This window comes from Solea senegalensis, linkage group LG12 (genome assembly GCF_019176455.1).
Source record: "Solea senegalensis isolate Sse05_10M linkage group LG12, IFAPA_SoseM_1, whole genome shotgun sequence".
Taxonomy (NCBI): domain Eukaryota; kingdom Metazoa; phylum Chordata; class Actinopteri; order Pleuronectiformes; family Soleidae; genus Solea; species Solea senegalensis.
The window spans coordinates 18,166,002-18,310,180 of record NC_058032.1 but is presented as its reverse complement, the minus strand read 5'-3'; the positions used below and the strand labels follow the sequence as shown (position 1 = coordinate 18,310,180).

General features: G+C 40.8%; 7 protein-coding genes across 31 annotated transcripts in view; 3 read left to right on the top strand and 4 right to left on the bottom strand.

Moving 5' to 3' along the window:
• The window catches only part of rnf44 (ring finger protein 44), a 15,501-nt gene extending 223 nt beyond the window's left edge, over positions 1–15,278 (top strand). Inside the window, exons 1-11 of one of the 4 annotated variants that reach the window (XM_044039521.1) lie at positions 1–159; positions 4,994–5,186; positions 5,871–6,093; positions 6,240–6,434; positions 6,816–6,989; positions 7,195–7,356; positions 10,316–10,431; positions 10,998–11,085; positions 11,451–11,572; positions 11,651–11,750; positions 11,848–15,278. The exon at positions 1–159 is cut by the window's left edge and continues 223 nt beyond it. In XM_044039521.1, coding sequence (XP_043895456.1) covers positions 5,080–5,186; positions 5,871–6,093; positions 6,240–6,434; positions 6,816–6,989; positions 7,195–7,356; positions 10,316–10,431; positions 10,998–11,085; positions 11,451–11,572; positions 11,651–11,750; positions 11,848–11,910 — 1,350 coding nt within the window. In that variant the 5' untranslated portion in view covers positions 1–159; positions 4,994–5,079 and the 3' untranslated portion in view covers positions 11,911–15,278. Of the gene's footprint in view, positions 160–2,368; positions 2,797–4,993; positions 5,187–5,870; positions 6,094–6,239; positions 6,435–6,815; positions 6,990–7,194; positions 7,357–10,315; positions 10,432–10,997; positions 11,086–11,450; positions 11,573–11,650; positions 11,751–11,847 lie in introns of those variants that run through there. The other 3 variants (XM_044039523.1, XM_044039522.1, XM_044039520.1) reach the window with 3 other exon arrangements.
• A 3,881-nt stretch (positions 15,279–19,159) lies between these two features.
• Positions 19,160–28,828, bottom strand: faf2 (Fas associated factor family member 2). 2 transcript variants are annotated; one of them, XM_044039524.1, is made up of 11 exons: positions 28,722–28,828; positions 27,754–27,822; positions 26,980–27,114; positions 26,660–26,736; positions 26,442–26,580; positions 26,226–26,311; positions 25,503–25,594; positions 24,983–25,160; positions 24,230–24,401; positions 22,932–23,075; positions 19,160–20,785 (listed from the first exon to the last, which is right to left on the bottom strand). In XM_044039524.1, exons 1-11 carry the CDS (start codon positions 28,782–28,784, stop codon positions 20,603–20,605), a joined length of 1,338 nt encoding a protein of 445 aa, XP_043895459.1. In that variant the 5' UTR covers positions 28,785–28,828; the 3' UTR covers positions 19,160–20,602. The 2 variants fall into 2 exon arrangements, with proteins under 2 accessions (XP_043895459.1, XP_043895460.1); XM_044039525.1 differs by having other exon boundaries at positions 27,037–27,114.
• A 2,053-nt stretch (positions 28,829–30,881) lies between these two features.
• Positions 30,882–33,491, bottom strand: pin4 (protein (peptidylprolyl cis/trans isomerase) NIMA-interacting, 4 (parvulin)). Its single transcript, XM_044039526.1, has 4 exons — positions 33,316–33,491; positions 33,112–33,179; positions 31,838–31,957; positions 30,882–31,124 (listed from the first exon to the last, which is right to left on the bottom strand). Exons 1-4 carry the CDS (start codon positions 33,350–33,352, stop codon positions 30,966–30,968), a joined length of 384 nt encoding a protein of 127 aa, XP_043895461.1. The 5' UTR covers positions 33,353–33,491; the 3' UTR covers positions 30,882–30,965.
• Positions 33,492–36,023: 2,532 nt separating this feature from the next.
• Positions 36,024–39,842, top strand: nek12 (NIMA-related kinase 12). The gene is made up of 2 exons (XM_044039547.1): positions 36,024–37,255; positions 38,231–39,842. The coding sequence occupies exons 1-2, from the start codon at positions 36,169–36,171 to the stop codon at positions 38,410–38,412; spliced, it is 1,269 nt and encodes a 422-aa protein (XP_043895482.1). The 5' UTR covers positions 36,024–36,168; the 3' UTR covers positions 38,413–39,842.
• Positions 39,843–53,425: 13,583 nt separating this feature from the next.
• ablim3 (actin binding LIM protein family, member 3) lies at positions 53,426–102,546 on the bottom strand. 19 transcript variants are annotated; one of them, XM_044040176.1, is made up of 23 exons: positions 102,095–102,546; positions 93,061–93,183; positions 79,905–80,088; positions 75,676–75,791; positions 72,986–73,112; positions 72,795–72,888; positions 69,028–69,115; positions 68,862–68,920; positions 68,682–68,753; positions 65,974–66,126; positions 64,760–64,810; positions 64,500–64,626; positions 61,989–62,084; positions 61,227–61,277; positions 57,273–57,407; positions 57,077–57,147; positions 56,689–56,857; positions 55,705–55,734; positions 55,443–55,498; positions 55,277–55,343; positions 55,159–55,166; positions 54,941–55,021; positions 53,426–54,255 (listed from the first exon to the last, which is right to left on the bottom strand). In XM_044040176.1, the coding sequence occupies exons 1-23, from the start codon at positions 102,105–102,107 to the stop codon at positions 54,142–54,144; spliced, it is 2,085 nt and encodes a 694-aa protein (XP_043896111.1). In that variant the 5' UTR covers positions 102,108–102,546; the 3' UTR covers positions 53,426–54,141. The 19 variants fall into 19 exon arrangements, with proteins under 19 accessions (XP_043896111.1, XP_043896114.1, XP_043896116.1 ...); XM_044040179.1 differs by having other exon boundaries at positions 64,781–64,810; XM_044040181.1 differs by having other exon boundaries at positions 57,273–57,389; positions 64,781–64,810.
• Positions 102,547–107,508: 4,962 nt separating this feature from the next.
• Positions 107,509–131,332, top strand: sh3tc2 (SH3 domain and tetratricopeptide repeats 2). 3 transcript variants are annotated; one of them, XM_044040471.1, is made up of 23 exons: positions 107,509–107,734; positions 112,883–113,003; positions 114,303–114,401; positions 116,458–116,589; positions 117,321–117,448; positions 117,661–117,766; positions 118,533–118,676; positions 120,033–120,234; positions 120,395–120,468; positions 121,437–121,632; positions 121,893–122,029; positions 122,179–122,229; positions 122,330–122,613; positions 123,007–123,201; positions 123,656–124,516; positions 125,247–125,467; positions 125,561–125,727; positions 126,664–126,841; positions 126,928–127,078; positions 127,660–127,782; positions 127,862–128,012; positions 129,246–129,442; positions 130,044–131,332. In XM_044040471.1, the coding sequence occupies exons 2-23, from the start codon at positions 112,979–112,981 to the stop codon at positions 130,905–130,907; spliced, it is 4,686 nt and encodes a 1,561-aa protein (XP_043896406.1). In that variant the 5' UTR covers positions 107,509–107,734; positions 112,883–112,978; the 3' UTR covers positions 130,908–131,332. The 3 variants fall into 3 exon arrangements, with proteins under 3 accessions (XP_043896406.1, XP_043896407.1, XP_043896405.1); XM_044040472.1 differs by lacking the exon at positions 112,883–113,003; XM_044040470.1 differs by lacking the exons at positions 107,509–107,734; positions 112,883–113,003 and adding an exon at positions 112,357–112,882.
• A 12,261-nt stretch (positions 131,333–143,593) lies between these two features.
• adrb2a (adrenoceptor beta 2, surface a) overlaps positions 143,594–144,179 on the bottom strand; it is a 4,855-nt gene continuing 4,269 nt past the window's right edge. Inside the window, exon 2 of the mRNA XM_044039485.1 lies at positions 143,594–144,179. This exon is cut by the window's right edge and continues 3,770 nt beyond it. The gene's annotated coding sequence lies outside the window, so the exon portion shown is untranslated.

Here is a 144,179-nt window from a genome sequence, read left to right as displayed (position 1 = left end):
GTCTGATGTTCAGCACCTTTTTCTGCAACAGTGGTGAAACCCACGGAATGTTCCACACGGGAACAGCTGACCGTAGGTTGCCGCACTTAGCCTGACGAAATGTGAACAATACGTGAGGGAAATATCAGCAGGATCAGATGTTTGCATCTTAACAATCAGGTGAGTGCGTCCGTGCTGCTGTTACTGACCGCGACGATGTCGCTGCGTGTTTACAGGATGTGCTTAAGCGGGTTATTGGGTCTGTCATCCTGCTGCTCAACCTCCAGCCCCTCCTTGTTTTGCTGCTACCGAGTGCGATGTTGTAATGTTTACATTTAGTGTGTGTTGCAAAAGCCCCGCTCCTCTCCTCCTCGAGACCACCTCTGTTATGTGATGACTTCACTAGTTTTAATAAATATAGTCCATTGCTGCTGCTGGTGCCGACTGACACTGAGATAAGTGTTTATTAGCTCTCACTAAAAAAAAAACAGGCCTTATATATAATCCTTAAGGCCCAATAATTCATAATTATCAGCTGCAGCATCACATCAGACAGCACAGCCACATTAACGGTCCTGCATTCTTACACGAACAACAACTCCCATGGATGTTTCTCACTTGATCATGCAAGTGCACTGTTACATAAGCAGCTGGAGTAGAGGCTACAGTAGGACACTGTGGCCTCCTGTGACAGTGGCAGAGCTACAGTAAAGATCCACTAATAATTAAACATTGGGAAGGGGAGGGAAATGCCCCAAATCTGAACAATTCTTTAAGAAATACTTTTGGTTGACTAATGTTGTCTTTGCAGGTTGATGGTGATAGGCTTTCTCCTGACAGCAGTAACATTATTGAGTTAGGTAAAAGTAACTACAAAGACATTGCTATCAGAGAGAGTAGGGGGATATAATTTAAGAGGGAAACTAAATTTTAAAAAAGCAGCGTGCTAGGACAACTTTAAAAAGTATGTGTGTTTCAATCTTGGGTCTTAAATTATGGTCAAACAGATTAATTAAAGCAGAGTAAAAACATAAATTAAAAACATACATATTTAAATAAATATAAGGATGAAGAACAGCAGTTTAATCCAGGATAGTAATGGAAATGGTTGTGTTTAAAGACAGACATATTCTTGTGTTGTAAAACATTGTATAAAATACTGTAAAAATGTAAATATTTGGTGATGGAATAATGTAGTCACTAAATTGAGTTGTGTGTAATAGGATTGGGGTAGGTACATAGTTTATACTTCTGCCTACTCCTTTTCAAACATGTGACAAGATGTAAATGTGTTAAATGTGTGTTTTTATTTAAAAAAACAACAACAATAAACGACTTGTATTTGATTCCTGTATCAAAATAATACTTTCGTAAAGAAACCAAAGCATTAAAAACCACACTTTCAAATTGAAAGTTGTAGCTGAATGTCCCTCACCTCACCTTTCCTTTCTGAGTGTTTAGTTTGTCCTTTGTGGGCTACTGTACAAAAGCATGGTGGTCCAAAATGGTGTCCTCTATAGAGCTGACCCTTCTCCTGATATGAATATAAAAGGCTTATTCTAGAAAAACAACAACAACAACAATGTAGACACTTAAGTAATATTATTGTATCTTAAATTTATTTCTGCCATATGAACACAATTCCACCTTAAGTTCACAACTGGTCCTTTAATATTACTTAAAGGACTTTTGGTGTTTGTGAGAAACCTTTATTTTTGTTCTAATTCATGTTTGCATTTTTGGTCTTTTACTACTTGCATATATTTAACACTGTACTGCTGTATTTTGTTTTATGGTGCTATAAACAAAGTTATTGCTATTCTCATTTACAAGCATTTATTTTATGTATGCATAATTTAGATGGAGCTATAGCGTCCTTGCCTTATACACCGATGGATAGTTCCATCTATAACAGTGCACCACATTTTATAAAAATTATTTAGTCTGTCAAGACTTCACGTGAAAACAACAGGCATTAATCAGTGTAGTAGAGGGCAAGGATGACACACTTAAAAGTACCTTAAAAGTCTACTTTAATATGGTTTAAGGTGAAAATCAAACCCTTGTACTTCTCTCTCTCTCTCTTTTCTTCTGGTAACTGTTGTTGTTGTTTGTTTGTTTGTTTTAAAAGCTGACTTTGCTACAGGTGACAAGATACAGTAAGCACAGGAAACAAAGTTTTGATTCATTATAAATAGTGTGACAGGATTGTGGATGTTTGGTTAAATCATGTATCAGGAGTTACTGGTGTCTTTGTAACCACTCAGGAGGCCTATTGTTTATAAACTACTCATAACAACAGGAATTGCTTGTTTTGATACATTGACTGTCTGGCTGGCTGCCGTCTGTGTTTGCTGCGCGCTGATTGGTCGCTCGCACAGTGGGGCGTGGTTTCGCCATAACAATGCATTTCAAGGCACACACACGCGCCAAGCACTGTTTTCTGTTGCTGTGCTGCTAATGTTGTTCCGCACGTATAACGGTGTCTCGCACTGAGGTGAACGCTGCCGTGAACCCGCTGGATGTTTTAGTTTTTTTTTTTTTCTGGAGTAAAAACAGAATCTATGTGCAGCAGCTGGGGGCGTTGTGTTAGCTGGTTAGCGATAGCAAGCTAATAGAAGCGTCCGTCGGGGACATTGTCAGAAGAGAATCTGTCGGAGGAAACAGCAGCGGATTCATAGTCGCTCTGCGTCCGTTTCTTATGGTGCTCGTCTCTCTGCGGTTACACGGGAGGATAAGTTGATGGGAAACGACGTCTCTGAAGCTGCAACACCTGCCATTTCCCCTTCACACCGACCGAGCAAACTAGCAAACAAAGTAAGCTGTGGCCAACTCTCGTTGCTAAATGTGTTCGTTCAGTTGTGTGTGTGTGCTACGTGTTAGTTACGTGTTAGTTACGTGTTAGTTACATGTTAGTTACATGGTTACAATGACGCAGTGGAGACTGGGGCAAGTGCACTGAGCACACACTAGCATGCGGGCTAAACGGCGTGTTAACGGATCCGCAGTTGAGCCCTGCTGTGTTTGGACAAAGCGTTAGCCTAGCACGGCTAAAGTTAGCTGCTCCCCTTCAACAGGGGGCATTGAAATGTCTCTGGCAGCGAAGAAGCGACGACTTCCACGGCGATAACGTCTCTTGGCCCCACAGCTGCATTTGTATGTCGCCTGTAACGAACGGTGAAACTGTGCAGTGGCCTCCTAAACGGAATGGTGGCGAGCGGTGTGCTTGACCTACCATATCTTTTGTTGTTGCTTTGTCTTTGAGCACATGGCTTTCCATGTTTTTGTTCAAGCAGACTACAGCGACCCCTGCATATTATGTTCCTGAATAAGATATCTTAATTATACATTTATTTGAAAACTGAATAAATTATTTTAACCTTTTTGGGGTTTTTGTTATGTTGAGTGTGTTTTCTCTTGATTAGACATGTCGTGTATTCATTTATCGGCGTTAACCTGTCAAATTAGAGAACCGCAACAGAAATCAAGCTGTTTGTTTTCCGTTGATGATAACTTCTAATAATAATAACAACGAACATAATATAACATAAACAACTTTTCTGTTCACATGACAAAGCACTTCACCATATATCAACAAATATCAGCAGATTAAATACAATTATAAACTTAGAATGAAGAGGTTTTAAATAATTTGTTTAATGAAAGTAATATGGCGTGTCAAAGCAAAAAAGTTGAATTAAAATCAGGGAGACCTGTCACTGAAAAAAAGATGAGGTGTACAGTATATGCTGGACATAGAGATATAGATGTCTTAAACTTGTGGTGCCTCGATCGATTACATGCACACCAAGCTGCTCAATGTCAAGTTCTAATTATTTTTGTTTCTTTTACTTGCATATTAATTTTTCATCATGTATATATTTTTACCATTTCACAATATTGGAATATTGTGATATCTTTTTGAGCTCATATCATCTACCCTGATTTTTTCCCCAAAAGGTGGGGCTTTTTTCACATAACTGGCCCCCTCCACACTACACATTTACCAACCCCCAGGTTACCTGACTTTGAGATCGCTGCTATGGAGAGCTTAAAAATTATTATTATTATTGTTATTTGGGAGGAGGTTGAAATGTATTCTAAAATGGCCAGCAAGCCATAAAGTCATTATATCTTGATGTGTCTAATCCTCAGACAACATCTATTCTTAAAATTGGTAACTGTCTTATACATGTTTTAAATGTGCACAAACCTCCTCGTCTGTATTTTTAATCAGCAAAGCAACAACTCACAAGACATTCAGAGCGCCAATCACAGGAGGCAAATGTCATCTCACAAGAGGGAAAATGAAGCGTGGAATGAAATGGGACATGGGAGTATTTTTGGACATGCAGATTTCAGTGTCAGAGAGCATCTGGGCTCGTCTCACACACTTCCTGTATGTCCATGTGAGTAGACAAAGCAAACACACCATCCAAATGGTAAGATGCTGGCTGATGCTCATTATTAAGTGCAGTGTTTGCAAACCAGGTCTTTTGAAAGAAAATCTAAGAACCCTGAAGGACATCGGCGAAATTTAGTGGTGAAATGTGTGATTCATTGAAACAAAAACATAGTCACATGCTCAACATCTGCTTCAGTAAAACACAAGTTTGGAAATATTTTCACTGTGCCTTTTGTATTCTGAATTTGTGGGGTGGGGGGGTGTATGACACGGCACATTGAAAACTGCATCGTTTGATTTATAACCTAATTTACGAAGTGTTGACTCAATACCTGAGAGAAATTACCAACAAAATCTTTTTTTCAACCCTTCTTTTATGACCATATACTGAAATAATTATTTTTAACATCAGGTTTCATCCCTCTGGAGTGTGTGATTGGAACTGAACACATAACTGGGACAGTGATTTTGCTAAACTATGGTTTTAATTACGCTTTAATTTTCCATAATGGCGACAACGATGGTGTTCTCAGTTTATTGAAGATGGATCTAAGTAGCAGACAAAGAAGGATGGTTGTTAATTTGTCAATTTTGTGTGTTCCATTGCAGGGTTGAGACAATCAGAGGCAACATAAAAGTGCCTCCACTGTACGGTTTCCTTTCCCAGAGCGTGACTCGTCTGCACGACGTCACCAATGCGACCATGGGAAATAGCAGTAAATAGGCTGCCACCAACAGCCCCCTTAAACCCCAGGAGGTTCCTTGGAGAGCCCTGCAACGCCCCAGTGCATCTCAGGAGAAGGTAAAATGTCTGCTGTTTTTCCTGTTTTAAGATGTTTTTTCTTTCCTACAGACATATTTATTTTGTTAGGAATACTGTCAGACCATGAAAGAAATCAGTCAGCGTTGTGTGTGACTCAGGTCATTGGTATGGCAGAAAAGGAAAGCAGTATTTTAAGCACCCAGGCAATGGACCTATTACATGTGTTTTTTAGCAGAAACAAATATGTGCAATAACATTAACAATAGCTCTGTTCACTCTGTTCAAGTCAAGACAAAGTGACAGTTAGCCAGCATGCTCCCTGAAAATGGGAAAGCTTAATGGAACTCGACCGTCCTTTTCTTTCTCTGTCTTATGTGTTTGTTTGTGATCAGCTTAACTCCTGAACTAAAGGACATATTTTCATGGGATGTAGGTTATGAGTTATGAGGAAGACATATATATATATATATATATATATACACACATATATATATATATATACACACATATATATATATATATATATATATATTATGTTGGTGATCCAGACACAGATACAGATTTTTCTTACTTTTTTTTCCCTGCTTTTCTACTGTGACCTGTAAAGATGTCCGCCATGAAAAGCACTTTTTTAGAGCAACTGTACACTGTCCATTTATCTGATAGATGATGATATTGAACGTTCTCTGCCAGTGATTCATTGTTTTCTATATCATCGTGTAGCCCACCAGTGAGACGCCAGTGGGGGAGAAGAGACAGACCTGTGCTGCACACTTCCCTGGTCCAGGATGAGAACTTCCATCATCTGCTTTTCTCCCAGCATCACCAACAGGTTCCTTTAGATGAATCCAGACAATACAGCCACACCAGCACAGCACCACGCATGCTTCACCCTGCTGCTCACCTGCCCCAGCAGAGTCCCATCATGGTGGATCTACACGAGCAGGTAAGAGAGCCAGAACAGACTGGTGGGTAAATAATCATACGCCGACTGATTTTGTCTGACCAAAATGTGCAGAATTAAGACGTGCAAAGAAGCTTCTGTTTTACACCGTGGAGTCACCCCATCTCCCCTCCCACTCTCCTCAAAAGATGCACCAGGGATCAGTTCCAATATCATACACTGTTACGACGGTGACGACCCACGGGTTTCCCATCCACACCGGGCAGCCCCTTCCAGGGTGCAACACTCAGCAGCTCCCAGCATGCTCGGTAATGTTCAGCGGACAGCTCTCTCTGCTCTGCTGCCTTCCTCCTCCTGTGAGTTTGAAAAGGAAGAGCTCAAATGTCAGTGGCATCTATGTAGCACACCATACCAGCCATGCAATATGTCACGTTTATGACTTTAGACATTTTGTAATGTAGTCTCAGTGTTGGCACAGTTATTATCAGCAACAGTAATTCTGTTATTGTGACATTTAGTTTGTCATTTGTGGATACAGCGAGAGTTCAGGATCATAATATGGTTATGGTTAAAGTTATGGTTTTGTTGTATTTAAGTCCACACATACAACATGCTATCATTGTTAACTACCTTACTGTTAATAGAGATAAGCTAATTTACTGTGGTTAGGATGAGATTGATTGTTGACATGAACAGATTTTGAAATAAATAATTGACCTGTATCCATTTTTGTCCTTTCTTCTGTATTTTTTCCCCTCCTTCAGCTCATACAGGCATGTACCATGCAGCATATGCCAGTGTCTTATCAAGCCTTTCCACCGCTGATCTCCAGCGAACATTTTGTATTGCACCCGACCCCATCTGTACCCCCCCACCAGCCTCCGCACCTTACTCCTTTGAGCCAGTTTGTCCCTTTACAGCCTCAGCACCCACGCATGGTGAGTGTATACATACATATATATGTATATATATATATATATATATATATATATGACACGTTTATGTAACATGTATGTGTATCTTGTGATATATTTTCCCTCTCATATATATATATATATATATATATATATATATGACACGTTTATGTAACATGTATGTGTATCTTGTGAGTCTCAAAGGCAATTATTTTCCCTCTCATGTCAGCCTCTACAGAGGGTAGAGAATGAAGTTGACCTAAGAGGGGACCAGCACCCATTAGGGACCTTCTCCTACCCTCCTTCTCTTCACCCACCAGCGCTGCCTCCTTCTCTGCCCTTGCAGTACCTTCCTCAAGAGCCTCTGCATCAGGAGCTTCCCTTCGGAGTGGTAAGACAAAAACAGCCTCTCCTAATTCCTCAGATAAATAGACAATTGAATTAGGTTTGATGATGCATTTTACCATGAAATTAGGGTGAATAAAGCCAATTGTTACCTGTTAAACACAAATACAGGTTTCTTTGCTCCATTTAACAAAGAAATAGAACTGTATGATTTCAGTTTTCAGAACTAACATTCGAGAACATCATTATTACCAGGATTGGTAAACACTGATCACTGATTACTGACATTTAACGGACCAAACTAGGGCTGCATGGTTCCGGGAAAAATTTGAATCCCAATTTTTTTAGCTTAGAGCGCCGTCACAAGAATAAAAGTGAACAATGCCAAACTGTAGATCATGTAAAAAGACTTAACAATCCTGAAAACATGGGTTAATCTCCAACATTTAGCAAGAAAATGTCTAAAATATCATCCGCACACACTTTCTCCTATGTATGTTCTGTGCCGCACTCACTCAGCGCCACTGCTTGTAAACTCTCAACTGCAGACGGGCTTCACCTCCACTGAATCACGTGATGTGAAGGTGCTTCATATGTTGAGCGAGAAGGCAGCGACAAGGCTGTGTTTGTGGTGAGAAACTCCGAGAGGAAAATAGGTTTATTTGTGATGCAGCTCGGAAAATGGATGGATGGAATTGTTGTCATTTAGAAATGAGATCACGAGTAGCTGTGAATCGAGGGTGTGATTTTTTTTTTTAAACTATTTATCGTGCAGCCCTAGACCAAACAATTCTGGACAGATTAATAGATTATGAAAAGAATTGTCAGTTGCAGCCCTGCATGGCACAACTATGTATACAACCCCTGGCAAAAATGATGGAATCACCAGTCTTGGAGGATGTTCATTCAGTTGTTTAATTTGGTAGAAAAAAAGCAGATCACAGACATGACTAACTAAAGTCATTTCAAATGGCAACTTTCTGGCTTTAAGAAACACTAAAAGAAATCAAGAAAAAAAGATTGTGGTAGTTAGTAACAGTTACTTTTTTAGACCAAACAGAGGGAACAAATTATGGAATCACTCAATTCTGAGGAAAAAATTATGCAGTCAAAAAGAACACCTGCATCAGATTATATCTGTTCGTTAGTCTGCAGTTAAAAAGGAGTGATCACACCAAGTGGATTGACATGAATCATGGCTCCAACACGAGAGATGTCAGTTGAAACAAAGGAGAGGATTTTCAAACTCCTTAAAGAGGGTAAATCATCACGCAATGCTGCAAAAGATGTTGGTTGTTCAGTCAGCTGTGTCTAAAATCTGGACCAAGTACAAACAACATGGGAAGGTTGTTAAAGGCAAGCATACTGGTAGACCGAGGAAGACATCAAAGCGTCAAGACAGAAAACTTAAAGCAATATGTCTTGAAAAGAGAAAATGCACAGCAAAACAAATGGGAGGAAACTGGAGTCAACGTCTGTGACCGAACTGTAAGAAATCACCTAAAGGAAACAAGATTTACATACAGACAAGCTAAACGAAGGCCGTCATTAACACCTAAACGCAATCGTGAACTGTGGAAGACTGGATGAAAGTCATATTCAGTGATGAATCGGGACTTATGAAGACGACTGCCTGAAGAAAACATGCACATGCATGTCAGGTAAAGGCACTGGGGACATGGCTATCATTACATCTTCAATAAATGCACAAGTTTACGTTGACATTTTGGACACTTTTCCTTACTTAGCATTTTTCAAGATGATAATGCAAAAACTGTGAAGACATTCCTTGAAGAAAGACACAGAAGGTCAATGTCATGGCCTGCAAATAGTACAGTTCTCAATCCAATTGAAAATCTGTGGTGGAAGTTGAAGAAAATGGTCCATGACAAGGCTCCAACCTGCAAAGCTGATCTGGCAACAGCAATCAGAGAAAGTTGGAGCCAGATTGATGAAGAGTACTGTTTGTCACTCATTAAGTCCACGCCTCAGAGACTGCAAACTCTTCTAAAAGCCAGAGGTGGTGCAACAAAGTACTAGTGGTGTGTTGAAGTCTTCTTTTGTTTGTTTGTTTTTCATGATTCCATCATTCTTTCCTCAGAATTGTGTGATTCCATAATTTGTTCCCCCTGTTTGGTCTAAAAAAGTAACTGTGACTGACTACCTCAATTGTTTTTTCTTGATTTCTTTTTCGTTTTTCTTAAAACCAGAAAGTTGCCATTTGAAATGACTTTAGTTTTGTGTCATGTCTGTGATCTGAATGAACATCCTCCAAGACTGGTGATTCCATCATTTTTGTCAGGGGTTGTAGTACATACACCTATAGAGAATGGCAGAGTACAGTATCGTTTAAACTAGCACTAGGCAGAGACAATTATTGGTGCAAAATAAGTGCATTTCTTTACTTTTTTATATATATATATATATAGGGCCAAATCATAACATACATTATCTCAATGCACTTTTCCTTTCTATTACCACAGGGTGGCAGCTTTGGTTGGTAGAGTGCATGTGAGTTTGCAGAGGTGATAAGAATCCTTTGAGCTCTGTTTTTGTTATGTTGAAAAATAAATCCATCCTGTTCTGCAGCCGCTGCTAAACCTGCTAGTTTATCTCTCTGTTAGGAAACCTTTTCCACAGAAAACTATCAGCCATGCTTGGATTGTTGTGGAGACGATGCGCTGTGGACCCCACGTCACTAGTGATCAGGCAGTTAATAATAATATCTTGAAGTTAATATCTTTTTTTATTGTGACACAGCATTTATTTTCATCACGTAGAAAAACTCCAAATCCCAAGCTGCCATGTTTCATCGTCTGCAATTGACACTTAAACTTAACAACCAAAACAATTGTCACAAACAGTCACATTAGTATTAAACTGCATTTTTTATGTTTGTACTAAAACAGTTGAACTTTCCATCTTCACAAAGGGCAATAAAAGATCGCGTTCACTTAAATCACAGACTTGTATTTTACACAATTCCTTTGTGTGTTTCTCTGCAGCCATATCCCCAAATGTTGCCCCGACGAGTGAGCGGACAGAGATACCGGTTGCAGCAACCTCTCCCCCCTCCTCCACCCCCTCCTTCTTATTACCCAGGCTTCCTCCCCTACTTCCTGTGAGTACCTGTAGTAAAGCCATGTTTCCATCAAGTGGAATGGTTCACTTTGGTACAGTATGGTATGGTATGTGTGTGGTGTATATATGTGTGTATATATATACATATATGTATGTATATGTATGTATATATATGTATATATATACATATATATATATATATACATATATATGTATATATATGTATATATATACATATATATGTATGTATATATGTATGTATATATATATATACATATATATATACACATATATACATACATATATATATATATATATATATATATATATATATATATATATACATATATATATACATATATATATATATATATATATATATATATATATATATATATATATATATATATGTGTATACATATATGCACATATATATATGTACCCAGGGCTTTACCATTCCAAACCAAACTGTGCTGTACCAAAGCAAACCGTACCATGATGGAAATGCAGCACAAGAAACTGATGTTCATTATGAGTCTTTGCAGAACACTTGCTCCTTATAATCTCAACCTGACCTGTTGTTTACATCTCCCATTCTCTGCTCAGGTCGATGCTTCCTGTGCCTCCAACAGCGGTGGGCCCAGCCATCAGTCTAGACCTGGATGTGGATGATGTTGAGATGGAGAACTATGAGGTCAGTGTTGCGGTCAGAGGAAAACACACTAGAGGCCACATTGAGCCTCTGTTTGGTCCTTGTGAACAGAAGTAATGTAAGAATATTTGTATGCGGAATCCTCCGTCTAAAAACGACAGACTGGCCGGTTCCAAGCCTGAATAAACCCGGCGTAAAAATCTCTGCTAAATGAAATATGGAGATCATCCACTGTGGTGACCCCTGGACACGGAGACCAAAAGAAAAAAATACAGCATTGTGTGAATTCAACTGAGAATGGTCTGTCCTTTCTTTCTGTATTTCCTGGCTATTGTCTCAACAGTTTAATGAGTCTTAGTTTTCGTATTGAAATTTGAATAACATTCTGTGTGTGTGTGTGTGTGTAGGCATTACTCAATCTGGCTGAGAGGTTGGGTGAAGCGAAACCACGTGGACTCACAAAAGCAGATATAGAGCAACTCCCGTCCTACAGATTCAACTCAGAGAATCATTTATCTGAACAAACGCTGTAAGTCTCTTCCTCACCTCTATTTAAATATTTATATTTATTCTACGTCCCGGTAACTGTTTCCTCTCGTCCTGCCAGGTGTGTTGTGTGCTTTAGTGACTTTGAGTGTAGGCAGCTACTTCGGGTATTACCCTGTAACCACGAATTCCACGCCAAGTGTGTGGATAAATGGTTAAAGGTAAGTTGCACCATTCCCACTGTTGTATGTGAGCACTGTATTACACAGCAGCCTTTTTTCTTTTTTGAACACTTTGTGGTTTGTGTTTCACTCGCAGACCAATCGCACTTGTCCCATCTGTCGAGCCGATGCCTCGGACGTTCACCGGGAGGTGGAGTGAGAACTTTCTCTGAGCTGAGTGCTGAACTGGAAACCTGCACACTCCAGAGTCTGCCCCAAAGCTGGGGACACCTGCCACCGTACCTGCGTCCTCCAGTAAATTATAGCTTACCGACCCACTACTCCCACCCACCCCCACCCCCTTCCTAAAATTATAAGCAATCCAGGATTGTTTCTGGAGCCTGTTGTACCTCTGCTGTGCTTCATGGTCTGAGTCTCATGAAACCCACTGCCTATCGCAGCCTAGAGCCAGAGTTCTGGGATCGCCAGCCAGTTTTTTCTCTGCCCCCACTTTGCAGATTCCAAAGATTCCCCCCTGCAATGCATCATTTGCTGCTTTTGTTTACAGGGTTTCATTTTTCCGTGATGGATTAGGTCGTGGTGTTCGTGAATAGCGGGCGTCCTGCGTTTGGAAGAGGCGAATCAGGAGCGTGGAGAATCGTAAGCTGGACACCTTGTGCTATTAGCAGATAATTAATAGGAACACGCCAACGTGGGCGTCTGTGTGTGGAAGGCGACGCCTGACCGGCACAGATGCATGATTGTGTAAGGTGTTGGGCAAATTCACTTGTTAATGTATGTTCTGCAATAATATATTGATCATTTCAACTGTTTTATCCCTGATTTGTTTTTTTTTATTTTATTTTTGCCAATGCTTTTGTGAACGTGTGACCTTGCTGTGGTTAAATGCATATTGTGTTAAGCCTGAGGTTATGGGACGTGCAACTGTGGGTTATCTTCTAACCCAGATAATCCACGCTGGGACACAGATCTGTACAAAAGCAGTTGTGGATTAATGGACAGCGTCTTTTTTTTTTTTTGAGGTCATCTGGCATAACTGCACAAGTGCTACAGCCACATCAGCATTGTTCCTCTGGCAAGTGTGTGTCCACGTGTGTGCGTGTGCATATTGTGTGTGTTTGTCCTGTCCACAGACCCAATGCATTGTGTAACCACTGGATACAGGGCAGCATGCTAGGATTTGCATGAACTGTTGATTCAGACTAGCAATATTTTAACCAAGCATTGCCACCAAAATTATCAAATTTTAAGAAAAGAAAAGACAAAGACGCAAACTAAAAGAACTGCTTGCTTATTCAGAAAGCGCCATGAGGGAAGACTTGCATGTTGTTTCCACACTGACTGCGTTAAAGGATGGGAGTTGGCGCCTGAAGGCTACGCTGTTGCCATAGAGCTCTGGAGGCCTGTGCAGAAAGCAATATGTGCAGTGAGTGGCGAGTTTCAAACGAACATTTTCTTGCCCTTTTAGAAAAGACAGGGCTTTTTATTTCTTCGTCTGTGAGCCAAATCAATATACAGATATAGCCTACTGTTCAAGATTTCAGATCTGCCTTCTAATGACCTTGACAAGCACAAACCTAGAACTAATCCTGAAAACACTTTGTCATTTCCACCTGTTTTAAAAAGTTTCTTTCTTCTTCTTTTTTTTTTTTTTGTTTATTTATTGGTTTTATCTTTGAGAGGGAAAAAAAACAACAACAACAACAAAAAACATTGAAGGAAACAGTTGGAGCACTAACAATGTCTGTGTATGGTATATGTTATATTCTGGTAACTCGGTGGGGTCGTTGGTCTGCGGCCACGTTAGCAGTGTTGTAAAAGAGCGACTGTATGTTTACCTTCAGTGTGAATGCGTTTCGATCGTTTGAAGACAGAAGAATGTTGAAAACCCTTTGTAGAAGTCACTGGTGGCTCTCCAGCTGTCTGTCCCATCTGTGATCAGGACGGCCCTGTCGTCGTGTAGAAACACTGGTCGACTTCTAGTCCCCAGCTTTTGTGTTCACACACACACACACACACACACAAAAACCTGTTATATTTGGGGTGGGTGGGAGGGAGAAGAGCAACAAACGAACTCTTACTTTGGATTCACTCTTGTCTCTTAGCGGCCCCAGTAAGCACTAAAAGGCATTTGTAACCTTTGCTTTATCGTGTGAAGGGATCTTGCCTCTTTTTTCTTTTTTCTTTTTGTCCTTTTTGTTTCGTTTCTTAAGTGAATGTGAGTCTTTGACATCTGTGCCACCTTCAAGAGAAAAAAAGAAGCCATTTAACGAGTTTTAACCCACAGCTTTGAGAATTAACCTATGTGTACATATCTATTCGCTGGCATATATTGTATGTTAAAAAAAAAATCACTCAGGGCCTCTCAGTATATATAAAAAAATAAAGGAGAACAGTCCATTTTAAATGGAAAGGATGCCATGAAAAGGGTATATCTGACTTTAGTTTGGTCGTTTTTTTCCTCAGACCATAAATAATTTAATGTAATCAATGGTAATATTCTGTTTTGTCTGAAATAGTAGATATTATAATATCATTTAACGACAGGCATGCAAGAAAAAAAGATCAGTAAATATGTTATTAATATTCACTGAAAAGAGGCAATGTACACTGCAACTCATTACAAGTGTATTATTCAAACCTGTTTGACTTTTTTTTGTTTTTGTTCTTGTACTAAAACCATATGTTGAGACATAGCGGTTGTGATCCCGTTTTCTGAACGTGCCGCGGCGCACACTATCCTACCTAATTCACTCCCAAATCTACTTCAGAGGTGTTTGCATGACTTTTTAAAGAGAAAAAAAAAAAGTTAACCAAGTGTGTTATAGTGGAGGATATCGCAAAATCTGGTGGGGGACCTATTTAACGGTGCACAATATGCATGCTTGTCGACCAGATCCCAACTGATTTTTAGCTCTAGTTGGCTTTGGATTCTGGGGGTTTGGATCTTAACGCTCAGCTGATAACTGCCATGCATTGTACTGCACACATTTGTAATAGAACTGAATGACTACAAGATTTTATTGCGCTAACTTCATTTTATAGGAAAAGAAGAAGAAGAAAAAAACACTGGTCTTGAATCCAGAAATTCTTACATACATTGTGTTACTGTTATTTGCCCTAATGACTGAAAAATAACATGCTCTGAAACTACTGTAGTTTATCAAAAGCCATAGTGAAAAGGTGCTAGATGTTCTGCTTTTAGGTATGAAAACTCACCTGCGTGAATGCAATAGTTTGTCATGGATCCCATGTATTCTTAAAGCATGTTCTACTAATACCCCTGAACAATGTCAGTGAAAATCAATATAGTTTAAGGGACTTTAAAAAAAAAAAAAAGGAAAAAAGAAAAAGAGAGAGAATAGTGTTGTCATAATTATTTCAGTGTAGTACTGTTTGTGCCTATCAGGCTCTTCCTCTCAGTGTATCAGTATCTTTAAAATGTATCCTTCACATATAGATACTTTGACTTCATGTTGATGTAAGCACTATGATTATTATTCTTACCTTTTTTGGAGTAAATATATAATTGACAATATTCAGCTATACCCTGTTCAATAAATAAATAAATAAATGATAAAAAAAAAGAAGAGAAAACCTCCCATTAAGATCTAGGTAATGAAGTAACTTTAAATGATAAACTGAGAATAGAGTCTTGTAGTCTTTCTGTTAAGCATCAATAAATAATCTCACAGCTTGTGTGGTGCAAAAAAAAAAAGAAGAAAAAAATGTGTTCCAATAAGCAGCTAAAATTTATTTAGGATTTGTGATTGATTGCTCCATAGATGCCATTTATTGTTTACCAATGATTTTTTCTTTCTTTTTTTTGCTGTGGTGGGATAGTGGTTTACTGTTCTTACTCTCCCTGGCCTCTAGGGGTCCCTCGCCTGAACACCAGACTACCCACCCGCTAACAGAGCCAGGGGCATGTGTTCTGTTCTGTCTTAGGCAGATATTATTATTATTATTATTTGATTTTTTTGCTTTGGTACTTGCACATTTACAGTTACCTCATTTTTTTTTCCATGTTTGTATGGGGAGGAGGAGAAAACAACTAATATATATATTATATATAGGAAATGGTTCTTATTAATGTTATAATTTTTTCATTCCATTGGAATCATATTGTTTGTAGCATTTAACATAACTAGTTAGTGTATTATATATACATCTGTATACTGTTTGAAATTTTTAAGATTTGTACTTTTTTTAAATGAAACTTGCTAGTTATGCTTTACCAGGTAGTGCAATCATATTTTTTTTTAATTGTTGTGGCTGATCTGAGAGGGTTGTTCACTAATAAATGTATGATGTATACCAATATACCACACGTGTGCCCGTTTGACTTAAAGCCACGCTACGTAACCTCTGGTGAAGTTGTTTGGTCTTCATGAGCACAGATGATGTCACTGAAAATATGTTGCCTCTGTCTTGACATACTGTAAAACAAACAACTTCCTGTGTGCAGCTCAGACATGTAGCCGGGCGATACAAGATCTAAACAAGCCTGTACTGTGGAGCTTATACAGCGTTTGATCCCTCACTGTTTTTGTAAGTTCAAATTAAAGGTCTATACTTTTATTTTAACAGGGAGAGACAGAATATCAAAAAGAAAATCCAGAAAATCACATTATTTTGCAATTCATTGAGTGAAATAAGTATTTGACCCCCTATAAAACATGACTAAGTTCATGGTGGAGAATCCTTTGTTGGCAAGTACAGAGGTCAGAGGTTTCTTGTCGTTGATCACCAGGTTTGCACACATCTCAGGAGGAATTTTGGACCACTCCTCTTTGCAGATCCTCTCCAAATCCTTAAGGTTTTGAGGCTGTCACTTAGCAACTCGAAGCCTCAGCTCCCTCCACAGATTTTCTATAGAATTTAGGTCAGGATAGAATAGAATAGAAATACTTTATTCATCCCCAAGGGGAAATTGTTTTCACACAGCAGCAATAAAATACAAAAAAGTAGTAAAACAGTGAGAAAATAGTGCAATAATAAAAGAATGGCATAAAGGATCTCATGAAGAGACGATGTGCAGTGAACAGAGAGTTGTTGTAAGTCTTGATGGCTGATGGCACGAATGACTTCCTGAATCTGTCCTTGTGACAGCAGTGCTGTCTGAATCTCTTGGAGAATGTGCTGGAGAGGATGATCTCTCCTCCACCGTTTCCACGGTGTCCTGTTTGCAGCCGATGATGGAGCCGGCCTAACAGTGGCTGGATGGTGTTGAAAGCACTGGAGGAATCAGAGAGAGCGGTTCTCACGGTGCCTCCAGCAACATCCAGGTGAGACTGAGCTTGATGCAGCAGATAGATGATGTGTGTGATGGTGGAGGAGGCAGCAGCAGCAGGGGGCTGTGTGGACGTCTGGAAGCTGAACCTGTTGAAGAAGAGGTTCAGCTGGTTAGCCCTCTCGACGGAGCCCGGAGTCGGTTTCTCCTTCACGAGTTTGGACTCCAGCTTCCTCCTGTAGGTGTCTTTGCTCTGCCTCAGCTGTACCTTCCTCAGATCCTCCTGGTCCCCGTGTCTGAAGGCCTCTTTCTTTTTGTTGAGGAGAGTCTTCAGATCCCTGATAATCCAAGGTTTGTTGTTGGGAAAGCAACGGACAGTCCGGCCAGGGAAGAACCGTGTGTTCACTGAACCTGATGCAGTCTGTGATGCAGTCTGTCATGGAGTTGTGGCATTCAGAGTGCATCCCAATCAGTAGACTCAAAGCAGTCCTGCAGGGCCATGTCAGCCTCCTGTGTCCTCCTTCTCACTGAGCGGGTGGCAACAGGAAGCCTCTTCACTACAGGGACATACCTGGGAGTCAGCTGGACCAGGTTGTCATCAGACAAGCCAAGGGGGAGGACTGTGGTCAATTGTTTTATTGTCTCTGGTGGGTCAGTCGACATGTTGATGGAAGGTTATTAAAACAGAGTCCAGGTTGGGGTGGTTAAATCCCCACTGATTCTGATGATAAACGCAGTGAGATGCTGTGTCTGTAATCTGGACACAGCAGAGTGGACACTGCTGACCGATGTGTAGACAGCCACAACAATGACAGAGGTGTATTCCCTGGGGAGGTAGTATGGACGCATTCCCACATGTCGGGGATACTGGCTCGGCCTCTCCATGACCTTAATGTGCTTCATCTTAAGCCACCCCAGACCCATCCACGACCCATTTTATGTTTCCTGGTTGGGAGAAGGAGTTTGTCACCCAGGATTTCACAGTGCAAGACCCCATCTATCTGTCCCTCGATGCGGTGAGGTTGACCCGTCCCCTTAGCAGCATAATGCTTCCACCTCCATGCTTGACAGTGGGGATGATGTTCCTGAGGTCACAGTCTGAATTCCTCTTCCTCCAAACACAGAGAGTCAAAGCTCGAAAAGAAATTATAATTATCTTAGAACATGGAATTGACAGTTTATACGTGAAGAAAAAAAAATGCACGATACATTTCCTTTCCTGTGACTATTTCAAAATAAAAGTCTGGTTGTTTCACTATTTAAATGCTATTAATTTGAAGGTGCAAATGTTTGTTCTGTATTTGCAGTCACTGTATCCTGAGTGTTATTATATTGTTATATATTATCATTATATAAACATACAGACATATGTCTGTGTGCTTCATATTTATTTTTATACAAGATATTGTGGACTCATTTTTTCAGTTCTAATTTTAATATCAACAGTATCATTCCTTTCCCTAAATTGTATTATTTTGCCATCACTATTTTTATATTGTTCTGTACATTTCTTAAGAGTTGATTATTTAGGTTTTTTCAAAACTTAAATCCATTTTCTACAGTTAAAAACCACAAATAACATGTTGGTTTTTGAAAAGAAAACAAGTTATTAATATGTGGATGAATGTTTTTTGAGGGATATAGTGATGATAAATTGCAGTTCAGTATGAACGTAAGACATTTGACAGGGTAAATCATGAGAAATTATTTAATATAATAATTATTATTTAACCAAATTATTGGTTGCTGGATGTGCAAAAAAAGACGGGATTAAATTATGGTTTAGGAACACATAAAACATGCAGGTTCAATGAGACAGTGTTTTTTTGGTTTTTCATGTGAATAATGGGGTTAAGACAAAGAGGAATTTAGTCTCACATTTTATTAATGGATGACCTATCAAAAACATTTCTTTTTTTGTAAAACTGCTTGAATTGTTGTAAACTCTGATGTCAGTCGTCATGTATGCAGACAATGACATGGTTACTTTCAGTCTTTACGGCGCTGGGCTGCAGCAGTTACTAAAAGTTGTGCTCATCACAGTATGCTTAAGACTATAACGTCAAATACAACGCCAAAAAAAAACAAACTTAATGTCGTAACAGTGAGAAGCAGAGATGACAGGAATTGTGTGCGCGTGTGTGTGAGTGTGTCACTCCTCTCATAACAGGCAAGGAAATAGACTACCTCGGACATTTCATCAGTGATGAACGAATGATGGCAGAAATATTTATTGACAACGTTGAAAACTTTATGCTCAGGCTAATATGCTGTTACGGGAATTTTGATGTGCTCTGTCAATGTTAAATGTTGTTGTTTTTTTTACACACCTATGGCCACAGCACATCTTTGGGTGCAGTTTCAAGAAAAAGCAGTATGAAGAAACTCATGCTGGCTCACAATGATGCGGCTTGCTTCAGGTTCCCAGACGGCAGAGTGCCAGTCAACTCATGTGTCCACTAGTGTCCCCTTCATGTGAGGTACCTCTGAAAGGTTTCAACAGTTGTATGTGTCGCCTGGACGAGCCCGAAAACTGCGTCATGGTGGCTTTAACCAGAGGAAGAGCTGTTTTCGTGAACTCATCCAGGCTCAGAAAACACTGGTGAGATAAAGACTCCCGACGTCACGTAATCCCGTCATGCAACAGTCGGAATCAAAACAACGCCATTTTGGCAGGAACCCGAGCTAAGGCAACTCGTCTCTTCACCAGCTGTGTTAATTAACATTGAAAATGGTGGATAGCTGTTGTGTTTAACAAAAACTGCCAGGTACAAGCAAAGGGGGAGCATTTCACTGGACCACCAACGATCCTGAGAGAACACAGAGAAAATGGAGTGATGTGAAGACTCTCCAAGTGAAGTGATCACTTCATACTTAACAAGAACTACTCATTTTCCATGTTTCTATTGCAACATATAAGCATTCTGTGGAGTGGGACGGGGACGGGGGGGGTATAAGAAAGGTGGAGAGGTTGGAACACAGCAGGGCTGGAATAATGTCCTCTCTGACCGTCTCCATACTATCGCAAGAGTCAGCAATATTCAGTCCATCAAGTTATGCAACATATTTTTGTGGATTTTAGGGTGTACAGCTTGAAACCAACACTGGTTATCCATTTTAATAGAAGCTTATCCTGCCACCATGGCGGTGTGAACACGTGACGTCCTGGGCTCTATATGAATTATGGTTAACTTATCATGTGATATAGATATATATATATATATATATATTTTTTTTAATAGTTCATACCCATCTCCAATTTCATTTATTCCATATTTTATCATCTGTGGACCCTCTGTTTGAGTCTTCAATAAAACTTTAATTGAATTAATAATGACAAACAAGTATTAACTGGTAACTTGTACAAACAATGGAAAACACACATTTTCCTCCACAGGAATACAAAGATCAAGGAGTTCAAGGAAAGACTTCAAGAAATACTTATTTGATAAAATCCAAGACTTTCCAGGCTACTGGGAACCCTGTTAACAACCAAACAAGGACAGGATGCAGGGTGGTTTAGATTTTTCCAGGTCATTTTATATCAATGATCCTCTTTTGAATAATGGCCATTTGACAAAAGTAAAATGAAAAAAAGAAGGGAGTGGGTGGACATCAAAGGAATATGCGTTTCCATGTAGAGGAGGTATGTCATCGATTAATCATCCGTAAGGTCCTGAACAAAAAGGACCTCGGAGCGGCTGAGTCCTGCCTCTTTCAGACTGGGGGGGTTGGGCTGCTCTTCGGTTGGAAGGCAGGGCAAGACTCGGCGAGGGAAGTTTGTGACTATCTGAAACTTCTCTGGGGTTTCTTTCAGAGAGAAGAGGAAGTCATATATTACCTGTAAAAGGAAAGAAAAAACAGGCAGATGAGTAGTCAACTAATTACTAGTAAAAGCAATTCTATTCTATGTGGAGGACCAACGACACCACAGGTGTCAAACTCTCGGCTTAAACTTAAACGTCCGTCTTTGACATTTACAGCTCCATATCAATACAAACACCTTTATTTGTAAATTATGTGAAATGCACTATATGGACAAAAGTACTGGGACGCCTGACCATAACAACAGGGACTCTAATGACGTACTTCTGTACCCACTCCATATGTATAGAGTACTTCAATATGGAACAGGTCTCCCTGTGAATTTGTGTCCATTCATTCTGCTGAGTATTTATGAGGTCAGACACTGATGTTGGACGAGAAGACCTGGCTCCTAATCTGTTCCAGTTCATCCCAAAGGTGATCAGTTGAGGTCATGGCTCTCTGTGGGCCAGTGAAGTTCTTCCACACCAAAAGTCATTTAACCATGTCTTTAAAGTCCTTGCTTTGACCTTTGCTAAGGTGTGGACAAATACTTTTGTCCATATAGTTTGTAGTCAGAGATCATAATTGCATAATTGCCACACCATGATGGTATAGCTCACATCACTCCCACCCCTACAGAATGGTTATAATAATATTTTTGCACTTGACTGGTTCATATCTGAGCAGATTTTTATGATCATGTGGCCTCCAGGACATTTGAGTTTGAGACCCCTGGACAATGTGTTACAACCAGGATTAGTCTGACCAATAGATTTGCAGTTTCATAATTGTATTCCTTGTAATTTGTCAGTGAACAACAATAAAAGATCTCATCTGGGAGTCGTGCACCTCCTGATATAAAGTCTGAGGGTTCTCTGCCTTCTATGATGTCTTCAGTCACATGAGTGTAGTTGACTAAGGGGAGCACACATCACTCTGCACATGCAAAAGTAATGAATGTAAACAAACAAAATGGTGAAGCAAAAGAGTAGTGATGAAGTGATGCTGCAAGATGGAACTATAAGCCTGATCGAAGTTCATTTTTAGGGTTTTCTGAACACAACACTGCAAGTATCATGCAGTCCAATTAGGATGTCATTGTATAGACTTCTTTCTGGGTGTCGTCTAGTCAAGCCCAATGGCCCCGTCCCTCTTCTTGGTCAAGTCGAGGGCCACGGTTTTATCTGTCAAGTCTAGGGCTGGGTATCAAAATTAAATACTTTTGTGGTACCAAATGAGTATTGGACTTCCTCTATATCACCTAATAGTAATACTATAATAATAATAGTAATAATAATAATATAATCTAATATAATATAATAATATAATGCATTGCTATACCATGTCAACATTAATCATGCAGCTTTAAAGTCAAACATTTAGCTTATTGGCTGCTGGCATACAGGCTCATTCCCCAAAGAAGAGGAGAAAGACGGGCTTAGCATCGGTGTTGTGTTCTGGAGGCTGATGCTTGGTGGTTAACCCGACTGTTACCATCAGTGCCGAAAGGATTTGGCATGCGTACTTCTCATTACCGTAAAACAGCTAGACGTTCGTGATGTATAGAAAATTCTAATATGGACTGGCGTTCTGTCCAGGGTGTGACCCCGCCTTTCACCCCATGTCAGCTGAGATTGGCATAGCACCCCACATGACCCTCATATGGAGGATAAAGCAATAGAAGACAGATGGATACCAGAAAGCAGAGAAATAGAGTTTTGCGCCCATATACTTGTCATTACGGCAGCCCTCAGGACTTCCGTGGAACCGTCCAATCACAGACAAGATTCACCAGAGCGTTACATGTTTGTGACGTTAGCTTCTCAGTACCATCATTTCTAAACGGCCGAATAACTGCCAGATATCCAAAGTGAAAGTTATATTGGAAAAGGGGGCAGAAACACTCACTCATTGAACATTTTGACAATTCTATAGCCATAAAATCAAAATAAATCCAGCAGTATTTGTTCTGTAGTTGCGTAATCTGACGCAGTGACCATCATAAACAGACAATAAGATCATCTTGGTATTAGATATACAAACTACAAGTCGCGCATGCGAGTTCCAGCACACAACTAACACTTTTATATGATGTGGTGTTTGGTGTTCTTGTACATGAATTCAAATTTTAATTCAACTACGACAATTGCAGTTGGTGTGTGGACAGCTGTGCTACTCACCGTCAGAGACTGCCCAAAGAGGAATCGTCTCTCTACTCGTGCATTACTGGGCAGCTTAAACACTATTTTGACACTCTCCGGGTCGTCTGCAGGCGGCTCAGGAGGAAGACATTCTGACTTCCTCTCCTTCTCCTCTTCCAGTGTCTGGAGTCACAAAACAAAGTAGATGAAAATAAATGGGTAAAATTTTTTAAATTTTTTTTTGTATTATGTATAAACTGTAGGGCCGTAATCAACCAAAGAAATTTTTGGTCGACTGAAGGCCTGAAATTTTGACTCAAAATCGACTAGTCTAGGGGGGGTGGGGCCGACAGCTCTGAAAGCATTTTGTATCACGTGCATTTGCACAATATCATAGCGCATGATTTCCAAAAATATACTATTCTATACTACATTGATATCAGCACGATATCAACTGTTGAGGAATATTTAGATGATTGTCTATGTGCAAGTCCTCGCACAGAGCGACACTGAACATAGGAGCTCAGCTTCACGGCTGAGACACAAATAGATCACTGCCGTTGTTGCGGGCGAGTGCGCCTGCAGTTATAAAACGAATCAATGATTATTAGACTAAAACATTGAAATATGCCAATTCTGATATGTTCATGTACTCGTAACATGGATGGAGCAACATAACGAAGACAAGTTAGCATACCGTTTTTATATGATGTGCCATGTTTGTAGTCAGGGTGTGATATGCAAACTGATGCTGGCAAACTTTGCATTTGACTTTTTTTTTTTTTTTAAATCACCATTTTTTTTTTGTAAAATGCTGCCACACTGCTGATGTCTTTGACTTGGATGTTAAAGGACTGACTGTTGCCGAAAATGAAACGCTCAAAATTAAATAAAACCACCGGACGTTCTTTAATCTTTCTGTCTTCTGTGGGTTGGGCTAATCCAAAATACTGAAAACAAGGGGGGTGCTCCTGAAAACACCCCCATTAGCACTTGGTACATTCCTCCAGATGAAATCAAATTAACCATAGACTGTATGAAATTAACACAGCAAAAAGTCGACTTATCAGAATTTGAGTCGAACCAGAACGTATCAACTCATTACATTACATTGCATGTCATTTAGCAGACGCTTTTATCCAAAGCGACTTACAATGGAATTGAGTACAATCAGCCAGGAGTGGAGTCGAACTTGCGACCATGATGTCTTTCGCACACAGTGTACCGGTCTTAACCACTGAGCCACTCCACCCCCGACTCATAAATCAACCAGTCGACAGGGACTTTACAGCCCTAATAAACTGGCATTGAAAATATTAATGGAAAACGAAACTTACTCTTCGTCTTCGTTCCTCAGCAAGAGCACTCTGTCGGACCTTCTCCTCCTCTTGCCTGCGCTGCTCCTGCTCCTCCCTTTTCTTTCGGTCTTTCTCCTGGTCTGCACGGAGGGAGGCCAGATAGGCCTCGTCTTGTTGCTGCCTTAGTACTTGAGTCTGGTTCCTCTCCTCCCTGATTAAAAAAAACCCAGCTATTACCTGCACATTACTAACTTATTCTAGTACACGAGTGGGATGTTTTGAGTCTTAACTTGACAATGTATATGGAGAGTTGGCCATCTTTAAGGACCGTACAATTACGGCTTTCAGGGTAACCACAAAAATAAAATAACCCAATAGGGACGAGAGCACAAGCCACCACCACAACTGCATGACATCACCTCATATGCAGACTGCTTCAGATAGAGACAACGGCCACTGCAACCGTGGCAAAACAGGTGCCGGTTCCCTTTAGTGACAAGTTGACTTGTTGCAACAACATATCGTCACTTCCTCACCGTCTTTCAGTGACACTCTCACTAACTCACTGTGTTAACCTAAACATACAGTAACATAAATTAGCTGAGCAGTGATGGCTACTTGCTCTCCCTCCCAGTCTCCTTTCAGCCACTCTACAAAAAGACTGACATTTTAAAACCAATTAAGGCCTCGTTTTTAGAAAAATTAATTAAACAGAGCCATGTTTGAACTTGGTTTCAGAGCACACCTCTAAATGTCTGAGAGGAATTTCATGTATTCACAGGTTTCTCGTACCGTTCAAGGAGTTCTGACGTCAGATATGTTTGGTTGGCTTCCATGATAAAGGTGAGCTGGTTGATGAGGTCCTCTGGCTGAATCACGCCCTCCAGTCTTCCCACCACTGTCATCTTACGGTCCTTCAGCATTATCATGGCCAGGAATGGATAGGTGTTTTCCCGCAATGCTTGGGACACTGAGGCACACACACTCGAACATTTTAAAGTCAAATATCACCCAGACACACTCAAAACAAACCACATCCTAGTTAAACATCATGGTAGCAAGCATGCAAACTGCCAAAGTATTGAGTTTTCTACTGACACATCAAAAGCTAGTAATACAAACCACATCTCTTCACCTTTCATTATGTTATTAGGGCAACAAAAGTTCTAAATGTGACACTTCTATGAATGTGTCCCCCGACATGTCTGACTGCACAGTTTCTCAGAACAACACACTTTACAGAAACAGCTGATAAATGACAACAGAATGTTATACATGTATAAAGCAATAACAAGTAATAATATTCCCATACCTCTGTAGCCCTCAGGCTTGTTGGTTGAGCATGCCCAAAAGAGCATTCGTGTGTTGAGGAACGTTATGACTTCTTCTGTACATAACGTGGAGCTATGAAGTAACACATGAGCAGCATTACACAATTTGGCATTTTGCATATAGCTACAAATACACAAATATAACACATACAAAAACAACATGTTTGTACATAAATCCTAACTAATACAGTCGCTGTCAGAGGAATAGTGGGATACCATACAAGTGCCCTCTGCTGGATCTTAAGTGGTACTACTTCAAATCTATGATAGAGCAACATTAATTTTGAAGTTACTTACAGTTCGAATGTGAACTTTACACCCCATGTTTGAAATAATATATTACCAATAAAAAGTGACAGCCCTACCAGAGACTGTATATGAAGTGTGGATGTAGCCTTCCAGTTTGGAAGTTGGAAGTAGCAGTTAGCCACCAGGGGGTGACTCGGCTGGTTGCAAAAAGAATTCAGTTTGAATGGAATTTATGCGAAAATTAGCCTACTTGGGCAAGCAATGTTGCCTCACTGCAAGAAGATCACTAGTTTGAATCCTATTTAACTTAAATCCTAAATTAACTTACTGGCCCCTGGTGTAGACTTGAGTGTTTTGTCCAGTTTTAAAACAAACAAGTAACAGGACGAAACAGACAATTGGAAATATTCTGATGACTGGCATGACGGGTAGAAAAAAAAAAAAAAGTATTTTACCAGCAAAACTCATTCGTGTCTTGATGATCATCTCCATGTAGGTACACTAATAGGTAGCGAAGCTCCCGTTTGGCATCATTCAGTGCCTATGTGTGTCACACAAAACAAAAGCAACTTCACATGCTGCAGGTATATCTTGTTGTAAGACTGGACTTGATTCATGCGATAAAAATATGTTCCACAGGGTATTTTAAACTGCACTGTCTCTGAACTTACCTGGCTATATGTTCCCTGGTAAAATACAGGGTGTGCCCGACCATACCTCTCCTCAAAACTATGAATAAAGGACACAACATCTCCAACAGGGTCTGTGACACGAGCACGAGGGTCTGGCCTGATGAACCGCAGGGCAAACCTAGAAGAAAGACATTGTGATGATCAAAAAACTTCCTTTATCCCGCAGCTAAGTGTTTAAACCAATGTGCATAACTTACCTGAATATGTCCAGCAGTGTGTAATATGTAAATCTGAATGGTAGCATTATCAAGTAGTAACTCCATCCTAGTAACCCCTGAAAAGAAGAGACAATATAGATCAACACATCATAATATGAGGGCTTTACTATGCATGTTTTGTGCAAAAAGGAAACAAAAAATAGTTGCAAATTCTGACTCCGCTCAAAATAGATAAAAAAAAAATAGATGACTCAGGGGAAAAGAGAGCCAATTCGACCAAACAGTATGTATGAGTAAATATTTTGTAAGGTAAAATGTTGTGAGGTTATCCTAAAGCACTGATGTGAATGCAGACCTACCCTAGGCTGTGGCCTTGACACGATGTAACTATATACTCTATGGTCTGCTGTATTGACCTGTAATGGTCTGGATGGTGGCGGGTTAAATACACTGGGAACTCCTTCCTGCTCATTCAGTCGGTCTTGTACTGCGGCCTGAGAAGAAGAAAACAGTGGACATAGCTTGACATTAGACTTGAGCCATTTTCAATATAGTTAGTTGTGTTTTTAAACATGTTTATGGATAAAAAAACACAAATGCTTGTTAAACAGAAAAACATTACACAAATCTGATGCAAAACATTCAATAAGATATAATGTGTTGTGTCCCTCAGTGTATTAACATTGTATTAATAATATATTGACCCTTCATTGTAATGATATTCAAGAAAATGATCCAACACTATATGCTGTTTTTGCATTACTCCTAGTCCAATGTTCCCATATGACAAACAAGCTGGTGACTGTCTGGGTGATACGCATAAAGGAGAGTCTTCAGAGGATTCAGGCTAGGGGTGGTGACTGTCTTGATACATGATGCAGGACATTTACTAGACATCGGGTGTCTCCTGCTGTTCTCTCACATGTTCACTTGCAATTGTTTTGCACAAAGCAGCATACTGAATCATACTACATGCTTACTGTACCCCTTGGTGAAAATGGGGCTATAGTTATTATTTAGAGATCACACCAAGGAGCTGACAGAACACACACACCGAATAATTTCCAGGGTGACTTCTGCAGACATTTGTGCAAACACACACACACACAGGATTTGAAATGCATTTAATTTACCTCTATGTTCCAATTATGCTGCTCTAATGTTCGTCGACATTGGTCCATGGACTCCAACCCAGTTAGGTCCTGTAAATCATGAAAAGTCAGAACAATTTTTTTATCTGCTCAGTGGTCAGAGCTTCCTCCAGCAGCTCATGCTGAGTTGCACAAATATCCTCATTAAAAAAATAATCACATATGCTTAAATTAAATAATTCATGCGTATTAACCAACCATGTTGTTGTTTCAAATTCAAACCTCAATATAAAAACTAGACCTGCAATCAAGTATGATGGAAGTAGTTTCACTTTAGTTTTTGAATCTGAACGAAAATAATTGGACTCCCATCACTGCTGTCGGCCTTGAAGCCTCAATAAACAAACAAACACTACTAGTTCAGTCAGGAAACGTTAGGTTAGCTAACTCCAAAATACAAAGTGGTTTGACGGCCAGTTTAACAAGTGTAGACACTCAGGAGCCGCAAACATTTGTAAGCACAGGGTGAGGAATGAATCGTACTGAACATGGCTACTAACAGTAGTATCGTTTCTGAAAAAGTGACAGCTCGACCATGACTGCTGTGCTAATGTTAACTCATCAAGTGTTACAGGGAGCTTCATTAACGTTAGCCAAGTTGACGTTAAGTCCACAACAATTAGAAAACTACGCCATAAGTAATATTGGTGTATACATGAATGCCATGTGTGCACGAGTGGAAAATAAACACAAACAACGCTAAATTACAACACCCTTGGCCCTAGAAGTCCGGTAATATGTTAGCATTCTTGGCTAATGCTAACGTTAGCCGTGACTCCAACTGACGGGTAAAGCTAGGTGGCTGGGGTAACGTTACCGAAGTTGACTGAGCAAAAAGCTCTTTAGCACGCATATATTATGTTGTTTACGTCCATTTAGAATCGACACGAACGTATTAGCATATAAGGTTTGAAAAGGACACATGTTAGTTGTGTACTTGTGCTGCCTACCTGAAACTGGAGGAGTTTTTCGGTCTGCGCCTGGGATAATTCTGGATCCTCTGGCGCCGCCATCTTACCTCGCCAATCACCTACCAAGTCGTAACAACGTCAGCTGCCTTTTCCCTTTGCAGACAGTGCTGTCACAGCCTCGGCGGACTGGCGTCACCTAGTGGTGTGGACGTAACCACGTCGCTTAAAGAGGAAATCACGGTAGACAAAAATGTAGTTCGGTGGAGTGTATGACAGAAGATACACGTACATTTTGACTTTTATTAAAATCCGTGGCTTTGACCTGTAATTTATTGAGTCAAAGACAGTCTAGAGTGGGACTAATTTCCCAATTTTAATACGAAATAACCCTTGACTCCATACAATATTGTTATTTATTAGTATTTTATCGAAATTCAAATGTGCAATTTGACACAATCACACAAGTAAACCAACTAATAATATTAATAGCTGCCATTCCCTCTGTAAACAGTGCCTGAGTTTTACTTTTCCATCAGTAGTCCTATGACACTCAATTGCACCTGCATTATAAAAAGCAATTTGTAAAACACTGACAAATCTAACATGGGACTATATTATAGCATATATTCATGTCATCATATTTCCTTTAAATTGTGGATGTAGAATATTTATTTTAATACTACAGTGCTATTATGGATTTTTAAAAGCATAATAGGTCACTTGTGGCATGTGGGTACAAATACTGGGGATGTACACTCAACAGTTCACCTGTGTCTTGTGTGTATTCACCAGCAACAACAGCGGCACTGATCTCACGATACTGCGCCCTGGCACTGCTTCTGACACTATTTTTGCTTGATTTTATAGAAATACAATGGTAAGTCATAGTGAAAAAAAGTGAAGTGAAGCATATGAGATACAATTTAAATGTTTTTATAAATCTTATAATTATGATTTACTTTCTCATTATAACCATCAAAATTATGGCTTGCCATGGGAGTATATTACCAAGGGAAGGTCTTAGTTTCACGTGTCTTGAAACATCCAAACATGCATTCCTTTTTCCCAATAATTTTTTCGTCAAGTCAGTTTTAATCCTATTAGCTCAACTTTATTAAATCCTACCTGCCCACCTTAGAGTTAGGGGTTCATGGGTTGTGCTTTGTAGTGATAGTTCATCATCCTCTGTGTGAGGGGCTTTATGGCAGTGTATCAGTGCTTGTAGTATCATATTTCCAACATATATATATACATCAGGCTATATTACAGATTGACTGATTTGACTTTATCAACTTGAATGGGGATTTGCACATTATGCTATATGTATGTTGTGCACCTTTATGAAAGACATACAATGAGCATTAAGTAGGCACTGTATATATGCAATGTATCATTTTGATCATAAAATTACCCATGATGTCTTTAGAGATTAATGAAACCTGATAAACTGAAAAACTGGTTTCACTAAAAAACAATGGTACAGCCTGTTTATTTACAATATAAATTTGATATATTCTTTGGATTATTTACAGCCTGTGAATCATTTTTAGGTTGTGGGAAAAGGGTAAAAGTGTAGTGCCTTGGAGACATGTCTTTCAGTTCCGTAAACTATTGGCGACCTCCAGTCTTTGGGGAGGAGAGGAAGACAATTTCCAACAATTTTCTGAATCTGTTTTGCAAACTCACTTGTACTGTGTGGTTTTGTTTGGCACTGAAAATGTTTATTTTTTACATTAGGTATTGTGATGTTTTACAACTTATATGATTTTACCACATGCTATATTTTGTGTAAATGTAATTGCACCTGTTTTAAAACATTCTGTTACATTATTAATAGTGCTCTGTAACTTTGCTTTGTGTGAGTCATCTTTCTAAATACCAGTTTTGTCTACTTTATTTTTCTCTTATCATTTACTGACCAAATAAAAAAACTTACTTACAATATCTCTTAACTTATTCATGACACACCATTCTAGTAATGGGACCACTTCCCTTTCATAAAGAGTAAAGCAGAAGTCAGGAGTGAGGCAAACAACTATCCCACACCCACATATTTTCTACAACAGAAATTGAAATCATATTAATAGGCCAATTTGTTTGAGTTTCTGAAAGATGGGAAACCCCTGGTGATGATGTGGGTGTAATAAAAGAGGAAGAGAAACCTAACAGTGTTACCCTCTGGATTGTGTTTTTTATTCTTTATCAACACAGAATATAAATCAAAAAAATGTTCATCAATTTGACAAAAATGTAAAGTGTAAAATATTGCTGTGCATTGTCACATCACTTTTTCCCCTCAACCATAATGATGTGGTACCCAAACTTAGTCTTGACGGGAGGGTCTGTGTAGACTGGTTTATCCATGGCACTGATGGGTAGGGCAAATGCTGCATCCTGGAAAGGTCCGACCATCGATCCTCGCGTCATCCAACCCAGGTCACCCTGTCACAGACACAACACTTAGTCACAGTATGCTCCTAATATGGGCACGAGTGAGAAAAAAGTGACACGACATGAGCAACAAAGATGTAACTGTACTAAAAATAGCCGGAATTTCATCAAAGTTTCCTGTAGCCCAAGAATGCATCAGCGTAGGTGTTGAGATAGGGTGCACATGAATAAGCAGAAGACGTACAGAGATGTGCTAATCCTTTAACCTAACATTTAACCTGTGAGTTATTCATCAATATTTTCTCAATTTGTTACCCATAAGGACTCACTGTTAGCTGTAGAACAGTATTGTACATTATTTAGCATCTTCAATATCTATACCATAATTATCTATTAACATAAGGCTCACTTAAACTAATCTATGCCAACTTAAGCCTACAATATCTGGCACTTTCTCTCACCAATAGACAGGAAACCTAAGTTTTTAATCATTTTGTAAGAGGGCACACGGAGGGCACACGGAGTGCAGTCAGCTGTACGGAAGATGCTGAATATGTGTCAATTCCTCAAACAACCACACACATAAATAAACTGGACAATCACTTTTAAATATTCTTAGTTTAGAAAAGCACATGTAAGATCATGTCTCAATTCAGATGCTGGAAAACAATAATAAATGGAATGCAGCCCATGTGCTGGGATTTTCCTACTACAAATATCACGTCATGGCATAAACAGATATTAGACAAGCAACATGTTCTTACTCCTTGTCTAGCTTTGTCTTCACTGTATTGTGTTGCTACTTCACTGAAACGGACTCCCGCCTTCAGTTTCTCCATTGCTTCCATGCATTTCCCATGTTTTTCACAGAGGATGTGTCGAACCTGCAGGGAACCACAGACAACCAAAGGGGTTAGAAATCGAGAACTAAACCCCAGATTTGTTGCAAACTACAGCTCTTTAGTATCTGTTGTTTTGCTTTTGGTTTACAGCATAAATGTAAAATGCATATAATAAAAGTAAAACCACAAAAGTCAGAACATTTAACAAAACATAATCATAAAATTCTATCAGACACCAGATAAAACCTTTCAGATGTGATAGAGGAGCAGATAAAAAAACTTCTACCATCAACCAAATTCACTGAAATATATTTTTTGTTTAGGGGTAAAACATTTAAATTAAATATGATTACTCACATTGTATTGGTATATGTTTTATTATTTGTTCTCAGTTATGGCCATAACAATTTTGATCAATACTGATACCATAGATCATAGACAAAATGATACCAAATCCTTTGAATCTATACTCCATCTTCTTGTCATTGTATTCTGGACCAAAATACCTAAGCAAATTCTTTGTTTGTAAATGTTATAATGTCAACATTATGTGTTTACTGTGTAACATTTTTGGTCATGGATAAATGTGAACATGGGTCTAGGACGTTTTACTGAATCTCTAGGGGCCTCAAATCATGGCTGCACCCAGGCCCGGATCATGGTCGCCCCCTGCTTCTCACTATTATTTTTTGACTCTTTATAAATGTGAATTACTATTATTTACAAATACTTTTCAATGATTATCCATTGCTCTATTTAATACTTTCAAGAGATGACACACTGTGAATATTCACTCTAAATGGAATTTATTAATGCAGTGTGTTGATGTGTGTATGACACATACTGATACTTTCCTAATAGATAAATGGCTGTGAGTCAGTGGCCAAGCATGTCATCCTCCGACCAGAAGGCTAGCGGTTTGATTCCTAGTGTCTTTGTGTTGTTGTGTCCCATAATGAAAAAAACATATTTCTCATTTGAGACACTTCAAATGTATATTATGTACTTGTGTTGATGTATTATTCATTATTGATTACGTGTAAGTAATAAACTATTTTTCATTTAGACTATCTATACTTAAAGTAAAAAATAGTCATAGTTTAGTAATAAAACAGTGTGTTGCTGTGGGAGGAGAAGGAGGAGGGCAGTATTCGTTTACGACAACAACATGACAACATACAGACATTAGCTGTTACCTTCACAGCAGTGCCTCCCTTTGGTGCCTTATCTTTCTTGTCGGCGTCTGCACCTCCTGAAGCAGCTCCTACACGGTGTCATTAATAACACAACAAGTGACGTTAACACATGCTATTGTACAGAAACATACAGCTGAGGCGAGTAAAATGAGGCTGAGCTAAAAACACACGACACGCACAACAAACTGTTCACAGCTAACTCACCTTTACCTCCTTTCCCACCTTTACCCTTTGGTGGCATTTTATTCTACGGTAAACTGAATTCGAAAAGATATTGTTTTTTAAAAAAAAATACGAGAAAACACATCCACTCATTTACTCTTGTGCTTCACATGCGCAGAGAGTCACCAGCTCTTCTTCTTCTTCTGACTGCTATTGGCAGAGTACAGCCAGTTGAAGTGTACACCGCCACCTAGTGTTATTATTTCGTTATTACTACATAACTGCAGTCCAGACCAGGGGTCTCCAACCTTTTTTCTTCTGAGCTTCTTTGACAAAATAAAAATGGCCGAGAGCTACTCGTGTTTTTTTTTTTAACATTTATGGGGGGGAGAAACTAAACTAAACTGTACGGGGAGCCAGTGTAGAGAAGCTAACACTGGAGTTATATGGTCTCTCTTTCTAGTTCCTGTCAGAACTTATGCTGCAGCATTTTGAATGAACTGAAGGGTTCTAACAGACTTGTTGGAACATCCTGATAATAAGGAGTTACAGTAATCTAATCTAGATGTAACAAAAGCATGAACTAGTTTTTCAGCATCCTGTAAAGACAGAATGTTTCTAATTTTCATAATGTTCCGCAGGTGGAAGAAGGCTGTTCTGGAAATTAGTTTTATGTGTGAATCAAAAGACATTTCCTGGTCAAAAGTAACTCCAAGGTTCCTCACAGTGGAACTGGAAGCCATGGTGACAATGTGATCGGAAAGTTTTTCTCTGAGGTGTTTAGGGCCAAGTATAATGACCTCAGTTTTTTCTGAGTTTAAAATGTCACTGTGTCACTCACAAGAGTAGCCATATGTACAGCTGTATGTATGATGTATTCTGGGTATTTCCATTTAGTGAGCAGACTGGCACTGCATTAAGTCAACAACTTTGAGTTGGCACACACACTCATCAAGCTGACAGCAGAGCAACTGTTTGACAGCTAATTGGCAAATAATAATTTTAGTATTAGTTGTGTTTCATTATTGAAACCTTTGGCGAGCTATTTGGAAAGGAACTGGTAGCTTGTGAGCTACTCGTTGGAGACCCCTGTTCAGACTATTGCTCACTTAAATATGATAACATTGATGTACAAAGAAAGACAGATGATCAAAGGATAGATACCATCTAGTATTCTGGACCAGTTGCATGCTGCCTGATTGATTTTTTTGTTAATACCTGTAAAGACACCATGCCAATAATCTAGTCTGCTGAAAATGAAAGCACAAACACATTTTTTTGTGTCTAGTTTGGACAGAAAAACAATGGATCCTTGCAATGTTCTTCAGGTAGTAATAGGCAGACTTAGACTTAGTAATAGCTTCTAAGTGGTTGCTGAAATTCAGGTCTGAGACAATAATTACACCAAGATGCTTTCAATGACATGGAGTCAAGGTGAGCACTGACCTTTGACCATTTTTGGGGCCAAAAACAATCACTTCTGTCTAGTCTGCATTGACCTGGAAAATTGATGAATACACTTACTCAGTGGCATTTAGGGACTGTCGTTATAGTCATGTGATGACACTGAAATATAATGTCATCTGCATAGGTGTGATATGAGACGTCATATTTTCTGATCTGAGCTGGAGGCAGCATGTAGATGTTGAAAGATACATATTAAAAACCGTTTGAATTACTATCTTGCAGTGGTTCAACTTGAGGTACTGCTGTGGAGTCTCGTGACTGATGAGCTTGGAGATAAATGAAGCAGCATCAGCATATGAAACCACAGCAGAGTCATCTGAAGCCTCATCATCACTCTCTTCTCATATATGTGAGGATGCCAGTCAGACAAGATGATTCATCAATTATAACACATGGGCTATATCTTGTTAGTATGGCCGTGCACAGATGGACCGCTGGCCCCCCTGATCTTGTCATAATCCGGGATTACGTTTTTTGTTATGCGACCTCAGTTCTCAGTTAAAAGTAGGTGTTAATGCCCACAATATTTAATTTGAGTAGAACAACAGTAGTTTTAATATGTGTATGTTTTCCATTGTATTTTGTCAATGAATAATCCTAATGGTGCCTCTTTTCAAGCCCCTGTCCCTTAAATGTCTGCACACACCACTGCTTATAGGGAAAGTGTATACTATACACTTTATACCACCTTATATTCAGAGGTGGGTAGTAACATGCTACATTTACTCTGTTACAAATACTTGAGTAACTTTTTGGATAAATTGTAATTTTAGGGGTAGTTTTATTGCAACATACTTTTACTTTTACTTGAGTATATATTTAAAGAAAGAACAGTACTTTTACGCCATTCCATTTGGCTAAATGACAGTACATTGCTGTTTTGTATTATGTTGTGTGCCATTTGTGTTGCTCTGAATATTTCAAAAATAAATCCGGAGAAACTCAGTACTTGTACTCTTGAGTACTTGAGTAGTCTTTTCACTGCACACTTTTTTTTACTCTTACTCGAGTAATTATTATTTTAATGTCACAGTACTATTACTTTATATTTTTTTATTTTTTGGCTACTCTACCCACCTCTGCTTATATTCTATAATGTGTGTATAAACACATGTTTGCACCATTTTCTAATGTATTTACCTTCGAATTGGATGCCAAACTTCACTGACAATAACACTGAATCTAATCTAATGTAGTTTAAAATGCCGAAGGAAATGACTGAGTCTGTGACACGAGCAGAACAGGTTTTGTTCGCATTTTACAGTTCCTCGGCGGTAGGACCAGGCGGTTACCATGGCAACAACAGTCGACACAAACAATCCCGTCTGTTGCCTTCCTGTGTTGTAACCCCCACCGCCAAGGACAGACCTCTACATTGGTCTGGCTTTTTCAAAACGACCCGCGGTGGTCGTCGGCGCGGGAGCAAACATGGACAAGTACGAGCAGGTGACGTGTTTGGGTCGCGGAGGAGCAGCGGACGTGTTCCTGATGCGGCACGTGGAGCGGAAGAGCCTGCACGCGGTGAAGAGAGTGAAGGTGAAGGGCGCGAGGACAGCGATCTCCTCACAGAGGGCAGTGCTTCTGCACGAGGCTGAGATCATCAGGAGGCTGGAGCACCGTCACATAGTGACATGCAGCGATGCGTTTGTCAGCCCGGAAGACGGATTCATTTACATCGTGATGACCTACTGTGATGGTGGCACGCTAGATGACAAGGTCAAACAGAGGGAAACAGGGGAGTTTTTCTCAGAGGACACTGTGATGGGCTGGTTCGTGCAGGTGGCCATGGCTTTAAATTACATACACACACTTAAAATACTACACAGGGACATCAAAACCTCAAATGTGCTGCTAACGAAGCAAGGCGAGGTCAAACTGGGGGACTTTGGGATTTCCAGAGTACTGAGCAACACGACTGACATGGCATCCACGTGTGTTGGGACACCCAGCTACCTGAGTCCTGAGCTTTGTCAGGATCTCCCCTACAGCTCCAAGTCTGATATGTGGGCCCTCGGCTGTCTGCTTTATGAGATCTGTGCCCTAAGGCCTCCGTTCACGGCCTCAAACCTCCTGAGTCTGTTACACAAGATCACCAGAGGAGAGTACGAGCCCGTGCCTAACGTGTACTCAGACGAAATCAACTCCTCCATCAAAATGATGCTCTGCCTCAACCCAGAAAACAGGCCCAGTGCTGCCTGTATACTAAGCAGTCCCTACATGCAGGCTCACATAGAGAGTGTCACTGTCAGTGCTCCTGTGATTCAGCCTGAGGGAAACATCTGTGACTTCAGTGTAGAAGGAAACTCCTCACACAACCTCAGCCCGTCCCACTCAGTGAAGGGCAGTGTCAGTGACGAGGAGAAGGATCGTGGTGCTTTGTGTCGTGGAGGACAAACCCACTGTGACGCCGTGTGCCACTATCCCGAGGACTTTGACGAGGACGAGAGTTTGTCCTCTTCAGAAGACAGCAGTGGACACTCAGGCTCTCCCAGGAGAAGCAGTTCTCAGTCCACTGGTAATGCAGTTACCAAGGGTTACTTGATCCTTTGCTTAGATTAAAGGGATAGATAAGTTATTTTGAAGTGTGGATGATGTATAGTGACACATTATCAAAAGTGTTATATTAACCGTAGCTCAACTATGCCACTCAGTTGCTCTGCTGTCCTGTGCCAATCTCATCTGACATAGGGCGATAAGCAGGGTACACCCTGGACAGGTCGCCAGTCCATCGCATCGCAGGGCCACACAGAAACAAACAGCCATTCGCTCTCACATTCACACCTATGGTCAATTTAGAGTGACCAATGTACCTAATTTATACTCATCATATTTATTATAATTATATAATTGAATAAATTAGTGAAATACACAATACAATTTAATATTTCCAGGCAATTTCATTGTTTCTAACACACACATATTCATTAAACATCAACAAGAAATAAACCAGGTATTATCTTACTTTAAAGCATCCATCCATCCTTCCGTCTTCTACTGGAGGGTCTCAGCTGACATATAGGGCGATAGGTGGGGTACACCCTGGACAGACTGCCAGTCCATCACAGGGAGGGACATATAGAGACAAACAACCATCTGCCTGGACTGAAAACCCATGCACACACGGGGAGAACATGAAACGCCATGCAGAAAGGCTCTTTTAAGCATATACTATAATGATAATAATAATTATAATGATAATATATATACTATCAATCATAAACAGTAGATATTTCAGTTGTGTGTATTTGCAGTGTTGTGTTACTCTCATTTGAGAAGCACAAACATCTTATAAGAACATATGAGCTCAGAGAAACAACCTGTGTGCAACTTAAAATAACCAAGATATTCTTTTTTAAGTCATATTATCCAAAAAGTAGTCTCCCCCCCCCTCACTAAAGACCTCAGAGAAAATGAGCAAAGTTGTTATTATTCTTGGCAATTGCTGAGCATGTTCTCTCTCTCTCTCTCCCTCTCTCTCTCACTCCCACAGCATCTCCCGATGTTCCTGAACAAGTTGACTACCCTGATGACTTTGAGGAAGCTGAGGAGAAGGAAGATGATGAGGATGAAGCAGACTTTGTCCACGATGAAGGAGTGGATGAGTTTCAGCTCTGTGATGCTGGAGGAGTGACAGTGACACTGAAAGGCCTGAAAGCACCTTTCCAACCTTAGGAGCTCGACATCACTGTTGGACCACGGTCAGACATGAGGAGACTGAAGGAGATAAAACAGTGAACTGTGAAGTGCAAGTGCTTATGTGCATTTTAACTGCTCAGTGATGGAGAGATAAACACAAATGTCACTTTATAGATTGGAATCACTATTTCATATAAAATATTACTGTGTGACTACCAGGGGACTTGTCTTATCTATTATATATCAGTGTAATATATATATATAACTATATATATATTTTTTTTTTGTCTAATCTTATGCATTCGGAATGAATCATTTCTATGATTTTATCTTTGGATGAAAAGCAGAAAGAAGCAAAAACATGCCTGTGGTTATGTCCTCAAAGGAAATATGTGGTATTTGCAGCTTGCCACAAAGATAAGGAATGCGTTATTATTTAAATTCTCCCCTGACAAGTCTAACACAGATGATGACTATATCTATCTATCTATCTATCTATATATATATATATATACATCATATGCCACGCAAATGCAAACGTAAAAAAACAAACTAATGATATGAGCGTGTGAGTGTAGCAGATTTTATCTGTGCAGTAACTTTAACACACTGTTCCAGTCTCATTTCAGTATCAGTAAATAACGTTTTCTACACTGTCTGAATATTTCCTACTTTTCTATAATTACTTCACATACTGCACAAACCAACGAGAGACACTTTGAGAATCACTCATCTTTGCTTTTACTCTTTTACTCTTTTTTACTTTTTTACTCACGCTTAATGAACAAAATGATGTTGGCTTCATATGCTACATTTTTCTGTCTGTTTTATTGTTTGGACGTTGCAAACATCCTCTGTCATTGTAATTTACCGTATACTAAGAAACTTAAAGTTGGCAGAATAATTATTTTTTGGCTTCTCCGTTTAGGGGTCGCCACAGCGGATCATCTGCCTCCGTCCTGCCCACTCGCTTATGTCCTCTTTGGCTCACCAACTGTCCTCATGTCCTCTGAACCTTCCCTGTGGTTTTCATCTTTTCCTCCTGCCCTGCAGCTCCATCTTCAACCTCCTTTGTCCACTATAATCACTTTCCCAATTCAGCGTGTGCATCTCAACCTGGACTCTTTTACTTTGTCTCCAAACCGTTCAACCTGAGCAAGAGAACAATCGACGTTACATACCTTTAGTTCATTATTTGTGAGGCAAATGTTTGTAATTCTTGCCACAAACATACACACAACACCTGAGTTATCAGAATGAATGAGGTCTGAATTTTTCTCCTTCTCACACGAGAGATGACAGGAGAAACATTTATTAAATGTTTTATGATTGCAGACCTATGTTTAGTGAGTGATTCTCCTTATCTCTGTGCCCCCCCCACTCCACCCACTACACAGTATCTATAATAACTGATAACTAAGAGAAAGTGACTCATCTAAGGGTAAAATACAAGACTGAAACTTCAAGAGTGAACTTTTGCATGACTTTTTAATTAGCTTCCTCATGTCTCATGCTTTCGCTTGTCATGTTTCTATGTCTCCACTGATAAAGATCTATCTTTTCTCTATAGAGGGATATATTAGCTGCACATCCTGTAAACATTCCTCTTGTGAGTATCTGTTCTTTCTCGAGAAAGCTTTAATGAAATACACTTTTTTTTTTCTTCACATTTTCTGGTTAAATTGCAGATTTGCACCACACTTCAGATCATTCATCTTCTACCACTTTGTTCTCCACATGAGGGTCGCAAGGGGGCGCTGGTGCCAATCCCAGCTGGACAGGTCACCAGTCCATCAAAGCGGCCACATCGAGACAAACACTCTCTCACTCACACCTATGGTCAATTTAGAGTGTCCAATTTGCCTAATCCCAAAATCTGTATGTTTTTGGACTGTGGCAGGAAACCAGAGAACCCACACTCCATGCATAAAGGCCCCATAAAGAGTGCTAACTACTCCACCAACTGTGTTGCCCTGAGAACCAAACCAGAAACAAGTAGAGTAGAACACAGATATCATATGTAATACATATGGAACTCCCTTTTCCAGACCTTAGACACATGCAGTAGGGAGCCACGTTACTGTACTGACCCAGAGCATTTCATTTTGATCAATTTCATTTCATTAGGTATATTTAACTCAAGATAGTAAATGGTCTGTATTTATATAGCACTTTTTTTTCTACTCTTCACACTGCTTTTACACTACAGTTTTGTCATTCACCCATTCACTCACACATTCATACAGCACCTTTTTCCATCACACATCTTTTATACCCATTCACATGCTGCCGGCACAGCCGTCAGGAGCAACGTGGGGTTAAGTGTCTTGCCCGAGGACACATCGGCATGTAGACTAGCAGAGATGGGAATCAAGCCATAGTAGTGACAATGGAGCTCTGGATGTCACATGACTCAATTTTGGTGTATTTCCACCGGCTCTACTCGCCACATACTATTTTTAGTACCTGCTCCGGCGAGGTTCCAAGCATGCTGAATAGGTACAGTAGATCAGTTAAAACAACTTAACAATCCCAAAAACGTGGGTTAATCTCCAACAACTGCCAGGGAAATATATATGTAACAGAGGAGTCTGGTGAATTTTGGGACAGGGAGCGGCATCACAGACCCTGCTGCTGTAGTCTGTGGAGTAGGAGTCTGTGCTCTGGAGACATCTGACACAGAAATCAAGCCAAACTGTAGATCAGTTAAAACTACTTAATGATCCTAAACACATGGGTTAATCGCCAGGGAAATGCCTAAAATCTCAATGTTTAACAGAGGAGTCTGGTCCGCGACCGGCATCCCACTGCCGCTGTGTTTCAGTCCAGTGACTGTGTCAGACGGAGTCTGTGCTACTGATTCTAGTGCTTTGATTCAGTTACACTGAAGTCACTAGTCACTCATATATGTGTGTGTGTGTGTCCCGTGTAAGACAAAGTTACTGCAGTTTCATGTAGCTGTGCAATGATGACTCCGCCCATGTTGAGTAGGTACTTTTTGTAGTGGAAATGCAACCTAAACCGTGCCGAGGCGAGTAGAGCCACTGGAAATACGCCATTTGTTGACATTGCCACGTTGGCAGGAACTTCATTTCAAATCAGTAGAGTTCACACTTTAAATCCTTTTCTGAAAGTGTGTGCATTTTCACACACACACACACACACACACATTTCCATGGTTTCCATGACTTCAGAGGACGTTACATTGACTTACATTCATTTTCTGGAGACTTACTCTAGCCTACTGGCCTAACCATAACCTAATCCTAACCACATAACATGTCATTTATGCACACACACACACACACTCTCACCATGACTTCAGAGGATATTGCACTGACTTACATTCACTTCCTGAAGACTTACTCTAACCTTAAAGATCATAACTATTGGCCTAATCCTAACCCTGACCCTAACCTTAAAACATGTCTTCACCTTAAAATGTAGTAATTTATGTTATGGGGACTTGCTTTTTGTCCCCATAAGGATGACAAGTCCCCATAATGGTCCCCCACAACGTTAGTAATACCTGTACACTCATACACACACAGCTTTGCACAGTCATCCTTTTAAGAACATTAACATTAACTTCTATTCATTTGGACAGCTGAAACAATGCCCAAACCTAACCTTACCCGAACCACAATTCAAATCTTAGCTCTAAACCAATCCAGCTCCTTATTAGTTTCTGTCTCATTTGGGCCCGGTTTTGGTCTCTATGAGGACTACTGGACCTGACAAGAGTTTATGCCAGAAGGAGGGGGTGAGAAACTTTACAAGTGTCATATTTTGTCCTGAACACAATCCTGCATTGCCTGAGTACATCGTTTTGAAGCTTTGACGCTGTAGACGATTTCAGACATAAAGGTTGGCGTTCACTGAACGGAAATGTAAGATTCACATTTTATCACCACACCATCTTTTACCAAACTCCAGCAGTCAGCAGTCTCAGGTTCACTCACTTTACATTTACAAGCAGTACAACAAAAAGGTCCCACACAGTTGTTGTTCCGTTATGCAAACATCACTGTGAGGCTGTGACAGAGGTGATATGGGTAAAACATTTCCTAATCGACTAGAAAGTCCAACCGTATACATCATCAGCCATGAGTTAGCATCGATGATGATGTCAGTGTTAAGCGGCACTGTCCACAGCCGCCATCATCCTCACCCCAGACGGATGGGAAGTCGCGTGGTTTGCGCAAAACTCCTTTTACAGGACATCGGTTGTGGTTCTGGGATTCTGATATGTGGGACGGGGAGTCTTTGAGGTGTCAGTGTTCCAGACCCAATTATCTCATAGTCATTCATTTTCATTACCACACTATCCTCTACATAGTTTGCAAGTTCTCTCCGGTTTCCTCCCACAGTCAAAAAACCATGCAGAGGTTAATTGGACACTCTAACACTTACAGTTCTAGCACTACTCGGCTCAGTTCGACTCGTTTTCTTTTGTTTTTCCATCAGTGATAGTATTCAATTCAATTCAATTCAATTTTATTTGTATAGCGCCAAATCATAACGTACATTATCTCAAGGCACTGTACATAGGTCACACAATGAGCAAGCACTAGGCATCAGTGGAGAGAAAAAACTCCCTCTTTACAGGAAGAAATCTCTGACAGAACCAGGCTCAGAGATGTGCGGTCATCTGCCTCGACCGGTTGGGGTGAAAGGAAAAATGGGGGACAGAGGAGAGGTGGGGGACAGAAAGGAGGGAGAGAAAGGACAAGAGGGAGATGAGGTAGAGACAGAAGTATCTGGTAGCTGGTAGTTTTTTTTAGTGCCTGCTCTGGCGAGGTTCCAAGCGAGATAAAACGTGACGTCAACAGACTGCCGGTCACTGAGTCATGAGCGCGACGTCCGACACAGGAAAGACTTCAAAATCCTGAAAACATGCGTTAATCTCCAACATTTAACAAGGGACTTTTCTAATTTAGCTCATTTAGCGACAGCACTGCAGAAAGTAGTTGATCGTGAGCCGAATCACCACCCGTTCAGCCAAATTTCTGATACCAAACTGAGTATAGTCCAGTTGATAAAGAGGAGTACTAGACCTGAATCATGGAAAAGTGCCATGAATTGCTCGTAGGTGTGAGTGTGAGAGTGAATGGTTGTTCGTCTCTATGTGTTTGTCCTGTGATGGACTGGCAACCCCGTCCAGGGTGTATCAGGGTGTAGGACTGGCCCCCACGGCCCCCTTGTGGAGGATAAAGTGATAGAAAATGATCTGTCCTATGTGTGTCATATGTTCTAGTAACCTCTCCATGGTGGTGACCCTCTACTGTGTGCAAAGCACATGGGTCTAAGATAATCATCTGATCGTGTGTCAACTTCTATGTGTGATGATGATATTTGAATATTTGTTTTGTATTAGATTATTTTTGACGATGTTATACATATGAATTGCCTTACAGAGTTTGTATGGTTTGTATGCTGTTTTTTCCTCTAGCTTTAATGATTAATATTATGATGAGTGTGTTTTATTATAGTGTATTTTTCTAGGTTATCTATGTTATTTTCTTTAGTTTAATAGTGTTGATGATGTGTTTAGATTCTTGTTTGATTGAATTGATTCTTGATTTGTCTTGACCCTACAGGTTTAATGTAGTTCTTTTTCAGGTGGATGCATTTTTAAATGTTTTTGTAGTATGCTAATATGCTAATTATGCTAAGTATAATTTTTTTAATAAATGTGTTATTTTCTTTAGCTTAATGATTAATATATCTATATATAATAGATATATTAATATCATCCAAAGGGGGGCATGGTCATGGAAAATAACACTTGCTTTCATTTATTGCTTGTTTTAACATACACACACATACTGTACTTGTACTCGTACTCGTACCTAGTACATTTCCAATTTTTTATACACTTGTAGTCTCAGCAATGCCCACACATAATTGCCGTCCCTGCCTGGTCATCTTTCCCAGCTGCACAGACAACCCTTAGGGTGCGAGCACCAACTATAAACTGTACAGATTTTCTCATGCGCCTTCATTTGCTTCAACAATCAACTTTGATTCAACCTTTTTTTCTTCATCAGACACCATACGGCAATTTTTGTCACAACAGCTTCTGAAATCGGATTAAAAAGAGAAAACAAGAAAACTGGAAATGGAGATAATGGCCAGAAAAATAAGGATTTGTGAAACAACTACTAGTGGACTGTATTCACGCAGTAGGAAACTGAGCAACGAGCACTTTCTGCCACTTTTCCTTGAGCAAAGATTCCCCTAACACAGCGACACCAACCTTCCCCTCAGTCATCCACAAGTTGACACCTGCTGACACACTCATCCGATTCTTCATCCACTGATGGTGTTAATGACAAATGCACCCCAGAAACTTCCATGATGACAGCTGCAAACTGAACGTAACCACATGCACACATTGCTAGAATGCAGTGTGAGTCATGCAGCTACAGTGCCTCAAAGATCTAAAAGATCTAAAACAAAGATGTTCTTCAAATCAATGATTGAATCTGCTCGATTTTATTTGTAAAGCATAAAAATCACACAACATATATTGTCTTCATATTGTGAGGTCGCAAACTTATTCTAACAATATTAGTGAGTGATGATGCTTTCAACAATCAGGAAGTGTTTGGCACCAGTGGAGAGAAAAAGCCTTCAGCAGAACCATCTTCCTCTCAACAACTTATCTCTCTGCTCATCACATTTCTGTTACAGTATTTGTGAATTCACACCAAAAGGGACATTTCACTGCACCTTTTTTTAACCACTAGAACACAGAACATAGTGGCGTTTTTTTCCCCATTACCATGTTCAAATGCACAGTATATACAGAGGCTATAAGAATGTGCAGTAAAGAGTGTCTATAGCATGTCTAATATCCTTTTCGGGTCAGATAATTGTTCTAAACGTTCTTGCAGAAAGTGTGTTTTAGTTGACCCTATTTGGCTAATCTCTGTTCACTGATTGCGTGTCCAATTCAAATACGGTGGAGTGTGAAATTAAATTAAATTAAATTAAATTAAATTAAATTAAATTAAATTAAATTAAATTAAATTCGACTGAATTGTTCGTGGGTGTACACCCACATGATAGGAATTATTGATTTTCATTAACACAGAATGAGACTTTTTTTACACAGAAGTCCACAGTGGACAAACTATATCTTTTGAATTTTGATGCTAACACAGGTTCTCCAATACACCTGGAAGGGAATGATGAGGGGAGTGATTTCCAGCTGCAATGTGCAACTTCACGACTAACTTTTAGACATTGTACCTTTAATTGCTGTGCATTTATTTTATTTCTTCTGTAATAAAAATACATTTGACATTAATTTACTGGTGTTTTACTTGTACATTTCGCTGGTATAAATATCTGTACAGTAACAGAAAGAAACAGCCTGAGAAGCATAATAATAATGCAGTGGTTTATTGTTGAGTGAAGTGTAGAAGTTTCCTTACATCAGGAAAAACTCACAAAAACTGGTAAAAGTGAGAAACCTCAGCAATAGCCACAGTGGAGGGACACCTCTCCCAGGACAGACAGACAGTAGGTGTCATGTCCAGAAACAAGTTCAGCAGATTACAGACATCACATTTACAAACAGAGGAAAGAGAAGAAGAAGGAGACAGCTGTTGAAGAACAGAGGATGAGGATGTAATGAGTATCTATATAATATATAATAATAGTTGTAGTGTTTGAGCTGCGGTGCTCACTGCATATTGGCTGCTCACCCAGTGATGGTTCAGCGTTCACTTGAACGTTCTCCTGTTGTCAGTCTATTACATTCTACTCCACTGAGTGCTGTATGTCATGAGTATCATAACAGTAGCAGCACTCTTACAATTATTAAAGTTGGAATGAAATGAAAACTGTGACGTTTGTGCAGTGGCAACAAGGAGGGGAGGAGTGGAGTGTTGGAGCTTTTTTTATCACATTTTGTTTTAAAACAGCCCTATCAAATTACTAAGTCAACACACACAAACCAATTTGCACCTGGGGAGCAACGGGATATTGGGTGATTGGATCGGAAATTGGTTTTCTCCCAGGACTTGAATCGGTAACTCTGTGGTTACAAGCCCAATTAATTTCCTCTTGGACACAGACTGTCCAAATATGGTCACTATAGGTCAGTAATTCTTACACACTGGACTTTTAACGTATTTTGTCAAGGTCACCTTTTCTTTTTCAGTATTCACATATTCAGGGCTCACTCACTCACTCACTCACTCATCTTTAATCACTTTGTCGTCCACATGAGGGTCGCTGTTGCTAATCCCAGCCTTTTGACATATGGCCACAGATAGAGAACAACCATCCACTCACACCGACGGTCAATTTAGAGTGTCCAATTTGCCTGATCTGCATGTTTTTGGCAGTTTTTTTTTTATATTCCGAAAACGTATTATATTTATTTCTGAGGGACAATTCAAGGTCAAAGAAACACCTCAAGAAATTACTACCGCAGATTTCATCAGCTTTACTAATACTGTGACGTAGAAACCATGAAGTCACCCATGGTTAATAATAATACTGTAGTAGTATGGCAAGTTCTCTTATTTCTCCTGACCACAGAGATTGTGTCATGAAGATGTACTTCCGAACCCTAACACTCTTCACACCCCCACCCCCAAAATGTTAATGTCTGTGACTATCATGTTTGTATGTGTTCACAATTTGTAAAGAAAGAAATAGCAGAAGAAAGAGATAGATAGATAGATAGATAGATAGATAGATAGATAGATAGATAGGCAAAAATATGAGAAACAAACAAAGTGCACAAATAAACAAACCCCATCAACAACATGGAGTAGTGGAAGAAAGAAAGAAAGAAAGAGGAAAAGAAAGAAAGGAATGCTTTTGTATTGAAGAGAACACATGTAGTATGTAAATCATTGTATTATCTGTCAGTGAAACCAGCAGTTACTCATTACCAACTCATTCACTCATTCAATAGGCGAAAAAAAGACTTGTCTCCTACAGGTGAGGTAATGGTTGCTATATTTCAAACCATGGATGTATTAAACTCTTATGGAAAGATTTCAAAATGTGTTTTTGTCCAATGTGTACAATGATTGCATCAAAAATTTACTAGTAATTTGCATTTGAGGTAGGTGTGTGGTGATGGTGACGTCAGTGACTTCCTTTTTTTGTGTATATAAAGAATGACAGAGATTATCACAGCAGTCACACAAGATAGAAAAACATAAGCTGCAGGAAAAAAAAGACAGAGAGAGAGAGAGAACTCAGAATGATGAAGCACGTTTTTGCTCTACTTGTCCTGCTGCACCTGTGCTACAGTACTGATATAGACATGAACTTAAACGTGGAGATCATTAAAGGACTGAAGGAGCTCCACAGCCTCAAGACAATCAATATCACCTCTGTGAGTACAATGCAATGATATCTCTCCTATGACTGTTATGATGTCATAATCTGTTAATCAGTGTCAACAAAAACACACACTAACTGTCTGAATCAATATTCTATTCCCACAGCCACTGCGTGTGCCAGGAGCAGGTGGGCACACACACGTGGTAAGTTTCACATGTTGACCAGGTTCCACTGAGCTCAGTTCAGACAATCTGCCTGCTGATTAATAATCCTGAAAATGTCATCTTTCCTCTACAGTCCTGTTTAGGCGCCTTTGCCAAGGAACTGATGCACCTGCTGAACAATGTGAGTGTGCCTGAAGAGAAGCAGGACATTATCAGAGGACTAAAACAAAACCTGAGGGTTCTGAATCAACATAAAAAGGTGAGATTCGTGCGATTCCTCCAAAGCTGTGTTTGTTGCATCAGCACTGAGAGTCCATAGGAGATGCAATTCCAACCCCTCTCTCTCTCTCTCTCTTTTTTCCTTTTCCAGACTGACCACAGGTGTCATTTTGTACCAACAACAAACACTTCCATGGTGTTTAAGAGATACGTAACTTTCCTCAGAAGGCTGAACACCTCCAAGAAAAGATAAAAGTCCTGGTCCAGCTCTCTGTTGTCTGCGGTTTACCTTCAATTGCTCATGATATTTAAGTTATTTTCACATAAAATCTAATAACCTGTGAATGTATTGGTTACATGGATTCAATTTCCATATTCTATCAGTATTATTTATACTTATTTATTAATGAATGTATTTATTCGTATGCAAATTCCTATATCCTCAGCTAACTGGATGGGGCAAATTGATATTCACAATGTGAAAAAAGAATATTTATTTCAATAGAGAAATGTGCTGCTGTCTTGAAATAAACCACATACTTTTATACTTTTACTTTTTCCCTCACTGAGTGGTTTGTAAATGGCGTTCACCGTGTGCTACATTGCAGCAGGTATCAATCACTCTTTGTATATAAAGCTGTCGTCCAATTTTTGTGCAAGACACATTACAAGGAAGCATTCAAGCTTCACACATGAGCTAAATGAAGAGTTGACAATGTAAAAGTCGCTGGGTACTTACAGAGCATAACGCCGGGGTGCATGTGTGTTGCATATGAAGAGGACACACTTAAAGTGGCTCAAAGTTCCCCGCCTCCAAAAGTGTGAACAAGAAGTGGCCACAAAAAACACAAGCAGACAAAATAGACAGCTGAAGAGAACGATACGCCTCATTTACTTATACTGCCCATATCTGCGTGTTCTGGACAACACGCAGAACACCCATATGATCTTCTATCTCGTAGCACTTGTGTGTTCGGTTGGCGTCTGGGTAGCCATCCTCCCACATCACACATCAACAGAGGAATACTTGTGCGCTTTGTCAGGACTTGAACATCTACACAGAAGATCTTACAGAACGTAATGCACGCTTCAAGAGCAAGTGGTGTGTAGCCTTACCTGTTCTCACACAACTGCTTGGTCACGTCTCACTGCACAGGCAGAATATCACGGTGTCCAGTGTGCATGACCAAGAAGATCCCGCCCAACACACTTGAAGAACACAGAACATGTCAAAACGTGTTGGTGACTTTTATTGAGGCAACAAGTCGGGACATGTCTGTTGAAAGATAAAGGTCTTTGCTGCAATTACTTCTGTAGTTTTGAGCACTTAGTCACATCTGACTGCCATGGTAGAGAAAGTGAGTCAGTGACTCATCACGTTGAAAGAAAAGATGGTGTGATAGCAAACTTTTTTGGGAAACAGGAACTCGTGTATCGTGCATCGTGCAGCAGCATCTGTGCAGCACAGGACACGTGACCTCGACTGACAGCAACCGCAGATACTGTATGAACATGGAAAACCAGCAGTCTTTGTGACATTTGGGGGAACCCTGTATTTTCACATGTCACAAGCACACACACATGGAAGAGTGTGTCAGCATGGTCATTTGCAGAGTGTCTCTCACGCACACGTCGCACACTCTCCTGTCACTTCAATACTGTCTCACAACCACGACAAGCAAGCAGCCAACTCGTGTGGTTATCTTTTCTTTGTATGATTTTATTTTATTCTTGTACGCCTATGTGGTCAGTCTGACAGTGATGTAGTGTTTTCATTCCAGACCATCTGTGTCAAGTGTCTTGTTTCATACATGCTAATTTATTTATTTTTTTAAAAAACATGGGTGGCAACAGCAGGAATAGCATTATTATTATTAGTGGAGGAACACTGATAAATGTTTGGAAATTTGTATGTAATAAGTGAATAAACATATTGATATATTTTACTATTATGTGATTGTTTATTTTAGAAATGTCATTGAACAGGAAATGATAGTCTGTGACCTGTGACACAAAAATGGAGTCTCAAAGTAGGCTTTCAGGGGAGCAAACTAGGGGACAATTAGAGAGAGAGAGAGACACTGTGGTATAGGTCCGCACTGCACTGTGGACCTGTTTAGTCTTAAAGATGTGAACTGCTGGATGGCTCATAACTTTCTCCAATTAAACAACTCAAATCAGAAATATTACTGTTTAACCCAAACACCATCTCCAGTCCCACCAGTCTTGGTCCGTTATCCAGTAACATTAAGCCCACTGCCAGAAACCTAGGTATCACCTTCAACCCTCACATCAACAAAGGTGTACAGACTTGCTTCCTCCACTTCAGAACCATCTCAAAAATCAATATATATTATTATTATTATTGTTAATAAATTAAATTAAATTAAATTAAATTAAATTAAATTAAATTAAATTAAATTAAATTAATATACTATGACAGCATGATCTAGAAATAGTAGTACTCTCCCGCTTAGATTACTGCCATTCCCTTCTAACCGGCATCAACCATAAATCCCTCTCCCGCCTCCAGCTGGTTCAGAACTCTCACCGGTTTTAACAGACGGCATCACATTACTCCAATCTTGACTTCAGAATTGATTTTACGATTTTACTGATCACTTTTAAGGCTCGTCGACTTCGAGCCATGGACGGGTCTCTCTTAACTGTTCCGAGGCCGAGGCTCAAAACCAGGGTTGAGTGTGCTTACGCCGTCAGAGCGCCTCAGCTTTGGAACGGCCTGCCTGCGGAGATAAGGCTTGCTAATTCAGTGTCATCTTTTAAAACTTGCTTTTTTGTGATGCTATCTGTTTATCCTGCTTTTCTTCCTTTTCTGTGTATTTTATATTTATGTATGTAAATTGCTGTTTTTAAAGGTGCTATACAAATAAAGCTTTACTTAATTACTTACTAACTTATATATCTGACCTCTGAACTCTGGATACTTCTCCATACTTGCATACTCCCGTACTTGTGTAACGTCATCAACCTCAGTCCAAGTTCTGTTCCAATTCTCAAGCAGTTAGAGCAGTAAGACGAGACTGACGGGGCCAAAATGAATATGATGACCTGGGTAGTGTAACTTTCTAATTCCAGAAGATGGCAGTAATGCAACATCATGGATGCAAGCTGCCAATAAACGTCATAGAGGAAGAAGAAGAAAACATAAAGCACAAAGAACATTATAATTATACATTATAATATTTTATATTTATATATATATATATATTCTTTATATATATTATAAATGTCCACTGTGTAAGATGTTGATGAAGGGCATTGCGAAACATCAATGATATGCTGAATGAATGAATGAACTACTACCTATGAACCCTACTGCCCCAAAAGTGTATTGCCACTATACTAACTTTTACATCAAATACTGATGTAATTAAGATATTGAATAGAGGAAATCAATTGATAACTCAATGGATGTAATATATTGATACATTCATATGGATTAGGTTTAAGGAAATGATATGGGGTAAAGAAATTGCATTCTTTTCTAAGGTCCAAATTAATCTGAAAAAAGAATAATCTGAATCGTGATATTTGAAATAAACAGTCTGCAAAGATTGTGAGATCTCAGAAAGTATCTATCATTCAACTATTTAATGATTGTTGAATCATTTAATAGTGTTAATATGCTAATTTAAAAGTCACTATTTAAATATGACCCCTGCAAAACAACAGAAAGAAGAAGCTGATTTGTAGTCCTGGTAATTATAAAATATAATGTTCTGTTTGAATACTGCAGTATTTGTGAACTGGTTTAAAGCTATATATTTTTTTGCTGGTAAAGTAACCTTCTAGGACCTGATTACTGGTGAGCTCTACCAAGTATGCAGGAATGCACTTTGGTGTATGTATGTAGGTATACCAATCATTTGACAAACTAATGATATCACTATAACTTGACAAATATAAGTAGGATGAAGAGTGAGGGAACTAATCATACAATAATTATCATAATAACACTGTAAAATGAGTTTCTAGGACCTGATAAACATGTTTATATAAATGTGGGGTGTCAGTATTGTATTGGCCAATTATAGAGTTAATTATAGAGTTAATTTCATCTTGTAGAATTTCTTATATTTCCAGACACTCGTGATAGTGACTTTAACTTTTAACCCCTGGAGAAATGAGGGTTAGACATGTGTAATAGTTTATGTCCTGAATAATACAATAATCTTTTGAAAAAACAGAGACATTGTGTTGTGTTAATGTGCACTCACTGGTCAAATTATTAGGTACACGATTAAGAAAACACTGCCTTAATGCATTGAGTTGTTGTCATGTGATTAGATATTGGAATTAACAAACAGTTGAACACACAGTACACACCTACTGAAGTGGCTGGTGATTTGTCTTTATGCTAAGCTAAGCTAAGCTATCCTAGCTAATAGCACCATGCAGGTAATGTAGCATATGTAGCGTATAGGCAGGGACCGCCCAAGCCTTTATGGGGTCCTGTAAGCAGAATCTGATTTGGAGTCCCCTCTCACCATCTCAGAGTAGCCAGTGCTTGAACTTTACTCATACAAATGTTACACTATAAATTGCTTTTATTATAGTTGTGTTATTTACTCTAAACCAGAGTCATTTTTGTTTTCCTTTAATCTTACAGGGCAGTAAAAATTAATTTGCACTTTTTTAATTCAAAGTGAAGCAATGCTGAACTTGCATTGAACAAGTATAAACCAGTTTAATGAGTCTGTTTTTTAAAACTTTTAAAATGTTTTAAACTTCCTTCCTTTCCTAATTATATCTAAAGAAATAAAGAAGTCTTTCATTCTTAAAATATTTGCAGCTGCTTAGTACCCTTGTGTATGTATGTGCTATGGCTCTTTCATGGATATTTTCAGAAAATATGAAACAGGTAAAATAAAAGTCAAGAGGGTGATTCTGAATTAGAGTTTATTTATTTTTTTAGCGACAAAATCAAAAATAAAAGTATTCAAAGGAAGTAAAGTCTTAACAACCCTGGATCTTTGTCAGTGTGTTAAATAGCTTGCAGAGCATCTCATGGTGAGTGAATATAATCTCTGTAGTTAGAAAAAAAAATATTATTTTATGATTCTAAGAGAACATAAATAATGTTGAATCAAAAATGTATGGATGACTTTAGTCCTCACCCTAAACATTTAGCCATAACCGTATTGCAATGAGTTAGAAAATGTGGAACAGGTAGACTGACATTTCCATTATCTATTAAATCTACTGGATTGCACATTCTTTAAGGTTACCACACAGCTGCACAGTGAACTGCATCTACTGATGACCCTTAACTATTTCACCAGGATATTATACATGGAAGTGATCTGCTAATCTGTGTATTTGCATTCTCACTTTGGTTTTCATTTGCACACAAATCTAAGCAGGTCACACACACACACACACACACACACACGTAAATGAATACAAAGTGATACTGTATGCTCACATACTCATTCCTCCTGTCTCGTCATTCACTCTGATAAAGTGTCATTAAAGATGTCCTGTATCTACATTCTACTCATTCAGATTGCTGGTGCTGCACACTCATCACTAAGAGCATAAAGAATAAGGCAAAACCAAAACTCTCCTCTTCATGTTTAAAAGTCCAGTGTGTAAAATGTAAGCAAATTTACGTGTATTTGGCAGAAATTGAAGGTAACATAATTATGCAACTTCACCAATAAATATTGCAACATTTTACACACTTGACCTTCAAGTACTGCAGCTCTGGTCACAGACCTCCGCTCCCTCGTGTGGCCTTAGAGTGGCACAGTCATGCCTTCCTTCCTCCTCCAAGCTTAAGAAAAGCACAACACGACAGTCTCTGATGCATACACTCCACTCCAGCCCCACATGCACTGTAAACCACGTAACGGTTTGTCACGCCACAAGTCCACGCCGGCCGGTGTGACCAGAATTTGGTTCGTCGTCTGAGGAGATCTAGAACAGGTTCTCAGCCATGGCAGTGAAACAGAGGTTAAGTTATTCATCATTCTCTGTCCTTCCGACAGTCAGCAAAAGTCTCCGGCTCCGTTTATGGCGTTATTCAGTGGATGTCCACACACGACTAAAAGAGCCGGGCCTGTTTCTTTAGCTCGTTCCTTTTCCACAGAGCCAGTCGGTCAAAATCCTCCACCGTCATCCCAAACACTTGGACAAACTCCTCTGGGGACAGGTGACGCTGAGAAGACAGGGAGACGACACGCAGGTGTCACATCATATACTCTCTATTTTCAATTACTCGGGTACCACTGAGGAAGATTTATTAACGACACAAAGACAAAAGGTCATTAAATGACTCACTTTGACATACAAAATGTTTAAAGTACTGTGATAGACAGCGGTTCAGTGGCAGGGAGTGAGGGCAGTTACCCCTCAGTTACTTCTACATTGGTGTGATATTTGAGGCTCAGCTTGTTCCTTTGTTTTTGAGTCATCTCTGTTTCACACTCATCTCTGCAGCTCTGTCAGAGGTGTCTCCACACACAACACATTACTTTTCTCACAGTAAAAGAAATTCAATGAGCGAGGTGTATTTCATTTCAGTGTTTAAGTAGATTCTGCATATTATGCTGTACACGCTGAGGCCAAAAACTAATATTTTCCACAAAAGAATTACAGTGAGATACAGAGAAATGTCTTATTATTATTTGAGACATCACTTCGGTGGGTGTGAGGTTCTGCTAGGGTAACCTGGAAAAGGAAAATGACTGGACAAATGTAATACTTTAGAAATTCATTTAACTGTCGTTTTGAATGAACTTAATTTGTGTTGCCTCATGAAATCATCCTTCAATATACCTGTAACTGTACTAAATGACTGGCAACCAGGGCCAAGTTAACCTAAAGACTTATTAATAACTTACCTCAAGTCTGGCTCTGTCTACATCTTTGGGCAGCCTGTTCCGCCCCCTGGTGGTGACAATGAGCGCTTCATAGGGGTAAATCTAGGGAAGGGAGGAGAAGTCAGCCTTGTTTTATCAGTCAGACACACATTAATAGCAAGTGTTCAAAAACTGTTCAACATATACACTGTCATGCTCACACGGAATTAGTTAGTGATGCAATTATGTTAAAACATTACCTTGTACTCTGCTGGGAGACAAGAAAGAGAATCAAAATCAGTACAGTAGAATAAAAGCACTGAATAATTGCTTTAATAAGTAATAAGTGGTAGGTGATTTTAATTCATATTAAATTACCTCTGCCGCCCCAGTTGACCTCTGAGCTACTGTCATACTGGTACTGGTAACAGTCAGCACTCTGAGGCTGCAGATGCAAGAAGAGACTATGAGTTTGGCACCAATGGCCACAGATGAAGTGTTTTAAAGAAGTTTTAAACAAAGTCACAGGGTTGTTAGGTCTTACCCTCTGGATGCCGTTGCGTCTATATCCTGGTAGTGAGGCAGACTTGCAGACAAAATCTAAAACACAGGAGTTACAGAGTTACAAACACAACACTGAAATCAGATAACAGTGTCAGGTCAGTGCCAGAAGGAGGCGCTCCTGACTAACAAACACAGTTCCAGATGTGCCACACACACACACACATGTGCTCTGTGATCATTAAAGAACTAAGATCAGTGGTTTTTTTTTTGGTATATTATTCAAATCTAAAGGAGAAACTCACCACTGTCAGTGCTGTACTGAGACCGGGGAGCTGTGAAATAAAGAAAACACACACAGTAAGATGACATCTTTCTTTCTCTATCCAGCACATATGCTGCAGCAATTTCTTTATTTCTTTTTTTTTTAATTAGATTGCTTAAAATATATTCAGTAAAATGCTGAAAAGACTTGACAGCCATCTGTTGGGTTTGAGGCTTAACAACGAAGCAGAGAGGGAGAAGAAAGTTGGTTTGTTATCAAGGCCTGGGAGGAATACAAAAAACATCAAAGGGGCAATAAGGCAGAAAGAGGCCAAGCCCGGCTCACGAAAGAAGAGGAAAGAAAAAAAACAACATGGAATCACACCAGTACAAACACAGACCACACACTCCACCACCTAATTGTCTGGTTACAAGCCTTTGTTGTGTAGCCAGTAGAGTCGCGTTCAGTAGCGCCCCCTCCCATCAGAGACACAGCTTTAATGAGAGATCTTACTGCTCATAAATAAAACAGGATATGGGACCCCAGCTGTGAGGGTGAGAGAGTGAGATAGATACACAGAGAGATGAATGGATAGATCGGAGCGAGTGGAGGGGGGAAAAAAAGCTAGAAAAGAACTCTGAAGCTTGGCTTTTACAAACAACTCTGGTGGCTTCACATGTGGCAACGCCTGGTTGAACTCTGCGTTTTCTGTGGTTGAAATGCTCAGAATCAGTGTGAGCAGATCTCCACAGAACAATGACAGGCCACATCTGGTGCTGCTGCTGGTTTGGAGGCAGCTGTTCTCCCTTCTCAGCATCTTCCCATGTCAATAAACTGTCAAAGCCTGCAGCAGCCGTGACCCCCTCTGACCTGCACCCACAACCTCACTGTCCTTGCCCCAAACCCCAGTGGTATTACATGGTGAAGCTCATAAAAACCAGCTCCAGTGGCTGCACTGAAATGCATAAGAGAGGCAGAAGCAGACAAAAGGGGGGGATGCGTAGGGGGCAGGGTGGATCCTTACAGCCGTTGACAGTGTTGTTGTACGCGGTGGTGCCGTAGCCTGTAGTGTTGAGCGCTTCCTTGCTCCCACAACGAGAATTCCTCGCACTGCCCCAGGGGTCATTGTCATAGGAACCAGATCTAGCTTTCATCTCCTCCTTCAGGATCATCCTCCCAATGCCACTCCCAATCTGGAAGGAACGGGAGCGAGGAATGAGGCAGACAGGGAGACAGAGTAGAGGTTAGGGAGAACGAATGAATGAATGAATGTGCAGTGATTGCCGAGATGGAGGGAGAAGCAAATAACGAAAAGCAGTTTAAGCAGTGTACATAAAAAAGTGCACCGGCGTTGCCGAGGAGGGATTTCTCTTGTTGCTGAGGAGAGTGAGACAAAATAATGAAGCGCTTACTCTTTGAAGACTGTGACTCCAACTCTCTTCGTCTCCTCCTGTCGAGAAGCGTCGTCTCGGCGCCCAATAGGCTGAGAGAGAGCAAAGACAGAGAGTCTCTTGTTTGAATGTGGATCTCAGAATGAAGCGCAGTACCAGCAACGACGAGAAGATTTACAAAATCAACTGCATGGTAGGCAACAGCAACACTTCATACCCTTGGGGGAGCTGGCGTACGGGTAGTAGTCAGACTCTGATGGGGTGTATGGCTCGGAAGAGTAGGTGGACAGTCTGGAGGATCTGAGGATGTCTTCGCTGGTCCTGCTTTTGGTGGCTGCTTCCATATGATTGTCTGTGAAGAAATGTGGACGGAGTTAGGGGGAAAAGAAATCTGGGTCCAAAAAAACCAAAGTAAATGAAATCTAATTTCTGAGAAGTTGTTAGATAATAATCTAATTTTGTCTGAAAAAGATACGAATACAGATGTAAAATTCACTATCACTGATTGGTGGACGTGCAAAAATAAGAAATTCTGATGTATACATTCGTAAATGCAGCTTAATCAAGACCAAACCCTCACTAACAAAACTCATTTTCTTGTGATAAGTCCAACTTTCTTAAATTTTAGCCGATTTTGTTTGTAGCATGTTTTTACTCATTTTAAAGCACATTGCAGTCTAGAGGTGGCACACGTTTACAAGCTAGTTTTAAGCAAAATTTACTAACTCCATTAAAACAAGAACATTTTAATCAATTTAAGAATATTTGGCTTATTTCTAACAGGATTCTTTTTACAGTACAGGACAATGTTGTCATATTTTAACTTGATCATATCTTTTTTCTTCTATGAATCTGAAGCATTAGCAACACTGTAATACATATAATGGCCAGCATGTTACTGTAATGTAAAAGGTAAATCTGCCTATACCAGCATATCTTAAACTAACTTATAATGTTTCTATGTTAAATAGGAAATATCAACACGTTTTACTTTAACAGGTTAACATTTATATAAGACTATTTCATTCTTTGAGATGAGACCCTGACATCACTGTGCTCGCTTTTTGAAAAGATGCCACAATATAATGTAACATTCTTTACAGATTTTTATAACAAGGCATGCATTATTTTACTTCTTATCTACAGTATGTCTCATAAATAACGTTATGTCCTGTTTGCTAAATCATGAAACATTGAAAAAGGTATGTTTCTCCACCTTACTTCCTCCTTCATGTTGCATTTGCAGCATCTTAAGTCGGATGACCGATGAACTCTACCCCTGACCGGTTGTAATTCCCTTCTAAGTCGCTTTGGTTTGGTCATTTTAGTTGATATAACATTTGCATTGTTTCAAATCAGTGGTTCCCATCCCCCCAGGGGTTCACAGAGCAGGGTGAGAGGTCCGAAAATCTTAGTCAAATACAGTAAAATGAGGATTGAAATATTATTTTATATCATATTAGATTTATACAGTATATACATATTATTACAAAATATTTTTTAGGCGGTTGGATTTGAAGTAAAATGATATCATTAGCTTGGTGATTTGCATGAGATGATTATGTTAAGTCTGATTAACAGCATCACATAATATTATGGCATATTTTTAAGATGGTCTCAAGTCTCTGGCCCTATTATTTTTGGGGGCTAGAGATGTTTAACTGCTGAATCACAAAACAATATTTAACAAGCATTTCAGTTCTTTTATAGATGTTTTCTTTTCTTTCGTTTTCTCCCTCTCCAGGGGTCGCGCTAGTGGCTTTGGCAGAGATATTTTTAAGCTGGATGTCTTTCCTGACACAACCCCCCATTTATTATTATTATTATTTATAATAATAATAATAATAATAATTAGAAAAAAACAAATGTTTGCTGCTTTGCTTCAGGTCTTCGTGCTAACCTGAGCCAGACATACCCTGACTCCATCTTTCATATTAACCGAGAAACACGAGAGCGGCATTGATCTGCTCTCATATTCTCACCAAGAAAAGAAATCAGTCTATTTCCCAAAAATGACAAACTAATAGACTGTCACTGGAGAGAATAATGTGTTAATGAACAGGACAAACATCTACAGCAAAATTCTACATTCACGCTACTTAATTCCACTGTCGCCATTCCACCATTCCTGCCAGAGAGAGGCTCGATATTTCAGCCAGAAGCAGGAAACTAGCCAGCATTAACATGAGTTCAGTTACTGCTCAGCCTGAGGCACACAGTCATTTCAGGAGCGGCGTGAGATCATGATATTGATGCCACTCTGCACTAAAACACGGTCAATGGAAGTCAATGGGAGTGACGTGCAGTGTAATGTCACTCTGTTAGCCATTAGCCATGCCTGCCCCAGTCCATGAGCCATTGAATTCCTATACACATGATGCACCATGACACCACTGTCAGACACACACACACACACACACACACACACACAGGAAGTAGTGGTTGTACAGACAGTCCTGACATGGGATAACACACACACGCAGACAGACATATGAAACATCTATCTACTGACAGTGAGAGGAAGGAGATACTTACAGCGGCAAGGTCACCAGGTAAAGTGGAGCAGAGGGTGAAGGGAAGTGAATACAAGTGATTGGGTGCAATACAAAGAAAAGAGGTGAAAAGAAAAAGGGAAACATTATTGAGGGGTCCCAGAGGGAGATGAACAATGTGAGAGCTTTGCTACTTGTTAGAAAACGGTCTCTTTCTATACAGGTAGCAAACTTGATTAGTACATCACAGGTCACTGATGAGCACAACTACTGTCTGTTGTGGTTTTTAAGTCAAAATCAATTATGTTTTAGGGCCAAAAACGTCAGGAACTAATTAGCGAATGTTCAGGTCGACCTAAGGAACCACAAGGGATCGATATGACCAATGTGTGCTGAATGTCAGGATACTAATCTGAGAGGGTTTTCATTCATTCATCTTCTACAGCTTTATCCACATGGTGCCAATCCCAGGTGACATAGGGCGAAAGACAGGGTAAACCCTGGACATAGAGACAATCATCCACTCTCACACCTATGGTCAATTTAGAGTGTCCAGTTTACCTAATCCCCAAATCTGCATGTTTTTGGACTGTGGGAGGAAACTGGAGAACCAGGAGAAAACCCCCACACACGGGGAGAACATGCTAACTCCCTTGTTCTAAGCAGGCTGAGAACCAGGGTCTTCTTACTGCAAAGGCAAGAGCGCTATCCACTACACCAACCGTGTGGCTCCTAAGAGGTTTTTGAATTTTGAATGATATTATAGACAAATGTTAAACATTATGGCCAGTGATGTAGTAATTGTATAAAAAGGTAACCCACACACGTTACAGAGGATCATGCGGGACAACGACAAACACAAGATCCTCCATCAAGAGATCCTGACTTTTCCATGGTAATGTGACAAGGGGATAGTGCATGTTTTTCTAATAAATATTTATACACAAGCATGTTGTCCAGATTGACTGAACTGCATTTCAGTTTTATGACATTAAAAAAGAGGGCAGAAACATCCTCTTGTGGGAACTGTGCTGCCATGACGCTACTTGACTCAACAACAACAACATAAATCCACAAAATGACACAAAACAGATTCTGCCATTTCCTTTAGAAAACACACAGTACTTGTTAAATCACACACTGACTGCTGGCTAACAGAGCTAAGCGGGACAAACACAAGCGGTCTCCACAGCACATTTAAATTCATATTGCAATGTAGTGCTTTGTGCCACTGATTTTTTGTGTCTCCTCAGTGTCGCATGTACTCCACTCTTCTCACGCCTCAACAACCATGTCTTCATTCATGGCTCTTCCTGCTCTATTTGCAGACAGGAACCTGTCGTGCTGTCGGGACTGCACACAGACGCAGGCACGCACATTAAACACTGCTCCTTTACATTACGGGTGCAATAAGTCCGATTGATCCTCAGTTGTAAAATAAAAAGTTAGTCAATCTCTATCTCATTAGTGCATTTTCAATGTTTTCCATTGATCTGGTCTTGTTTGTGGTGGTTTGCATTTCAAAGATAACCGGGACATCAATACTGATCGATGCTAAAGCACGAGGGTCTGATGAGGAACATCGACAGGTCAGTGAAAACATCTACATCGAGTACTCAAACACAGCATGACTAAACTGACAGGACAGGCAGGCTAAGGCGGGGCTAACTGCACTGTACCAGTTCTCTTATAGATGGGAGGCTTCCTGTAGATGTTGGGGTCTCCTGTGGCTGAGGAGAGAAAGAGGAGATGAAGAGGTGAAACGTGGGGTGAAAGGAAGGGGGTGATGTGTTGTGACAGTATGAGGGACAGAGGGAGGAGGGAGGGTTGTAAAAGAAGGTATAGATGCAGTGCAAGGGGATGAATATACCAGAACAGTCATGTGTGGTATAGAAAATATGGTGTAGTCACATTTGCACACATCCCTCCTTCCCACCAAACTTCAAGTGACCTTTCTGAATGTGTTGCAGTACCAGTGAGTGATGGCGAATACAATCAGTCAAATATCTAGATCAGAGGTGTCAAACTGGCGGCCCGTGGGCCACATGTGGCCCCCCAATCAATTACATGCGGCCCACCACTTAATATCATAGACGTGATGGAATATAGACAATAATACTAGTAATACTTTATACTTATATACTTATATGTATATGTGTATATACAGATATATTTATTTTGCATCATACAAAGTATTTTTTTTGTCAAAACAAGCACTTTTAATTTGATATTCTGTTCATGAATTCATCAATGCCTTCATTGCGATATCATGATGGAATATTATGTTATAATTTTAAGCTCATATTGCCCAACCACTACTAGACACTTTATTTTTCTCTAGTCCGGCCCCCTCTAGACGCTCATTGGCCCCCAGGTCATTTTGATTGTGACACCCCAAATCTAGATTGTGAGTAAGGCGGTGAGGAGATGAGGAGTCCTACCTGGTACATGAAAATGTTTAGGGGGCTGGTTAGTGGTGGGTGTGCTTGACCGCCCTTCTTGGCTGTAATAAGGTGAACTCCTGCCACTCTCAGAGCCTGTAGCCAGCCGCAGCCAATCACAGCAAAGAAAGTGTGAGCATGAAAGAAAGACCTCAACACATGCAGATGAAAAACCTAAGCAGCCTAAATGTTCACTTTTACACTTGTGTAATGACCAACATTATTGACGTGTTTGTGGTTGTTACAGTCAGTGCACACATGCAAGAGTTCATTGAAATGACAGCCAAGGAGCAAGTGAGCATATAATGAAGCCAAACAAGTATTTTGAAGAGAAGTGAAAGACCGTCTGCCCAAATGTGGCAAATCTTGAGTTGTTTTTACAGTAAGAGTGGGAATGAAAGAGGAAACTGAAACAGCTGTACTTGAATCAACAACCACATAATCCAACTCTCCTAAACACCACCCTGGAGATGATTGATTCGTTTTTTAAAGACAAAAACTGAAGACAGTACAGTACAGGAAGTTCTGCGAATTATAATTTCTTTAACCAGCTTAAGTAATGCTGCACTCACACATACTGTAACAGATAGACAATCAGTGAAGGCAGGACAGTAAGCAAAACTAGACAAGGTAGAACAGAAGGAACAACTTCAAAATAAAACAGGAAACAGGAACAAAAAAACAGACAGAGAACTAAAAACCTAGGGTAAAGAAAAAAGTCCAAACAGAATAAATGTTCAACAAAAAGTGCAGGGGGTCGTGACACAGAAAGTGCTGGTGATTTCCACTGAAATGCTGCTAATTCACTGGAAACAGGGCAGCGTCACATGCTGCTGAAGTGAACCGCGGCTCTGTTGCTTCGATTTGTTTGCACAGGGAATGTAAAAAAGGTTTCAAGCGTCAGTGCGAGCACTGGCCAATCAAATCAAACAAATATTCAGTCACTGCTGATTTACATTTAAGCTCAAACAGTACATTGTAAAAGTCGAGATTTCCATTAGGAGGATGTTCTCTGCTTTACTGGCTGTTTTCTCTTGATTTTGTTTGTTTTTGTTAATTTTGTTGGGGTCTCAAAGTGGCAGCCCGGGGGCCACACGTGGCCCTCCAATCGATTTCATGTGGCCCTCCAAACAATATCAAGTTGTAACAAGTAATTTCTATATTTTTTTATTTTTAAATGAATTGATTAATTTTGCATCATAAATATGTTTGTTTTTTATAGTTGCGTATTAAAACAAGCACTTGTATTTTGACGGAAAAGCTCACACGAGGCAATAGAGTGCATATAAAAAAAGGAATTAATACAGCATCATTTTGAGCTCATAACATTCACCGCAACTGCTTTTGCTTTTCCCAAAAAAGGTGGGCTTCTTTTTACTTGACTGGCCCCCGACTGACCAGATGAGACCGTCAGTGGCCCACAGGTTATTTGAGTTTGAGACCCCTGCACTAAAGCAACATTAGCAACTCTTGCTACAAGACAGGCATTGCTTTGTTAAAGCAGAGCTATGCAGGATTTTGGCCCTAATTTAACAGCTTCTGAGTCATTTTGATCATTAAATGGATTGTTGCGGTGAGATTGAGGGCTGGTTCCACTCCCCCTACAGTGTTTAGTGGAAAACCAGGCTTTCAAGCTCAGGGCCACCGACCCAGTGTCCTCAGAATCACCTAGCCAGATACCCGCTACCAGATAAAGGCAGCGATAGTGTTATTTTAGACGAAGAAAGAAGCAGAAGAAATCATGGCCGGAGAAAACGAGGAAGAGGAAAACGACCATCTGATTGAGGGAGGAGCCACACATGAGTAAACATCAGACCGGCTTTTTTCAAATGGCAAGAATTGAAAACACAGAAGCATGCAAAATGGATGCTGACCGGCATGAACGTGGCTCCATGGCCTATGTTTTGTGTTGTGATTCCTTAAAAACAAATGCACATGACCAAGAGAGGGGGAGGAAAGGGGGAGTGGTGAGTTTTTTACACAGTCAGGATAAAGCGGTAGACAATGGATGGATGTTTACGGTGCTGTCGTAAGAATATGTACTCCAAAACTGTAGGGGGAGCTCTGTAGTGATAAAGGCAAAAAAGTGACCAGCTTCTCGGCACCGAGCATCCGTGATACCCACCATCAAGTCTTAATGTGACAAGTACCTGTGAGTGCACAGTAACTTCCTGACTAACTGTCCACACTGGTTACCTAGCAACTTGATCTGATTTTACTACTGTAGATAATTTACATTGTGCTGAGAGGCTGTGGGCAATAAATGGATACTACAGTGGTATCATCCTACCATCTAATTGTTACCAAGAGACTGGAACAGACTTTTTCCTGAAATGTAAGAGACCTCACTTTGAATGAAATCATCCCCACAGTTCAAAGACAGTTCCTCCACACAGAGATTTTACAGTACAAGTGCTTATACTGTAAAATATATATTCGTTAAAAACATATTTCACAATATCCACAGCCTGGATGATCAAGCTCTAAGGTCACGAACGCTATGTGACTCACCAGGGTAGGCATAGTGCTGTGGGGAGCGTGGCATGATGGGTGACATGCCTTGACGACTGTATGTCGGTGAGTCTATATAACCTGGACTGGAACACCTCCTGTGCTTCAAATCCAGACTGTCAAAGTCCTAGAAAGAGGGAAGAGGGAGACATGTGAGGAGTGAAAGAGGAGCAGAGGACAGCGGGGAGACAAATATCTCAGTGTCAGGTTAAACTGACGGGTCACTTGGTAAAACTTGTTAGGAGTGCTCTGCTACTTACACTGGGAGGAAGATCGTTTACCTGAGAATAGGGAGACAGCGTCCCAAGTGACTGGTGAGTGAGTAGAGAGAGGAGAATTGTTATTTGTGCTGAAGCAACAAAAACGACACAGCATACAGTATGTCATCTTTACTGACAAGACCACAAGACAAATGTCTATTTAAATTTTAAAAACAGTATAATTATCTCTAGTCACAAACTAATGGACTGCCTGAGAAGATAGATATATAATAATCATGTAGGGTCAGCAGGCTTTTCATGATAATGGACACGTTTTTTTTCCTAAAATGTCAGATAATCTTATTCATAATAGCAAACAGCAAAATCCACCCAACTATAACTACTAAATCTTCATACTGATTGTTTTCATTTTTCTTGACATAACAGAAAAATACAAACAAGATTGAAAATACTTTTCACATTAAGTTTGTCCAACACATTGTTCATTATACACTTGTGTGTATACTATGTTTTTACCAGTAAGACTGCTGATAGTGATGTGATACAACAACAATTTTTAAATCAAAATGTCTGCTTTTTTGAATCAAATGTCATGAAATTATGATGGAAACAACACACTTTTGTACAATAAAAAACAGTTTTTCATTTCCAATACTGATACCACAAACTATGTATGTACCTATACTTATATCACTCTGATACAATCATTTGATGATACAGTCATTTCAAGCTATTTCAACAACATAATTATCTAACTGTGTAACAAATATTAATATATAATTACGGCCCACATGACTCTAAAGCTCAAATGCTGTTGTTGATTTTTATTTAAATTTTTACAGACTGTGCATAGTAAAGCATATATATATATATATGAATATATTTATACACTTATATGTATATATATACATATAGATATGCGATATATATATATATCGCATGCTTCATTATGCATATATGTATACATATATATGTGTATATCTATATACATATATATATAGATATACATATACACATATATATATACATATATAAATATGTATATATATATGTATATATATACATTTTTTCCATTTTTATCCGTCCGATATCTGATCCAGTGATTTTGACCAGACATGGACCAGCCCATTTCAGTGAGCCCAACAAATGCTACATGTCTACAAAGTTACAAACACAACAAACTTCTGATTCGAAACACCACTCAAAAACTGAATTAAGTGTTCGCTCTGAAAAAAGACTATTGACAGTAGTACCTCCCCATAGCTGTAAGTGTCTAGCCTGTCATCAGATGTGTATCTGTGGTAGGGCTGGTATATGAGGTCAGGCTGTTGGACCTCGTATATGGCCTTGATCTTTGGCAGGGCAGCTAGGTCCTTATAATCTAGGATCTCATTCTCCACTGTGGCCTGGAGAGAGGACACACACACACACACACACACACACACACACATACACCCACCACCGACAGACAGAGACAACATCAACCACATGGACGACGTAGAATGGAAAATCCACCGGCAGCTGCGAGATGATCATGCAGTGGTGAGCGGAGAGAGAGAAAGAGCTGATGAAGCACACGCATGTCTGCATGTGCACATACAGTCTGTGTGTGTGTGTGTGTGTGTGTGCTCATCAACATAACACATGTGCGCTGCGGAGGCCGACAGCAGCGTGCGCTGTTGACCTTCAGGAGCTCAGCATGTGTGAACATGTATTAGAGGATAGACTGTGGACAGCCAGTGTGCTTACGCTGCATTTCTCCCTCATCCATCACCTTAAACACAAAGCTCATTGATTATGAGAAGAGTGCAGAGCAGTGGTGAGCAGTGACTCCTGCTCGCATGCAGACATGCAACAACACTCATCAAGCAGAAAGAAATATTAACACCATTGATTGAGGCTTTGTTTTGGAATGGAACCAGTCCATTGCAAACTCAAAGGGCTCAGCATAGTTATTAGAAGTCTTCCTCTGGGGGCTATTAATGTCTTTACAACATTTTATGGAAATCCAATTAGATCTTGTTAAGCCTATAGTTCACGCTACACGATTTTCAACCCGATAACCCAGTCATGTCTTGCAAGACTTGTCATGTCTTGGCTAATTACGCTTCATCACCACGTGATCAGCAGTCGCTTGGAGTGAACTATTCAAAGACAAGGCCGACTGAGACCTGCCCATGTCTGTCTGATGCAAGCTGGAAATTTGAGTCAGGCCAAACCAGCCAATCAGAAACCAGGGCAGGGTGTGAGCGGCTAAAAAAAAGGGTGAATACAACATAAAAAACAATCACACATCCTCATTAAAATAAAGGTTTAGTGTAGATATGATTGCAAGCTAATTATGCCTGGACTGACCATGTCGTACCAGCCTTTATTCATATGGTGGCTCGTGGGCCACATGTGGCCCAAAAGCAACCTCTTCATGGCCCAGCTTTTCACTTTCCCTCAAATATTACAAACATTTATTTCATTTATTTTAAAGAGAAACAATAGTTACAGCTAATACTGTGCACTTGTTTTTGTTTTGATGCACTTTTCATTTTATATATTTTTATTACAAATCGGAAAACATTATTGCTAGCATACCAGAGTCTGCTGGGGTACAACTCTTTTATTATTTTAGCACTTTTTGATGTGCCTGGTTTTAAATGTGTCATCACCTGCTGCTTACTGGCTGTAGAAAATGTCTTGTCCAGCTAAATTTCTGGGTTTGAAAATGCTCACGTAGTATGAACTCACAGCGACTACAAAAACATTGAGTAATGTGGGATGCACAGCAACTTCGACTCTGAAAATCATGTAGTGTGAAATTGGCTTTAAGAATTCTCCGTCTGGACCAAGAGTGCAGGACTGAAGGACGGTCTGACACCAAGATTACATTAAATTTTAATTTACAAGTCTTCATCTCTTTGTGGATATGAGACTGATCTTGGTTTCACAGTGAGACAACGGGAAGAAAAAGATGGAGACTAATGTGTTGGTTGTCGAAACAGTTGTTTACCTTGCAACTAATTAAATCATTCTATAAATTCCCATATCAGCTTGACCCCCAACACACCACTGATAACAACAACAGAGCAGAGAGGACACAGACAGGTGAACAGGCCAAGGGAGTGAGGAGCCTTTTAGGTTGGTGTCTTCACACAGTGTGTGTTGTGTGCTTGTTTCCCCGGTGCAGAAATCTGTTTCTAAAACACGTCATTATGTTATAATCCTCTTCACGTCCAGATAGCCATCGATAAAAGAATCTGGTGTAGTGGGTGAAAACTTTACAGTATAACAGGCTGCACTGGAACCGATGCGCCGGACAAATCCCACCCTGTCCTCAAAACACACAGAACACACACTGCCTGAAGTCAAGTGGAGGAAAGACAGCTTTGTTGACAAGGACTACATCATGATACTGGTGTGAATGGTATAAAGAATTGACTGTGATGCTAATGATTTAGGAAATATCTGAGAGTTCAGGAGCTCATTCAACTCATTCAGTAACAGACTGATCCATCCACACTACAACCCAGAGCCACATCTATATTTATATACCTTCTGGAACCTCTTCCTAGAACCCTTGGGGGTCCCTAAGACCTGCTGTTGATAACCATTGATCAAACTACTACAATAGTTTATGTCCTGTGGAACATAACAGATATCAGATGTGCAAAGATGGATAAGGACGGACTTTTAGGCAGAAAGTTTCATTTTATAAAGTTAGACAAAACTAAAGTGTGTGTGTGTGTGTGTGTGTGTGTGTGTGTGTTCACACCGCTGTGTGACCCATTTTGTAATTTTCTTTTTTCCCCAGAAAGTGGTATTTATTGATGGCTATAAGGACGTGTAGAATATTTCAATAAATAAAAATAAAAAGTGTTTTCCAAATCAATTACGGACTAAAGCTTTAAGGGAAGATCGTGGTAGTAGCAGCAGAGACTGACAATAATCTGCAGACTCATAGGTCACTTACACATATAACCCTGCTGGGAGAGCCCACTGAGGAGCCTGGTGGAGAGATGGAGGTCTCTGACAGGCGTCTATGCTGTGAGACATAAAAACAGACAAAGTAGTGGAGGGGGACCAAAGAACATAAAATAACAGTGCTGTTTTCAATTTATTTTGACTTTTTGCATTTCAAACTCTGCCTCACCCTGAGTCTCCTCTCCGCCCTGGCAGCCTGCTTGCATAATGGGTGCCACACCTCACATCCTGTAGAGGAGACATGGTGTCATGTCATGCATATAATCTACAGCATGTCTGTGTGTGTGTGTGCGTGTGTGTGTGTGAGATGTGGATGCGTTGGCATCAAGTTTCACCTGTCAGGTACATTTCCTCTCCCTCTTTGAACATCATGTTACAGCGGACACAGCGGGCACAGGTCGGATGATAGTGCTTCCCTCCTGCCTGAGGAGAGGAGAGAGGAGAGGAGAGGAGAGGGAGAGGAGGGAGAGTACAAGATGTAACTGAATATCTATGAGACGCTTTTATCCAAAGCGACTTACAAAAGTGCATTTAAACATTTGGGTACATATAAGAGCTAGAAGTAAGTAAGAGCTTCAAGTAGAACAAACTATTAAGTGCTAGTCATAAGTGCGATGTACAAGTTTTTTTTTCGTCTTAGTCGAGGTAGAGTCGGAAGAAATGTGTTTTTAGTCGGCGTCGGAAGATGTGGAGGCTTTCAGCTGTCCGGATGTCGATGGGGAGATCGTTCCACCATTTGGGAGCGAGGACAGTGAACAGTCTCGAGTTCTGCGAGTGCCTCTGCGATCCTCTCAGTGAGGGGGCAGCGAGCCGGTTTGTCGATGCAGAGCGGAGTGGGCGGGCTGGGGTGTAGGTTTTGATCATGTCCTGGATGTAGGCTGGACCGGATCCGTTTGTAGCATGGAACGCAAGCACTAGAGTCTTGAAGCGGATGCGAGCAGCTACCGGAAGCCAGTGAAGGGAGCGGAGGAGGGGTGTAGTGTGGGAGAATTTTGGTAAGTTGAAGACCAGTCGAGCTGCTGCATTCTGGATGAGTTGCAGAGGTCGTATGGCGCATGCAGGAAGACCAGCCAGGAGGGAGTTGCAGTAATCCAAGTGTGAGATGACAAGAGCCTGGACCAGAACCTGTGCCGCCTTCTGGGTTAGAAGAGGCCGAATCCTTCGGATGTTGTGCAACATGTATCTGCAAGATCTAGCTGTTGCAGCAATGTTGGCAGTGAGGGAGAGATGGTCGTCAAGTGTCAGAAAAGTGTTTCCAGAAACTAAATGTTTATCTGCCAATTGTGTCTCCACCTCAAACCATATGTTTCCCTCTTTATATCACATGTCCACCTCATAATGTATATGTGTATAATGTAGTTTTGTCATCATGCAGCACTCACATGATAGCGGCTACCACCCATTAGCTATAATTAGAGCAAAGAAACCTGCAGGACAGTCACACGGAGAACATGTGGAGTGTATGTATTTGTGTGTGTGTGTGTGTGTGTGTGTGTGAGAGAGACACACAGGGGAAGAGGGAAGTAGGTGGTCTTGTAAGTGAAGGGCACATGAGTGAAATGCACGTCCTTGGACATTCAGAGAACCTCAGGGGAGCACAACACCCAGACACCCGCCGTCCAGTTCTCAGACATGTGATGTCTGATGACCGAGGTGTGGTTCCCTGTCCCATCACCTCAGCTTTCCCTGACACACCATTAGAGAATGTCTATTTATAGAAGCACTGCTGACATACGGTCCGTGTCAAGGACACCTGAGCGCTTTCATCCCCACACGCCCGGCATGTGTGTCTGAGTGCAGCGGTGGTAGTGATGGTGGGAGAATGTTATTTTACACCGCTGTGACTTTTCATGCTTTTTCATAAAACACACAAAAACGACACTTTTCATCGTGTCTAAGCTGCATTTTTACTTATCCCTGCTCTCAGGTTACTCTGAAAGGTAAACCAGGAGAGGACGCAGCATTTCTGTCTCCTGCTTTTCCGAGCAGCAGTGTGTTTACCGAATCCGGTCTTAAGCGATCAGCTCAGTGGCTGCTGTCACCATTTCTAATGAGGCTCCTATTCTCCCCATTGACAGTAATAGGCTGCTATATTTATTGGCAATTAGGGAAGTGAAGTGAAGAGAGAAGAAGAGAAGAAAAGGAGTGGAACTAAAGAAAAGAGGGTTTTATGCCCCCTCACTTTTCGTCTTCCTGTTTCCGTCTCCTCTAAAACGGTTCATGAAAAGAGGAACAACGTTTGGCTCTGGACTGAGGAGAGAGACTGTGGAGCAACACAACCACAGACACACACAGAGTAGTCTGGACGTTCAGGAAAGGAGAGTGTAGCTGAGGACATTTACTGTTCTCTCAAAGGACACTTTATGTTAAGGTTTTTGTACGGTGGCCGACCGGGGCAAACGCACTGTGAACGACCCAAAACACTTGCAGGAGGAGAAACGAGCTCCAAAACACTGGGTCGCTCGGGTGCTTGCAGTGTGTTTGCCCCTGTGGGCCACCGTATTTTTGCACTTAAATTACATGAGACGCTGAAAATAAATGACTGTAAGATCCTGCATCTGCACATAAGGACATAAGGACAAGTTGATTTATTGATGAGTCATTGATAAATAGAAGATAAAGTGGTTTCAACTTTATGAATACTATTTTGTAATAATATTCTGGGGGCTGGAGAAACAAGTTATAAGAAAAAAGTTGGTGCAAACGATCCTTTTTGCATCTTACATTTCATTTTCACAAAATTTGGACAATGTATTTGGTGATATTGTGATTTAGATAATTATGAGAGCATCTTGGAGTGTACGTGTAGTTATTACATATGGGTGCTCTCATCACAGCGCATGAATATGGCTAATAACTGTATATTCTCTACTGCTCTCTGACCGCCCTCTGGCTTCTTTTCCCCTCACATACCTTATTCTACTAAGTGTATTTGCAAATAAATTAGAAAACTTAGATTTACATTATGGATTCTGAATACTAAGGGGGGACATATTCATTACCTTTTTTTTGATGAAACATGAAATGTTCAAATTGTGCATCAACAACAACAACTAAATCAATTGCTAAGTCTATAATACATTGAAAAATAATTCAGTAATGATTTTCACTATCTTTGATTAGTAGGAATATTTATAGAAATTCATCTTAGTTATCTGCCATTAAACTGAAAATCAGGAACCAAACAGGCAGCACCGAGGGCCTAATGCTGGATGTTATGAAGAAAAGGTGACTAAAAACCTATTTACCGTGTCATGTGACCTAAAAACTACATTAATATCAAGTGCCAGACTCAACATGTGAACATTAAACTCATGTGGAACATGTTTATGTCTGGGTGGTGAATCCTCCGGGCTGTGAACTCACATGCTGCACTAAAGAAGCTCTTTCATGTGACATCAACATTTGACAGGAAATCAGAACACCATACACAGACGGAGAAGAGTGACAGACACAGAGAGAGACTCGCAGATAAAGGCTGATATGTCCCCATGTCTATAAATAGTCCAGAGAGGCAGACAGTCAAGAACAAAGCACTTTACACCAGACTTTCTGACAAGCAAAGGCAGCACAGGGAAAATGAGGCCCTGTGTGTGTGTGTGTGTGCTTCTGTCTGTCTGGCACAGTTTTACTACGCCTGCTCCTTTTCCCCTGGACCCAGTTGACAGAAGACGCCCCCAAGAGACTCATCCAAAACATTTAATTAGCATCTGCACTTTATCGCTCCCCTCATTATTTTCCCTTCACTTCTCATCCGTTTGTCCACCTCAGCATCGTCTCAGCTCGCTCTCCTCTCCGCTCTCCACCTCTCTGTGAGGTTACTTCAGTGTAGACCCATGTTCTGATAATGGTGCATATATGATCCTCTGTTTGACCACGCTAACACGCCACAGTTAAACGGATTCTGATTCACCAAAGCAGGGGAAAAAAAACCCCACCTCTCTCACTCCTGAAAACCCAGCGGGGCTGAAACTGAGCTGAAAATAAAATGAAACGGCTGCTTTCTGATAAGGCTATTTGCTCTCCGTCACAAGAGTCGGCTCACAGATTTATAAATCTCTCTTTGCATCATCTCATGTTGAAATCTGGCTCCAATTCTCACCTCCAGAACGCGTCCACTGATGTATCTGTTGCAGGTCTCACATTTCACCCCATACTGGGCGTGGTAATCTGCCTCGCAGTACGGCACTCCATCTCTGGAATATGGAAAATAGACATGAGTCATGTGTAATATGCACTTTAACTCATTTGGAGGAGTTGAATCTGTGCCTTGTTTCTCCATCACACACTCACTTGCTGATGTATTCCCCTGTGAGCACCATGTTGCAGGTCCGACATCGGAAGCAGCTGACGTGCCACTGTTTCTCCAGCGCCAGGAGAGACTGACCCTGCTTGATCTCGGCTCCACATCCAGCACAGTCTGGAGAAACAAAAGGGAGCGTGTGATGAAGAGGATCAAGACCAAATGTTGAACGGATGCAAGCAGAAAAACAGAAGCAGCAGAAAAAGGTGTAATCGAGTGAACTGTGGTGTGAAAGTATTTCTTCCTACAGCGGCCGTGCTCCTAAGTGTAGTCTTCTACCCCAATGGCACAGAAAACTCATTGATCAACAGCAGAAAAAACTCCCTCCCATAAAACCCTAACCTTAACCACAACCACAATTCTAATCTCACATGAGAAAATCTTCCTCAGAAACAAGGTCCTGCCTCATTAGGGCCAGGTTTTGGTCTCCTTGAGGACTACTGGTCCTGACAAGGTCAGTGTTTAGGACAGAAAAGGTCCATATGTATACACACACACTCTTCCCCCAGAAAGACGCCCCAGCTGGCGTTATTGACCATGTCGGACAGTGAAGAGGCTGCACAATGATGCACAATTGCCAACTGTCCAAATGCTCCATTTGTTTCCATTTGGAGGATGTTTGGCTCAGCTCAACCTTTTCTGACCATGTCACTGCCCCCGAGAGGAGCCTGCAGCCCCGAGGGACCACTTCACTCTGCCCTGTCAGCCAGAGACAAACCGTTTAAGAAAGGGAATAATGGCTTTACTTTGTTCAGTCCAAATACATCTTCATTCAGAGGAGATAGTGTGAGTCGATGAGACACTACTACTACTATTACTACTACTGAGACATTATGAATTAGCATTTTTAGCCACCGGATGAAATTCATCGTTCATTATGTTAAGTGACAGAGCAGAGTTACAGCAAAGCTCAGTTTAAGGGCCTGTGAAATGAAAAATACCTTTTCCCAGTTTCAGTTCTGCATCTGTGTTCCTTGTTCACATCATTTATATTATTTGACAAATGCACATAAATATATATATCACAGTGTCATGCACTGAAGAGCATTTAAATTGATGAAGTCTTAATTTATTCATGAATTCTGTGTCCGAGTGAGTATAAATTCCGCCAGTTCCCGACGAAGGCGCAGGTTGTGGTGAGAAGAACACAACAACAAAGCGCAGGCTGTTGTCAGGACTCTCATGTCAAACTGTGAGTTACTGATAACGCTGACTCTTCCACATAAGCCAACACATTCAGCACACTTGGCTACAGTAAATGCCATTTGATATCCACAACAATTCCCTGTAGAGGTTTTTCAGACACTCAGATTCTTTACTGTAAATATGAGTGTGCTTTCTATCATATTCCTGTAGATATTGAAATGCCTCACTTTGTCTGACATGAATCCAGAATGACTTTCAAACTATTTGGTCGTGAGACGCGATTATGAACCTCTGCAACATAACTCCTGTGCTGCTGCTGTCAGGTGGAATAGTGACAACAGTACCTCTATCTCCTCAAGGGTCTACCGTGACACAGTCCACAAGCATCACGCACAGCGCTTCAGTAGCAGTGATTGACAAACTCCTTGCCTCGCTTCCCGATGACCTATGACCTCGCGCGGCGCTGTGAACGATGATTGGTCAGGGTCAGGCTTGTAGGGTTGTCAGTCTCCCCCCGAATAAAACACGGCAATAATCTGTGCCACTGTGACTGATAATCTGACATGGTGACCTTTGTGAAAGACAAACATATGGTTTAGTCTGATCCTGGCACAAAGTGAGCGACAGTTCTCTCATGAGGTACAGGACAAAGTGACGAGTTGCTCATTTTATACATATTGCTCATAGACTTATGAGTAAACAGTTAACCTGCTAAGTGTAAAACAATTTTGCAAGCATTACATTCTATTTCTTTATATATACATAATATAATTAGGTTTGTGCATTTACCTATTAAATAAAGGTTTAAGTGATTCAACACATTAAAGATCGTAGATCTTAGTTTTAAGTGCAATTTGAAAAAGTCTCCCAACTTTTCTGAAAGGGGAGTTCATGTTCCAGCGACTTGAAATCCCTTGAAATAATCATTGTGTACCTTCACCACTTCTACACGGGGCTTGTAGCTACATTCTGCTTGTTTGGCAAAATTATGGAGGAACACAGTGTTACAGCCAGTGCATTACTTTAAGTGTCTGCACTCGGCGTCCCGTCTCACAGAGAGTGATGAACATGCACCTGGGGAGCGGTTTGGATTTTATTCTCCTGAATGGAACGATCTGGGGAGGACACTTATTCACAGCCTCTCTGCCATCTGTTATTACCGCACAGCCAGTGAGCGGCAGCCTGCTGTCTATGTGCCACACTTAGCAAATGATTCACTATCCATCACTATGGCTCTGTTGTGAAATGATGATTTGTCATTTTCCAGCTTCACACTGTAAAGGGGAAGAGAATGTATGTGCGGAGATGAGGCCAGATGTGCGGTGAAAGCACCAGACGCTGACTGTGTTGACAGTGATGAGAAAAAATGATGCGTCTGTTTGTGTTGCGTAATTCTCAGCTGGCAGATCAGCTCGACAGGTCAGACTACTGATCTGACAGACACTTGATTAGCTCAATGAGCTAAATGGGCCTCGTGGACATATTGCATTAGACTCAGTGCACAGTAAATAAAATGGACAGACGCGAGACTTACGGCTGGGCCCGTGGATCTTGATCGGTTCATTTGACTTGACGAGTTTGTGCGAGCACTGCTGGCACACGCAGTCCTTTCCGCTGAACGTCACTCTGTCTCCGATGGGGAAGGGTTTACTGAGGAAGAAGAGGAGAGAATTAGAAAACTCCAGTGATTACAGTGTGTTTACATTACGTCCAAGTGTACACACGTGAAAAGACAGACGCGTGCCGACACAAACATGACCGGGTGACAGTCAGACAGGCCGTAATCCTGCTGACACGCGCTGAATACAGTGTGTTATCCTCTATGAACCTGACAGTGCATTTGCTTGGGTTTAATAGGATAGGGACTGTTGCAGGAGCAAGTGGCTGCTCTGTGATTAAAGAGCCGATAATGTGACGCTGCCAAAGGCATCTAAAAAAGAAATCTGGCTCACTGGGTGACAATTAAAAGTTATTAGGGAGAGTGTGTGGACTGCATATGGCTCTTAACTATCCACAGTTTTCCTCAGTGCTTTAAAAGTACACGAAACGCACACACATGCAGACAGTCAGACAACCTGACAGCAGAGCAAAATTAAATTTGCCATCTAAACCCCCGCTCCTTCTTCCCTTCTGCTCTTTTGAAAAGACAGATTGATTTCTTCATGACTGGGGAGGGTGAGAATGGACGTGGAGCTAAAAGGCTTAGGGAAGGCTGTTTAAAAGACATAGATGGTGGTAATCCTTTTAGCCCCACTGAGGCCGAGAGCTGGAGCCAAGACCCAGAGGGAGGCTCGAGTCTCCAGCAGAGCGAGCAGACAACACACAGGAGTGCAGTACATTAGTGTACACGCTGACGGATGTACACAGACCTGTGCAATATGTAACTGTGCAAGTCTCATAAAGACTGTCTGTCTGCATGTGTGTAAGTACAGGGAAACGACTGATTTAATACTCGGGATTTTCTATAATTAAACGTCGCAATAAAAATGAAGCTCTGTATGTTTTTAGGTGTTTTTGATTGAGGACAAACTATGTTAGACAAATCTCTTGGGATTCTGATAAAACTAAGAGGCTTTATACAGAACAAATGTTTCCTGAAGTTGTATTATAGTTTAATCTATGCATATATAACATCATATTGACGAAAGACAGATACAATGACTGATGTCAATGACTCCACCTATTATTATTATTATTATTTTTTTTGGTAATTATAATTTATTTGCTTAATCATGTCAAGAAAAATGTGGATGCATCAAAATTCACCCGAGTTATTTGCAATTTTGCACCATTTCATTTGCATCACTGCTGTTGTGCAAAGGTTTACGATCTCTTTGTAAACTCAATCCTTTTTTTATGATTTCATTTTAAGCATTTTGGTCAGTGGAGTGAACACAGAAAGCAACGGCTTCCAAGCGTGACGGTGCATCACAGTCTCAAGCTCAAATTAAAGGCACAAATTGCAAAGAAGTGAGTTGGTCTGACCTTGTCTTTACCCGTATGTTGCTCTCACTCCCTCTTTTACCTTGTCAGCCTTTCTCAGCGCTTTAAAAATGGACACTGTTTACATATTTAATGCATGTTTTTTTTTTATGGTCACAGACATAAAGCTATTTCTGGGTTTAGTGATATACCCAGTGGCTTTGATCCACTCTTTTTAAAGCGGAACTTTGCAAGTCTGGTGGCTTTTTTAGCCTCTCACTCCCCTACAGTGTCATACGTATTTTTAATAAATAAATATCTATCCATTCATGGTTGTAAAACCTCACCAATGATGCTCCCCGCACTGGGAAGAATGAATACAGCTCCCACAAAACATTTAACCATCACAATAACTCTGAAGCTGTTAAATTAAAGATCCCATTGCCCGGAAGTGCCAATTAACGCTGCGTTTTTGTGTGTATCTGCGTCATTACCTTGTTTATGAAGCCCTAAAAGTTCAGCCACTGATTGTTTTCCTGAGCTGTAAGAAGCGGAACGGCACTTCCATTGACTTGTTACGTAACTGGCGAATTTCACCACTCCTCTAAACAGCAGCGCCTCCCAGTCCTATGTCTATGTCTCATCTCACATACAAGTGAGACAGGACCACGCTATGGCCGCTTTAAGGTAAAAATCCTATAGTTTTGCTTTTAAAAAACAAAAAGAAAGAAAGTAAGGCTCACTATCTGCCTTCATCAGAGCTAAAGCCATGACAACAGAGAAGAAGAGAGATGATGATGACATTAGGGATGGAGATGGAACGCAGAAGATAATTAAGTGCAGTTTGATGATGGCAGGAATAATGAGGATGATGAAGAGGATGAGCGGGGCAGGAGAAGAAAGACAGGAGGGGAGGATGAAAGAAAAACATGAGGCAGCACAAGAACAGACTGTGAGCAATGTGGCACAGGGCTGTCAGAGCAGGGAAGAAGAGATTCAAGAGATGAAAACCCTTCGGCCGCTCCACGTCTTTTCCACATATGCTGACACACACACACACACACACACACACACACAGACGTTACTGTGCCATGACTGCTCCACTGACTGTCTCATTTAGTGTCAGTTCAGTTCTCTTGCCAACGGCTGCTGGGTAAGACTGTGTTTACCAGCCAGTGTCATTCAGGTACATGACGACAGACAAATACCTCTACTCTCCTGCAGGGAGGGACGGAAAGATCATTCCTATGACACAACAAACCCTCAAAACACAACAAAACAGACATGAAGAGAGACAGGTGTCCCCACATACCACACATACATGTACGAGGACAAAACAACTTTAATGAAACATGAAAGACCAAGAGGTAACAACAAGGGAAGTGAAATGATGAAATAGAAAGACGACCCATGGGGATACAGACTCTTGGTTCATTCAGGAGCTGCTTAACATTAGTGCTGATGAGGTCAGAGGAGGGACGGCCTACTTCTGCTGAATCACACAGCGTGAAACACAAGGTCAGCTGTCTTATCTTGGAATCGTGTCTGAACTGAGCAAAACGACGGACTGTTCTCTAACAGGCCAATGATGAACTGTGACTTTCATACTCCCTCACAGTACAAAACAACACTGGTGAAGAAACGGATATGGAAACAGCTAAACAGCTAATTGCAGTTGAATTAGTAAATTGCTGCAATTGAATTCTTCTATTTTTGATTGCTCTAACTCAGGTTAGAAAATGTGAGCTGAGAAAGATATTCATAATGACATTTCACAGAATTTCAAAGTAAAAGTGCTTGTTTATTATCGAATGATGTACAATTCACAATAAACATATATATACGATGCAGAAAAAAGGCAGAAATAAATTGTAAATAACATGGACAAATGTATTTTAAACGCTAAGCAAGAACGTCTTATTGTGACTATAATATGAAATAGTCTGTATATTCTATCACCTCACTGGCAGCTGTGCCTCGGCCACATGTGCATGTCACATGTCATTGATTGGGGTCGATGTTTGACACCTTTTCTATGAAAATTCAAAAAATGTAACTCATACATGGTGTTTTCATCATTTTAGTGGAATATAGAGAATATAGTTAATGTTGCATTACAGTGAATATTGAACTGAAACTTTACTCAAAAAGTTGTGTTGCAACTCAACTCACACTAACAATATCAGTGAGAAAAATCACAATTAGATATTTTCCCTAAATGATTCTGCCCGAGAGCATATACAATACACACAGTAGATACTGCAGCTCCTTTTCCACTGGTCAAAACACCATAACACCTTCTAACATCTGGCTTTTGTCTGCAAAGTCCGAGCAAAGTCAGCTACAGACTTTTCACAGGAGACAGATTTTTTTAATTAGGACCAGGTTTTTGGTCCTGATGAGGCAGAACCTAATTTGTGAAGAACTGGTTAAGTTTAGGGCTAAGATTTGAATTGTGATTAGGTTAAGGTTAGTGTTAAGTATTAATTGGATATTGTTAAGGTGAGGAATAATACCTTTTTTAGGCTGTCAAAATGAATGGAAGTCAATGCAGTGTAAGTGTATCCCTTTGTGGACCAAACAACCTTATAAACCATAGAAAGTGAGGACGTTTTGTCTGGCCCTCTTTTAGGGGCCTTTTGTGGGTTAAGACCTGGTTTTAGGGTTAGAGTTAGAATTGCGTTTTGGGTTAGGTTTAAGTTAAGGGTTAGGGTTAGGCATTGAGTTGTGATGGTTAAGGTTAAGGTAAGGGACAAGGGATGCATTATGTCTACGACTGTCTCAGTATGAATGCTATGCCAGAGTGTGTGTGTGTGTGTGTGTGTGTGCGTGTGCGTGTACCTGCAAACGCTGCAGACAAAGCACTTGGGATGGTACGTGCGTCCCAGAGCAGAGACCACCTCCCCTGTGATGAAGCTGTCACAGCGGTCGCAGCGTGTGCCGTACAGACGCTGGTAGTCTGCCGTGCAGATGTACTCGCCCTTCTTATGGAAGAAGCCAGATTGTGCAAGATCACAGTTACACACTGTGGAGAGAACACAGGGGAAAGAAAGCCAGAGATTAGGACACGGAAAACACTGACGCATATTGAATAACCTGTGGGTGTCATAAATGATAAAAAAATTTTTTTACATGCACTCCAAAATTACGATTCAGTGAATAATCTCAAAACACTTGTGTTTCTAACTCCCTCACTCTTATCTGCGTGTGTGCGTTTATGTTCATGTCTTCACTCTTCTTCTAAAGCTGCCGGGGACGTTGTTCAGCTCCAGACAGTGGTGACACAATTTGCTCTGATGAGAATATAATGACATAATGACTGGAAAAGTCATTTTGTGCTAAACAGTGTGAGGAGACCCCACATGTCCTCAGCGTCACCAGAGCATCATGGACACACACATCACACACCAATAAGGAAGACATTTGTGTGTCTCTATATCGTATCCTAATGTGGGCTCCAGCACTTTGCTGTGCAACTGTGAGTGAATTCCACTGAGTGTAACAGTATAGCTAAGAGGCGTTTTCACGGATCAGTGGACAGTGTGGTCACTGCTCTCTGGTTCCGACCTCGTCTCTGCGGTTACACACAGGAAGAGTCGGCAGTTATTAAACCTTCGGCACACAGACGTAAACAGCACGGATGAAGGTCATACACCGTTTGAAACAGATGCAAATTATCATATATGTAAACACACACACACACACTCGCTAAGGTCACTTTATTAGGTACACATGACAATTTATAAAGTGGCACCTGGTGTGGTCTTCTGCTACTGAAGCCCATCTGGTTTAAGGTTTGACATGTTGTGCATACTTCGGTTGTAACTGACCTCTGGCCTCAACATGACATGACAATATATAATAATAATAATATAATGTTTAAATGCACTTTTGTAAGTCGCTTTGGATAAAAGCGTCTGCTAAATGACATGTAATGTAATGTAATGTAAAAGTCTCAGCTCATCTTGCTCCAACAACCATGTCACATCCTTTCTGACGCTTGGTTTGAACCACAGATCGTCAATAAAAAGTAGACACAATCTTCCAGCTTGCCAGATGAGGATATCTTCTTCAAAAGACCATCATGTCAAATGTGTATATTAAGTTCTCATTTAGAGGAAAAGATTAAATACCGCACATATGAGTGGACACCAGTGTGACTGACATTTGGTTTTCATGTCAATTTCCGTTTGGAAAACCTTAACATGGCACGAGCCAAACTAAGTCAAAAGAAAAACTCCAGGACACTTTTTTAAATGATCAAAATGCCTTTAATGTAGTGACATATTCGCTGGCCAAATCCCAAATCTCAAGGCTTCACATTGGAAGTTCAGATTCTTGTAGGTGGTGTCACTAACGGTTTGGTGACCTAAATGAGTTTCTGTCATGTTACTGGCTGATTATTTATAACTGATTTGCAGTAACAGGCACTTGAACATGTGTACCTAATAAAGTGGCCACATCCAGCCATTTGGCCACTCCTGACCAGCCCCAGGTAAGATTTATTGGAAATTAGAAAATAAATGTGAAAAAGTTAACATTAGCGCACGCTTTTATTTTGGCGCAAACTTGTTTTCTCAATTTAAGAAGATACATGACGCTCCTCTAAGATGTTAGCTCATGCTAAAGAACAAAGCTGTGTGTTTAGTTTGTGAGGAACAGGTTGCCGTGTTTAAGGATTTCAATTTGTATTCAATCTGCATTGAAAAAATGGCATACACATTTTCTATTGTATAATCGTGACCTTTGTTCTTACCAGTTGCAGCTTGTCATAATTATAACATTTTCTGCTTTTTGATAAAGAGATTAAATTAATATTGAGCATAATTGCACATTTTCTGTCTCATGTGGCCCCTTGGGAAAACTAATTGCCCGCCCCCGACATAAACAGCCACATTTGTTTAGGACGAACTTAAAGCAACTGATGATATCTGTACCAGAAACAAGAGAAAGTAAACTGCGGCTGCTGCTGCACTTGGCACTTTGATGTGTTGGCGCAGTGATTACAGCGCTGCAGTGACACCGGCACTGTAATTAAACAGCTACAGTGATTATCATGTAACCTACAACTACCATGTACAGTAACACATCAGATTGTAATGATGCACCAGCTGACCAGTGCTGTCACAAGGGAAACATGTGTCTTCATTTCATCCAACAGCTGGTTAGCTTAGTTTAGCATGTATACTGGAACCATAGTGAAGACAAGAGACCAGACATAATATGTAACTATAGATGACTTGAATTAAATATCAATTCATTTCCCAGACTTATATTTCGCAAAAATTACATTCCAACACAACTGCACACGTTACAGTTACATTGCATTGTGTTTTTGACTTAACTTAAGTCACAAACATGTGAAGTATAGAGGGTGTAGTTCTGGCATTTAACAAGACAAGACATAGCAAAACAAAGCCGACAAGCAGCAGACCACATATCGAGACCAGTTCGACAACAAATGTTGGAAGATTTATTGTGTATTTCTGTGTTAATGAGGAAATGACACCAGATGTGTTTTCATGGAGAGGACATTGATGCTATGACATGGCCTTTCCCTCAGCCGAACCTGGCCTTTTTGTGCCTTAACCAAACCACATTCATAACCAGAAAACAATTATATCATCATCATCATTTCCTTATTTACAACAGAAGTGGCAAAAGCCATTTTAACACCATAACTTTGATAAAAGTAACACAACTGGTTCATGAAACATAATCCAGTGTATTAGTAAGGAACGTTGTGTTTTCAGTAGACAATTGAAAACAGCAGTTACTAATGATATGGCAGCAAGTAAAAATGCTGTAAAAACTGGTAATCATGAGGTTACCATGGAAATGAAGTCTGCCCCCACCATTGAAGAATTTTAAAACCCACCTCTTCTCCTTCGCACTTCTATTTAGATTTGACCTTTTTACTATTTCATTATGTTACTCTTTTACTGTTTTACTTTTGTGTTTTAATTGATTTTATGTGTTTATGTTGATTTGCCTTTACTGCCTTTAACTCTTTAAAGCACTTTGGTCAAGCTTGATTGTTTTTAAAGGTGCTCTAGAAATAAAGTTGACTTGACTTAACCCTTTAACCAGGGGAGGGCGGGTCATAGTAGGCGAGAAACAGAGAGAAAGTCTAAATAATATTGTCCAATCAGCAGCCTGAACTGTGACGTTCAGCATCCTGAGTTTCACTGTACCCCCCAAAAAACCTGTAGCCTCGCCCCCCTTGGGGCAATTTCAGTCAGATTGAAAATTGCCCTAGGCGCCCTCATAGACTTATATGTTGAGATTCTTTTTTTCAAATTTTGGACCCTACAATTCATTACAATGGGCTCCGGGAGGGCCAACGTGATTTCGTCATACGCATTGATGCATCACTGAGACCTCCCACGGCCGAGCAAAATTCAAATACCTGAAAAAAATGTCTTTTGCCCAAGTTCCTGAGGAATATCTTTCAATATCCGGCAGTTAATTACAATTTACTGCATGTAAAAATAGTGTATTAATAATTTAAAATTAAGAAAAACAAAGTTGTATTTAGAAAAATGCAAATGAACACCTGAATGTGCGTGTTAAATCTGAAATTGTAACAGTAAAAAAACATTTGTTTGAGTCTTTGTGTCAATGTGCCAAAACAAAAAAACTAGAAACTATGTACACATGTTTTTCCAACTCTCTCCTCTCTGGTGACAAAGACAGATTCTCTGGCGTCCTTCAACAGCCTGAGTGAAATTACCGTAATAACCATGTTGGTTTTCAGAACAGCTTTCAGAACCCATGGAAAGTTTCTAACTGCACAAACCGTCACATTATTCCAGTAATGCAAACTGCACTTGTGCAAACGTGTCGTCTGCGATTCACTCGGTGTTAAACTGAACAGTTGTGGCCTAAAAATGTCATTTTTCCCTTTTGTCTTTTTTTCTTGAAGGGCCAAAGAATATTTTCCATATTGCAAATGATAAAGCTCAACCTAGCCTAAGTTTCAACGAACCTGACATTAAAAGTGAACGATACTGCTAATAAATGGCTGCATACTGTCATTATATGGTCAGACTAGAACCACAGGCTGCACAGGTTCCAGCAGTTTTCAGTATTCACTGACAGGCTGAGAGTTCAAAGACACACACACACACACATAAACCCTTCAAAGGAGTTCATTTAATCTCACGCTGTTTATGAGAGGAGCATATTGACTTAATGGCATAATAAAAGATCAATGGGCCCTCACTTAAAAACAAAACAATATCAGCTCCCACAGGAGGATGATAGACACATAAATCCATCCCGATGAGATGGCACCGTGCGTTTGCAGAGATTGGATGATGAAATGAGACAGTGTGTGTATGGCCAGATATGATGATGGATCTTTATCATTTTGAAAGGTCATTGGCGTGACGTGAGGCAGCTGCAGAAACGTAGGGAGGAATGTGAAGGAAGGAAATGGGACTAAATTAAAATAGGTTATATATAAAACATGTTGTGAGTGCATGCCTGTGTGTGTGTGTGTGTGTGTGTGTGCACATATGCCAACCACATTTCCAGATCTGCTTTACAATGTCACAGAGCTTCAAAAAGTGCAGTTGAAACCAAACTGACTGATGGCCATGACCAAAAACCCAAATCACAGGCTACGTGATGCCTTCATGGAAAGTAAAATGGAAGAGTAAACATTTCCACATCTTCCCATCTCTTCACCATGGAAAAGGAATCTTGAATCTTGAGATGGTGCCTCAGTAAAATTGCATTGAAATATTTTTTTATTATCTATTGTTGATTTGAGTTTTGTCAGTCTGTACCCACACAGATTTTTACCTGACTTGATTCAGCTCAATCAGCTAATGCACTTCATTAGCATAGTAATGCCTGACCAAATCACAGCCGGCCGACTGGACCTGCTCAGGCTGGATTGGACGGTCTGGCAGGATGGTTCACCTGTTCCAGCTAATCACACTGTTTTCTTTTGACTGTATGATTGGCTGGATGCATTGCAAAGGGACGTCCCCCTTCCTCAGTTGCCATAGGAGACATAAACCTTCCACAGTTGCCCTAGAGACAGCCAGGTCCCGGTATGAAAGATGTGGTAGTAGTGGTGTTGTGTTTCAACTGTTGCCTGTAAATACTAAATGTTCTCAGGGACGAGACTGTGTTTGAGACGGACTGTGAAGTCACTTAAAAAGAAATGATGTCGGTGGAACCCACAAATCCCAGTCACAGACTGTATATAACAAACGAATGAAAGAAAGGATAAAAACTAAAAGCTGAAAAGTGAGCACAATTGCTCTGACATGAACACGCACAGTGAGTGAAACCCTGGACTATATTCATTTAATAGAATGTTAATGGAATGAGAAAAACTACTTAAGACTAGAAAAAAAGCATTATCAAGATCTAAAAAACAATAGTGTTCCACTTTGGTCCTGAAAGTTAGGGCTGCCGGTGTTAACGAGATAATTACAAATAATCAATCTCAAGTTTTCAGTTTTTTTTCCCCATGTTTCCACGTGTGTCAGAGCTGCTCGCTCACAGAGAAAGACGGAGGGAGAGTCTGTCAGTGTCCAACTTCTGTGAACAGCTGATGAACGTTATGTCACAATAATCCAACAAAAGCACCTGGAATACACGGCGACTTCAGGGAAAAGACTGGGGATCAATGGCTCAGTGAGAAATACTTTTGTCGATTCTGCAGCCTGGTTCCTTTATCTGTGCAACCCTGAAACACAACCTCCATGAAACAGAGAAGGAAACCGAATTCCAACTCCTGCAAAGTGGACCTATGTTTTTTTAGAATTTAGAATGGTGATTAAATGACTTGCTGCAGGCAGATCGGGGGCTGTCTCCACTCGCCTTGCAAGATCGGGGCCGCCGACCTGGAATCGTCATTATCAGGAGATTCCGCGAAGTCTCGATTCTTATGAGAAACACAAATTGCTTAATGGCACTATACACACACATACATCCTACTGAGGTACAGCCTATAAGACCAAGGTAGTGATAGTTTTACTTAAGATGTTGAGAGAGAGTTAGTGAAAAAGAAGCAGAGAAAACTGTTGTCGGAGGACGACCGTCTGAGCGAACAAGGGGCCACACACACAAACACGAGTAAACCTAAGACCGGCTTTTTCTGACAGGCATGGACGATGAAGTGGTAGAAGATGGATGGATGGTTTACAGTGGTGTTGTAAAAATATTTACTCCAAAACTGTAGGGGGAGCTCCGTATTAAAGCCGAAAAGTCCTGATTTCATACATCCAAAGTATACATTGTGTTACCTAAAGCTTAATACACTTAAATTATTCAATAAACATAAAAGGTCAAGTTCATTAAGTAACTTTCTTTGCATTATTTAGATTCCCAATCAAGATATAGCGGTAAGAGTTGCTTCAAATTTGTTATATGGTCAAAAATGCAAAAAAAAAAATCAAGATTAATGATTAAACACAATCAAGAACAAAATTATCATGATATTTTGTAGTGCATAAGTCCAAATGATTTGCATTAAACTGAATTATTATAAAGTCAATGTTAAACTTAATGGATGTGTCCTAAAAAGAACCAACATTTCTCCTTGATAACGGGAAGATTTATGGACCCAAAGATAAATGTGACTTTCCATTTTCATCCTTTAAACCTTGATTAAGGAGCCTTCACTTTTTACAGCCCACTTACAGTCACACCCTCCACTCTCAGCAGTTTCAGCCCAAACCCATCGAGCGAGCCTTCAAACGTATACAGCACAGTGGGTGGAGCTGCCAGCACAGTGGGTGGAGCTGTGTCAGAGCCTGTTGTCTCCGCTGCTGCTGCTGCTGCTGCAAAGATGTGGTTTAGCTTGGCTCTGATAAAAAAGTCAAGTGGTTACTGCACGACCAGCACCACATGATGCAGACACCCACCCATAAAAACAACAGCCCAATTCAGTTGATGTAGAGCCAGTCTGGTCTGTTTCACTGTCCCGTGATTGGCCTTTAGGGATTGACACTGCAGCTATTCGTGGGAAAGCAAACACAAATCACACTCACGTACATTTACTTTGTTAATTAAAGCTTTGTTTGTATGTGAAATGTGTTTCATTTAATGGAGAATTACCATCAATTATCTTCCTAAACTAAACATAATCAGCTTTGCGAGACTAAACTACACATTTCACTTATTTGCAATGATCTGGCGCTGAATGCCACAGTAATGAGAGAAGCAGAGAGATGCTGCTTCTCTCCTTCATATTGCTTTTTTTTTTTTGTCAAAGCAGGAAGTTAACATCTAGAGATTCTGGTGCTAGTGCTTCGACGCTGGTGTGTAAGCCGGAGCCTGCAGCTGTGGTCATTAGAACAGCACTTATTAGACACACACAGGGGGTCTGCATGATTGGCTATTTATCTGCAGCCAACAGACGCAATTAAAATTCCCATCTCAAAGTCGGCCCAGGCCGGAACCCCAAAGTAGTCCCGACACCCCCGTCCTCTCCTCCCCTTCTCTTTCTTCGTCTTCTTGTTTGAGGGCTGCTTCCAAATCTTTGTGGCCTTTATCTCAGTTTGCACCTTCTTTTCTCACCATCACAAACTGCACCTTCTTGTAACCTTCCATTTTTCCTGAGCATCCCCTCTCTCCCCCAGCTCATTATGTTACTGTAGGGTCTTAGTAATGTGCTAATAAGTGAATGAACATGCTTTGTACAGTACATCAACATAGCTCTGCTGCCTACTCTAATTGTTTTAGTGCCGCTGTCGACATTATGCTAATTCTCAAGGCTTCTTTTCAAGTTAGCAGAGGCAGCGACATGTTTATTAGCAGAGGAGCTTGTATGTAGCAAGGCAGGGACAAGTTCCAGCAGGGGAGGTACTCACCTATTCACCCCCACATCTGTGCTACCAACATGGGGCCCCTGCTCCTCTGCACTCCCCCCTGTGACCCCCGGATTTGAGCCCCTTTGACAGGAAGAAACACTCCAAGAGTAAATAATGTGTTTTCTCAAGTTGTGCCAAATCACATGGTGAGAGAAGACACAGTCAAACAGGCAGGAAGAGGAGCCGAACAAAAGTCTTCCAGTCCAAAGCCCTGTGGAGCTGTCCTTCGGCACAGTGCCTGAGAGGATGCTCACAAAGGCACTTTTTTATCATCTTATCAGTTTAGTTTAGCATATTTGTTGCATATGAACTTACTGCAATTCAGCCTGTAGGCATTATGGATTTAGCCAAACCATATCATACCATACCATATGATACCATACCATATGATACCATACCATATCATATCATACCATACCATACCATACCATATCATACCATACCATATCATATCATATCATACCATACCATACCACACCATATCATATCATATCATATCATACCATATCATAACTATACAAAAAGAAAAATAGGACATAAAGAAGTGATGACATAAGAGGATGTGGTTGTGGTAAAGGTTATTAGGATAGGGAGAGAGAGCGAGAGAGAGAGAGTGTATGTGTGTGTGTGTGTGAGAGTGAGAGGCAGCTAAAGGTTAAAGCAGGGAGAAATAGTGCCCATGTGTAGGGATCCCCTAGCACTTTGCTGTGGTAGCTGATGGAGACAGATGGTTGCCCAGTGGAGTCCCTTTGTACCAGCAGAAAAGTCCTGTTGCTGAGGCCTTCAGCTTTTAACCCTCTCAGGGCTGATAAGAGACTCAGTTGAGGTGGAAACGGGGCGTGTATGAGATCATAAAAACACAGTGAAAAACCAACCTGCTAGACACGGGGCCTTATGTTGATTTGTACCTGTTATGTGTGTGTATGTGTGCTTTTTTTCTGTCACTTAATGGCCCTCTTTATCACTCAGAAGTCACTGCTTCACTGAGCCAGACACATGCACACATAAGTGGTTTAAACTCACTACGGCACGCTTACACATAAAGACAATAGGCAGGGTATGTCTGTGTGTGAAAATCCCTCAGGACAGGAACGCTTGAGCGAGACAAGCGGAGGAATAATCCTTGTCATCTATCCTGGATCCCGGAGAGTTATCGGGTAAAAGGCGCCACTGCCCTGCTCCTTTCTCTCTCTCTCTCTCTCTCTCTGCCGGAATCTCTCCCTAGCAACCAGGCACTGGCGTGGTGATTGGACCAGCGTACCAGCCGTTGCCATAGCTACAGGAAGCTCCCCTTCCCTGTAACCCCCCACTTTTTTTCCTGTGCTGTGTCTTTCCAACTGTTTCACCTCTTTTTCTTTCGTTCCTCTTCTCTTTATTCCTCACACTATTTGTCTTCTGCCTCCCTTTACTTCCATCTGGGAGCAGCTGTACAGTGCAGTGGGTTGATGTTATTAACACTGAGGTTGAGTGATGGGGGCTAATGGCATCCAAAGGGAGGCTGGACTGACTGAAACAGGTCCACAGAGAAAGAGACAAAGATGCTGCAAAGAGGTCTGGTGAGAAAACCCGACTCAAAACAGAGTATTAGAAGAGCAGTCATTTATTTATTTGACCTGCCATGTGTACATCTGCAGCTCCCTTTAGAAATGTTTGACGGAAATCTCTGACAATAAAAAAATAGAAGCTTCTGTGCAAACGTGCCTGTGTTTGCTTCTGTCTCTGCTTGTGTTTTTGCATGTGTGCGCTGACTTGAAGAGGAAAAGCTGAAGTGAGGTTTTGTGCTTGTGCCACTGATAGACCTCACTGCTACTGCTGGAATCTACGAGTGCCAATTATGCTTCAGAGGCGGAGTAAATGTGGTCACTATGTCATTAGGTCAGTATGTGCGAGTCAGTCTGTCTGCTGGTAATACAACGCCACACTGCCCATACACTACTTCACTCAGAAGGGCTATGGGATCTACATAATCCACGGTATTCACCCCCGCAGCCAGTCTGTGTCTGGAGTTGATGCATCAAGCTGTGAGACGGCTTCTTTCTCTCAAGTTGATCGTGCAGCAATGATCAGCTGCTGTATAATGGGTTCAAATGGGGAGGTTAAATGCACATGATGAGTGATCTGTTCGTCTCCTGACTAATGCATGAGAGAGGGATTATGATAATGTGACATCCGGAAGGAAATGCGGCTTGAGAAAGTGTGGATGGGATGGATGGATGGACGGACGGATGTACGTACTTCTACATGTTAAGTGAATGTGCACACAAAGTCTCTCTCTCTCTGAGTGCGTCCCTGTTTAAGGCTGAGTGATCATGATCTCGTCTGTGGGGCAGAGTCAGCCCTTTTGGGAAAAAGCAACAGAAATGAAGGAAGAGGAAATAACTGAGACTTTACGTCATGCCTCTTTTAGTGGAAATGAATCAACTGTGGCAGAGTCGGTATCATTCGTCAAGGTCAATAACCTCAGGAGACATTGATTTTGGTGTTGATCCTCTGGGGAAAAAAAAACACTGACCAGCAAAGAATGGAATCATGTGCTGAGACACATCTCAATCACAGACTTCATAAACACGTCCCACAGATCAGGCGTCAGACGGCAGATTGTCGCTCTGGTTCAATTGTATGATACATTTTGGCCATAAGCCTTCAAATGGCACTCCCTGCATGCCAATGTCATCCTGTCCCACGATGAGAAATTGATTTCATGCTTGGGTGACTGTCACCAGGAAATAGAGAGGCGGGATTGCAAGAGAGGAGAAACAGAGAAAAGCAACAGGGAGAGAAATAAAATAAATTAAAGTTCCATGCCATGCCATTTCATTCAGCACTGAAGGTAGACAAGGGAACTGATGATAAGCAGACAATAGAAACCGAGGAAAATGGTGTTGAGAGTAGAGTAGATGGAGTTAAGTAAGTTGAAAAGCAACATGTTCGTGAGTGACATTGGGTTTATACACCAAACAATACAAGCTACAGAAAACTGCTGGCTGTGCAGAGGCCCATGCAGGAGCGCAAAGAGTATTATGGGTTGGGATGTGGCAGAGCCTGGCCGCACAATAGTGCCCCATTGCCTCATGGGATGAGGAGAGCTCTCTGGAAGATGCGAGGGGTGGGGGGTCTGAAAGCTGTATTTACCATGATGCTCATCGGTGACAGTTTCCAATTACTTTAACATTGCTGTGCGTGCCGACTGAGAGGTGGAGGAAGACGGGAGTCAGACTGGTATTACAGTCAAGTGATGATGTAATGTTTAGGTGACAAACAGCACCCCCCATCCCCCCTCTTCTTCTCCTCTCTGCCCGCTTCCTGTGCTCAACCCCTTTTTCTCCAGGGTACAAAATACATCCGTCCCATTGGTTAATAGCACCACAGAGATGCTGAGAATATCCACCAACCAGGGCCCGGGTGCCCCCTCACACCGTTACCACAGCAACCCCTCACAACTCACACAGCAAGCTTGCATACATGTATGGATGCGCACGCTCATAGTAGAGTGCAATAAAAGCTTGTGTGTGTGTGTGTGTGTGAGATAGTCACATGTAGTAAACATGTAGTAACAACAACAACAACAACAACAAAAACAACAACAACAACCCTCTGCTGAATAGCTTTCTGTGACTTGGTCCACTGTGGAGCAGCAGCTTTGTGCTGACCATCAGTGCAGGTCATACACAACAACAAACACAACTCTCTCAGCTTCATCTCCAGCAACAACACCTGCTAAAGATGTCACGTGACTATATACTACTATATATATATATATATATATATATATATGTATATATATATAATATACAAACAGAACTTTGTTCCTGTACCTGTCTATTTAACAGACAGCTTTCGTGTCCCTAGTCCTTCTATGTGTTAGCGTGTATTAGTAAGGAAGCAGAAACTTTTCCTCAGAGTTGCTGTGTTGTGCCATAAAAAGCAGAGCGGCACATGATGCATAGCGTTTAAAACACAAATCTCAATCCTTGTTTATTCTTTGTGGTGTAAATTGAGCCATGACATTTCTCCGGAAACTGCGTCCCGTGGCTAAGAGAAACAGTAAGAGCAAAGTACGTCACACTAAAAATCTCAGCCGCAAGTTATAAGTCATAGCTTTAACTCCAGTAAAAATGTGCATTTTAAACAAAAATACCATTCACTGGGAACAATTCTACCATTATTGGAAGGTAGCTGTTGCATGCACATGATGCTTTTTCTGTCATCTGTAAATAACTTAAAAGTAACTCATGACTGAAACACTTGCTCCAGGCTGCACAGCAGAAAGATCAACGGCACTTCCTCACAGATACTTGACTGTTATTAACCCCTTATAGACCTGCACTCAACTCTGCAAATGTCACCAACTTTACACCTTAGCCCAGTGGTTGAAATGGCCCCGAGTCATTTATCAGAGAAGTTTCTCCTAAAATCTGCAACTCATCTCACCCTTTCTCACACATGTCAGGGAACTATATCAGAAAGGACGTCATCATCAACAAAAGCGTCAACTTCCCCCGTAAACCAAATCATTTCTATTTTAAAGCCAACACACATTTAAAAGACACAGAGTGGTATGTTAAACTTCTGCCCATAATCCTCTGGAAATATTAAATACCTTTAAAGCAAGAGTTTGACCGTTTCTTGACTAGACATGTATTCCCCAGTGTCACACAGATACTATTCCTACGATGAGGGGGTGTGCAATTATGTCACCACTGTGTCTACTGCAGGTCACCTGAAGAAATGCAAAGCTGGTTGTAACAGTCTCATTAAACCATAGCATATACAACCCAGAGTGAAAATCCCCTGCAAGCTGTCAGGGATGTAATAAGCTACCGTAGCAGGAGACTCCTGCTACGCACCTCTGATCCTTTCCAATCCTCACTGTGGGCTAATAGTAGCACTCAGCATGTACACTAGGAGGCAGATGAATGAGGACTCACAGAGTGTATCTGTCACTGTGTGTGTGTGTGGTGTAGGAAGCCTAAAATGTGACAAAGATAGAACTCCAGTTTGTGTTCTCCCACATGAGGCCTGGGTTCAGCGTTTATGACCAGGGCCTCCCAGGCCTGAGGGGCCTTTGCAAGACAACACCTGTTTGTCTGATCACCACAGCTGTTTGTCTGCTCTAACACTTGCAGTGCTGTGTTGTTTGGGATCAAGTTTCTATGTCCTACCGGTGCAGGTGAAACACTTGACGTGAAAGTGGGTGTCTTGTACTCGTACGACCTCTCCTTTGCAGGCGTCCCGACATCGTTGGCACCGGATAGGCCCAGAGCTCCGCTCACCGACCGCTGAGCCTTAATGATGAGACAAAAGACACAGACATGTTTAATTATCGATTACAACGTTCAACCAAAGTACCACTTACTTACAAAGCAATACATACAGTGACTGATTTACACAGAAGGTCAGAGGTTAGTATTCTGCTGCCCTATTTGTATTTTTTATTGTATGTGTCACAAATAAAGGCTAAGGACTGGTTAGTGTCTGGTGACGACTTAAGCTGCTTTGCTGTGTTAACGTCTTCATTTGCCATTTTTATACATAACTGTCACCTCAAAAAAAGTGCCATAAAGTGATATATCCCTGCTGTTGGCAGAACCATACTAAGTATGAGAATGTTTACAGCTTATGTTAAAGCCGAGAAAAATGAGCTTTGTAACTGAAGTCCAAAGCCTGAGGGGTTTAGTTGTACTTTAGACAATAGTTGAAGGAACTTTAACCCCCACTTACTGCTATAAAAATCAACATATAATATTCAGATTGCGTATGGAACAAAAGCATATTGCAATACAATTACATTGGCACTATTTATAACATAGATGTGACCCAGATAAGATGTCAGCAGAGAATGAGTGTCCCCAACCACAGAAAACACACCATTCCCTTAAACAGAATGTATTTCATCATAACGCTGCTTTTCACACTCCGATGTTCCACAGATGTATGCAGCGATCGACTTCACTGTAGACTGTGTGCAGCTCACACAATCAACTCAGCATGTGGCTGTGTCATCACTTGTCTTGACGCTGTGAGGTCTGACACCTACAGTATGGAAGCTGGATTAGCGCCAGTCTTTCTCTCTCACTTTTTCCTTTTTTTCACACGCTCATTTGAGCTGACTCAAACATACACACACATGCACACACACACACACACACACACACACACGCATACTGCTGCATCATGGTGTCTTACTCCACTGTTCATTAGCTACAACACCTATATTTCATTGATTTCACGTGGTCAGTAAAACAGGTTCTTACCCATGGCTACATTAGGAGGCCATTAGAATATGTTATCACCAGGTCTCAAAGTCACAGTAAAGATGTTGATCTTTAGCAAGTGAGGAAATGTCCACATAGCTTTTACATGACATACATTTTCACTCTACACTGCCCCGGTTGGTACAAGGGCCTTTCTGCATGGAGTTTGCATGTGTGTGCATGGGTTCTCTCCGGGTTCTCCGGCTTCCTCCCACAGTCCTAATTTACCTAATCCCACAATGTGGGGATTAGGTAAATTGGACACCCTAAAATTGACCATAGGTCTGAGTGTGGTTGTGTGTGTGTGCGTGTGGCCCTGGGATGGACTGGCGAACTGTACCCCACCTATCGCCTGATGTAGCTGAGATTGGCGCAACACCCCCCGCGACCCTCTGGTGGAGGATAAAGCAGTAGATGATGACTGACTGACTTGCTAGAGTCCAAATGTTTAACTCTAGAGTAAAACATCACATGTTGCCTTGTGGTGAAAGCCAATCCGTGTTGACTGATTCTTCCAATGTGCCAACACAGAAATGCAAGTAAATATAAATTATTTGAGTAATGCGACATGAAAAACTTACACCACACCATAAGCAGCATACGCTGCTGCGTTTGACTGCAGTACTTGCATGGTGTAGGCTGTTAGAGGGTAAACATCCATGGGGCGATAGAAAATGTATGCACGAGTTGTTTACTTTCCTGTACAAGACAGAACTGTGGGCAATGGAAATATGCATGATTAATTCCTACTCCCAATCTCCCACATGCAAGTCTCTGTTCAGTCATTGTTTCACTTACAATGCTGGCAGCACCGCTGGGACACACTGGCCTGCCTGATAAGTGCCCAGCCACTGGTTCCACTCAGGACACTCCCTGCAATGTGTGTTTCTGGATACATGTGTGAGACCAGGCAAAGGAAGGAGGTCTTTTTGATGGTAAAATCCCATCAGGTGTGAACCACATACAGGAACTAATGCAAAGCAAGCAAGTCTCAAAGCCACTGACTGAAAACTTACATTCCATTTACAATGCTGACCTTATTAATGTGGACTAAAACAAACCTGAGGCAAAGTATAACATCCTCTGCTCTCACAAGCCAGCTTGACACAATTGAATTTGGGATAAAAAAAACTGAGACAAATATTAACACTTGATTCAATTGCTTCAAAGCAGAGGTGAAGTTCTTTCTCCATAACGTAGATACTTAGATACTTTCAGCACAGTATGACAGAAAGGAAGAGACTGTTTTTTTCTTCTTTTTTGCTTTCAGGCTTCTCTCTGTCTAGGACTTGCCAGAGCAGATGATCTTCCTGACACAACCCACTAATTTATCCATGCTTGGGATCGACAATAGTCGAGTACATTGGACACATTATCATACATTGGATTGTCCCTGCCTTGCTCAGATGGGGACAAGCCAAGTTCCCTTTCCACTTGGCCATGGTTGACCAAAATACAAAATAATATTATACAACATTAAAATAATGATGAAGATTGGAATAAACAGAAGATCAATTTGAATCGTACAATTTGTCAAATCTAGCCCTTGGGTTAGTTGATGAGATGTTTATCTAACTGGTTGAATGTACGTGACAAAAAGCTGCAACTAAGTATTGGATCCAGGTTCTCAATCAGCTCAGAAGCTAAAGCATTACATAACTCCAATTGTGTCTGTGTGGTCATCCTCATTAAAAGCATCCGAGCTCTCTAAACCCACAACAGACCTTGAGAACAACCCTCTATCCTCTCTCATGCTGAGGTGTTGAGTGTAAACCACTGATTCCAAATCAGTGACGGAAGCCCTGGGAGAACACAGCCTGGAGCAGACAGGTGATGAGAACAGGGCCAGGGTCAGAGAGGCCAAAAGGGCCTCCAGGGATGAATAGGCTGCTGCTATTTTTGCCCCTGATCTAACAACCCAGAGGGAGAACATGCTGGGAGCTCAGTCACAAGAGATGCTGGGAAATTGGGTGTGACAAGGGAGACACAGGCTCAAAGAGGAGCAATGAAAAGGCCATGTGGATGAATCATAATAGGTAAAATGGGTTGTTTTCCAACTTTTCCAAATGTTGGCATCTCCTGTGGACAGACCTCAGGCCTAAACTAGGTTTAAAATATAAGCAATAAAGCAACTCATTTGCTTCTGCCTGATGTTGACGTTTTCAGGCAGAAGAACATTACGAAGGTGTGACAACATCCAAGTGGTTTTAAATACAAGTTCTGCTCAGTTTAGCACTTTAGGTTTTTGACACAAGCACATCTCATTCATGACTGCTAGCATTATTCTGTGGTTGCACTGCCTCTACATCAAACAACTCATGGAAACTGCTGCCGAGTTTTTATAAACTCGAGCTATATCTGCAAATTACGGATGATGAAAGACTCAAGCCATTATTTCAATGCAAGTTTAAACAGCTTTCCCATTTACCGTGTAACGCCAATGAAATAATGATGTAACAATCATTACAGGCAGCAAGTTCACTAGTTTCACTAGTTGGTGGTTGTATTGGATAAAGACATCAGTGCCATCAGTGACCAGGGTTGCAACAAAAGCCCATAAGATGGGGTAATGGCAACGTTATCTTTGTGATTCTTCCCAACCTTAACTAAGTGTTATTGGAGCACTTGGCTTCTGTATACTAAATGTAAAAGTGCACAGCACAATATCAGCCAAGCTAAGAAACCTTATGTGAACAATGTTCACATAAACTCAAGAAGCTGAAACGCCTGTACACCTAACAAACCCAAAGAGCAGTTCTCTCCATGCATTGCCCCTCTCCCTCTCTTTATCTCCCTTCATCTTTGTCAGGGCCTTGGAGGGGAACATTCATCAGAGTGATGGTAGTGTCCGGTGGTATCACAAACACACTGACACCGTATGGCAAGAGAGAAGGGTCAGATTGCCACTGACAGTCTCAACGATCGCTCAGTCCTCCCAGAAGCCAAGGTCATGTCGACAGCAACCTCGAGGATACAACCTTCAAATACATGATGGACGATGCCTTCAGTTTATTCAGCTCATTTTAAAATTGAATGACATACTGACTTATTTCAGTGCCAACAAAAATGTAACTGAATATGATCTTAGTCACTTAGTGCTCTGTAAACACACACAATACATTAACATGTATCTGTGCATGCCAGCATTGGTGCATCCTTGTCTTCTACTTTTGCATTCTGTGTTATTAAACACTAGTGTGAGGAAGGGGAAGTGATAAATGGTGCTTGGCCCTGGACTGGACTGTTCACCAGATTAGACAGAAGAGCAGCAAAAGAGCTGCCCCTCCCCTGTCGACCCTCATCATTGTAGTCGATTATTTCTGAAAAACTGGAAAAACAAACATCCACAACCAGTGAAGCCAGTGAAACTGTTATTGCCCTCTTAGAGTCACCTGTTATCAGTCTTATAGTCTATAATAAGTCAGAATCAGATTTCTATTGCCACCAAAATATCGGTGCAATCTTAAAAAAACATTGATTTAACATATTTTTCTACTTTTTTATTGACACAGCTCCAGAACATTTTAATAGATGCTAATATCAACATAGTAACATCCTCACTATGTAAACATGTTTACTATGTTTACTATCTTAGCTTAGTGTGCTACATTTTCGCCCAACAGCTCTATAAATAAAGTACAGCTCAGCTAATAGGATTAGTTCTGCAGGTTGCTGGTCATTAACCATTGCTGGTCAAATTGTATTTTAACCTCATTATAGAACAAAAGCAAGAAGAGTGACAAACGTTTTCGTACACCCTCAAAACAAGTTGTCAAAAAGGATTTGCAGATTGCCCAAAATGATCTCACATGTCTTTATGAAAGGATCTCTTTTGTGTGGAGCGTATCTGACAAACAGTTCGACATGAGCTTGATGTATGGTGGAGAGAGAGATGGTGCCAAAAAAAGGACAGCGGTACAGGAAGCCCGGACAGACACACCACCCTGAAGTTTGGCCGCTGGCACAGAGAGGCGACCAAATGCAAAGCTGCCTTAGATTGGCATGTGTCCAAGGAAGGATTACAGAATGACCCAGGGGCCCAGGGGGCCCTCAAGAAGAAGCCTCTGCACTAATATCTTCACAACTATGTTATTCTTTCTGATCTTGAATTTTTATGGGGGGCCCTCAGCCAAATAACACTGGTTATTTTGTGATGTCTTTATGGGGCCACTTAGTTTTCAGATGTCTTGATGGACCCTCAGCCAACGAACAATGGTTAATTTATGTGATATGTCTAATAGCTTTTAACTTTTTAATAATCTGTTTGTTTTCCTTACCAGCAGGTGGCGGTAGTCTGTATTCCTCATGTAAAAAAAGTAAATCTAAAGACCTATTCTTGTCACTCACCCACAAAACAGTGATAGCACAGGAACTTCCACTTTGACAATGTTGGGGAAGATGGGAAATGGGAAGGACCCTGTTGTTGTCAGCCTTCTTTGATTAGCTGACGCTTAGCCAATTACTGTGATCGCTCATGCTGAATCGGCTGTAAAGTCATGCTGACAAGGACCAAGGGTGCCACTCACACACCGCTGTGACAAGGGCCGTGGACAGTTATTGACTGCCCAACAGCCGAGGCGTGGTGGCCCTGGCCTTAATTGTGTGTCAGTGGCTCAGCTATGGGAAATCAGATGTTTCTCTATCAGCAAAGTCATCAGTCAGATGATGGTCTGGACTTGTTTGGAGGTTATACTAGATACGTTTCAACCACCTGAAAAGAAAGCATCTGATGGTACATGCCAAGGGTGTTTCACTGACGTGACGACATTTATCACAAGGTCCTGACAATAAATCTACACTTCCCAACACATCGGAACAGACAAACATAAGAAGAGCCAGAGTGTGATGGAAAGAGGTGACTGAGAGTGTCATATACACATTATGGGATTTGAGACATTTAAAATGCTGTGTGGGACACACGGCGGGGTAGTGGCTAGCACTGTTGCCTCACAGCAAAAAGACCCAGGAATGAATGCATCCGAACGAGGGCCTTTCTGTATGGAGTCGGTTAGTTTGAGTGGTTTGATCCATTTTCTACCACTTTATCCTCCACACAAGGGTCTCAGCTGACAGGGCAATAGGCGGGGTACACCCTTGACAGATCGTCAGTCCATCACAGGGCCACACATATAGAGACAAACAACTAGGGCTGGGCGATCGTGTCCGTCACCGAGGCTCTGGTCTCCGGGTTTCTGGTCTCCTGTCTCCGGGTTTCAGCTCTCAGCTGTCAGCTGAGCGGCCAACCGGTGAGCTAGCGAGCTAACCCGTTTTGATCAAAATATCGTTATAATATCGCATATCGCCATTCGAACAAAAAGTATCGCAATAACAGTTTTGGTCCATATCGCCCAACCCTACAAGCAACCTTCCTATGGTCAATTTAGAGTGTTTACCTAACATGTTATTGGACTGTGGGAGGAAGGCGGAGAACCTGGAGAAAACCCAGGCACACAGAAAGAACATGCAAACCCCATGCAGACAGGGGCAACCGGAGCTCGAACGCGGTCTTGTTGCAAAGGCAAGGGTGCTAACCTGTGTGGCAGGGTACTTCTCAAAACTGATTATTATATTGATTGATTTAAATTGTTTGTGAATTGTTTTTGTGTGCAAAAATTAAAGGAAAGATCTAGACGGAAGACGGTAGTGGGACCAGCTATGACACCACTGTCTAAGAGGCAGGAGGCGGAGCTGGAGGTGGCATAGCTGAAGATGCTGAGATTAGAGTAAGAGAGGCAAGGTGGAGATGGGATAGTGATTATATTGGACAAATGATGCCAGGCAGGAGGAAAAGAGGAAGACTACAGAGAAGATTCAAGGATGTTGTTAAGGAGAATGTGAAGACAAAAGGCAAATGATCCGCTGTGGTAGTGGATCATTTGAGAAGCCGAAATAATTTCAAATGTTTTTGAATGAATTTCTTCATGAAAGAACTTTTAAACATCCGGAGCTCACTGCATTCAATTTCTCCATGACACTTGAGAACTCTGTGCTGTACAGTGATGAGGAGCAAGGAGAGACGTGGCAGAGCTGCCTGTGATCTATGGCTCTGCAGTTCCCTTCAGGCCCCTGAGCTCAATGATCGCTATATTGATCAACATGTGTTTTATCGCTCCCCTAAGTCACACGTATACTGTGCGTACACCATATCATGTAAGGCCTCTGATTTATCAGCGATGCCAACTTTTGTAAAATTGCATCTTTACTGTGATGGGATTATCACATGTGTCAGTATTTCAAATCATAGCCATGAGAGACCAAGAGTCTGGTCAGGCACAGCCACAGACACACAGTGGAATCTCTGTGACCATGAAGGACAGAAGGTCCAAAAGATAAAGAGAGACACTCAGAGCTGTCTGTAATTACCCTGTGTGTGTGTGTGTGTTGATGGCCTCTGGTCTATTAGAGCCAATGCAGCGGAAAACAGTGCACACACTGCAGCCCATTCATGTCCAGACTATAAGAGCGCCTGACTGGAAATAAGAGGAGAGGAGATGTTCTTTCTCCAGCTGTGTAGCCTCAAGCCACAGTGTAGACACATGTCACCCCACCATCTGACTGCTGTTATACACACACACACACACACACACGCACACAGTTACAGTTTCACATGTCAATGGTAACACACAGGTTGACGTGCGTTGCTGGTGTGTATGGATTCCTGTTTGAGCACATGCTTCTAAATCACATGGGTGTGTGTGTGTGTGTGCACTCTAGTCGCCACATGAGGACTACATGACTCCTCCTCCTCCTCCTTCACTGTGTGTCAGCTGAGAAAAGCATTTTGAAGCTTAACAAAAGAATTCTACTCATTCTCTCAGGAGGAGTCGAGGAGCTGCAAATGCCACTCCCCGGCACGCACGGCACAGACACTGGCAGTCAGGCAAGGCTCGGTGCCAGAGAGTTAAGAGCACTAGGATGAATAATGTAGTGCCACCCAGTGACACGCTATATTATGAATGATGCAGTAACAGCCAGTTCACTCATGTATAGACATGGAGGACAGCGGAGGGAGGATAAAAGCACCTGACACCATCACTTCCGACAGAACCTGGGGCACATCAACTCCAACTGGTCCTGACAGCTCTAGGGACAAGGGTGGTGGTGGTGAGGGGAAAGTTCTTTAAAAAAGTAAACCTCTGACTCAACTAGTGAGAACCTGTAAACACAACAAAGTGAAGGCATTTTCATGAGCGCACTCACAGCTGAGGCAGCCGTGCCTGCAGGGGGAAAGTCCTGATTCAGCTGACAGAGGATCAGGGTCACAGTCAGCTGATACAAGGTCAGCTCAGCATCAGTGCAGTCCTCTAGGCCAGTCTAGGATAAGTATGACAGAAACCCTCCGGCTGTCAGACTCAACGTGTCTTGTGCTGCTGCCGGCGTTAAACACAGCTAAACTCCACCAGAAGACAGGTGGACTTTAATGAAGAGGCAACAGCTGAAAGCCCGGGTGACCTCCCAGGAGAGGTCAAACTACAACTTCTACTACTAGTAGTGTTGACGAGGATGAAAAGGGAGCGAGGAAGAGTAAAAGAGAAGCAATGCAAGGGCGAAAGAGACATTTGGAGGGTCCGAGCAGCAGCTGTTAGTGGATGAGGAATTCCAGAAATCTGTCTCTCTCACCTGAACTCTGGGTTACATTGACCTCCAGATATACTTAGCTCGTCTATCCTCTCTAAATCTGCTGCACAAACAGATTGGCATTCATGATTCACAGAACAGCAGCACACATTTGTTAAAAGAGGAAGAAAAAAAATATTTTCTGACTCTTTAATTTAATATCTTTCAGATGTGACACTGTTGAATTCATGCTTCCTGCTACATAGTGAGTTGCAATCTTTCCTGGTTGATGTGACACGAGCTTCCATTGTTCTATAGTTATAGTTTCTCTCTGCTCTCACCAATGTGTATACCTGCGCTTCAAAGCGCACAAGAATGGACTTACCGCTGGAACTCATGATGCCCGATTTGTTTTATCCAAAATAAAACGGCTCCGTGAAAAAGAATCCCATAAAGCAGGAGGAGATCTTCACGGAGCACTTTGCTCCTTATCGAGTGTGAGGAATAAGGATGGAGAGATATCCACAGAGCATGGATGATGGTGCGCCTCACGCCTTCCTTTGCCAGTCAATTTCTGAGAAGGTGCACGCAGCCACAGGGAGGCTTTACAATGTCTGAGGAAATAAAATGAAAATAAAAAAATAAAAAAAATAAAATAAGGCGAGGATATCCTCTGTTATATGTAAATCCAAATGACGCTGCTGTGGTTGGCTGGTGTGTGGGAGTGTCGAGAAACAGTCACATCAACACAAAGCTGCTCAGTCGAAGTCCACCGTCACATTGTCGCTCCAGCTCCGCCGCGCTGCCGCTCTCTCTCTCTCTCGCTGCTGCCGCTGTCACCGCGCGCACCGCACACACGCACTACTGTCGACACACTCACAGGAAACACCCTGCTGCCCTCGCTTTCAAAATAAAACCACCTGGAAGCGTTTAAATCCAGATTAAACCTCGTAAACCTTTTTAAACATAAAAACATCAGACAGGCATGAGGAAACTAAGTGGCAATCGCGTGTTTGGAAAAAAACAAAACATTTGAACATATCAAAGAAATCCTAAGATATATTTAGATCGTGTTTATCTTACTTAAATCTTAAATCTTTATTTTGTAGTTGAAGATTTGTATATATATATTGTATATATATGTTGAATACACGTCTTTATCTTCAATACGTTTACCTCAAGCACATATATGTTGCATATTTATGTGCTACAGTGTATGTACATGTATATTTAATATGTGTTAAGGTTATTTGGACTGATTAAACACCTCAATACATTTTAATTTTAATGACCCCCGAGTCACACATTAAATATTTAAGTACCAGTTTGCAATTTTTTTAAAAAGCAATCATTATTTCAGTTGTTATTTTTGGTTAATAAGGTAAGCCCAACAGATCTACATTAGACCAGATCTACATTAAGTACCGTTTTCTACTTTACAAAATAAGTTGATAATGAATTAATAATCAAATGATTAATAAATAAATAAATAATGAAAATGAAAAAACACCTAAATAAATGTGACAAATTGGGAACACTGTACCTTCTCTCTCTCTCTCTCACACACACACACAATAATACACTCAATATTGAAAGTTATATCTCATTGTACAGACAAAACTATCTATTACTCTTAATAAATTTGGTGGTTACAATTTAAAGCCTGGCCATAAATGTTTTTGTCACAGTTCTATTCTCTCTCTCTCTCTCTCTATATATATATATATATAGATATATATAGATATATATATAGATAAATAGTGAAGAAAGCTTTTGGTAAGTAGTTAGTGTTGACAGAGGTAACACATGTAAACAGACAATTTAAGGGAGTTCCTTCAAAAAAATGTGGACATACATAATCAGCCATTTATTAAAAAACCCCACACAATTTTATTGTGAAAATGAGGTCGCTGTATTTCCTATATTACACTGATTTTCTGACTTGACCACCTTTTCCCCTTTCATCCTGAGTTAGCGACGTCACTGTGGGCTGCTGTGGACCCTCTGAGGACACTATGGCCTACATCACACTGCCAAAAAAGTAATTAGTCTCAGTCTTAATTCATTTTGTCTCAGACGCGATGAGGGCTGAGACAGAGAATGACAATGTTTAAGGCAATTTAGCTTAATTTAAGACTCAGTCATGCCAGTGGCATTTCATACCTGACATAGAATCATATAGTATGTGACCTTTAAATAAGATGAAAATGTTTTTCATATTCTTTTTCAGAGCTGGGCTGAGCTTGTTGCTAAAACTACTATAACACTGCCCTCTGCTGGAAAATCAGTGTAAGCAAATGAGTTAAGTGGATTATTGACAGGGGGAGTTGCAAGGAGGAGGGGAGGTCAACTGTCCTGCAGAAAAACAGAGGATGAGTCCTGCACTCTGTGCACAACTGTTGTTATATTGATGTGGAAAGATCTCCATCTAATGGTCAAACACATGCTGTGTACTGTAGTGAAATCAAGCTTTAAAGCAGTTTAGGTTTACAAAAGTTAACAAAAGGCCAATGGCTTTGTTGTTTTTATGTCTCTCCAATTTCATGAGCATTGACATTTGAATTGGAATGATGTGTCTGAAAGTTGGTGTTATATGTTAGCACACTGTCAATGAATTTAACTCAATGTGTATGTCATGTTCAAGCATGTCTTGACCAATAACATTCATTAGTTTTCTAATCCAGGTTTAAATGACACCAGGGTTGTCATATTGTTCAAGTGTAAGTCACACTAAATACTTCAACATGTAGAAGCATTTTTTTCTGAAAAACAATGTTATTATAAAACTACATACATGTTTTCAGTATTTTTTGGATGTGCTCCAATAAAGTGATTGAGAAATAACGACTGTATGGTCACAATTGCTGTGTGTGTGTGTGTGTGTACTTTCTCTCTCTCTCTCTCTCTCTGTGTGTGTGTCCTGAGGAAGCGTGGAGGAAACAGGACAATGGCGGGATGTGACAGGCGCCTCATATTCTCTGTGCTGCCATGCACTGTCGTCCCTGCTAATGGAGCTCAGTGGTCGTACATGTTTTAAACTCAGTCCCCGTGAGCCTTGTAAAAAACGTTTGACATTAGATAAGACACGCACGCTGCATGACACAAGATGATGTGTCCTTCATTAGTTTCATACAAAGACATCATTGTCTCATTAGTCTAAATGCACTGTTACAGGGATAGTTCATTAAGTTTGTTTTGTTGCTGTGTGATTTGACACATAATCAGCAGAGAAAAAGAAAACAGAATAAAAGAAGAATTTATCATGAATGACTTAATTAAAGAGTCATCTATGATGCCACAAATCCATGCCTGCTTAAGTCTTACAGTAACTGGAGAATATTTGTGTCACATTAAGACAGACAAGTGGTTTACAAAGTGATACAAGCATCAGTTTCCAGGTGTAAAAGAGCAAGAATGTTTGTTACATGTTTGCTGAGTCAATTACTACCAGTGTGTATAATGATTGACAGGAAAACACCTTGAGCAGGGTGTGCTTTTACAGTATGTGCGTGTGTGGGGTGTGACAGTGTGTAGGCAGGTGCACGGTGAGCCTGGCGTGTGCTGGGTGCTCGTCGTCCTCCTGAGTCAATCCTGTGTTGTGCTTTTGTCCTCAGAACTGATGGGGCAGAAAAACAGGAAGCGGACTTTCCTGTTCACTGAAGGCAGTGGGGCAGGAGGTCACCGGGTCAACTCAGTGCTGTCACTGTCTGCACAAGGCGCCAGGGCCCCCGAATCAACAAGAAAGGCAAACATCTCCTGAGAGGTGTTATTCCTGGAATAAATCTGCACGCTGTTGACATCACCCTTCTCCCCCTGATGGAAACTTCTCAACATTTGACACAGGCTTGTTTTCTTGCAGACTCGATCCACACGGCCACGGCCACGCTGTACAGTCTAATCCTCCGCGTCAGTGTTTCTCCCTTTGGTAATGTGCCTTTTGTTTGTCAGTCACACTCAGGCCATGTGTCCACAATCAGTAGCGCTGATCAGCAATTCTTCACTAATCCTGTCAGTTCTTTTGTCCGAACACACACACACACACACACGTCTGTCTATTTGTAATCTGTTGCCATTCAATAAACTCACATTCCCTTCAATTTCTGTGACACACACAGAGACACAAACAGGTTTCCATGACCTCAGAAGACATTGCATTGACTTACATTAATTTCCTGGAGACTTACTCAAGCTGTAACCATAACTACTACTGAGCTAACCCTGACCTCATCCTGTCTTCTCCTTAAAATGTAACAATTTACCTTATGAGCACTTTATCGTGGTCCCCATGTGACTGTGTGAAAGTATTTAGGTCCCCACAACATGACTAATACCCACACACACACACTCACTTTTGCAGTGCAGAATAAATGGTCTGTGTCCTGCAGCCTTGCATAGCCAATTGTATGATCACAAGAGCAGTGCAGGGGCTGATGTTCGGCGCTCAGGGTGACTTTGTCATGGAGACCTGGGGGCTGGGGAAACACAATCAGTCCCAGAGTTTATATTTAACTAAGCAGGAGACAAAGAAGAAGAAGAAAAAATAATAAGATACTAAAACATTATTATCTCTCCTCATACAGATAAAGCTGGATGTGTCCCAGAAAGTGAAAGAATGTCAAAGATAAAGAGAAGGAGGTCACTGCCATCCTTTTGTTTTGTTCACATGAGGTAACACGTTTTTTTTTATTGGTCAAATTTGAAACCAGTTTTTCTAAACTCCTAATATTACTCACATAGATTTAGGCTAAACAATAAATCTCTTCACACAGGACTCAAACTAAGACCATTTAACCATAGAGTGGTAACAAGTCTAAATAAATCTAAATGATTTATCTTCAATATCCTCAGTGTATCGTTTCACATTTACATGTGCACCTATTCATGAAATAGTGTTATTGTGAAATGATAAATGATATTGATATCTGCCTGCACTTTGTCCTGACTTTCCCAGTTTCATCACAATGTTGCAACTACCGTGTCAATAACGGCAAATTCCTGCTCAACTACTGCACCCTATACTGTAAAACACACAATAATCAATACTATAGTATATCTATATATCTCACACTATGTAAAAATGCCATAAATAACATAAACATGCCATTCTCTACTGTAAAATGCAGTTCACTTATATTTATGTATCTGTGTCTATATATATATATGTATATGCATATATATATATATTATTTTTGCATAATATTAATCAGCTAAAATTTTCAAAACAAATTAAAAAAACAACTATAAACAAAAAAACTACCATGTTATTACATGACATGCATTGAAGTCCTGTTGCTCCATGGGTGAGGCTTCAAAAACGTTTGGAATGAAGATGTGTCATTTCTCAGGTATGGACTGACCACGTGTGTGAATCAGCTGACTGTGATCTTCTAAATGCAGGTGCGTCAAACCAAACTGGTGTGACTGGTGTTGTGGAATGAGGACATTTAAAACCAGACTAGTCTCAATGGGAAGTGCCAGCAGGCTATTGTGTGGGTTTAGCAGTTGCAATCAAAAGCTGACTTGCTTTCATCGCCTCATTCTTGTTGTAAGTTCATAAGTTTCCACATTTTGACAGCTAGAGGAAGTGTATGTGTGTGTGTGTGTGTGTGTGTGGTGGGGGAGAAAGAGAGAAAGAGAGAGAGAGAGAGAGTGAAGGAGGCTGTACTCTTGGCCCAATGAAATGTTGGGAGGAGTTAACAAAAAACTTCCTCAGTCCCCATGCACATGCTTTCTGTGACAGCCTCTGTGGTGCTCAAAGGTGCACACACACACACACACACACACACACACACACACACCGTCACTTACACACTCATATTTTCTTTTTCTCGTTTCCTTGTCTCCTCTCCTGTTCCCTTTGGGCTGACAGTGGAGAATGGCGACATTTTCAGCCGCTGTCATGAGATTCACTTCACCAGTTAAATGGTGAAGCCACACACACACACACACACACACACACAGACAGTATGGATAACACACATTCTGCTGAGGGAATGAAGTGAGAAGGGAGAGCTGGATCACAGAGGTAAGAGTTGTCTTTTTCTTCTTACTGTGTCGTGGACATTCTTCTGTGGTTGAACACATGTGTACTTTGTACTCACATAACCATAAAGTTCTAGTAAGTCATAGTATAACATTCTGAAGTGTTGTCACTGTCATTCTCTCGCATCATCTTGCACCAGCTCAGTCTCCTCGTCTCTCTATTCTCTTTCTGGTGAATGAAAGAATGCCACAGTGTGGAAATAAAACCGATCTGTGGAGCCTGATGAATTTGTGGTTAAGTTTCCATAAAGTTTGCTTGGGTTTTGTTCAAATTGCTGCCATGCAAAAGTGTGGGAATCTCCCTGCAGGGAGCTCTGTCCTAGACACACAGGCATGTGAGTGAGCTTACAGGAGGTTAGTCTAAACTTAGAGCCCCAAACCCCGAGTCTCATATTACTCTCCACTAAGTCCTGCATCCAAAATCTTCAAACCTAGATTGCACAAACACACACAGTCACAAACACGTAAAAACAGCCCCTGCTTGATAATGCATGTGAACACAGCCACATATAATGCTGGCACCATATGTTTCTTATTGGGGTTGAGTGTTATTGTCACGGACGGTCGAGGGTCACAACTCCAGTGCAGGCTTTTCCTGTGGTTTCTGGAGACTCAAAGGTCATTAATGGTATGTGGTCACTGGAACTCGTCGACCCGTCAACACATGCAGTGTCTGTGGCTTCACGTATCTCTAACCACATGTGTTGTTTGTACGCTTTTAGTGAAGCGGTGATGCGGCGCGGGGAATGTTTTAATTGCCTCAGTGGTCGAGCCACAGGTGTTCACGGCATCACCGTGCACCAGAAACGCTCTGTTTTCTCCATAACTGCTGTGGTTGCCACCGGACACAAGTGCTGCCCTTTACGCAGCGTCTGGCACTAACAAAGGGACGAGCATGTGACCACACGCGTCAGCCTTCAGCAGTCTGTGTTTATTAAATTAAACACAATCTGTTTTTCTCTACATATGAGAAACAAGCAAGGAGTCCAGAAGAGTGTGAGAAAATGCTCTGTCATGCCTTTGGCCTCACAAAATACACACACACACACACACACACACACATTCAGTCACGGCCATTCAACCACCAAATAAACAAGATGAAGAGAGAGACTGAAGTCAGACAAGGATTTCAGCCACTGTGTCTCCAGTGGTTACAGACACAAGTCACTGTAAATTCATCATGCATAAAGCATCTGTCACTGTGATAAAAAAAACAACTCAACAAATTGGTTGTTTTGTCTTGAATGTGTAGCGACAGAACACATTCAGGGGTTTAATGTGGGACGTGTAAGTGATGGAGCCTTTAAATGATGGCACTTATAGCAAGATGCAGCAGACTTGGACATTTACTGTTCTGTATTATAATGCCATATACTGCACATGTATGTAAGTAAATTTTATTCATAACGCACCTTTCACAGATAAAAAATAAATAAATGAAAACCCTGTTCTAACTACAAGCCTGTTTGAATAGAATAGTCTTTAGCTGCTTTTTAAAATTTAACCATCTCAAAGACGGAGATAACGCGATTAAAGATTAAATTTACTCAGTTTACTTAAATTTTGCTTTATTTTTCGCCTTTTAAGCCTCATACTTATTGTCACAATGTGTCTTATGAACCAAAATTCAATTACATACTGTCAGATCAATGACCAAAGTTTTTGGACTCCCACTGGGGTGAATAATCACAATATGTTGTATTGTCCTACTTACATTTGTTCAGGTTTTGTTATCTTTCACAAACAAAAAAGTATTTTTTGAACTCAGTAAACAAGAGTTTAAACAGAAAAACTGTCTCTGAGTCTGACATCATCCTCAGAGATGAAGAAACATTGTTTTATCTTCTTTAATGTCCTGGTTCATCATAGATTTATAGATCAGTGACACAGAGTTTTGTGCACAAGGGAGAGTTTCTCATACAAGAATGGTCACGCTGTATGAGTGTTTAGAGGCTTAGTTTCTATCGTTTCAGGTTGTTTTATCCAGCCACAATCGACAGATACACAGTGTACAAGCTTTATTTCATAGTCTGCTGGTTCACTATGTGTGATGATGAGGGGGAACCAAAAAACACATTCTAACATTTTGCGCGGTGCTCTTTGTTCTGATTTACTATTTTTTAAGTCATTATATCAGAGTTTGGTGAAGAGCAGTGACATTCCAGATTATTCTTTAGCTGAAGGTGCACACAGTGGTGCATTATTAATCTGCCACAGAGCAACATGTTTGCTTTAAAAGTTGGCCCTGACCAAAAAGTGAGCTAAATGAGTGAATTAGACATGCAAAGTTATCAGAATCGAACCTTAAAACTAAAGCGTTAAAAAACTTAACTTCAAGGAGTCACATTGACTTATGACTCACCCAGATTATAACACACTGTTCCCGAGATTGCATTAAATCATGACACAAACAACATGATCTGTTACTGGCTGAGTGAACACATTGTGCTGGAACGTCCCAGTCTTCTGGCCGTCGAACCGCGGGTCTCTGTCAACACTGTGTGTACTGAACACAACATCATAATATCAGCTTCAGAATTATTCCCTGCACAAGCCATGTCTTTATTCAGTGATAAAGGGTCACATAAGAGCAGAGTCTGTTCACACTCCCTATCAGCACACTGACTGTTTCATTTTTGTGTGAAAATAAGGTGATAATAACAGTTTCATGGTTATGAATCTGGTTTTGGTTTAGGCACTAAGTGTCGTTATAACTGTCACGGTATTAAAACACACCAGGACGCTGCTCGCTGGGATGTTTGTTACAAGCTGTTGATTTCTAATTTTCAGTATTGTGTGATGCAAAAAAAATGAATGAGAAGACTCTAAACAACAACCAATAAAACAAAGAATGAAACTATACCGTCCTTCTTTCAACCACGTTCCCATTCCACGCGTATGCAGTTAGTGGAGACCAATCTTTTATGAATTTCTCAAGAGTCCCTTTCAGTATGTGCGAGTCTCTCTGGTGGCAAGATGGACAGTTTTCATACATAACAGAATATCATGCGACTTTACATCCAGGCATTTTTGCAATCGTCTTTGTGTGCTGCGTACAGAGCGGCTCTAAGAACCTAAAATCTATGTGACTTGTCAATCACCAAACCTTCCTCCTCTGAGATTAAAGGGGACATATTATACCCTATTTCTCCAAGTTAAAATAGTTCCCTGGTGTCCTAATGAACATGTCAGTGACATACTTTGGTCAAAATACCATAAGGATGAAGCATAATAGTAGTTCAATAACCCTGCTAAACCCGCCCCTTTCAGAACGCTTGGTTTTGTGCATGGTCCCTTTATATGCAATTGAGACACAGGCAAACACACACCCACTTCTTCCAGGGGGTTTCTGATTTGTCCTCTTTACAGTGCTCACTCACTCGGCTCCATTTCTCTCCCCCTCCCTCCACTAGTTCTCTGACAATATCAACATGGCAGCGTGCGCGGAAAACAGCGAGAGTGCCGTCACAGGAAGAGACGTCCTACATAAGGATTGAGCCGAACACTGCCCAACTGTAAATCAGTTAAAAACACTTAGGGACAGCACCACCGAACGCCACCGCTGATCGCCAGCGGCGCGCGGCGAGCTGAATAAACTGCCGCTGTATGCGACTGTATCAGACTGAGTCCGTGCTCCGGTCATGGAGGACGTACTGAACAAATATTTTTAATTAGGACGTGTCAGAATGGTCAGTTATGAGCTCTGTGTGACCTTTTCTTAAAAATGTGTGTGTTTGTAAGACCGCTGGCCGCAGTCTGATGTGAAGTGGTGCAAACACACAAACACATGTTTGCTGACTTTATCCGGCACATTAGCTTCATATATAAAATCCTCTGTAAAACACTGTGCTCCACTGTGCAGCCACCAACAGCACACTTGTCCCTCCGCGTTGACATAATACCGGACAATAGGGACAAGGTGGAGCTAAGGTGGAGCTCTTGAAGTAAACTTACTGGTGGGGCGGTAACGTTCGCGGTGAAATGCGCGAAGTGCAGGGAATTCAACATTGAGTGTATGTACATATATATACATATATATGTATACAGTATATACATATATACCATATAATACTACTACTAATATGCCATTAGTAGTATTAGTGATATTTTTCTGTATAAATACTATATTTCTGATTAAGCAGTATTTTTCCCTTATAAATACTGTTTACTGTAACGTCACAGTATTGTCTTGAATAAATACTGCTTTTAGCTGTACAAAAATAGCCAAAGTCGGCAATGTCTTACTTCTGAAAATAACACAAAATACCATATTGTATTGAGGAAAAATAGTTAAAGCTTGTGAAATGTTAAAAAAAAAAAATTATTGTGACATTAACAACTAAAGGCTATAAAAACTAAGCCATTTATACTGTATGGTCTGCTTTGAGAGGCCACAAAGTGATCTTGTCGCGATGTGTTACGTCCATCTGTTTCCCTCCTGATGACAGAGCGTCAGAATGTTATGTTAAACTGTGTGATGTGGACAAACCGATCCCCTCCCATGTGACCTTGCAGCCTGTGCTTGTGTGGCATTGCCTTACAGTGGATCAGCAATACATTGTCCCAGCAAAAGACTCCCTCATTGTCTTTGTGACACACATTCTGTGCATATTTTCACTGACCCACAACACACACACAACACATAGGGAAACTCTCAAGCGAGGCCTGCCCCCCCACACACACTCATGCCAGTCGCTGAGAGTGCTTTGTGCATTCACTCGCTAACTGGGCAGCTACTGAGGAGAGAGATGCTGGTGGGAGGAGGGAGGTCCAGACTGTGAGAGACATAAGGTTCACAAACAGAAGCAAACCCAGGCAGCTAGAAAAAGACTTAGAGATGAGGCTTCCAGTGGGACAGAAGGAGCTCAGTCAGTAAACACTTAACTGGGGGGAAAGACAGAGCAAGCAGCACAGGAAAGGGAATACAGTAATAGGAAGGGAAGCAGGGCTTGTCCAACAGAGAGGAAGAGAGAGAGAATTGTTGTTAAAGAGGCTGGGGGGGGAGATGGGATGGCATTGATCTCTGGGAGCTGCCGGCTCTTGGGCCAGATGGCGTCTTGTTGCTGCAGACCGCTGCTCAACTCTTCCTGCTGTGGACCGCTCATCAAAGCCTGCCTCTCCTCCTTCACAGGTCGGTCCCAGCCTGCTCTGTGCACTACTTCAGTCCCGTCATGAGACGGAGCGCTGCACTCAGATAGACAGGAGCATAGGTCTAAGTGTATACAACATGGGTAACACATTTAGCCAAGAAGGTAAAAAAGGGCATGGAGTATTTCTTTACTGTAGCAGCATGATTGTACTTGTGTCGACTCATGCAGTCCTGTTGGTGCTAACAGTGCTCTGTATAGTGGGATGGAAAAGAATAGGCTGTTGTCCTCCTTGCCCTAATATCATGTTGCTTTGTGTTGCTGAGTTGTGTGCCCACTGTCTTGCTGTGAATGTTGTGCATCAAGTTAACACTGTTCTGTTCTGTTCTGTTGTGGTGTGTTGTGCACTGACAATGCATGTTGGAAATGGAGGAAAGTTCCACTTTAATTCAAATGAAAGTGTTATTGCACAATTAAAATTGTGTCTGAAAACATGTGACAGGGCAGGACAGCTGTCTGAGGCTGGAGGTTTTTCTGATGTCAGCGCAGCTGCCTGTGTTCAACATCATTGTTATCTTCCCCCCCGCACCCCAATAACTCCCCACTCTAACCAATGGCCTGATCTCCCCCAGTCACATTAACCCTCGTCTACACTGGGATGTTTGTTAAAAAACACTTAAACATTTTGAGAAATATGACATAGGAGAAAAAGGTTAGTGCTACTAGACAATGTGGGGTAGAGCTACACACAATATTTTCACTTTTAATCAGATAGTAAGGCTTACACCGGGACCAGACTACACAATTTCAGGCTGATTTTAAAGCGATTTGGTCGTACATTATTATTATATTAACAAGGTGTAACATACTGACAGAAACATGGCACAGAGGAAGATGGAAGCTGTTAGGTGGAATAGTGACTCCACAATCTTTTTTCCCTTTCTTTTCTTTTTTGTGTCTGAGCACAAGACCTCGAGCATCAATCATGACACTTTGGGACCCATGATTGACAACTCCTCGCCCCGCTTCTCCAATGACCTATGAACTCCTACAGTGTCGTAAATGATGATTGGTCGAGGTCGAACCATTGCCAGTCCCTTGAATAAGACACAGCAATAATCTGTGCCACTGGGATTGATAATCTGACATGAAAGACACAAATATTGTGTAGTCTGATCCCGGCACAACATGAAGACCGTAAACAGCTTGACTACAATCCCAAGAAGAACCGATAAATCTCATTAGTTAAGTGTTGATCTTTTTATAGTATAGTGAGTGATGTAACCATTGCTAAGCTAAATCAGCTAGATGTTGCACAGCAGCTGTGGCTCATATATAATAATGCAAATTCATATTTCCCAAAATATTGAAGTATTCCTTTAGGATACACTGTACTATCTGAAGTATGTGAACTATGTTCATGTTCTGGTCCAGCTGTGCACTGATTTGCTTGCCTTCTCACAGACATCTCTCCTGCTGAGCTGGATGCTCTGTGGAGGGAATCACCGTACACTCTTGGGGGAACAAATGATCACTTCTCAGGGAACGACATCATGACTCAAGGTAGAGTTTGTTTCACAGATCATTTGTATGTGTCACACAAAATCCCTGTCAGTTCATGTCGTATTTTAACAGACTAACTGTTAACTGGACCAAACCAATATCATGAGGGTCTTTTAGGAAGGAAGTGTTTGGGACATCCTCCCTGGACAATGGAGCATTTTTAACTATTTAGATTATATTGATCTGTTGTGTGTGTGCAGTGTGTGACAGTGTTAATTATCTAATGTCCGTTACATTCAAACCACTGTGAAATTAGTTCATACAATGTTAATTAAGCCTGTAGCAGTTTGATACAGGAAGGGATTTATTTTATGCCAAGAGAGACGGAGGCAACAGCAACATTGCCCGAGTAAAGTGAGATGGAGTATGACTGAAAACACAAAGTAGCGTCCAGGGAATTCTACTGCCCAAAAGGGCTGATAGTGTTGTTTGGCAAAGCCTCAAGATGAAGGATCAACTTTGTTCATAAAGACCAAACAGAGGAAGAATAATCACACCAACAATACATTTGTTCTTGAGGTCATATGAGAACATTTGGGATATATCATGTGTGGTATCAGCATTTATCAGACAAGACGGGTTGGAAACAACAGCTCTTACTCATGTGTTCAACCATGTGACTAAAGGCTGATATGTTTTCTTCGATGGAAAAAACAGTGATTTCCATCAATAGTGTCATATGGTAACAATTCCAGTTAAATCTCCGCACTCTGTGCTGTCTGGGGAATTGGACTGTAATTACAGTATGCTTCCAATCGCCCCTACGATGACCATTTTGATAAAAATGTTTCCACATGATACACCTGACATTGTCAAAATACAATTTGCTGTTTGGGAAACACTGGATTAACATCATATACACTTTGCACACTTGTTGGCCTTGACTAAGAAAATATGACTTACGAATATATTCACATGTGTAAGGAAACACTTGGACTTTACAATAAAGAAATCTTGAATCTTAAGATTATAGTGAATTAGTTTATTTGGTCTGAAGGGCTACAGACAACTGTATATATTTATGGACATGAAGAAGGTTTGAGGTGACATGTCATTCTATAATATATATCTTTAATATGCATTCAAAGAAATCTATTTGACTTTTCTAAACCACGGTGCAGCACAAGTGACCCAGTCAAACCTTTGAAAGCTTTACTGCAAACCATTAATTAATCTGTCAACTACGGAATGTTGTTTTACTGGTGTCAAACCTCAGGTACAGTGCTATACTTTAGTGTTATACCTTACCCGTCATACATGTGGAAACATTGATATGATTGCCTTTATAATCTTTTCATGTGTGTTTTTATTTTTCACTTTTTCTTGCATTCGTGTATGCCATTTTAATTATATGGATGGTAACACTTTAGATTTAGATTTAGTTGCTTTTTAGCATGCAAATTAGTAACATATTGGCTCTTAATGAGTCATTATTAAGTACTTATTAATGCCTTAATCTGCATGGCCTTATTATATAACCAGTAAGCCATTAACTAAGAGTTTTCCCTCAATAACCTCAGAAATATTGCTTATTAGTTTTAAGTAAGGAAGTTATTGTATATGAATTACAGTCTTAATGTGCTTTGCTTAGTATGGACTTTATAAGGTGGTAGCATCACAAGAATAGGAGACGGAGGCAACTCTACATTAAGGCACATGTGTTGGTTAATAAGTGTTCAATTACTAGTGAATTAGTAGTGATCAAGATGTCACTTTAGTATGGGGAACATATTCTAAGTAACAAATACTTAATTTAGAGTTATTTGGACACTATTAACACGTGTAGTTTTGTGTTTTGTTATGTAAGAACAGACCATATTCATTAGGTGTTATTAAGGAAGAATAACTATTTTTATGATACTAGCACCTGATAAAGTCCATACTAACCAAAGCACATGTATACAACAACTTCCTCACTTACTACAAGTAAGCAATAATTCTGAGGTTATTATGGCTCACTGGTTATATAATAAGGCCATGCAGAATACAGCATTAATAACTACTTAATAATGACTACAGCTTCAACATGATTCATGCATGTTTTTGTCTCTCTCAGGTACTGGTGAGGATGAGGATGGTCCGGTGGTGGAGTCAGGTGAAGGAGGGGTGGAGTCAGACAGTTACTGGAAGAAGAAGGAAGCATTCTTTAGAGGAAGCACTGTGTCTCTGGGAGATAAATTCTCCTCAGGTTTGTGAATGTTGCTTCCAATGAGTCCACTGCTTATATTACACACTTATCTACACACTACTTTACCCTCACAAGTATTCCCCGTGCATGCTACGTTTCTGCATAATGATGGAACGCATTTGCTTGTCTACTGATCTTTTACACCGTCAGCACTTAAGCTTCATCCATCTCGTCCCCATACGTTCTTCCTCACAAATGGACTTAATTGGCTTCACTGAGAGTCCAATTAGAAGCTTAATAGCTATGTCATTCCTCCAGGGACCAACACAGAGCTCATCGAGCTGCTCGCGGAAATATGAGCACCCATAGAAACCCTGTAATGAACTCTTGTGAAGTTTATGTCTCTCTTGTTTGTAGGAAGGACAATACTTCATTTATGTTGGGTATTTTTCCCTCATCCTCCCTAATTTGTCCAAATGGGTTAGTTTGACAAACTGAGTAAAGGATTATGATACAATACCATACCATGTGATACAATACACATTACCATCTCCATGGGGAAATGAATTTTAAGCTACATACATCACCATTAATACAGATAAATGCTACACATATCACAGTTAGTTGAATAATTAGAATAAGAAGGTCTATCTATCTATCTATCTATCTATCTATTTACCTACATTAAAAGTGATATACAGTATCCCTCTATCTTGTCTTTAAAAAATAACTTTTCATCTAAGATTATTTGAATTAGGGAGAAGTGCGATTAATCACAGAATTCTTTTTAGAAATTGTGCTGTTGTTCACTGGACGGAGACGCTCCAGCGAGGATCCTGACCGGACCCTACAGGAGGCTCTGCGCACGCGACTACGAGTGGTAGAGAGCAACAGCCAGGACGTCATCCAGCTCTTTAAAGTGAGTGAGAGTCAGAGCTGACGGCGCAGAGATTACACAGAGATTACAGTACTAATGTCTGTGTAATGTACGCATTACTCTCTGAAACCACAATAAAGAATAAAGTGCACTATGATATGAGTCAGCAAATGCCTGTGTAGTGTATGTAATTTGAAATGTGATTGATTTTTACTGTATGTGATGGATGAAAAATGAGATGTGTGTTATTGCAGGACTTGTCTGCACGTCTGGTGTCTGTCCACGCCGAGAAGGACAGTTTTGTGCTCACGTTCAAGACTGTGGAGGAAATTTGGAAATTTTCAACTTACCTGGCATTAGGTAAGAAGCCACACCCATTGTAATTTATTTAATGGCCAGAAAGACAGATATCATCAGTCCAAGAATTGCAAATGCACAAAGAGCTTTACTGACTCCTTAAATCAGCAAACAAAAGGTGAGCTGGAACAGCTCTGAAAAAAGGCTAAACGCTAAGCTAAACTTGACCTGAGACTGAGAAACAAACAAAAACCTTAGCTAGACTATAACAACAAAAGATCTATTTCTTTGTTCCAAACAAGAGACACTGACAACACACATATAACGCTCTGGCAACAGGAAACGGGAGAAGGGAGAAGGGAGTATATATAGGGAGTGAGGGTCAGGAGCACCAGGTGAAAACAATCAGGAAATCAGACGAGACGCAGAACAAGGCAGAGAAGGTGCTCACAGGAAGTAGAGAAAACCCCAAAATGAAACAGGAAGTGACACTGAACTAAAACTAACTAACACAAAATAAAACAGGAAGTGACACTGAAGTCAAACTAACTAACACAAAATAAAACAGGAAGTGTAAACTTACGGTGCATGACAAAAGGTTCTTCCAGTTTTGGTTGTTACACATCTGAATAAGGACAAACTTTTGATCTCAAGGAAGCAGTTGTTTAGTGTGTGAAAGCTCCCTAATTATAGTTTTCAACTTGATTGTGTCACATGTCAAGTGTAATGCTGTAAAGGAAATACAAACTTGTTATGGGTTTTAAGGAAAGATATCATCCTCAAAACTATTATTGGCATTCAATGGGGAGTTTTGTCTGCTCTGTCTCAGGCTATGTGGCTCGCTGCTTGGAGAACTTCTTGTGTGACCAGTCGTTCTGGCTGGACTCAGAGCTGCTCAGTGACCTGGAGATTAATGTAAGCGTGGATGAAGAACATCTGGCCACCCTCTACCTGGGACTGTTACTCCAGGAAGGTCAGTTACCCATGTTGTAACGTCATTCAATGGAAGATTGGTGAGAATTTTAGGGACACAGTGAATCTGTAAAATGACTAATCTTCATAAGATTTCTGAATGTTAACCCTTTACACCTAAAGTTAACCCTTAACACCTAAGCCTCAAAATGTCTGGACTATTTTTTGCTTATTTTAACCATAAAAGGGCCAGAAAATTGTAATGTTATTTACAATTTATTGCATGTTAAATTTAAAATGAAGCCAAGATTGTATTTAATTAAAAAAACTACTGTGCATGTTACATTTTAAATATGAACAGTATAAAACATACAGTATTTAAAATAACATTTCTTTGAGTTTTTGTGTCAATGTCCAAAAACAGGCCAAAAAATGTACAAGCGTTTTTGCTACTCTTTCAAAGATGCTGATTGCTGGCTTCCTGCAACAGCGCTAATAAAATGACCGTAATATCCACATGTTGGATTTGACTTGCAACTTTCAGCTTTCAGAAACGGCTGGAATTTTTCCGATCAAACCATCACGTGACTGCGGTAATGCAAAGTTCGCTTCTGCGAACGTGTCTTTGCAATCCGCTTGGTGTTAAAGGGTTAAATAAATCCTGTATCAGACTAGTGTTTGTGTCTTGTTGCATTGAATTGACCACAATGGGACAATGAATAAGCTGTACGAAGCTACGACATGACATCTGATCCCATTACTTGGAATCACTTTTTCACTTACCTCATTAAACACACAGACAGTATATAGACTGTTGCTGGTGCACATGACTTTGAACATTATTGCAATAAACGACTTGCAGCCTTTAAGCTCCATGTGCTTTACTGTGTATAGCCAGTATCTACACTACTTCTACTGTAATTACAAACAAACAATGGGATCCCATTTCATTTTTATGACCACAACTCTTCTTTAAACAGTGTAATTGAATGAAATTATAGCAGGTTGTTGCTTTATTTTTAGCAATTTTATCTTTTTTATTGTACAACATTACTAGCTCAAGCTCAATTATTATAGTATCTGCCTGTAGTATTGATTCCCTCCTGCCTGCATGCTCTACACAGACATGACTTATATCTCCTGAGCATTTCCCCGAGACAAAAAGCTTCATAGAATTATATAACAGGACTGCAGTGCTGGCAACTAGTGATAGGAATTACATTAGGAGGGCTATAAAACATTCATCATTTCAAAAAGATTGAATGAGTACGCAGTGGCTGTAATAGTTTTGCTGATCTTTAACGTAAGTGTGGTGACTTTGATAAATGAAAAATGTCATTCTGGAATCACTGTCGGTGTCTGGTTTTAGAAATGCTCGCTTGCATTTTGTGCATTAAAGCCATGAATCTCTTTGCAGGATCCTTCTTCGCTAAGGCACTGTTTACAAGAAGTGAGCAGGATGATGACGACGAAGAACAGCTGCCGTTCAAAAAGAATGACCTGCTGATGGTAAAGGACACGGGCCAGGACAACATGCGGGAGGGCACCATGCTCTCCACAGGAAACCATGGCCTGGTGCCAGTCAATGCCATGCAGCCGCTGCCGTACCCCTTCTATCAGTGAGTCACTCTTCATCAAATGTGCCACTTCAGATATATATTTATTAATATTGAAATGGATATTAATTCAAATTGTTTTTGGCTCAATAAAAAGAGCCGTATTACATGTGTTGGGCATTTTCACACACTGAGAATTAAACAGTGCTTCCTGTTTGGTCAGGTGGTTCCTGAGGAAGTACCCAGGCTGGGCTGGATGCTCACCAGCAGAAAAGGAATCATTTGAACATCCATTTGGTAACACAAAGCACACGCATGCTAGGCAGCATGTTAATATACGTAATAATAATGTAGCATTATCACATGCATTTGCACATACGTTAAACTCAGGCACTAATATGATATTTAACTGTGAAGGTTTGTGGTGCTGGCATGTAAAAGAGCAGTGTAAACGAAAATCCGAATAATTCTAAAGATGCTGTAATTTAATTTGTACTCTTTAATTTGTACTCTTGTAAATATTTTATTTAAAAAAAAAAGGGTTCAAATGTGGGCCAGGTTTTGCATAAAGTGACAAACCTACACATGCACAACTATTTTGGCCTTTTTAAGTTCTGTTTTTTTTTAGGCTGCAGCTTCAATGCGAGGGCTTAGGTTACATGCATACTAAATTCATTCATTTAGAAAGACAATCTGCTCCTTATGCACCTGTTGTTAACATTAGACTGGTGTTTTGGCATTTTAAAAACAGCTTCTGTTTTAGTTTGAAAACTCTATGGCTGCATGACAGTATTTGGGCAAAAATTACACAGTTATACACACAGTCACTCCCTAATGTGTTCCTATCGACCATAACTTATTTAACAGCTGTGAACAAAAAGCACCATTAAAACTTAGTTTATATTTTCCTTGTCTTCAGTCTAATGAAAGAAATCTGTGCTCTGATTTTTCACCATTGTTGTTTATCTAGTACTTTGAAAATAAGTATACAACTGCAGAGGAGATAATAAGCTTTCTGTTTACACCAGCATGCACATGATAAGTGTTTTTAGGGACAGATTTCTTCTGATACAGAGCTGAAACACTTGTCTAGACACAAATCGCTTTTATCTAAAAAATGCTGCTTTTATATGAAAATGGAGTAGTGTGACTGTTGATGTGGCCTTATTTACTGCTTACATCAATGTCTATGTTTTCTCTTGTATGCTCAAACATTTAATATGTTTTGCTTGTCCTAATCCTGTTTTCCTCATTAAATATCTCAGTCACAGGTTCCTGTGTAGCAGTGGTTGACTACTGTCCACTGGGGCCAGATGAGCTCCAACTGTGCCAAGGTGACATTGTGGAGATCCAAGGTCTGCTAGTCCAAGCTCTTGGCGTGTTCATAGGAACACACACATCCACCGGTCACACTGGATTTATACACAAGGCCCACGTCAAACCCCTGGACACCATGCCACTGTAAGAAGCGCCATGTTTTAAAGTCATACAATACATGACATGGTTTGAATGTACCAGTCTGGTGATGTTGTGCGTCATTCTAGCTTTAAAGCACTTTATCTTGATCGAATCCACATTAGTTAACTCTTGTTTATGGTCCGTCTCCGGTTTTTAATGAATTTCTATTGAGTGTATCTGCAGTCTGGACATGGTGGATCGGGTGAGGAGGACGGGGAGACGGCTCTGATGATAATAATGCTGCCTTTGTTTCTCCTGCACAGAGATGGACAGTTGGTCTTTCTTACTGAGGAGGAGCGAGCCAGCCTGGCTCAAGTTAACCCATGTGACCCTGAGCCAAGTGACAGTGGCCTGCTGGAAAGACTCTTCTCATCTGACATCAGTTCTGTATACAGGCTAGGTAAAAAAAGAAAAGAAGAAAAGGAGCTAATGTTTATTTCTTAAATTCTGCTACTGCTTCATTAGTTCTGGGAGTAAGAGAAGCCACACAGTGTTTCCATCTCTACTTCAAACGAGTGCTTTTAACTGATTTACCTTGTGTGTTTTCAGACAGGCTGGATGATTCAGATTTCATGTACATCAGGAGTCAGCCCAAACATGGTAATGCTTCACTAATCTCAGTGGAAATCAGCTGTTTATGAGATTATTTCTTTGCTCTGCATTGATACACTTAACTGCTGTATCCATTGTCTCCTCAAAGATCATAAGGTTTCTTCAAGCGCGCGTCAGAGTGTCATATCAGAGCGAAGTGGAGGAACACCCCCGTACCACTCCTCCCCACGCCACTCTGTGTCTGTCTCTTCTCCACGGCTGTCCATTTATCACTCCCAAAACCCTCTGCCACGCGACGGGGAGCATCTGTCCTTCACGCTGGACGAGTTCCAGGAAGACCCACCTCTCTTCTTGGAGGAGAACAGCTGGGAGGGGGAGGAATCCCATCTCAGTGACCCCACACTGACCCTGCTCAACCATGAACACTTCCAGGTCAGCAGATCCTCAACATGTCCAACCATTAATTCATTTATCAAGCCCAAACCAGAGCAGCAGATTTCTTCTGTATCTTTTACGTCTCTGAAAGAACTTCTAGTTCATTTTACATGAGATCTGAATCAGGAATTGGGAAATTAACAGTATTTATTGGTTAATAAATTACATTATTTAACAAATTACACTCGCCATCTTACAACTCACTTATAATTGTATTGGCGTACAATTATTTTACAATTAAATAATGTGACTAGATTTTTTTTTGTTTTATGACCAAAACTGGTCATCATTTAAAGAAAAAATGATTTCATTAAAGAAATCTACCACCATTACCTTGGTGAACATGTTCTGTTCTTTCACAGAATTTGACTTTGTTTGTTCTTTTTCCAGGAGGACTTCCTGCCTCTGTGTGACCTGCAGTACTCCTTCCTGTGGTTGACCTTCAGTGGGAAGACTGAGGACGAGCTCTCAGGTCACCTCGAGAGTGTCAGGGAGTGTGCCAAGAGGACGGGCATGCACTGGGCACATCGACGGGCATGTTTTCTCCTGGGAAGACTCTGTGCCCGGAAGCTAAAGCTCTCTCAGGTCAGAACTTCATTTACGGTATTCACACAGGTTTTGAGTGTATCGATCAAAGACTATAAAATATGGATGTAGTGTCTTCAGGTTTTCAAGTGAAGCCCATAGAGAAGAATGGAAGTAGCAGTTAGTTACCAGGTGTGATTCCCCTGTTTGTAAAAAGCAGCATGTTTCAATGGAAGTCTATGGGATAAAGGAGGCTACTTTTCACTTGATTTATAATGTTAGTACATTTTCAGAAGGAGTTAATGGTCTCAAGGTAGTTTCAGGTCTTCAATAGAACATGAGTCAGTTTTGTGAATTATGTTCCAGTTTAGAGGAAAATAAATGATAAAGCACAGCACATACTTACAGCTAATATTGTCCAATAGGTGTTTGGTTGCAGGTGACTGCAATCAGACTGTGTCCATTTTTTCTACACATTTAACTGATCAGCTCCTATGTTTCCTCTTTACCTCAGGCACGGGTGTACTATGAGGAGGCTCTGAGCGTTTGTGTGGACAGTTTCTCCGACACCCCGCTCCTCATCGCTCTCTACACCAACCTCACTGCCCTCTACTTGAAGCAGCGCATGACTGACAAACTGCCCCAGACTCTGGAGAAGGCCAGTGCTCTGCTCCTCTGTCTCCCCAGCCACACCTTCACCTCCACAGACGAGGTCGAACTGCTGAAGCTGCTCCTGAGGAGATCAGTGGTGATGGGAGACAAAAGATTGGAGGCTCGTGTCTGCTACCTCATCTCCAGCCTCTTCCTGCTTCTCAAGAAGACTGACGACGCCCTTCCTTTTGTTGAGAGACTCCAGTTTCTCACTGTAACTCTCTCCGCTGCCGAGGGACGACCCATAGCTCCGTTGGACCTCAACTGGCTCTTGAGCTGGCTCTATCATCGTAAATACATGCCTTACTTAGCACTGGCTTCTCTGAGTCTGAACTCAAGGCAAGACCACTCACTCCATGATGCCTTTCAGGGGATTGAGTTGTTTATCAGGAACTCTGTTCGCCTGAATCCACGCTGGAAGGAAGGAACTTCCCTACTCCCTGCCCAGATTGTGGTTTACCTTCAGCGAGCGTTGGCTACAGCTGAGCAGGGGGACGACATGAAGACCCAAAGGGACTTGTGTTTGGGCTTGGCCTCAGTCTACCAGCAGTATAATGCATTTGACAAAGCAGTGCTCTGTGTTCAACAAGCCGTAGAGATGGGTGGCCACATCAATGAGGAGGAGGGCTTTGAGGCCTCTGTGCTGCTCGGGTGGTTGCTGGTGTTGACAGGACAAGCGGAGAGGGCCCAGAGTGTCCTAGAACCACTGCTCACATCACTTCAGGTAGTTACTCACCTACATCATTTCTCTAGCTCCATTTTTGGTTCATTTTGGTACCCAAACTCTTTGGGTACCAAATAATTATAAGACACGCCTCAAATACACTAAACTGGCGGAGTCTTTAACCTGCAAACTGTCCCATCTTTCCCTCCGCCTGCCTCTACTACTGTTACCCTGCACTGGTGTTGCTGCTCGTGCTTTAAGCCCCACCTCCAACCTAGACTCCACCTGCAGGCGCCAACTAACTTTAGGCGTTACGAAAACGAAATCACTCCCTGATCAATGTAAACATATCCGTGGGGAGTGATTAAGTCAGAGCCTGAACGCCAAACTAAACCAACTAAATCATTTGTATTGTGATGTAATAAACATTCAAACATGAGTTGTCTGACTGAAATGCAATGATTTGTGTTTCCATAGTCCAAAGTTGTGAACTAGTACAAAAATAACTGATCAACATCCCACTTTTAGCACCCTCTTGTTGTCCAGCAGGTAGAGTTAGACACACTGTAGTCAGTTGATTAGTCAACAAAGAATTGTTGGGTATCGTCTGGTTGAAAACAGTAAACACAAAGTGATAAAAGTGTCCACACAGCAGTCGTTTCCCCAAAAATGATTTATCCTTGAACAGGTAATAAAAACAAAGACCACCTCAGGGTTGAGTGTTCTAAACTGCACTGGTACTGCACTGCTTTGTGGAAATGCAGCTTTGTGTGTGTGCATCTCTGTCCAGGGTTCAGACAGTCCCACACAGCGAGGAGTGATCCACAACCTCTTGGCTTTGTGTCTGAGGCAACAGGGTCGCGTCCCAGAGGCAGGCTGGCATCTCCACTCAGCCTTGGTCATCTCCAGGGAGAGTGGGAATCAGAGGAACCAGGCGCTTGCACTGGCCAACCTGGGCTGCCTGGCACTGGATGTGGGGGCGTCACGGGTGGCACAGCGCTTCCTCGTCAGGTCAGATATCTGTATTTAAAGACGTATACAATTGAAAAACACGAGGGGATGCAATAACTCACTCACTGACTATGGTGTTAATTATATCACCAGATCACTGCACCTTTTTCTTGAGCTTTGGGACAGTCCCACAGATGAGGAGCATGTTCAGACCTACCTGTGGCTGGGGCGGAGCTACAAAGACAGGGGGAGGAGACAGGAAACCAGAGCGTGTTATGAAATGGGACTGTTAATTGCACTACATGCCAGAAACCTGCACAGTAAGTACATCATCACCACAGAAGGTAAACTTGGTTAAAGCTTGGTAAAGTGAAGCAGAAACTTTTGTTTTAATTTTTAAATGATTTCTTGCTCTGCTATTGTTTTTAAGGAGAGTTTGTTTTAAGGGCAATTGCTATTCTATTCTACTCTATTCTATTCTATTCTGTGGACTGTGAGATAAGCAGGTATGTGAATGTTTCAGTTGATGAGAACACGTCAGTGCCCTCTGGTGGACAAACAATGTAACAGAAATCCATAATCATATGCTTTTTGTATGGTGTTATGTATAACAATAATAATAATACTAGTAATTGCAATTGTGATAATAATATGTTTTTTGTCAAATACAATGACATATTATTGGTAATAAAACATCTTTAAGTGCTCATCGAGATTTACAAAACCTAAATACAAATTCAAGTAAATACATTTTGTAATACATAAAAACATAAAATACATCAAATGTGTCAAAAGCAATATGAAAAAATATATAGTGAGACTGGTGGCTTATTGCTGGCTAACATCTGAGGTGTGTGCATAATACAAACACTGGATCCAGGAAGCCAATCTATTCAATCTATACGGCATTACTCAGGACTTAAACACAGGAATCTATCAAATATAAAACAATATGAACATTCAAATAATATCTATCAAACAAATAAACATTATTAAATATATCCTTATTACCTCACAGGGGTGTGGTCTTTGTTCCTCACATTGTTACATTAGGCGGGAAAAGAGGGGTCAGAGTTGTTTGTGGCTGGGTTTTATAAGTTAGTGTGTTGTTTATCAGTGATGACTGCAGGTTTTTGCACAGCTGCTTGTTTATCTGTTTTACATGTACGGTGTAAGCTGACACTGACATACTGTATGTGTGATGAAGATGAAGTGCTGAGGAACAAGTGGTGACACTTTCGCTGTGTGCTTCTCAGGTCAGATGGTGGTGGCCAAGGTGCTGAGTCGACTGTACGCTGACATGCTACTGTACGGTCAGAGTATCGTTTATTTTGAGCACTGTGTGTCGGTATCCAGAGATCTCAAGGACAAGAGATTAGAGGGAGAGTACCTGGAAATCCTCAGCAGCCTCTACCTCACACTCAACACTGAGAGGTGATTGACAACCTTCCCCTGACTCTCTTCTCTTTCAGTGTGTTTAACAACTCTTTATTTTTGAAAAAATGTCTTGTGTGTTGTAGGTCTTCTCGTAAGTCTCTGGACTACACCAAGCAGAGTCTGAGGATTTCCATTGATTTGGGGAAGAGGGAGGAAGAGTCAGAGACGTGGTTACAAGTGGGACGCATATATTACCTCATCCAGGAGGACGAGCTGGCGGACATGTACCTGCAGGTGAGGGAGGGAGGGGTTACAGGCACCCCATAACCCTGGTTACACGACTGAAAGTAAAGTTCCTTAGGTTAGTTTCAAATGTACTTCTTAAAGCAGAAAAAGCAGTCTGGTTGCTTTTTTTGGCGCTCCTGCTATAGTTTTGGAGTAAATAAATATTATTTTTACGACACCACCATGAACATCAATGCATTGTCTACTGCTCTATCCTCACTGTCGTAAAAACCGCTGACGCTCCCCCCTTCCTCCCCCTCTCCTGGCCGTGTGCATTGTATTTCTGTCCATGCCACTCATCATCCATTTTTCGCCGGCTCTGCCACGTACTGGCTCGTGAGACCCCAGACTTTGTGAGACCTCCTGATTCTGAGGACTCCGGGTCGAGGCCCTGATCTTGCAAGGCTGGTTTTCTGCTAACAGACAGTAGGGGGCAGTGGAGACAGCCCACAATCTCCCTACAACAAGCTGTTTAAGCATCTTAATGACTCTGAGGCTGTTAAATTAGGGTAAACATCTTGCATAGGTCTGCTTTAAACATACACCGTGAGCAGGGATTTACTTTATATGCTCGTTTATATGATTGACAGGCAGCAGTGAAGACAGCATTGAGGATGAATGATTCTCACTTTGCCATGAGCATCTATGAAGAGGCAGGGGACGTCTACTTCAGAGGCCACAGGAATCAGATGTCTTCTTTGCCTTTCTTCAGGGTGAGGGAAAACAAAATAGTACCTGTACATATATTGACACAGCTGGTTTAACTGAACCAATATGTTTTATATTACTCAGGATGGCAGTCTGCCATTTGCACGCTGCATCAAGGACGTCCACTCAGAGTTTCGTTTGTTGAGTAAATTGACAGAGCTGTTGATGAACCACGGTGAGCTGGAGGAGGCTCTGCAGTACGCACCACTGGCTGTTGAGATTGCCGCCAAAACAGGTACAGAGCTGGGGCGAGTGGAATCACAACCTTATTTTCATCATCATCATCATTCTTTATTTATAACAGGGAAAGGGACAGTTCTTCTACTCTTCTTCTTCTCTTAAGGGCATCCTGCAAAACAACGTGTATCATAAAGGCAATACATAATACAAAATGTGCTGAATAAACGAAACAGCAATATAAAAAAAACATCACACACACAGAAAACAGTCACACATACGTTCACTCATACATCCACACACAACTTTACATGTTTCTGACAGTTGTTCCATTTTTTTGAGGTGCATAATATTTAAAAGCAAGTTTTCCAGTGCTTTCTTCACAATGTCGTGCAAACACACGTGACTGTCACTGACTCATTGAAGTGGCAGGTCAGTTCCACATCAGTGCAATAAGTTATTTTGGGCTGTCGCTCGACGTGGAGGGTTGAATGACTGAATGAAATTGAATCATTCATTAATAAAAGTCAGCAATATAATGATAATTCATAATTAATTATATAAATATCATTAATTAAGAATTAATGACATTATATCAACAACATTGAATAAACATTAGCTTTGGTCTTAGCTGCAGCTGCTGACGTCACCTTGGAGGTGTTATTGGTGTTTCACAGCGTAGATATAGTACTTGATGATCTTCTGAAGGTTTAGTTTCAACAAAGTCAAACAAACAGACATAGAGACGCTTGGCTTTTAGCCACAGGGCGTTTCCTTATTCCCTGAAGGACAAAAAAACGTTTGTACGCCACTCTGAATCCACATTCCTGTCTTATTTGTGACTGATGATCCAAACATTCCTGTTTCATTAAAAGCATTTCTCTCTTAAACCCATGACTGTTATATGCACGCATGATACCTGTTTCATAGAAGCGATATTATCTGTCAATGTTGTTGACAGGAAAATGACAGGAAATGTCAAACCAGAAGTGTCTTACATAATACTTAATAAAATAAGGTCTAAAAGTTAAAACAAATGTTTTGTTTTGTGGGTTGAAAGTCATTCTAATTGGTAATTGAGAGAAGGAACACTTGCACCTGTGTCCTCGATAAAAAACTATCGTAAAATCTCCTTTTATTGTGGAGTGTTTTCTACAGCTGTGTCACAACCAGGAAAAATAACACAGTGTTGCTTAAACTGTGAATGAAGATGTGTTCTGACCTGCAATAACAATGGAGTGGTTGATATGGAGCTACTCTGTGAACAGACAGTGTTATTGTTGTCCCTCAGCTGTGCAGGTGAACGAGAGGACAGCGTACCACAGACTGGCGACAGTTTACTACAGACTGCAGCAGTACGAGATGGCAGAAAACTACTACCTCAAGTGCCTGTCCCTCTGTCCCCCGCTCCTGCAGCACCCAAAAGAGTCTCGCTACTACACCAAGGTCTACTGCAGACTAGGAAATATCACCCTACACAAACTGAAGGTCTGTTTTTTGGGCATTTTTGAAGTGTGGTTTCATGAGCTACTGACACAGTCAGTGCTGATGTCACTGTGAGCACTGCACCTGAGAAACAAGGGAAACCGGATTTCAGCAACTTAACAAAAGGTTCAGCAAATAAGATGTAAGCCTGCTCCATCCTTGTCGTCTAAACAATACATTCTTAAGCTGTTTCCATCAGGAAACTGACGTTTGTAAATCCAAATGTGTTGTTTTGGGACTTTGGTGGTTTAATTACTTTTATGGACTTAGAATTAGGTGACACAGATTTACCAAAGAAGTTCATTTGGGAAAAGGCTTGATTATATATTCTTTAGATAACACAGACCGAGCAGGTGTAGATTTTATTAGGTGAGCCTTTTGTAAAGTGGCCGATATGTGTCTCCGCTGTCCCTGCTGGTTCACGAGTGATGGCAGAGCACAAAAAAAAGATTTGAACTATCCCTTTAACATGTGTTGATAAAGCGATTGTTAGTATTTGCCTTTATCTGATGTCGCTTTAAAAGAAAATAATCTTCAAATCTGATGATAAGTAGTCAATTGCAGTGAGACCTGATCTGAGCTGTGCACTGTTCACTGTGTCCAGGATGCGTTTGATGCAGTGGGCTACTTCCACTTGGCCCTGGCAGCAGCCCTGGAGGACCAATCTCACCCTGAGGCTCTGTATGTGGTGTACATGAAGCTGGCAGAAATCCACGGCAACCACATGCCCGATGCTCACCTGTGCCAGGTTTACAGGGACAGAGCCCAGAGTCTGAGGAGAGTTCTGGCTGGAGAGGACGACCCAGACCCAGAGCTCAACCTGCAGAGGGAACAGCACTCAGATGTTGAAATGGCACATACAGACAGTTTGTTTAAGAGCACTGATTCCATACCTGAAGATGAAGATTACAAAGGTGAGTCAAGTCCAAGAACATGTGTGAGGCCTGTTCCCGCAAAGGACGGCTGTGGAGACACTGATCCTGGAAATGCTCATGGAAAAGAAGACCACCATCACTATCTTCCTGACACAGATGGCGCTTGCGGGGATAGATGCGAGACGGACACCATCACCAGTCAATCGTACAGTGACAGTATTTTCACTGAGTCCTTTGATACGGCAAAGGAGCAGATGTCGGACACCAGCAGCTCCACTGACACTTCGCAAACTTACCAGAACCCAACTGAGGGGGCTGACCCAGACTTTGACACTGACCACAACATGTCCACCCAAGTACCTGTCCACCCCACCAACGATATCACAGGAGACACAGATGTTAGAGACACTGATTCTCATAAAGCAAAGGACGCTCGTGCAGATCCTATAGAAGAAGACGTCAGTCTGGAGGACAGTCGGCCTGAGCTTGACCACAGAGAGGCTGTTGGACTACATCCAGACAAGACTGTTAGTGTAGACAACGCTTGTGACTGCACAGAGACACATGAATCTGAGACGAGAGACACAGGGTGAGCACGAGGACTTGGACCATGTATACATGCAGTTGCACTTTCTGTTCTTCACTGACATTTCCCTTGTCTGGTCACATGTTTCCTGACCGGCAAACTGATTGCAACGTTCCAGTCACATGGCACTTATTGGAAGAAAAAAAAAAAAATGATGTCAATACTGTAAAAATAGTATACTCGATTAAAAAGCATGTGCCTTTTGTGTAAGATATTCTGTGGTTATAACACTTGTTTATAAATTCTTGTATCTCTGGAAGATATGGCACACACATAAAGACGGTTATTTTGTTTATGTATATTGTTTATTTTGTGCTTTTTTAAAAAAATTTAAATAATAGTTGGCTTTGCCAAAATGCATATAAAGAGCCCAGAAACAAAGAAAGCAGATTTCAATAATATTGTCAACTCAATAAATAGTATATGAGCTCATTTATTTGCAGTTTTTGGGGGATTTTACTCTAAGGAAAATGGTATATTAGCTTGAGGACTTATGGTATACACATTTGATGTGTGAGCTAACTTCACCTTTTGCAATTATGAGCTTTAATAGCCGTGGACAATTATTGAGCTCTATATCTCAGAAGAATGAGAAATAGCATTGTTTGGTTAGGTTTGTTTTTCTTCCCCTCAAACTACAGCTGAGTTCACACAATGCTGCCCATCATTTAGAGCTGTCTCTGTCTTAAAAATAACAATAATAATGATAAAGTTTTTTTTCAAATAGTAATATTTAATGTACATACACTTCTTTTTGCAGAGGCTTAATAATAAACTGATTGTAGACTTTTTGTTAAGGTAAAAGTTATAGTGGATTGAGCTAAAGGGGTCATAAAAATAGTTTGCGTTTTTAGGCATTTTATGTTTAATCTGGGTTCAAAGCACCTCCAGAGGTAGCCATTATATTGATTTTGTCCTTTGCTGTAAATAACATCATGTGGTGCTGTTCATCATTTTAGCCAGAGGTGGGCAGTGAAAGAACACAATCCAGCTGCAACAGCAGCAGGTGTGAGTAAATGAGACTCAGGCCGTTTCTCAATATCCATACTTGTGCGTACTTGTGCGTACTTGCGTACTCCCGTACTTGGCAAGTATATACTTCCCAAGTAAGCAAGTACATACTTGCTAACTTGAGTATTGAGAAATGGCCAGTGTGTTTCTGTGTGTGTGTGTGAGAGAGAGAGACTGTTGTTGTACCACATTTGCACCACTGGGTGTCACTATGAGTCAAAGGGACACCACAGCAGTGTTTCTCACACGTTTTCAGACCAAGGACCACTTGGTCAGACAATGCCATGAAACAAATATTTTTGGATTTTAAAAACTAGTTGGCTACTTGTTGATTTGATATTGAAAACAACACATATATTAAAACGCTGACATTTTAAATTACATGACATGTTACTTGCTTGTCACCTTGCGGACCACTAGGGGTCGCTCACGGACCACACTTTGAGAAAAGCAGATCTACATTAAGGTAAGCCTGGGAAGTTGCATTCTGGGGAGGGCATACCGTTTTTGACAGTGTACATGCAGGTGCATGGAGTGAATGTCTGTGTTTGGTGACAGAAGCAGCTGCAACCAAATGATCCACAGCTATGGTTATTAAACATTTTATACCACCTGAGAAAATACCGAGCTCTTGTAGTAACACCATTATCACCAACATTCAAATACAGTGGCGTAGATAGAACGAGCAAAGTCAGTTACGGTCTTTCCACAGGAGGCAGATTTATTCCCAATAATTTCATTTGCTCTCTCATCCTCCTCTTCCTCACATATACTTCACACGCTGGTATAGTGAAATTAGATTAAGAGTGAACAGGAGATAAGGTGATTATTATTATTTAATTTATTATAATTCTTTTGTTATTTCTTTCCTTTTCTACACACTCCGGTCAAAATTCCTCAGCTCCACTACGATCAACAGTATTTGGGTTTTTTCTCCAAGTACCACCAGAGGAAGCTCACGTACCACTGGCGGTACAGTTGGACACCATGGATCTAAGGCACCAAACTTAACAGACTACGTTGGTGCTTCATGTAAATTAAACCAGGTTAATGGGTGTGGATTGTTTCTGCCGCCATGTTTTATATCGGTCAAAAGTGTCCACCATGTTTCTAGTACAGGATTTTTACTTGAGTTCACATCAGAACCAACAATGATGATGCTCATGTGTGCAGAAAGCTCCTTTTATGACTGTGAGTAACATCCATATATACATTTTTAATAAAATGTGTAATATTTTATGTCTTCACAGAGTCCGTTCTTTTTTCAATAGACTGTGTGCTGCTGGAATTTTACCCACATTTCTAATGGCTTATCTTAGATGAAAATAAAGGGTGTTAAAGAGTGTCACATTTTATGGAGTGTGAAAAAAGTGGAAATGGCCAGCAAGTTGAGAGTGAGAGTTTTTGGAAAAGGCAAAACAAAGTGAGGCTGCTGAGGACTGAATCATTGTAACCCAATGAGCCGAAGGAAGGAATGTTACCATGCATGATCTGCATGTTAATGCTGAAAAGCTTCTTCCTTCAGTTCACAAGCATGAGTGCAGCACAGGCTGAAAGGTCCACTTGTGCCAAAACAAGCACTGAATGATTCCCCTCTGTGTGAGTGTTCACACGGTTGCTGTCAAACGATCTGTGGAGATGTTTGCTTCACGCTTTTTGGCTGTGCATTTCATTGAATAGTTAGGCGATGCCGCACAAGCTCATTAACATCAGCAGCAGCAGAAAAACGCACGTTTAAAAATCTCTCCCAGATCCAAACAAAACCTGAAAACCAAGGAGTAACAAATCTAATGTCTTAAAGAGAGGGCAACGGCTAAAACTTGTATAAAGCTAGATAATTAGGCAATAATTTCTGTCTCAACAGAGAGACATCCTTCTCTGTCTCTGCACAGATGTGCCAGATGTTGACACTTGGCCACACCCACCCCATGTACCTGCGACACAAGCAGCCACACTCCAGGTAACAGGAATAAACGTTGATGAGGGACATCACATTATGAAAAGTCTATTTCACAAAAAGATCTTTCCTTGTCACTTCCTGCAAACAAAATTAATTTCCTGTGTCCTTTATAGTCTGAGATAATATTGTGATAAAAAAAACCACACTACCTGCAAAATGACTGAGACATAGACAGTACTGCCAGGAACCATGTACTGCCAAAAACACCTCACGAATAGAAAAGTAGAAATCAAATCATCCCACGCTCCAAAGAAACATTAAGCATTTTGTGTCTGCTTTTAATTTGAAGGAGAAGCAACCTCCTAATAATTCTTTATGTGGTATGTTTGCGTCATCAGTTAGCAAAAACATATGTGAGCGACTGAGCTCTCAAGGACGACCATGTGGTCCTTTCTTGGGAACTTTGGACCTGCCTCTGATGGGGTCAGGGGTCACTTGACTGCACACAGAAAACCTAGGGGATGAGTGAAAGCCAAACAGAGAGCTAAGTCAACAAACTGACCACCCCATAATGCAATTTCTGGTGTATTTGTTTGGATATACTGTATATATTCCATATATATCTATACATGGAACAGTGTACAGGAATACTGGAGATTCCAAAGGAAATGATGGAAGATGCCTACAAAGGTGACTGGACATTCAGATCGAGACAGACATCAAACATAAGGAACACAGGATGCTTGAGAAATACTAAGGGCTGAGACAGGCGCTAGAGAAGATTATTAGATTGCGAGAGGTCAATCAATAGATTCCAGGAACAACATCTGAGATCCCTGTCTTAAGAACAGCTAAGATGTTCTGCAGTACCCTCAGGCCTCTGGTAGAGGACCCGAGCATGGAGGAGACACAAGACAACAAGGGTGAAGAATTTATTTAATTCTTTTAAATCATTTTTAGATATATAAATACATTATTAATTGTATGTATATAATGGGTTCATACAGCGTCCTTTGACCTGCATTGGTGTAAATCCCAGTGATCTGCTTTTAAATTGTCATTCTTTTATGCCTTGAGATTTTAATTTATGCCTATCACTAATAATGATTTGATAAAGGAATGCACTAAAATCCAACAAAAGCCTCAAGACCATAAACCTGGGCCAGTGTGGTTAATGTTTAAGGGGAAGTTTGCTGTACGTGAACCTTTCAGCACAGCTGTGAATACTAGGTGAGTATAAGAGGAGTTCCCTGATTTTGGACGCTTCAGTGATTTATCAAGGTTTAGTTGCAAGGTCACACACTTTTCTACACTGTGCTGTCCTTCTCCATCACTCCTCTCATTAACTCCTCTCATTAAGTGGCTACTTCATCCTTCACTGTGTGAATACATACATGACAAAACGAACACACACTTCATCATTTGTGTGTGTGTGTGTGTGTGTGCGTGCGGTGTGTAATTTAAAGGAAAAGGTCACTGTCTAAGGTTGACTGCCCTCTGTGAAGCAGTATATTTGTGCTGTGCCAGCCCTCCTGTAACCTCCACAACATCAAGGTGAAAAACTAGATCCGCTTTGTGATGAAAGTTTGGGCAACGTGATTAACTGCACATGTTTCCATCAGTTCAGTTATCAGTCATCTTGACCTAAATATCAAGCTGTAAGTGTTGTAATAAGGTTCTCTCAATGACACGCCTCTCCTCGCTTTCCTGTTGTAAGATCCTGGAACAGTGTGATGATCTTTTTTACCTATGTTGTGACTATGTTTAGTTTTTTGGATGTGTTTTTTTCCCCCTTAAATTTACATATCAGTGAGATGATCTGTTTTCTGTCCTGAATTGATAAATGTAGCTTCCAGCAAATGCTGCTACACCAGAAAATATGTGCACAGCCCTTAAATAAACTAATGAAATGTAAATTCCTTGACATCTTGACATTTGCTCACTACACTGAATTCATCTAATTGAAAACATGGGGCTTTGCAAAGTGGAATTTCGGCTCTGCTGGAATACACTGTCCATGCAGGCTACAGTATTGTGTTTTAAATTCAATTCATAGCTTTCACATTCTGTTCTCCTCTGTTCAGTCAGGACTAAACTGCTGTATACTTCTTTAGTTAGTGGACATTAAGGCCATAAGCCTGAGGGACCACACACACACAGACAAACGTGTCAAAGTGTGTGTTCCAGCATCACACTACAGTATATTCATATCTGCAGCACCATATTAGGCTTCCATGAACTCCACTGATCTCTCTGTCTTTGACTGAGCAAACACTCACGACAAGGAATTCTGGGGCTGATCACTGTGGTGTCAAACAGATGAAGAGCATGTACATGACGGGTCGTGACAAAACCTGCCAAGTCATGGCTTCAGAAACAGGAATTTCCACTCTTGTTGGGATGCCACAAAAATGTGGCAATCCTTCATCTTTGCCTTTGTTTGTTAAAACACGGAGGTCTTCTGAATAGAGGAAGTGTTTCTTATATAACATTTGTTCTGAAGGAAGTGAGAGCCCAAACTGTTCCCGTCGTACTGTGGCAGTGTTTTGATTCACAACAACAAAGAGGGGCATGGTTGATGAAAGCTTTCCATTTAAGAACTCCTGTTGATGGTTGATGCAGCAGTGGTGGTGGTGGTTGATAAATGCATCCTTTTTTTTATTTTGTTTAATATAATACCGACCCCTGCTGCAGTATTACATAAGGTGCTGAGCTGGTTTTAGAAAGGTGGCAAAAGCGATACCTGACAAATCCATCAACAAATGAAATGGCTTTCTGTTAAGAATACAACGCATCAGAGCTGGTTCAGAGTCAAATCGATTACTTGGCAGCAAATTATGACAGTTATTTTGGCAGATAATTGAGCTATTAGGAAAGGCAGAGCTCAGGGCAGATTTTAAATAGCGTTATTATTACACTGCGTCCTTTGAAATCAGACGTCATCCACTGACAGCAGCAACATTAGAAAACAAATGACACTTCCTGCCTATAACTTATTGTCTGACCACACTCACTTAGTTAAAAAGCATGTATTTTTTCAGTTGTATGCAGCTAAGCGTCTGAGTTTATAGACTGTACACTAGAACATTACTACACATCCTATATGTGTTGACCTGCTTTAGTCTCTTTCTGTGTGAAATAATAGAGCATAAGCAGCAGGAACAACAATAGGGCAACATCACTGATGGAAACTATTGTTAAACACCAGCACTAACTCACAGATTCAGTGCAGCAAACACAAAGACTAAGACAGTTTCAATGGCAAAAAGTTTCTGATGCAGAGATGTATCTGTATAAAATCACAGAGACCAGTGACAGTGCAACATAAATCCTGTCCTTTTTTTGTCAATGTGACCTCTGGAGGAACAGAGAATCCACAATACCCAACGCTATCATAATTGTTAGAGGACTGCACCACAAAAGAGCAATGGTTTGTCCGACAGTCATGAGAAAGGAGATGACACAAATATGATTTTTGTGTAAACTGTGTGAACTATTGGCCTGTTAGAGATGGAGCCAGTTTGCTTGCTCGATGTCAACACAGTCAGACAAATATGATGCTTTCATCGAGCAGACGTGAGTCATTGTCACTCTTTGGTTTCAGGTTTTAGGTTTGAAACATATTTCCTTTGAAAGGCCATTTCATTTTCATGGCACCAGTCATAGGTCATACACTGTCTACGCTGCAGCAAACACCAACAATGAGAGAGTTCTTGTCAGGTCCGCTAGAATTGAAAAACACAGAAGCATGTAAAATGCTGACCGGCACATGGACATGGCTCCACAGCTGGTGTTTTTTTTTTAATACAGTGAAGATAAAGTGGTAGACAATGGATGGATGTTTATGGTAGCGTCGTAAAAATATTTACGGCAAAACTGTAGGGGGTGGTACGCAGAGGAACAGTCCAAAACCAGACTTCCACTTTAATATCAGAGTATGTTTTCTTTTAAAAGCTGACTCGTCCCAAGAGAGTAAACTTTCGTATTTTGAATTTGTCCTTGTAACTCATCCAGTTTAGTTTCATATTTCAAGCTGGAATGACTCTGAAATAATGGAACACCATCATCTGTTTTTGCAAAGGAAACTCAGTGTCCGGGATCATGTTTTGCCATTGCATTTCTGAAAACAATAACTAAAGGTACGTGTGTGACAGATCAACTTTAAACCAAAATAATAATAATAATAAACTTATTGACATGTCTCCAAACATTTTTTTAAATGATTAGAAGTCACTAAGTGTTAAACATTCAAATCATGTACAATTCAACAACATTCTCTGCTCTGAGACGTGTCCACAGGAGGAGCCAAACAGTTACTGACCTGTTCACTTACATGGGAACGAAAGTCAGCAGAGGTTTGCTGTTTGTCAGTGACTATACACACAAAAAACACCAGCATTAAACTTTTTGTCCAACAAACACGTAGAATAGCAACGTTCACCTGTTTCGCTATGAGCTGGTTTAACTACGGTCCTGCTCTCTGTCTCCCTCTTCCTCTCCATCAGTGGTACTGCAGTCTCACAGCAGGAATCTGTTCTTCTTCTCTACTTCATTTCTTCATCTTAAGGAATTTTAGATAAGCTTTTTCTGTGTCGTCTTGCACTGAGGTAAGACACATTTTCAAGACAAGGACGCCTCAGCTAGATAGCAAACCAGAGTCGCTAGTCGCCAGCACGTGCCACCGGGTAAACTGCTGATAAAGGTTTTAATAATGTTACAGCAACTGTTTTTAGTATTTACTCCATAATTCTTTGCTCTACAGTTGTTTTTTGTGTGTTCTCAGTCAAAATGTTCCAACACGCGTGTTTAATGTGAGTGTCGTCACTGTTTGTGGTGCTTTTGGCTGAAATGAGGATGTCGATTACCATCTAAACACGATGTTTGGGCACAAAAAGTACTTCCTTGCGTCTATGTAAATATCCAGGTTTTTCCAGAAGCGCATCATTGTTTTCCATAGAAACACACCTTGTCATGAGCTGACCTGACCTGGCTTTACCTCGGCACAGAATGTACTGATGTAACATTTTCCATGGAAAAGTAAAAATTGCAACTGGGAGAACAGGTGGTGTAAAGTAGAATATCTATTTCTCATGTTAGCATGGTCATGATATTTTGCAGTGATAACACTGACTATCTACTTGTGTACATTTCATTCATTGTGAACTGGCAGACAGTCTGAAGAGACCACCCTGGAGGAAATGTTATTTAATACACTTTTTATCTACATAAACAATCATTGCTGAATGTTTTTCCTCATCTGTAAGAATATACTGTATATGTATGAATGATATGACTAACAGGCCGAAAACAACATGGACTTCAACAAAGGAGACTTTATTTCTGTTGCTTAATTGTTATTATTATTGAATAAAATAATGTGTAATCTGGAGAAGTGAACTCCAGGTGGAATAAGAGCAACAAAGTGGAGAGAAAAAAGTGATAGGCTAACACATTCCTGGTTGGCATGTGAGATGTTAGCCTGAAGGTTCACCAGTGATTATAGTCAGACCTGGAAAAAATGTGCAGCCGCACTTATATATGTAACTAGGCCTTAAAGTGACAGTTCAGGCTTTTTAAAGCTTAGCTTGTATTAGGCATTGCACAAATGCTTACACTCGTGATAAGTGCAAAAATGGCTGCCAGCAGGGTTTAACAGAAGGCTCACCAAAGAATATCTACAGTTTACATCAGTGTTTACAAGTTTACAAAGCAACACATTCATCAGGTTCCAGTCAGGAAAGATTGTCTAATGTCAAAAAAGATTGTATTAGGTGAGAGGAAAAACCTGTTTTTCCTTCTGTCCCTGCTGGCAGCCATGTGTCCACCGAGGGAGAGCGTCCTTTTTAAGGGCTGGTTGCCAGTGACAGCAGCACACTGGGGGTGTGAACAAGAGAGTCAATATAACCATACTTACAGTCACCTGTTAAAAAAAAAAAAAAAACCTGAACTATCCCTTTAACTTGCAGTAGTAGATAAACAAGGAACATATGCGGGATCAATTAATGTCCCAGAGAGATTTAAGGGATCATTTATTATATGATTGAACCCTGATCCCAATATTCCACATTGTTCATGGCACATTCATCTCATTGATATTGTAGTAGTTTATGAATTGATTTGCAGTGAATGTCACATGACCGTGGACATTTATCCTTAACGCTGATGTATGTTATTGCCAAAGGCTGTGTTACTGTAAGAAGGGACTCGCTGCACAATCGTCGCGTCTCACAGGACAGTGCATAAATCACTATTAAAGCTCCAATATGCAATACATGACTGCCAGTTTTCGTCCTAGTTGAGCGCACATGTCAGACTAAAACAAAAGTGTCACCGAAGACAACTGTGCTTATAAGAGCAGGAGGCTGAGGGTGAGTGCTGAGTCATTTCAGAGCCCTTTTCAACTTGTACAGCCTTAATCACGGAAATGCCAGACCAGTTATGACCAGTCTGTTGTTATCTCACAGTCTTTGTCTGAAGCCATTTAAGCACAGAACCAGCATTTTTGGAGGTGAATGTGGAGAGTAGCCTTCAGCTGAAGTGGAACTTGTGCACGCAGATACAGGTCATCGTGAAATCTGAGCTTTTAGAGAACCGAACAGTTAAAAGGTCATGACTATGAGGAGGGGGAGTGTTCAAATGTGCCCAGCTTGTAAACAGGGTAGCAAATTCAGACACAGTGGCTGGAGTTTCCTGTTACTCAGATGCAAACAAAACAAAGGCTTGATAACAACAGAGGAGTGTGACATCACTCTCTGCTCAACACATTAGTCTACTTCACTGTACTGTCAAGAATATCTGTATCCTCTTATGTTGGGAGCTCACATATGAACGAGAGTTACAGCATAAAGACTGGAGCACTGCATGTTTTGAAGTCAAATATTCTTGAAGATGTGAAGACATTTTCTTTGGCCCGAAAAAATCTGAGTCAAGCACATCTCCTGAGTTCATGTTTGCTTTTATGACCTCGGGTCAGGTGGAGGGAGACAAGCAATGATTTGAGATGCGTACATTAGTGCGCATGAATCCACCCACATGTTGTTAGGTCCCTTGAGAGTGAGGGGACTGCAGACAGTATGGTGCCTTGGCCACTATAGTCACCAAAGTTCGACTTATCACAAGCTCACACCCTAACTTGTTTAACATATCTGAAGGCTATTTTTGGGGAAGTCACTATCACTGAAGCCGCTGAAACATCCCTGTGTCACTTAGGCACCAGAAACATAATCAGAGAAAACGTTGGTGTGTCTTTATATCAATCATTTCAATCAAATACATGATATTGTCCCAGGTGTTGAAGAGTGAGGATTGCTACAAAAGGTTATTGTTAATGATAAGATGAAAACGGCTATGTGAACAGCAGGAAGATCAATGCTTGAAGCAGCGGTGTGCCAGAAATGACACATCGCTGGCAAAAATAGATCCGATCCGAAGCTGATAACAAGCCACATGCATTGCTGAGTCATTTGACTCGATTAAACACATCCTCGCTGGTGAAAAATCCATTTAAACGTGGGATAAACAGGTTATTTGACCAGTGGGAACGGGTATAAGAAAAAACTGTTTTTATGCTACTTTTAAATATCCAGTTCAGACAAGTAGAACAAGATCTAAGGCACCCAAGGGGGTGATCAGGTAAAATCCTTTAATGTTTTATGGCACCTCTGTGATTTTATTGTCAACTTATTTAATTCTCTCACTTGCTTGCAGGGGTGGTCAGTCACAGTCACGCCAGTAACTTAGAAAGTCACATTTGTGGATTTGGAATACGACATTAAAAAAATAGCACACACATTTTGTTTTGTTACTTAATTGTATTTAAAGCAAACGTTGCATGATGACAGGGTGATTATACCGTACATACCGTTCACACTGTGATCTGTAGCAGCTGGAGAGCAGAGTTGCATGTTCAGAGGAGCTGCTGTGAGCATTAAGTGCATTTTGATTTTCCTATATTATACTTCTCAGTACATTTTTAGCATCTGTCCCATCTCGTGTTGAATCTATTTTATGTAGCGCCGTTTGTATCCTGAGTTTCCTCTTTAGCATAATTTGAAAGCTGCAGACTGACAGCAAATTAAAATAATCATTTCCTAATTTAGTCTTTGTTCATATTCAGAGAGCATGCGACAGATTGCACACACATCCCTGTGGATCAGGCTAAACTCTTGAAGGACACTGGATACAACTTCAAATGAAACTGCAGTCTTTAAATGAGGAAAGAATGATGGCAGTGAGGAGCTCTTGTTTGCTCAAGAGGACGCATTTACATTTGAAACAACTCCGACACACTGATGTTCAGCAAATTTCAACCTTAGAATGGAGCCTTGAATAATGAGCTGCTTCACATACAACGAGGTCTAAAGCCAAATCCTCACTTTATGGTAATCTATATAGACCGCAGCATGGCTAATTCATTGCGATGGGATTTATAAAAAAAAGTTTTAAAAAAAAATCATCTTTTACAGAATTGTCTGTTGAAGGTCTGCTCACCTTCATCACCAGTTAAGAATCTGTACAAGGAAAGAGAGACTCCCAGTGCATGCAAACACAAACCTGTGGATCTAAATGTGGGGAAAAGGCACACGTTTCCAGACAAAGACAGGGTCTGGTACACAGGTGGACAGTCACACTGAGCAGCTGGAAAGGAGTGAAAGGTGAGTGGTGAATAGACACTAAACACTATGTGCAGGGGAGTAACAGGTGAAACTCCCCGAACACAGGCGATGGTAATCAGACAAGTGGGAAAACAGCAAGACAAAGTGAAATGAGACAACAGAAAAAATAAAGTAAAGCCAGCAAAACAAAAACAAAAAACCCACAAGGAGTAAAATAAAAATAAATACTGTAAAACAGGACAACACAAAAAGAAATCCAAAATATGCAAAACAAGTCAGAACAGAGAGTTTAAAACTGAACAAGACGTCTGAAGATCTGAAGATCTACAGTAACAGACTGTGACATTTGCATTGCTCACATATTTACATATGGTCATTTCATGCTTTTAGGGATAAGGAGTGGCTCTATACCGGTTGTTTGGTGTGATGTGATTGTGACAAGTAGAACTGAGTGTTTGATTGTCCCTGTCTAATAAGGAGGAAAGTGGACCTGCTCAGGTTTGTGGACATAACCGGGAAATATGTCATTTGAACTTTCACAAATTAATTGAGAATGGTGTTGAGAGATAATGCTTAGTTACTGTAACTGTGGTTTTCAGTGGTGTTAATACGACAGGGGAAACTAAAGGGCGAGGGAGGGACAAAGATAAGATGGAGAGATAGAAAAGAAGGTATGTCTTACTCAGTCATATAGTCACCACATGGCTTAACGCAAAATACCTGACTGAATGACATGAATTATGCCTTTCAACGTCAGTTTAGACTCTCCCCTGATGTAAATTCTGAGCTGAAATAAATAAAAAAAAAAACACTGTTGAATGTATATGTTTTCCCATTCTTTACAGCAGAGATTTTGACATTTGCAGAAAACATTACAAATAGTAATTAAATAATTAACTGGGAAACTATAACTGAACAGAGCCACCATTAATGATATGACAGACATCTTCTTAACATGTACGTACCATTAAACATGATGGTACGTTTAACTCAGGCTAAGTGCCAACAATAAAGACATGTTCATGGCTACATGTGATTTTATGGTGGTTTGACTGGTTTTCATGCTCTCATTGCCCAGGTCTCATGTATTCACCCTCTTGTTGTATATATAAATATACAAATATACGTATGTGTGTGTATTTCAACCCGTCATAAAGGACACACGACTAAATGCAACATATACATCATTTATTTCAACACAAATGTTACTGCACGTACATTTTTTGTTTATTTCATAAATATCACAGGACACAACATGTAGTAAGAGGCGTCATCACCTCAACAAACAGTGAACAAAAAAAAAAAAGAGAAAACTTGTGCGAAAATAGCTTGCAAATATTCAGTAAACATTCAGCAGAGTGATGACTCTCTCACTCACAGAAGGAAGTTCACATATAACAGGTTCATTTTCCATGTGACAGCTAAAGTTTCACATTAACATACAGGACAGTCTGCCGCCGCAGCGACCGCTTCACACAACCCTTCATTTAGAGTCCGAACAGGAAAAGGAACTTGCACACAAACGTGTTATGTTACAAGTTTGAACTCGTCAGCCATTATTTTTAGTTCCCAAACTCAAACATGGATTCAGTTGTTTACATATTCTACAAAGCTTTCATCAAAGTGCTACATCGCGCTCCTGTTAGTGAAGTCAAACATCTTATCTAGATTACATGGGAGCTGTCCTTGTAGACTGTGTCAGAGAGGACAGCATTAGCCAAAGTAAACCTGTCAAAAAACGTGTTGATCCGTA

Coding starts and splice junctions, on each gene's coding strand:
- pin4 (XM_044039526.1), bottom strand. CDS start 33,352: ATGCCACCAAAGGGTAAAGGTGGGAAAGGAGGTAAAG. Junction 33,180..33,315: donor AGGTGGGAAAGGAGGTAAAG/GTGAGTTAGCTG, acceptor GACACCGTGTAG/GAGCTGCTTCAGGAGGTGCA. Junction 31,125..31,837: donor AAGACAAAGCTAGACAAGGA/GTAAGAACATGT, acceptor TGTCTGTGACAG/GGTGACCTGGGTTGGATGAC.
- nek12 (XM_044039547.1), top strand. CDS start 36,169: ATGGACAAGTACGAGCAGGTGACGTGTTTGGGTCGCGGAGGAGCAGCG. Junction 37,256..38,230: donor AAGCAGTTCTCAGTCCACTG/GTAATGCAGTTA, acceptor TCACTCCCACAG/CATCTCCCGATGTTCCTGAA.
- sh3tc2 (XM_044040470.1), top strand. CDS start 112,762: ATGGCATTGATCTCTGGGAGCTGCCGGCTCTTGGGCCAGATGGCGTCT. Junction 112,883..114,302: donor CTGCCTCTCCTCCTTCACAG/GTCGGTCCCAGC, acceptor GCCTTCTCACAG/ACATCTCTCCTGCTGAGCTG. Junction 122,614..123,006: donor TCAACCATGAACACTTCCAG/GTCAGCAGATCC, acceptor TTCTTTTTCCAG/GAGGACTTCCTGCCTCTGTG.
- ablim3 (XM_044040175.1), bottom strand. Junction 62,085..64,499: donor ACAGCACTATGCCTACCCTG/GTGAGTCACATA, acceptor GGCTGGCTACAG/GCTCTGAGAGTGGCAGGAGT. Junction 57,148..57,272: donor GTACGCCAGCTCCCCCAAGG/GTATGAAGTGTT, acceptor GCTCTCTCTCAG/CCTATTGGGCGCCGAGACGA.
- faf2 (XM_044039524.1), bottom strand. CDS start 28,784: ATGGCGGCGCCAGAGGATCCAGAATTATCCCAGGCGCAGACCGAAAAA. Junction 25,595..26,225: donor GACACGAATGAGTTTTGCTG/GTAAAATACTTT, acceptor GTTACTTCATAG/CTCCACGTTATGTACAGAAG. Junction 24,402..24,982: donor ACGTCAGAACTCCTTGAACG/GTACGAGAAACC, acceptor TTTTTTAATCAG/GGAGGAGAGGAACCAGACTC.